Source organism: Manis javanica, chromosome 9, assembly GCF_040802235.1.
Source record: "Manis javanica isolate MJ-LG chromosome 9, MJ_LKY, whole genome shotgun sequence".
Classification (NCBI taxonomy): Eukaryota; Metazoa; Chordata; class Mammalia; order Pholidota; family Manidae; genus Manis; species Manis javanica.
Window position 1 is genome coordinate 98,854,268 of NC_133164.1, and position 144,179 is coordinate 98,998,446.

Here is a 144,179-nt window from a genome sequence, read left to right on the forward strand (position 1 = left end):
TAGGATATATTGACAGGAAAAATATTTTACTATTAGGGAGATGAATGAAGGAAAGAAGGAAAAAATATTTAACAAGGAAAATATAAAATGGGAGAGTCAATATTAAATTTAAAAAACTTGAGGAACTAAGAGCTAGAAAGTTGCATAAGCAAATTATCAATAAAATGTCTTAAATAAACCACCAGGACCCAATGGTCAAGGATATGTTAATTTGTGACATACTTTACAGGTAGAATAGGACATGGATCAAAATCAAATTACTAATCTTAGAAGTCAGGATAAATTTGGGTAAGAAAAATATATGTCAACAATAAAAATTTTCCTGCTAGAAAAAGACAAAATAAGTACCTTGTGAAATAGGAATTCAGAAACTGAACAATAAAATGAATGCCAGAAACTCAGATAAGTAGGCAGGGCAGCTGGGGTGAAGAGGGGATTAAAAATAAAAAAGCTAAATTCATTCATTGGTTAGAATTAGATTCAACTGGATAAAATAAAACAATCTAACATTTTTTTAAGTAGTTTAAATTTAACAAAAAATTTATGTTCACATCTTTTTTTAAATCCAAATATATGCAATTCAGGACTACTATAGGAATCCATTAAGTTATCAGCTAGTTCCATTTCACTCTCTCTAGAAGACCCTGGTCTTCACGGACATAAATGATTGCTAGAAACTTAGACATTTTATGAGCATTTTAGGAAGCAAGATGGAGGAAGAGAAAATAATGGTGTTCTTCTTCTACTTAAGGGCTATCAAAAAAACTACACAAAACATGTCCATTTTATTTCTTTAAACAAATGCAGTTATATGACCACACATTTGCATGGTAAGCTGGGAAATGTGTTCAAGTAAACTCAGGGAAACAGATACTAGGAGGAAATTAATTTCTACCATACATCATTATGTAGAGATATCAAAACATAAAATCAACCAAAATTTATCGAGTATTCATTATGTGGCCAAACCCTGTACAAAACATCTTGTACGTATTATTTCACAATAATACTAAAAGTTAGGAACTAGTGTTCTCCCCATTGTATAAATCAGGGATAAAGACAAAGAGCTTAAAATCTAGTTTAAAGTCACAAACTTAGAAAAGGGCAAAAAAGTTTAAAACTGGGGTCTGTCACATGCTAGGGACTGGGGTCATAATCCCTAATAGTGCTTCTCTGAGCACGTGGAATAGCAAGAGTGATATTCCCAACAGAACTTCTTTGCTTACTGGGGTAATAGTCCTCCTCAGCCAAGTAGTTTATAAACATCTCCTGTTAAGCAGAGCATTAATTTTAGAATACAAGCATCCCAGAACCTATAGGTGAGAGAATCTATATGAAAGAGAATGATGACAAGATGAACAAATACCCAACTCTGTAGAGAAGGAATTAATAAGGGACAAAGGCAGAGAGGAACAATAGGTGAGAGAAAAAAAAAGAAGAGATTCAAAGAATTAAGAAAGGTGAAGGAGCATGGAAGAAAGGAAAAGAAGCAAAATGAAAAAATAGGTTTGTACCACTTGGCCTCTGAAGGATTGCTGCCTTCAGCTCATTCTCTGTAACTATCCAAATGGCTAGAAACATTATTCCTCTAAAGGCAATGCATGAGTTTACACAGACATAAAAGAGTTTAAAAATGGAAATGATAATGGAAATTTTGTGATCCATTTGTAAGAGAAATTCCAAGTATTTCATTCTTATGGAAAAGAACACTCAGCTTCCCTGTCTTATGACCAATGTCTTTGTGTGCTGGGTCTGACCTGGCAGTCAAACAAGAAGGTCTAAAATATGCAGCATGTGTCTGTGTGTGGGGAAGGAAACCGGGCGAAGAATGAAAGAAATGGAGCAATTACATTTTTATCTCATGTAAAATCTGTAATAATCGCTGTAATCTAAAAGCTTTTAGGGCCAACTTTTGTTTGATGGTTGGATTTGCACTGACACTTGTGAAGAAATGAGAAGTAATACATACTCCTTCATGGTGATGGCTGGATGCAGTATAAAACTCTGAGGCAATTTTCACACTTCTGATGCTCAGGCCTTGGGTAAATTAGTTGCAACATCTTAGACCATTAGAATGATTACTGCTGACTGTAATACACAGTAATAGCAGCCCTAGGGCTGTAAAACTCCTTGATAATGTTTAGTTATGTGCCACTCTATACTACCTAGAAATAATTAATGAAGTTAGTAAGAAAGGACAACCAGTAGTTGGAGATCTATGTTTACATCAATAAATCAGAGAGAGGGTGGATTTCAACAAACGTCAGTGGTCCCAAGGTTTACTATTGTGGAGCTATCAAGAAAAACTCATAGACAATCTTCTTTAGCTGGCATTTTCCTTTGAAGAGCCTGAATGAGCAGTTTTGATGTAGTTTGTATTCTGATCCTAACGAAATCAAGCTTTCTGAATCTGGAGGAAATAAACATAACAGGCCATCAACTCCTTATTGAAGGTCATACATTGAAGGTTCTACATGGGTGTCTTAGGCTTTTCAAGAAGCTAAGACAAAATCCTGCAGCCTGGCTGGCTTGTAAACAACAGAAACTTCTTTCTCACCGTCTGGAAGCTGGAAGGCCAAGATCAGCATGCCAGTGTGCACAGGTGAGGGCCTCTCTTCTTCACACTGCAGACATCTTGTTGTAGCTTCACAAGGTGCAAGGGGAGAGGAACTCTGGGGGGTCTCATTTATAAGGGCACCAATTGCATGCATGAGGGCTCCATTCTCATGGCCTAATCATGAGAAACTTCCCTAGGCCTCAATTTCTGATACCATCATACAGGGGATTAGGATTCCAACAAATGAATTTTTAGGGGGACACATATATTCAGTCCATAGCAAAAGGGTTGAAGGCCCAGTGATAATCTCTGAGAATACAGTAGTTGACGAGATGGACTTGGCCCCCATGGCAAAGTACTTGCAGTGTTTAGGACTCATGTATTTGAAGCCCTATATCCTCTCTTGTATACAAATATTGATACACACATGGAAAGACTGGGAATATGTAGTTCTTTCCTCAAGCAATCAAGGGAAATTTGTGGGGGACTGGAAGTCACTGTTATTCAAAATTTAAAGGCAGTGGAGACACAATGTTCAACTGGATCCCAGATCTACAAGGCAAACTAAGGTGCTTTTACAGTTACTCCACATACTCTACTGTAAACTAGAACTTCCATTCAACTTTAGAGGCCATTTCTACAAGACCATCTTCTCCAACTTATTCTCTATTACATGTAAGAAGATATAAGGAATTTCAAGGGCTATCTTAATTCCAAAATTCTTATTTTAGTAGAAGGCTTTTGAAGAACAAAATGACAGAATGGAATATAAACTAGTCTTGATGGTTTAGATTTCATAATGATGTATCTTGGACTTAATTGAGGTTATTCACAGATGGTTTTACTATGTTTTCACCAGCAAGTAATGTAAACGATATTCTGGAGATCCACGATGCATCACTGAGCAATTGGATGCCTCCCCAGGGCTATCTTTTCCCTCAGAGAGAGAAGCCCAGTGTTTCAAGACCTCTTTAATTTTCAGAAAGAAAGGAAAGCACCAGGTTAGAACAAGTAATGGGCTCATTTCTACTTACATAGTCTTAGGTTCCGGGCAATGGGCAGAGGATAAGCACCTCAGCCTGGGTCATCCAGACCTGACATCCACGTTCTGTATTCATAATTTATTGGTAAGCCAGTTTACATAACCTAGTTTTATTTCTTGCTTCAAAATCAGGAATTAGAGCTTCAGTATGGCAGATTTGTTCGTGGCTTACCACAATGCACCTCTAGGCTGAAGTCCTAAGTAGGGATCATCAATTATTCTCAACAAAGTTCTAACAACTCCTGGTGAGAGATGGGTCCTACCTCTTCAAAATGGTAATAGCATACTCATATTCTATATTCTAAAAGATTAGAATGTCAAAAATAATACACACACAGCGGGTGGCATTATTAATGTTAGTGTTAACCCTTCAACTGCCAAAAACAACAAAAAGTAACAAATCATCCAGAAATATTCTGTTTTGTATAAATCCTCCCAGATAAATCTGTCAGTTTTGTTCAGCCAGTGCTTTGGTTGCAAGTGGTTCCTGAAACAAAGGTTTATCTCTCAACTCAAGGCTATTTGAGAATTTAAGTAAATTTCACAGGTTGCCCCTCAGTTTAAGTTGTTTGTATTTGGCCTGCCCCCTGCAGGCAATTTTTAGAGTGCACAGTTCATTAAATTCACTGCCAAGAACTCACCGTTAAGGATTTGAATCCACTATTGTCACAAACCGAAGGTTGAATATTCTAGTTGATCTACAATATTACCACCTAAAATGGGAGCACATTACCAGGATGACCCCACAATTCTTCCATTTCAGCCTGACCATTTCATATTCTCCAGAGAAATAGTAGTTGCCAAAGTATTTACCCTTGTTTGCAGCAATTTTGACTCCTGTTTATCCATTTTGTGTTTCCTGAGTCCTCTGAAATCCATTCTTTGTCCCTCCACATCTCTTGACTCCTGAGGTCTTATCGTTGTGATGACAGTTCACATCTGTATAATGCTATTTTTCTTCTGCTCCAGAAAATATAGAAATTATCTTGAAATTTCTCATAATTCTAGGAACTTGGTCCAGTTGTTATAGGAGCTAAATGAAGCAAAGAAGTCTGAAGTGACTTACTCAACTTCATACCATATGAAGCACTAGCTTCCTTAATCCCCAAAGATATTAAGTGATGAACCCACGCCCAGGGGCTCAGAGGACCAGGTACCAGTATTGCCCCCACTATCTACTTAATCTCTATAAGGCTTCTCTTAAGTAAAATGATACTAATTCTTATCTTTCCACTTCATACAAATAAAGTTAAATGTAATAAACAAATAGGAAACAAGGTTTGGAAATGTTTAAGTGATGTAAATATGAGCTATTACTATTTGTAAACATCACACCCCAAAATTAAGAAATGATTTTTAAAGTTTGTTCAATGTTCAGGGTAAATATCTCAGAATGTTTGCAGCAGACATACCCTAAAGAACAAGGGAAAAAAGGTGTCCATTGTCTCCTTCCCATGTGTACACTGTTAGACAATTAATTGAAGCCATATTCTTTAGTGCACCAAATCAATTATCCTCTCAAAATAAAGTTTGCTTCAAGAAAGAAAGCACAACTTTGTTCTTTCTGCTATTTTTTCTTTCTACAGCTAATATAGGCATTCCTCTTCTTTCTCTGGGTCTACTCCACATACAGTTAGGTCATATAAACATTTCTCTAACCTTTATCCAACAACTTCCAATGATTAGGAAAGGTGGGTTCAAGAAAATATACTAGGGTGGATTCCTATACTGTACTAATAGTATCAGACTAACATGCTTTGCCATCTGTCTGAGTATGCCAGTTGTTTCTTTCATATAGCTGATGGGTTTCTTTACACTTGAGTTTCATTATAACAAGCAGTTTTCTACAACATTTTATTAGATCTTGATTTCATCTGGTCTATGGATAGTAATAGGTGTACTTATTTCAATCAACCCATAAGCTATTTTGTTTCTGTTAATAAGGACAGCTACCTAGTTTTGAATTATTTTGTTTTAACTTGATGCAGCTATTGGTATATGCCTTTTAAGACACTAATAAGAGAAAAAACTTCTTTAAGTAATAGCTATTGTCCTTAGGGATGGTTAGTGAATCAAAATTACAAATGTTTTAGGTAGTCATATTCATTATATTTTTCCTGTGATGGCAGCTATGATAATTCTTAGGGGCAAGGATAATTTGGGGCTTGTTATAGGTGTTTTATTACAACTAAATTATTGAAAGATGACTTAAAAATGATTGATTGCTATTATAAAGTAGCTGATAACACTATAATAAATAACTTATTCAAGATTTTTACCATTTTATGCATTTTATTTCTAAGGATATACTGTTACCATGTGTATCAATAAGTTTACTTTACAAAAGCAAAGGGATACATTGCAGGGCTTTTACTGACTATGCTACCTGGAAAAGGCTTTGCAGAGAAGCCAGATGAAGTTCTTCCTTCTCCAGGTGCCTAGGAAAGGGAAATTACTTAGAATGTGTAGACAGTACAATGATCTTGTAATTTGTCCCATCTGAGCACTTAAAAGTCTGTTCAGAAATATTTTTACTTTGTCTAATAATCCTTCCTCTCCTGGTCATATCCACAAAATGAAGCCTATCTTGAGCCTCTACCAACAATTTTTGAGAAAAGTGACTTCATTTAGTCACCCAGCTGTCTGCATCTATACAAAATCTGAAACACTGTAGGAACCTGGAAATCTAGATAAGGAAATACAGATAACCAAATGACTTCCTTATTTATTATAGTGTTATCAACTACTTTATAATAGCAATCAATCATTTTTAAGTCATCTTTCAATAATTTAGTTGGAATAAAACACCTATAACGAGCCCCAAATTATCCTTGCCCCTAAGAATTATCATAGCTGCCATCACAGGAAAAATATAATGAATATGACTACCTAAAACATTTGTAATTTTGATTCACTAACCATCCCTAAGGACAATAGCTATTACTTAAAGAAGTTTTTTCTCTTATTAGTGTCTTAAAAGGCATATACCAATAGCTGCATCAAGTTAAAACAAAATAATTCAAAACTAGGTAGCTGTCCTTATTAACAGAAACAAAGTAGCTTATGGGTTCATTGAAATAAGTACACATATTACTATCTATAGACCAGATGAAATCAAGATCTAATAAAATGTTGTAGAAAACTGCTTGTTATAATGAAACTCAAGTGCAAAGAAACCCATCAGCTATATGAAAGAAACAACTGGCATACTCAGACAGATGGCAAAGCATGTTAGTCTGATACTATTAGTATAGTATAGGAATCTACCTTAGTATATTTTCTTGAACCCACCTTTCCTAATCATTGGAAGTTGTTGGATAAAGGTTAGAGAAATGTTTATATGACCTAACTATATGCAGAGTAGACCCACAGAAAGAAGAGGAATGCCTATATTAGCTGTAGAAAGAAAAAATAGCTAATGCCCAGCAATCCCAGATTATTCAAATACCTACTGAGCTAAAGGTCTTTAGACAGCACTCAGAAATCTCAGGTCTCACTCAAGAGTTAGAAGGCACTTAAGTGGATGGTTTTCTATCTGTCTACTGAATGATCATATTTTGAAAGATGTCAGTGGGATGATAGCAAATTGGAAAAGAAAAATAATTCATGTACTCAAAAAAGCAGAGGAATCTCAACAGAAACAGTTTGATCTACAGAATTTACTTCTTAAAATCAAAATACAAAGTATAAAATATACTTGAAGTTTCAGTTGTGAAATAAATAACAGAATGTGCCTTAAAAGGGGGGAAATATTTTATGATTTATTTAAGGAAAATGTGGTTTGGCTATGTGTCTTATTAACCACAACTTTTCAAAACACAGCTCACACTTTTTCTGCTGACATTTAAAACATTTTTCTTATATTTTATGTCTTTGGATAAAAAATGTACTTCCTGTGTGTTAACCTTCTCTGTGGAGGAAGTCCAGCTCCATCTTCTTGAGGAGTGTGTTTATTGAGTATCAGTTGTTTGCCATATATATGGACAAACTTCTTTAATAGTTTTATCATATTGATGCTGGTGTCATAAAACATATCTGAAGAATTCAACTCAATAAAAATAATTTTTAGAATAAAAACATAAGAAATAAAGCTAAATTCTCAATGGTCCAGTATGATACACATTCATCTTATCAATATTGAAAGAAATTTGGAGAATAGTTTTCTGCCTCTTTTCCTAGAATAATTAAATATTTCAGGGTTGTAAGTGATCTTAAAGAGCCCTTAATAAAATTGATAGAGGTAACAAACTTGAGGATCACAGAGTTGCAGTGACTTGCAGTTACTTGCCCAATACCACATGGCTATAAATTGGGCCTAAGTCCAGGCCTTCTGATTTCCTTGTCAGAGCTTTTTCTCTAAACTATTCTTTCACCATTACCATCCCTACCACCCTTTAATCATGTCTTTTTTCTTTTAGTGTAATAGGTATGTGTATGTGCATGCAGTGTATGCATGAATACACTAACATTGTTGATCCTAGATTAATTTTACAGATACTAGAGAGTAACACTTAATTCTTCCTGCCATACTGGACCACAGGTAGTTGGCAATCAATGATTCAGGGCTGATAGAGGACAGCCCACACAGAGGACACCCCTGGAGCCTGGAGTGCCTGGTTCTGTTGAACAGAGGGGAGGGACTGATTTGCTTGCCTCATGGGATGGCTTTTTCATAAAGCTACCACCTTTAAGACCAAGTAAATTAGATGATCTCACTAATAAACAGGAACAAACACAGAATCAGACAAAATGAGGAGACAAAGGAATATGTTCAAAATAAAAGAATAAGGCAAAACTCAGAAAAAGAACTAAATGAAACTGAGAAAAGCAATCTACATGATAAATAATCCAAAGTCATAGTCATAATGATACCAGACTTGAGACAAGAGTGGATGAACTCAGTGAGGACATCAAGAGAAAATTTTAAAAAGAACCCTCCTGGGCTGAAACATTAATAAAAAACTAAAATGAAAAATATACTGCAGGGAACCAAAAGCAGACTAGAGGTCACAAAAGCAGTGATCAGCAATCTGGAAGAACAGGTAGTGGAAAGCATCCAAGATGAAAAGCAAAAATTAAAAAAAATTTGAGGAGAGGTCAAGAGACCTCTGGAACAATGTCAACTGTACTAATATTCACATTATAGGAATCCCAGAAGGAGAAGAGAAAGGGGAAGAACATGTACTTAAACAAATAATGGCTAAAAGCTTCCCTAACCCAGGGAAGGAAACAGACATGCATGTCCAGAAAGCATAGCCCCAAACAAGATGAACCTAAGATGTCTACACCAGGACACAGAATAATTATAATGTCAAAAATCAAAGATAGAATCTTAAAAGCAGCAAGAGTAAAGCAAATTACATACAAAGGAAAGCTCATCAGGCTACCAGATGATTTATCAGCAGAAACCTTATGGCCAGGAAGAGTGGCATGATATATTCCAAGTGCTGAGAGGAAAAAAAACAAACAAAAACCTGCAACCAAGAATACTCTACCCAGCAAAGTTATCTGCAGAATTGAAGGAGAGAGTTTTCCAGACAACAAAATTAAAGGAGTTCAACAGTAAACCAGTCTTATTAAAAATGCTGAAGGGACTTCTTTAAGTGTAAAAGAAAAGGCCATAACTAGAAGAAAATTATGAAATGAAAAAAATATATAGCAAATGTAATAGATCACTTTCAAAGCTAGTATGACTATTAAAGACAAAACTAGTAAAATCAATTATTCTACAAAGATTAGTTAAGAGATATATAAAATTAAAAGATGCAAGCTATTGCATCATATACATAAATTGTGAAGAGGGGAGTAAAAACATAGGGCTTTAGAATGTGTTTGAATTTAGCAACCACAATTTCACATAGAGTGTTTATGTATAGGATGTTTTATATGAACCCTTTGGTAACCATGAACCAAAAATGTGTAATAAATACACAAAATAAAAGAGAAAGCAATCCTTGCATAACACAGACTCATCAAACCACAAAGGAAGGAAATAAGGTATAGAAAAAACTATAAAAACAAGCAGAAAACAATTAACAAAATGACAAAAGAGAAAACAAGAACTAAAAAAAAAACCCAGAAAACAACAAAAAGTGCATACCTATCAATAATTACCTTAAATGTAAATGAAATAACACTCTAATCAAAACACATAGTGTAACTGAATGTATTTTATAAAAAAGACCCATCTTATGATGTCTACAAGAGAATCACTTCAGACCTAAGCACACATACAGCCTAAAAGTAAAGGGATAGAAAAAGATATTCCATGTATATAAAAGTGGGGATAAAAAGCCCAAAACCAGACAAAAACACTAAAAAAAAGAAAAATAAGGGAATTTTAGACCAATATCTCTAATGGGAATAGATGCAAAAATCCTCAACAAAACATTAGGAAATTGAAATAAAAATTATGTTAAAGGGATCATTCACCATTATCAAATAGCATTTTTTCCAGGGATGCAAGGATAGTTCAATATCCACAATCAATTAATGTGATATTCCACATTATCAAAATGAAAGATCATAATCATATGAGCATCTTAATAGATGAAGAAAAGAATTTGACAAAATTCAATATCCATTAATATAAAACTTAACAAAGTGGCTATAGTGGGAACATACGTAAACATAATGAATGCATATATGAGATATTCACAATTAACATTATTATACTCAATGGTGAAAAGCTGAAAGTTTTTCTCTAAGACCAGGAACAAGATCAGGATGCCCACTCTCACCACTTTTAATCAACATATTTTGGAAGTCCTTACCACAGCAATAAGAAAAAGGAATAAAAGGCATCCAAAAGGCCGGACTAAAGATGGCAGCATGAGAGGAGAGACAGAGGCTTCCTCCTAAAACTGGATAAAATTAGAAAATTTAATTGGCGTAACTAATCCTGAGAGAGCAACAGGAAAGAGGATGGCACCAGACTGCACAGACCTGGAGAGAAGAGCAGACCTCAGCAAACAGGGTAACGTACCAGAGCTGTGGCTCCACAGGACCCAAGCCCCACCCCCATCCCCAGCTCACCGGTGGGAGGAAGACAAACAGAGCAGGTAGGGAGTGGAAGGCCTGGGACTGCTGAGTACCTAGCTCTGGAGATCTGTGCTGGGAGCACAAACCTACATTTCATGGTGCTTTCATAAGACTGGCATGACTACTGGGTTTGAAACTTAATATAGGCAGAGTTCCTGGGGAGACTGGGATTCCGGTTGCTTGTGGAAAGCAGGGATCCATATCTGGCTGCTCTGGGACAAAAACTTATAGCTGTGTGACCGGCCCACTGGCTCAGGCAGTAGAGACAGGCACAGCAGCAGCCAGGAGGCGAGGAACAGCTCTTTCCTACCCCCAGGCACCAGTACTGCTCCCCTGCGACACCCGACATTGCTTCAGGGGCTCAGCAGCTCTAGAATAGAGCTTCTGGACACTAGAGGGCACCATATACAAACATGAAACGCCAAAGGAACCTTGTCCAGAGTAAAACTGTTAATACAACTCCCGAGAAAGATTTAAATGATATGGACATCATGACTCTTCCTGAAAGGGATTTCAAAATAAAAATCATCAACATCCTCATGGAGGTACAGAAAGACATCCAAGAACTCAGGAATGAATTCAGGTCAGAGATCCAATCGTTAAAGAACACCATGGAGAGTATTAAAAGCAGATTGGATACGGTGAAGGAGACGATAAATGAAATAGAAATTAGAGAAGAGGAATACAAAGAAGCTGAGGCACAGAGAGAAAAAAGGATCTCTAAAAATGAAAGAATATTGAGAGAACTGTGTGACCAATCCAAGTGAAACAATATTTGCATTATAGGGATACCAGAAGAAGAAGAGAGAGAGAAAGGGATAGAAAGTGTCTTTGAGGAGGTAGTTGCTGAAAACATCCCCAATCTGGGGAAGGAGATAGTCTCTCAGGCGATGGAGATCCAGAGATCCCCCAACACAAGGGACCCAAGGAAGACAATAGCAAGACACATAGTAATTAAAATGGGAAAGATCAAGGATAAGGACAGACTGTTAAAAGCTGCCAGTGGCAGAAATAAGATCACATACAAAGGAAAGCTCATCAGACTAACATCAGACTTCTCAGCAGAAACCTTAGAGGCAAGAAGGGAGTGGCATGATGTATTAAATGCCATGAAGCAGAAGGGCCTGGAACCAAGATTACTTTATCCATTTAAACTTGAAAGAGGGATTAAACAATTTCCAGATAAGCAAAAGCTGAGAGAGTTTACCTCCCACAAACCATCTCTGCAGTCTATTTTAGAGGGACTGCTATAGATGGAAGTGTTCCTAGGGTTGGATAGCTGTCACCAGAGGTAGTAAAATCACAGTAGGGAGGGTGGAGCAGCTGACTGCGAGGCAAATGCAAAATTAAATTGACTATCCCCAAAGTCAATCAAGGGATAGACAAAAAGTACAGGATTTTATACCTAATATATAAAGAATGAAGGAGGAAGAAAAAGGAGGAGAAATAGAAAAGAACCTTTAGATTGTGTTTGTAACAGCATAGTAAGTGAGTTAAGTTAGACTCTTAGATAGTAAGGAAACTAACCTGGAACCTTTGGTAACCACGAATCTAAAGCCTGAAATGGCAATAAGTACATACCTTTCGATAATCATCCTAAATGTAAATGGACTGAATGCACCAATCAAAAGACATAGAGTCACTGAATGGATAAAAAAACAAGACCCATCTATATGCTGCTTACAAGAGACTCACCTCAAACCCAAAGACATGCACAGACTAAAAGTCAAGGGATGGAAAAAGATATTAAATACAAACAATAGGGAGAAAAAAGCAGGTGTTGCAGTACTAGTATTAGACAAAATAGACTTCAAAACAAAGAAAGTAAGAAGAGATAAAGAAGGACATTACATAATGATAAAGGGCTCAGTCCAACAAGAGGATATAACCATTATAAATATATATGCACCCAACACATTAGCACCAACATATGTGAAACAAATACTAACAGAACTGAAGGAGGAAATATACTGCAATGCATTCATTTTAGGAGACTTCAACATACCATTCATTCCAAAGGACAGATCCACCAGACAGAAAATAAGTAAGGACACAGAGGCACTGAACAACACACTAGAACAGATGGACCTAATAGACATCTATAGAACTCTACACCCAAAAGCAACAGGATACACATTCTTCTCAAGTGCACGTGGAACATTCTCCAGAATAGACCACATACTAGGCCACAAAAAGAGCCTCAGTAAATTCAAAAAGATTGAAATTCTACCAACCAACTTTTCAGACCACAAAGGTATAAAGCTAGAAATAAATTGTACCAAGAAAGCAAAAGGCTCACAAACACATGGAGGCTTAACAACACGCTTCTAAATAGTCAATGGATGAACGACCAAATTAAAATGGAGATCCAGCAATATATGGAAATAAATGACAACAACAACACAAAGCCCCAACCTCTGTGGGACACAGCGAAAGCAGTCTTAAGAGGAAAGAATATAGCAATCCAGGCATATTTAAAGAAGGAAGAACAAAACCAAATGAATAGTCTAACATCACAATTATCAAAATTGGAAAAAGAAGAACAAATGAGGTCTAAAGTCAGCAGAAGGAGGGACATAATAAAGATCAGAGAAGAAATAAACAAAATTGAGAAGAATAAAACAATAGAAAAATCAATGAAACCAAGAGCTGGTTCTTTGAGAAAATAAACAAAATAGATAAGCCTCTAGCCAGACTTATTAAGAGAAAAAGAGAATCAATACACATTAACAGAATCAGAAATGAGAAAGGAAACATCACAACAGGCCCAACAGAAATACAAAGAATTATTAGAGACTACTATGAAAACCTATATGCTAAGAAGCTGGAAAACCTAGGAGAAATGGATAACTTCCTAGAAAAATACAAACCTCCAAAACTGACCAAGGAAGAAACACAATATCTAAACAAATCAATCACCGGCAAAGAAATTGAAGCCGTAATCAAAAAACTACCCAAGAAAAAAACACCTGGGCCAGATGGCTATATTGGAATTTTATCAGACATACAGAGAAGATATAATACCCATTCTCCTTAAATATTTTCAAAAAATACATGAGGAGGGAATACTCCAAAACTCATTCTATGAAGCCAACATCACCCTCATACCAAAACCAGGCAAAGACCCCACCAAAAAAGAAAATCACAGACCAATATCCCTGATGAACATAGATGCAAAAATACTCAATAAAATATTAGCAAACTGAATTCAAAACTATATCAAAAGGATCATACACCAAGACCAAGTGGGATTCATCCCAGGGATGCAAGGATGGTACAACATTCGAAAATCCATCAACATCATCCACCACATCAACAAAAAAGAAAGACAAAAAACACATGATCATCTCCATAGATGCTGAAAAAGCATTCAACAAAATTCAACATCCATTCATGATAAAAACTCTCAGCAAAATGGGTATAGAGGGCAAGTACCTCAACGTAATAAAGGCCTTATATGATAAAACCACAGCCAACATCATACTGAACAGCGAGAGACTGAAAGCCTTTCATCTGAGATCGGGAACAAGACAGGGATGCCCACTCTCCCCACTGTTATTTAACATAGTACTGGAGGTCCTAGACACAGCAATTAGACAAAACAAAGAAATACAAGGAATCCAGATTGGTAAAGAAGAAGTTAAACTGTCACTATTTGCAGATGACATATTTTACATCAAAAACTGTAAAGACTCCACTCCAAAACTACTAGAACTGATATCGGAATACAGCAAAGATGCAGGATACAAAATAACACACAGAAATCTGTGGCTTTCCTATACACTAACAATGAGCCAATAGAAAGAGAAATCAGGAAAACAATTCCATTCACCATTGCATCAAAAAGAATAAAATACCTAGGAATAAACCTAACCAAAGAAGTGAAAGACCTATACCCTGAAAACTATAAGACACTCTTAAGAGAAGTTAAAGAGGACACTAACAAATGGAAATTCATCCCATGCTCTTGGCTAGGAAGAATTAATATCTTCAAAATGGCCATCCTGCCCAAAGCAATATACAGATTTGATGCAGTCCGTATCAAATCACCAACAACATTCTTCAATGCACTGGAACAAAGATTTCAAAAATTCATATGGAACCACCAAAGAACCCAAATAGCCAAAGCAATCCTGAGAAAGAAGAATAAAGCAGGGGGGATCTCACTCCCCAACTTCAAGCTCTGCTATAAAGCAATAGTAATCAAGACAATTTGGTACTGGCACAAGAACAGAGCCACAGACCAGTGGAACAGATTAGAGACTCCAGACATTAACCCAAACATATATGGTCAATTAATATTCGATAAAGGAGCCATGGACATACAATGGGGAAATGACAGTCTCTTCAACAAATGGTGCTGCCAAAACTGGACAGCTACATGTAAGAGAATGAAACTGGATCACTGTCTGACCCCATAAACAAAAGTAAATTTGAAATGGATCAAAGACCTGAATGTAAGTCATGAAACCATAAAACTCTTAGAAAAAAACAGAGGCAAAAATCTCTTGGACATAAACATGAGTGACTTCTGCATGAATATATCTACCCGAGCAAGGAAACAAAAGCAAAAATGAACAAGTGGTACTATATCAAGCTGAAAAGCTTCTGTACAGCAAAGGACACTATCAATAGAACAAAAAGGAACCCTACAGTATGGGAGAATATATTTGTAAATGACAGATCTGATAAAGGCTTGACGTCCAAAATATATAAAGAGCTCACACACCTCAACAAACAAAAAATAAATAACCCAATTAAAAAATGGGCATAGGAACTGAACAGACAGTTCTCCAAAAAAGAAATACAGATGGCCAACAGACACATGAAAAGATGCTCCACATCACTAATTATCAGAGAAATGCAAATTAAAACTACAATGAGATATCACCTCACACCAGTAAGGATGGCTGCCATCCAAAAGACAAACAACAACAAATGTTGGCAAAGCTGTGGAGAAAGGGGAACCCTCCTACACTGCTGGTGGAAATGTAAATTAGTTCAACCATTGTGGAAAGCAGTATGGAGGTTCATCAAAATGCTCAAAACAGACTTACCATTTGACCCAGTAATTCCACTCCTAGAAATTTACCCTAAGAATGCAGCAATCAAGTTTGAGAAAGACAGATGCACCCCTATGTTTATCACAGCACTATTTACAATAGCCAATAATTGGAAGCAACCTAAGTGTCCATTGACAGGTGAATGGATAAAGAAGATGTGGTACATATATACAATGGAATACTACTCAGCCATAAGAAGAGGGCAAATCCTACCATTTGCAGCAACATGGATGGAGCTGGAGGGTATTATGCTCAGTGAAATAAGCCAAGCGGAGAAAGAGAAATACCAAATGATTTCACTCATCTGTGGCATATAAGAACAAAGGAAAAACTGAAGGAACAACACAGCAGTGGAATCACAGAACCGAAGAATAGATTACCAGGTACCAAAGGGAAAGGGACTGGGGAGTTGGGGTGGGTAGGGAGGGATAAGGGGGGGGAAGAAGGGGGTATTAAGATTAGCATGCATAATGGGGGGTGGGAGAAAGGGGAGGGCTGTACAACACAGAGAAGACAAGTAGTGATTCTACAACATTTTGTGATGCTGATGGACAGTGACTGTAAAGGGGTTTATAGGGGGGACCTGGTATAGGGGAGAGCCTCATAAACATAATATTCTTCACGTAAGTGTAGATTAATGATAACAAAAAAAAGAAAGAAAGAAAAGAAAGGAGGGAAGGAAGGAAGGAAGGAAGGAAGGAAGGAAGGAAGGAAGGAAGGAAGGAAGGAAGGAAGCAAATAGAGAGAGAGAGAAAGAAAGAGAGAGAGAGAGAGATAAGAAAGAAAGAAAGAAAGAAAGAAAGAAAGAAAGAAAGAAAGAAAGAAAGAAAGAAAGAAAGAAAGAGAGAAAGAAAGAAAGAAAGAAAGAAAGAAAGAAAGAGAGAAAGAAAGAAAGAGAGAAAGAGAGAAAGAGAGAAAGAGAGAAAGAAAGAAAGAAAAGGGGGATTACTCCCTGGTAGGATAAAACTAACTGTAAATCAATGATTAATGCATGCTTTAAATATCCTTAATTTTGATCACTTAAAGGGTGTCAGATGATCGGCTATGGAGGTACATTTTTCTGATAATATTCCTTTCTCTTAAAAAAAAAAGTTCCTGTGTGGTGACCTCCAATGCGTTCTACACAATGGTATAAAGGGCATATCAAAGTGTGGGCAAAGGGTCTGTTTGTGTATATACAGAGGATCAAAGCCTAATTTGGCTACCCAGAAAATGAACTAAGATATGATATGAAGAAAAACTTCCAACATCAGCACTCTCTGGAAGACTCACACCAGAAGATGGCCAACAGACACATGAAAAGATGCTCCACATCGCTTGTCATCAGAGAAATGAAAATTAAAACCACAATGAGATATCACCTCACACCAGTAAGGATGGCTGCCATCCAAAAGACAAACAACAACAAATGTTGGAGAGGCTGTGGAGAAAGGGGAACCCTCCTACACTGCTGGTGGGAATGTAAATTAGTTCAACCATTGTGGACAGCAGTATGGAGGTTCCTCAAAATGCTCAAAATAGACTTACTATTTTACCCAGGAATTCCACTTCTAGGAATTTACCCTAAGGATGCAGCACTCCAGTTTGAAAAAGACAGATGCACCCCTATGTTTATCACACCACTATTTACAATAGCCAAGAAATGGAAGCAACCGAAGTGTCCATCAGTAGATGAATTGATAAAGAAGATGTGGTACACATACACAATGGAATATTATTCAGCCATAAGAAGAAAACAAATCCTACCATTTGCAGCAACATGGATGGAGCTAGAGGGTATTATGCTCAGTTAAAGAAGCCAAGCGGAGAAAGACAAATACCAAATGATTTCACTCATCTGTGGAGTATAAGAACAAAAGAAAAACTGAAGGAACAAAACTGCAGCAGAATCACAGAACCCAAGAATGGACTAACAGTTACCAAAGGGAAAGAGACTGGGGAGAATGGGAGGGTAGGGAGGGATAAGAGTGGGGAAGAGGAAAGGGGGTATTATGATTAGCATGTATAATGTGGGGGCTGGGGGAAAGGGGAGGGCTTTGCCACACAGAGAAGACAAGTAGTGATTCTACAACATCTTACAATGCTGATGGACAGTGACTGTAATGGGGTTTGTCAGGGGGACTTGGTGTAGGGGAGAGCCTAGTAAACATAATGTTCTTCGTGTAATTGTAGATTAATGATAACAATGAATGAATGAATGAATGAATGAATGAATGAATGAATGAATGAATGAAGAAAGAAAGAAAAAAGAAAAAAGAAAAAAGAAAAAAGAAAAAAACAAACTGAGAACCAGTTCTCATGAATATCCACAGCAGGAGTATTGTCTTATGTCTTCATTCAATCCTTTATGGACACTTCCCTTATCATAGCCCTCCTACACACCTGGTCAAATACCCTGCCGCTCTCTTACAAACAGCTAGAAGGAGTAAGGAAGGAAAGCTACATGATGAGCCTGGGATATCTGTTTGTCTCTAAAAAGGCAGGCAAAATACAGATTCATGACAAAAGAATGTAGGAATTGACTTGCCGGGACTCCCCGTCAGATGTACGACAGTAGGTGTACCAACAACTGCAAAGGATTGAAACACACCAAGAAAATGAAAAATACATATTATGATTAGAAAAAAAAATCTCATTGGTCAATGTTTGAGTTTGTTCAGGCACCAATTCATTATTATGGAAATGAAAAATAAAGAAGAATATCTTGTGTTTACTTGCAAAGACTGTATTTCACTATAACCAGAGAGGTGATAAAGCAGTTTTTTCGAGTAGAAATACAGCTTGTAAATGAAGGAGTATCGACAAATCACTTCGTTATCCTGCATGGAACAATGCATCTGGATAATAATCATGAATGGCTCCTATAACCTTTGGATGAAAGATTGGGAACTTTATACATATAAAAAAAAGATTGCACTTACTTAAACTGAACACATTGATCAATCTCAATGTTGCTAAAGTAAGACAATTAGCTGTTTTGTTTCTCTTGATATAATGTAATAGGAAGAACACTTTTGTACCACCTATGTCTTATTCTTGCCAGAAAAAATAAAAACCCTTAAGTCTTTAGATTCAATCACCATTTTTCATGAGAAATATATAGAGACTAGAAAAAGTTGTTGGAGAATAGAGAGACTTCAGAAGGATATCAAGCAATTACAGTGCAATTTGTAAAATTTGTTTGGACCATGTTTCAAACACAGACGTTTTTGTGAGATTGGGAAAAATTTAATATAGACTTTTATTACGAGCCTTTAAGGTTTTATTTTTGTCTTTATTTTATTGGTTATGATAAGATCTTGAAGATATGTTTTTTAAAAAAGCCTTATAAGAGATATACACTGAAGTCTATAGGCAGAGGATACATGAAGGGTCATAATACCAACACTTACCAAACACTCCTCTTTGTTTTCTTAGAAAGTGGGCTCAGATATGAGAACTGGACCAAAAGGTATGCAAAACACACTTACAGTTTATTTTGTTTATATTTATAGATATATTAAAATTATTAGCTGTTCAAATTTATAAAATTGTTACCGATATTATATTAAAATGGTGGTATTATCTCTATTTTGTATACAGATAAAGTTTAGAAGGTTTAATAATCAAATCCAAATCTGAAGTACACATGAAAGTGACTCCAGCCTGAGCTGTTACCACTATGCAGGACTGCTTCACAAACAGTTATCTGACAGGACAAAAGATAAACCTAAGCTTTATTATTTGGCAGTGGTTTAGAAATCATATATTCTCATAAAGGCTGTGTTAGAAGTGATGATAAAAATCCTAGACCAGAATCCAAAACACTTACTAAATTAATAGTAACTGAAATAAAAGAAGCCATTATTTTCCTCCTACCTAAGGCAGTGCACATGGATAAACCTTTAGAGACCTCAGAGTACTCCATTAAAACAGGATCAGTACACTTGACAAAAGTATTTTGCTACAGTGCAGTTCAAGGAATGTGTTCATCCTCAAAGGGCAATGATCCCCTTTTTATAGAGAGGATGGAGATATATGTGTTTGAGGGGCTTGGTTATTCAGTTTCTCTTTATACTACTAAACTAAAATTGCTAATATATTAAGATTTTCCTATTCCTATTTACTTGGGTTATTATCACAAAATGTTTGGGTTTCAATGTTTTACTACCTATTTTGGTTAATATTTGCCTGGGATATGGAATTTAGTTCCTCTATTTTATTTCATTCTATTGTTTCTTTGATGGTTGTACTTTGATAAGCAATATAGACCTATTTTTAATTTTTAGACAAATTATTAACCTGATACTTTATGTTAATTTAATGCATTTGCCTTTATTTCATTGCTTATATGAAGTGTATTTATATTTATTTTTTGATTTATTAAATCTTTTTTTCTTTGCTTCTTTTTGTTTTCCTTCGTAAATGGAATTGATGTTTTTTATTCCATTTTTCCCTCTACTATCTTAGAAACTACAAATTTCAGGCCTACTATTGTAGTAGTCTACTTTCTTGATTTAATTTTTAGGAAGCAATATAACATACAGAAAAGTTATATATCACTATAATATTTATGAATTATTTTAAAAATATATACATGTACTCTTCTATTTTATATTAATATAAATTCAGCTGCTTTGTTTTTATAATTTGTATGATACATTTGAATTTTCTAAATTCAGGTTTTAGAAAATCTCAAAATAGCAAGGCTTTGGATTTTTTATTTTCAACAAGAGCATTTAATACATTTATAATTAATGTAATGTATTTGTAGCTGTCTATTTTGGTTTCCTGTTTGTGTGTGCTGCTGGGCATATTTTTTTTCTCCTCTCATTTATTACCTTGTTTTGGATTATTTTCTTCATAAGTCTATTTTTCCCTTAATTAGTTTGAAAGTTACAATATAAACACATAACAAAAACTTAAGTTACCCATTGTCTTTACCATCCTTTATGATTAGATAAGAATCTTAGCTCATTTTCAATCTTTTTACCACCTTTAAACCTTAAACTTTTGTTTATATCTCTATTTTAATCCTATCCTAGTTTAGCCCAACAAAAAACAAAATTATTATTGTTTTATGCAGTTAATTTTTGTTTATGTAAGCCTTCCTATTTGCCCCTTCCTGGATTCTTTATTGTATTTTGCATCTCAAATTTGACATCTAATAAAATCTCTTAATTTTTCCCTGAAAATATATTCATCTTGCTCTCATTCTGGAAAGATACACTTGCTGAGTATAGCATTCTAGATTCTCAGGTACTTTCAGCCAATCAGAAATGATTCAACTGTCTTCTAGTTTCCACTGATAATCTTGAGAGGTAAGCTGTTGGTCTCAGCACTACGACTTTAACGTTTGTCTCTTTTTTTTTTTGTCTTTCTCTCTGCTTTGAAAATATTCTCTTTATCTTTGAAGTTCTTGAGGTCTATTATAATGATCCTTATTTTCTTTTACCTATCTTAACAAAGGTTTATTGGGCTTCCCTAGTATTTGGATTGGTGCATTTCATCAGTTTTAGAACAATTATTAACCACTATCCCTTTGTACATCTCCTCTACCCTATTCTCTCCTCTCTTTTTGGAACTTTTATTCAACATATCTTAGATCTTCTCATTTAGTTTCTGTCTCTTAACATCCTTTTAATATTTTCCATTCCTGGTCTCTTTGTACAATGCTAAAAATAATTTCTTCTGACTTTATTTTTCCAGATCAATCTTTAGCTATGTCTAATTAACTATTAAATACAACTATTAAGTTTTTAAATATACTTCATTTAATTACACTTTACATTTCATAATATGCCTGCATTTTAAATATACTTTAAAAAGTTTTGACAAATGTATGTACCCATATAACAAGTTACAATTAGGAGATCATTTGCACCATCTCAGAAAGTTTTCTATGTATCTTTGCAGTCAACCCCCAACACCTACCCCAGGCCAGAAATTATCTGATGTCTACTTTAATTATTCATTTTGTCTTTTCCAGAACTTCATATAAATGGAATCATTCAACATTTTCACTTTTTGGCCTGCCTTCTCCTATTCAGTATAATGTCTGAGATTCATCCATATTCTTTCATGTGTTAATATTGTTTTCATTTTTATAAATTAGCAACCTATTGTGTGACTATAACATTTTTAAAATCCCTTCTCTTATTTATAAACATTAGGATTATGTCCAGTTTTTTGGGAAAAGAAATGCTATGAAAACTATTTGTTGTCGCTGTGGCATTCATTTTATTTAATCAGTAAGTATTCCTTTGAATAATTTAAGTTATCATATTATAAGGAAGTGTTATTAGGTATCTGAAGACTACAGAGACATTTGAAGGTATTTCAACTCTTAGAAGCAAGCTTTCTATTTGAATAAGACTTAGATTTTGATCAATTATTTGTAATTTTCAAAGCCATTTGATCTACTGTAAATCTTCATCAGAAGATGGTTTCCCAGCTTCACTGAGATATAATTGACATATAACATTCTAAGGTATGTGTAGTAAAATTTTACTGTGATTTTAATTTATATTGCACATATCTCCATATACATATTGGGCATTTGTTTATCTCCTATTATGAAATGTGAGTTGAAGTCATTTGTCTATATCAATTTATCAGAATAGTCAATATATTGTTGTAATGACTATTCCCCCTAACTGTCCTATAGATTTTCCACAACTGCAATCAAAACCCCAGTAGATTTTTTAAGCAATTTAAGCTTTTCCTTTTAAGCAATTTAAGCTTTTCTTTTTAAGCAATTGCTTTTTTTAAAGCAATTGTGATTCTGAAATTTATATGAAAATACAGAACTATTTTAGAAAAAAATACTTCAAGACAATTAGTGCACTTTAAAAGGGCCAAGAAAATTGCCGAAGATAATATGAATGACATACAGATGTATCAAAGGATGCTTAATAGCATTGATAATGAAAATAAAGATAGTTTCATGCAAATAAAGATAATAATGGGCTGTCACTACACATATATTAGAATCCCTAAAATAAAAGAAAAAAAAGGTCATACTAAGTGCTGAAGAATATAGAAACTGAGGGAATGAGATCCTGAAAAGGAGCCACATAGAGAAAGAACTACACAAATCTGCATAACCCAGCATTCAAGAACCAAACAGTCAAATCTGGAATTCAAATAAAAATTAGCCGACTGTTAAAACAGTTATAACAAATATGATCATGCCCTGTTCTCTGTTCATGTTGAAGATGGTACACATCCAGAATGGAGCCAACAGGAGGCTAATGATCCTGGTCATGAGGCTATGTTTACATCTTGCTGCTTCCCTACAAACCCATCTCCTGAAAGTGCTCTCAGCAGTCATTCATTCACAGTTTATTTGATTTTTTTTGACGAACCTCCACACTAGTTTCCATAGTGGTGAACCAATTTACATTCCCACCAGATGCTCACAAGGGTTCCCTTTTCTCCACATTCTAATACTTGTTATTGTTTGTCTTCTTGAATATGCCATTCTAATATAAAAAGCTGAACTCATAGAAACAGAATGGAATGATGGTTACCAGGGCCTGGGGGAGGGGTGGTGGAGGAATTGGGGTAGTGTTGTTAAAGGGTAAAAATTACAACTAGAAAATGAAAAAGTCCTGGAGAACTAATGCACAGTACAGAGATTATAGTAAATAAAACTGTGTTATATACTTCAAATTTGCTACACGTTTAGATCTTAAATCTCACTGAAAAACAGAAAGAATAATTATGTGTCCTGATACAGGTGTTAGCTAATCTTATGGTATTCATATTGCAATATACAAATTCATCAAATTGATGCATTGTACAACTTAAACTTACACAATTTTATATGCCAAATTTATCTTTTAAAAAATAAAATTTGAATTATAAAAGTTTATTGAACCTTCTTGTTAAGCAAACAGCACCTTATACCAACTGCCAGCTCCTCACAGTGAACCTAGTTACAGTGCTCAGTCTAGTGCAGAACACTAGTTTCATTTCCCACAAATGAAGAATTCTGGTTCCCTCTGCCCTTGATCCCACCAGGTTCACAGCCCTAGCCTCAATTACCATTTTATTTCTGTTTCATTTCTGAAGCAAGAAAGTGTTTATCTTGTTTTTTTAATCTCAACTTATGTTTTTTCCCAAGTTATCCACATTCTTTGTTTAGAAAAGAGATTATTACTTGACTGTCACATCTTGAGCATGAGGAAATTTTTTTAAAGAGCTTCAGTTACACAATAAATAAGACTCAAGCCATTTCCACTAATAAAATCTAATTTCTCCACCTTCATCTATTAATACTTTATCAGTTTTCAAAGCGAGATGAAATCTCTTCCATTAGAAAAAAAACAAAACAAAAAAAACCTGGGATTCCTCATGCAAGAAATTATCTTCACCTGCTCTGAAATCTCCCACTTCTTAATGTCACATACAGGGCCTTTATTACACTATCATGTGTATGACTACTGTTCATGCACTTATTTTGTATGTTTGGTAACATTTTTATCACCCAGATTCGTGTTCTTCAAGTCAGTCTGTGGATCCTAGTTAAGATCTAGCCTGGGAATGGCCAATCACCAGTTTCCTTGATAGTACTGAGAAACCACTCCTTCCATCATGGAAGCTAATCCAAAAGTTTTTCAGCAATCCAGTGGTAAGGGTCACACACAGAAAAAAGAAAATTCTCTTTCAGTCTACACTCTTGTGGAGAGAAGAAAGAAATGAGTTGATCAGATGTTAGTCCTAATCTCCCCAAGAAAGGGATTCAAAGCCTAAGAGAAGGAAAGAGCATTAGACAGATGGCAGGGATTCCAAGAGAAAAGCGTTCTTGCCGTGCTGCACAGCAGGCATCCCTACACCTACATGGAGCAGCCTCAGCATGGTCCAAGAGGATGCAGCAGCATAGCCAGGCTTAGAAGGAGCGGTAAGATAGGGCTTAGAAGTTCCCCCATCTCTCCATGTGGCCCTGATGCAGAACTGAGACAATGGACACATCACTGGGAAGAAGTGCGTAAGGTTACTCTGCAATCCTGATGAACATTATGCAAACGACTTAAGAATGTCTGCGTTACCAGTAAGAGCTGAAAGGGATGATATGGCATAGACAGCTGAACTCAGCAGCTGCGCCTGTCAGCCGCAGGCACTAGCAGACCACCCAGAGATGTGACGGAAGGACAACATTCCTCAGTAGATATTAGCCGGCACCCATCAAAGGACCAGAAGATGCCCTTCCTCCCAAAGCAATGAAGTTATCTATGTCACTTTTCAAAATATCTCAGTGCACTACATCTGGTTTTGCACTTTGACCGACAGTCATGTGTGTGCACACCCATGTGCATGCATACACATATACATGAAACTCAGGAAAAGAGAAAGTGTTGGTAAGTTTTATTAGAAATATCAGAGCTGGTTTTGGAAAATGACAGCCTCTTCATCCCATTTTCTTTTCAAGTCTTAAATTTTATGTAGGTAATACCTACAAGTCTTCATAACTTACTTAATCTACTACACCATAAACTCCTTATAGATATATAATTTATTTTAGTATTACACATAAAAGTTACAATAACTAAAGGTACTCAATAAATATTTTCCATGTGAACATCAGAAATCATCACCAAAATAAAATTAATAAAAAAAATAGGAGAAAAAAAAGAAATCATCACCAATCTATCTTTGATCTGTGAGTTATATACTAGCATCATACTCTATAATTAATCATTAATAGAGTAAAAGGGAAATTAACTGTTGAATATGTCCTATGGGCTTCACTACATATCTGGTTTTCACACGTTCATCTCATTTGATCCTTACCACAAGCCAATGGTACACATATCATTTATATTTTTAAAAGAAAACTGATTCCTCACTCCAAGTAAGTAGAATCAAAACAGTTTGAAAAAATGATTGGTTAATTCATAGTTCCTATAGAACTGTTTTATTCTTTCTAATAGTTTATGCTCTCATGTGAAACTTCAGTCACATGTCTTCATACTAACATGTCCCCTTAGGGTGATTTTGAGGATTATATAAAATATTGATGTAGAGAATTTGCCACCATCACTGGCACATTATAAGCAACCAAACTCACTACCTACATACATTTTAATAATTTTTCATTTCCTACTTATTTTGACTATTGAAACTTAAGCCCAATTCATCCTAGGCTCTCATCCCTTCCTGCACCCATTTCCCCACTAGAATGTCAGGATCTTGGGTAGCACTGAACCCTTGAATACATCCACACATCTCCTAATTGGCACTTCCTGGCTCTGTGGATGAACAGTGCATCAGGCAAACTGGTGAGGAGAGAAGCCAAGGCTGAGTGACATGGTGGAAGACCTGGAGAAGGGAAGCTAATTTGCAGCTAATTTCTAAAACATTGGCTTGAGATTTGTTCACTTCATGGGGACAATAGAGAGATTTGGGCATCACCAAATCATTCTTCAGGGAAGACTGAAGATTCTTGGAAGCTTTCCCCTAACCCCCATGTTGCTGGAAGAATACAAACGAAATGAATGAGCCAATAGGAATTTGTCTTGCTGAAGTTTGTTTCATAAATGGAAATGACATAGTCATAGAAAAAATAATAATAAGGAAATAAGGTGTGTGGGCTCATCTTCATTGGATATCAGTGTTAAAAAGGGCAGGAGAACAGGCAAGTCCCCCACTTGTTTACCCCCTACTCAACTTTGCTATCCAGGGAATCTGGAAACAGCTAACAGCAAGGACAACCATGGAAGAAAAATAAAAAGGGAAAAATAAAATGAGCCGCTGAAGAATGAGTGGATTTAGGGAGAGGCAACATGTTTCATGGTGCCTTGCTATATGGGAATGGGAATTTTCAACCCACTGGGAGCCTCTGTTACTCCATCCTTCTTTTCCTACCATTTGTACCCCTACCTGCATGTTCATCTATTTTCCTAAAGGACAATCAATAAGCATGCAGTGTTCACCTTTAGAATGAGTGCTCAAGTTTAGAATTGCACGAAGAGTAGAAAAATCTACTTAGCTTTGCTTTTCTTAGGTCAAGTTTTTTTCATACTCCAAGGCAAACCAGTCTGTTCTTTCTATGCCCAAATATTTCCTACCTGAATCTTTGACTCCATTTTAGACATTTCCCTTAGAAAACACTGCTATCAAAGCTCACACAATCTGTGCATCTTTACCAAGAACTCTCCACAGAGCTCTGGGAGGGACTTGAACATGTTTCCAGGCTGTGGGTAAAGAGCCAGCAGAGCATTAGAAAGACAGTTTTGATGACATTGTTTTTCATTTCACAGAGGACAACTCATGTTTCTCTCCTTAAATATACACTGCAAGCCACAAGAGATGGCAGCTGTCTAATTAAACCTGATAAAGCCTCCTTAAAAATGAGACTCCAAGAAACACATCATGTCAATTTTAGAGCTGCCCAGTTTTCCCTGGAACCCAGAGGGAGCTGTGTACTGTTCGGGAGGGACAGAGCGTGGGACCTCAGGGAGACAAGGCACAATTACTACCGCCATCAAGTTGTTGGTGTGAAATAACAGAACATACACGACTCATATCTAATGCAAACTAGATAGCTTCCCTTTATAAAACACGCGAAAGAATAACCTCATCTACCATTTTAAGAAAGCCACTGATGAAGGCTTTGATTATATGCCAAATCCCTTCTTAAATTATAAAGATTTAATAGAAGCAGTTTATTTTCTCCAACAGGCTTCTGCTGGCATGAGAACCAGGGAAATTGAAACAGAGATGTGATCATTATGTCTAAGGCCTTGGGATGGCTCAAACTGCCTCCTCCCTTTTCTCCCTTCAATTCTACAGAGAGGCAGTGTTCACTTGAGTCGTAAATAAAGGACCAATCAAACATGTATAGATGCCCCTGATTCTCAATTCAAGGAGCAAAGGAATAAGAATTTGACCTTATAAATGCTCTTCTCATTGTATCTCAGTTTTATCAACTCTTTATTTCCATTGTTTCCACTGTTCTCCACCAACTTGATGATAGGCAATGGCCCAACCTCTGATTAGTCCAGTAATGTAGTAAGAAATAGAACAGGAAATCTCTTAACTACAGAATTCCTACATGGCAGGGGATTCTTGCCCAACCAGTGTGGTTTCCCCATTGTCTAATAAAAAGAAAAACAGAGACCCTGGAGTTCTGAGCAACTCCAAATTGGGAGAACTATCACTCTTACAGGAAGCTAAGACCACTGAACTTCAGTTCAGGATATGTCACTGAAAAATAAAGCAGAGCCATAAACACTGATTTATTATCTTATTCATGTATTTCCTTCATATTACTTATTTGCTGGCTAAATAGTAACGCACATGAGAGTAAACCTAAACTTAGCTGGAGTCATCATTTAAGACAACCTTAGAGCCTGGATTAACTTCTCTGTCTCATCTAGCTCACCCCTCCAACTAAATGTCCCAATACCCACCCAACTTTTATCTTCTAGATGCTTTTACTGTCTCTCTTCTTTATTTGGTTGCTATCTTTCCTAAATTCTGAGAGTACCTGTCATCTGTATCAGTTGATGTTATTAAGCAATTTCATTTTCTTCTTATTGCCTATGCAACTAGTTATTTCTCTAAGGTAAGGGTTGTCTCTTCTGCTTTTTTTAACTACTCATATCTGATCTAGAGATTGTCAACTTGCAATTGGTATGCCACAGAAAGGAGCTCAGGGAATTTTTCGCAAAGCCAGAATCCAAAACAGACAAAGAACACTATGCTAGCCTCCCTGTTGTCTGTAGAAAAGTCTTCAGGTAGGAATTGACTGGAGTGAGGAAGAATATTGACCTCTGGAGATAGGTATGAACTGCAGACCAGAACACCAGAACAAACCCAGGCCAGCCCTTCCCAAATGACGTTCAATAGAAATCAACTTCCATGGAATTGTAATTGATAATACACATATACAAAGATTCTGAGATCAAATTAGTTCGGAGAAAGGGAGGCGAAGCAAAGTTTAACAGGTTATTTTACTATGGAACTTGGCATAATGCTTAATAACTAATATGCATAATGAAATTCCAAGTGGGGGAGATTATAGGCAGAGTTCCCCAAAGCATTTCACTGTGTGATGATTCTTAAAGGAGTTTTATATGAGGCTAGAAGGACAGTTTGGAATATGCAAGTCTAGATTCAAATTTATCTTTAGAAAGATGTCTGATGTCTGATGTTCAGAGTTTCTTAACGTTTATAGAGTTCACTTGCTAATTGCTACTCAAAGTTCCTCAAAGTCCTTAAAGTCATTGATACTTTGGAATTTAAAAGTATTTTGGGGAATCAGTTTGAAATGGAACCAGTAGTGGCTATGACTATGAACTTACCTAGAAGTAATATGGGCAAGTAAATCTGGTAGAGAACTCATTGCAACGTGGGAGGATCTTAGAGATCATCTATGTGAACCCGCAACCCCATCATGAAAGTAGGAAGCATTCATGGCTTTCTGTCTAGGACAATATTTAAGCAACAATATTTAAAGTATAACAAAATATTTCTTAATTTAAAAAGACCCCCTCATATCTCCATAGCTTATTTAATTTTCCAAGGTTTAGTTCATGCTTAGAATGTGCTAGAGTCTCCGTCTAATTCCCTTTTTATTGTTACTTCTGTTCTATCTGTATATGCTACTAACTCTGGCTGTCCTAGTAGGAAGCCTCCTACCCCTTTAAGAGTGGGTGGAAGAGGAAAAAAAATTTACACCTATGTAAAGAGAGTCAATAGGCTGCTATTCTTTCAAGATTCTGGAAACATGAGAATTCAATGAATCTTATTCATACACATGAAAAGAACAATCCTAGAAGCAACAGGTTAACAAGAAAGGTCGGAATATATGCAGGTAAGTATCCTTAAAAGTTACATGTCTGAGTGTAGAGCAACACAGGACAGAGAAAGAACATTAATGTAGACATATGCAAAGGAGTGGAAAAGGGCTACTGAAGTCAGAAAAAGCTCCCTGGAGTAGGTGACACCGGAACTGAAGATGAGTAGAAGGCAGGAGGCAAAGAATGGGAGAGAGAGAATCCCAGGTAACATGATAGAAGGTGGCACTGTACTAGTTGTCATTATACCAAACTACTGCTAAGTGTCAATATTATTAGGTAAGTAACATTATGTTATAAGTTTATGAATAGTATAAATGTAGTTCTTAAAATGACTATTTTGGTGACAGATTTTGTTTTCAGTGTATCATATCCCTCCCTGAACAAAAGTATAAGGTTTTATTAAGTGCAGCCCATACTGTACTTTCTTTTGAATCCTCCAGAGCAAAAGACACAGGACAGAGTATTTGAAGATGCCTAATAAAAACTGTAATTGCTTAAAACTGAGGTAACAGAGAATGTGAAAATTTAAGAAAATCCTTTGAATTTGGAAGAAAAAGAGCTGAATTCCATTAACAGCCATTCCGTTTTTTTCATTGTCTCTTGGAATTAGCTAATTACTTAAACATGGGTATCCCAGGCGCCAAAGGATCTGAGCACCAGAGCCCTCATCTTGTAGCACTGGAAACTCTCTCCTTTGCAACATAAACTGAACTAGACCTGGGCCTGCCCTAGATTGGACACCATAGGAGTGTCTTCCCATGTGTATGATTCCCAACAACATGTGAGAGTCAATCACAGGAGAAGCCCTTTTCCTGGCACTTGGAAACAAAGTAAACATTTCAGTGATAAATAAAACCTCTGACCTGTAAAACCTGACCGCCTGTTATTTCCCCAATCCTAAGAACATTGCAACCCTTCTATTACCAGATTCATTCCACTGGGTTATAATTGCCTATTTGTTGGTCTGCTTCTTCCATTACATACACTCAGGAAAGGCAGGGATCAATTTGATCATGGTCACCATCCACTAACCAGCATCAAGCATAACAGTTGACTGTTAATAGGCAAGAGATAATAGAAGCTAAAAATAATAACAGTATGTCAGGCTTTTGTTCAAGAGAGTCCATCTTAAAGTATCTTCTCTCATGCATACGAAGGAAGTCATTCAAAGTCTGAGCAGTTACCAAGCAGCTACAGGACTAAACCCTCTTAAACCCAGTTCAAATACAATGAGGCCAAACAACAAAGACCTTTCAATCATGTTGACAGAAATTCTGGACAGAAGGGAATGAGTTGACCAAATGAGAAATGGGCCAATAGTTTTTGTCATCAAAGAAATATTTTTCCAACATCCCTAGACATACCCAACTGAGGGCCAGCAGGCATTTAAACATTTATTTTTCACCACTGCCTCATTTGTTAATTCTAGAACTCATTGGCATGAACTTAAAAGGTTAATTACATCCAAAAACTTTGTCAAAAACAATGAAACCGCTGGCCAAACATGATCTTTTGAGATCTGCCAAATGCAATGTGTTTACTTTTTATCATGGAATTTAATCCTATTATCTAAAATTGAGAAACTGAAATGGGGGTGCAGAGGGAGAGTCAGTGCTGTATAGACAGGAATCAGCCAGAGGTAGAGTATGGGTGCTGGGCCTGGCTTTGTTTCATTCCACTAAAGAATCTTTTTTCATGCTATGATCTGAGCTGCTCCCAGACTCACCTCCTCAGGAGAGGACAATGATGAAATGCACTGAAGCACAGATGTTTTAGGTTTGGTACCCTTAGAAGCTGAAACTGAGACAAGAGTTTTGCCTATAGGATGCTTATTTGGTATTTCCCTTGGTACCATCACTTCTGGCAAGGAAAGGCAGTCAGATGGAATTGAGAAAAAGGAAAAAAATTAATCAGCAATGCAAGACCACTGATAGCTTGGCCAACCCCATGCATAGTTGTGTGGCTATGGTGGCACTTTGGAGTTGTCCCTTGCTTGGCTGAGATCACTAAGCCTTTTACACTCTTTCATTGATCAGTCACTGAATGTTAGACACTCTAAGAAAGAATACAGACCTTGGACGGTCTGGTGCTTTGCAGCTGAGGCATTCCCAGACGGGTCTAAAAACTGATATAGGGTTCCCCCAAGGCACACATCTCCTCTTGCAAAGCTGAGAATAGAACCAAGAACCCCAATAACTGAGAGTCAACTGGATACCCCTGAGGAAGTAGCAATTTAGGTGAAGAAAGAAAGCAGGCTTTAGCCAAGGGCTTTAGCACAGCTGGGTGGGTACACAGAGCCCCAATTCTTTGAGTATGTGGGGTTCCCCATACCTCTGATGCAGGCCCCCAAAATTCACATAGCTAAAGCTTTCTGAATCTCTTCCCATTTCACCCCCCTCTAGACCATGGTAATCTTATTCTGCCCCTAACTGGTGTTTTATCATACACCGAAAGAGTTTTTTAAGCAACTTCTGAGTTCACAGCTTCACTTCCAAACTGGAAGCTGAGATATCTGCATTTTGTGGCATGACCTTGTGCAAAGCACGTTCCATTTTTGGAGTTCAGTTTCCTCATTTGTAGAATACTTTGTTGGGCTAGAAACTATGTATAGTTCCTTCCAGATTTGAAATGCAGTCTGTAAATGTAGAAGCTTCCTGTTATGGCTTCTAAAGCCACTCTGTGAGGTAGTTGAATAGTGCTCCCAGGTACTATCAATAACAGCTTCTAATCTTTTTTCATGCTATGATCTTCTGGGACTGGGCCACATGCTGTTACTAAAGTCATTCCTTCTATTATTCCCAACAATTAGAAACTTGGAAGTATAACTTTTATTTTTATTGGTGCTTTTAATTTTTTTTATGAAAAAAAGCAACTTGAAAGAGTACATTAAAGGCAGCTTCATGAAATTTTGGCTCCCTTGAGTACCCATAAATCTTGGTTCTTCAACATTGCCTGAGACCAGAGTAATCAGACTTAGGAACACATGCATTTAAAATATAAATTATTGATATGGCTATAAAGAAGACTGCAGAGATCATTTAGTCAACAAATCATTTTACAAATAAGGAGACCGAGCTCCAAATACAGGAAGTATATACCGTGTGCAAGTCTTTATCAATTGAAAAATATGTGAGGGCAATTTTGAAATTATGGCCTGTAAATACAATTAACTCTTAATCATCATCCAGACCATAATTATGGAACAGAGAAGTGATGGCATTCGTTATAAAAACTCTGTTGTTCTGCTCAATATTTCTATGTCCTCCAACCAATTAGTTAGTTCCTTGGCTGACCAGAGCATCTGAGAGGGAGAGTAGTTTCTGCATCAGGTACCAAAAACTCTAGAACTTTGCAAGACATTGTGCCTGCATTTGTATCCACAAGGAGGCAGGAACTAGAAGGACTTGGATAACAGGTTAGTCAACCCATTCTGTTATCCTTGGGCATAGGTGGTGATAATACAAACTGCTGACTTTCTGTAAGTAGACCCTATAAGCTGTATGCTTTATTCAGTCAGCTCCCCTATCACTTCAAACATACCATATCCCCAGAAGTTCTTATCCTTTTAGTAAAGCCCAGGAAAAGTGCCCAAGCCATATTTGACTTTTTCTTGCCCCTAGTATTTAATCACAAATACTAATGCCTGTGAGAGGCATCCATTCCTCTTTCCTATCTCCAACATTCATTGTCAAGAGACACTCTGAGAAGTTAATTGCCCCTAAAGTAATAATGAATCCCCAAAGCTTCATGTGTTACTCCTCCCCCGAGATTTGTAGTAAAGAACACAGGAGGCTAATTCTTTAAACCAAAGGTTTTGATTTCTAAAATCGGACTTTCAACACTGTGGACAAACAGGGAGGAACACATTTTGCCTGGATGGAGTCTCCATAATGATTCTCTAATTTTCCTGCCTAGGTGCAATTTCACCTACATCATCTGGGCATCAGGCCATGCCTTGTGGCAACTTTTTGAGAAAATGCCAAAGCATTTTTCTAATTTGAGCTTTTTTTGTATGGAAAGCACGAAGTTCCTCTGGTCAACATTGATATTAATCTACAAAAAAGGCTGTAATTCAGTTATTATCTGTGATCTGGCCAGCCTCTCTACCTTGAGATAATTTGTCTCTACCTTGAAACCACAGGGTCCACTATTTTTCTTTTCAGTACAAATTTCCCTGAATATATTTATATGTGAAATAAACAAGGACAAAAATACACCTGTGCTCTTGTTTTCACAAAATACTCACAAAATTAGGGCAAAATACAACACCAAGGCATTCTCTGCCTCCCACCCCACTGTCCATCAAGACACAAAACCTCGAGCTGAGCAATTGAGTCTTACATTTATGTCCACATGACACTTAGGAAAATGAAAATGTGGAAGCTACACATATAAGTAAAACCAGTGATTAGAGACAATGAGATTCAGTCTAAAGAAAAAAACAGGTGTATTATTAAAGAGACGCTGACAAGTCCTTCAGACCCAAATATCAACTATATGAAAAAGTGAAGTTTTAGAATTCACCACAAATGTAAGCGTGGGTTTCTTTTAACAACAATAAAAACATATTTTCCCTGCAATCATGCATTATGTCAGCAACATTTGGAGCTCACATATTTGAAATATAATTTTTAAATTCTCCCAAGTGCCATGTATTTAGAGACAAGAGAACAGAGCCATCAAGAGTACAGATTTTGGAGGCACACAGTGAGAATTCAACTCTGTCAGCAACTATGTGACCTTGGCAGTATATTTAATTTCTCTGAGCCACAGAATCCACTTCTATAAATAGAAGGCTCTTTACACTTACAACACATATAGTTGTGAGGATTAAATGAGATAGATCACACCATGCCTGATAAATAGGTGTCTGCAGTAGACACTAGCTACTAGACTTACTATTGCTTCAACTCAATAGCTATTTCATATCTTTAATATGTTAAGTATTGAGGGAAAAAAACCTCTGGGAACTAAAGATGCAATGATTGTTGAGATGAGGCTGAAGTGACTTGAGAAATGTATAACATCAGACATGGCACTAAAATGAGATAAACTCTGTGGTTAGGCAAGATGATTTAAGTATGGAAGAGATATCCCAGAAAACCAACAATACAACAAGCAATGATTCCACAGAGCTTGAGATGGTTCTTCAGATTATTTAGAAGAGCAACATGTCAGATGTGGAGACAGGAAAACATTGCTGGACACCTTGCCAGCAGGTATACAGACCACAGAATATCACTGTGTGACTTCCCAAAGGCATATGGATTAGTGAACCTGTATGGATTCTGACACAGAAACAGATATAAATAACAACCTTGACCTGAAGAAGCCAACACAAACACATAAAATAAATAAGATAAAAATTCAAAATAAGTATAGAAGACATCCACTGTGTAAAGGAAGGGGTGTTGGTGGAATATATACAGAAAAGATTCATGAAAGGCTAATTATCCCATGAGACATGTCATTTAAATGTGGGTAATGTAGGGTTCAAGATGGTGGCATAGGAAGACCCAGAACTCACCTCCTCCTAAGAACACACCAAATCTTTGCCTACGTATACAGCAATTCCTCCTGAAGAAAAATTGAGGGTTTTGGGGCAGCTTCTAGCAGCAAATGATAGAGGGACCACAGAGAGAAGGGTAGAAGAGACACAGACACAATAACAGGAACCCCACCCGCAATATCCTGATTTGCAGTAGGGAAGGATATCACTAAGGAGCCTGGGTGCAGACTCACCCACCCTAAGGCACAGAGGAAAAACAGTGGTTAAAGTGCAACTAGACTATAAGTGATGAATATCCATTTATTAAGAGTGTCCACCAAATGGGTGGGAAACTGCTGGAACTCTCTGTAGGTTTGGAGATGCTGACAATCACCATTTTTGTTTCTGCTCTACCTCAACAGCTTGGGCAGGAGCAGAGTCCAGATACTTTTCCTTCCACCTTGATAGTGTGGACAGGAGCAGGATCCAGGGGGTCAATCTGGCCTGCTACAGCTATCCAGTATGCCCTGGGCCCCTGGCCCATTCCAGTTCCAACAGTTCCCACAAGGCTGCTGTGGCATGCCTGGACCCCTTTATTTATGTGCATCCCACTCCAGCCTTTCTACCAAGATAGCCTCATTGCAGTGGAATCTGTGACTGCACAGTCTTCAACTGACCCAGCAGTCCTGCCAAGGCAGCCCCAGTGCATCATGCCCTGGGAAATGCCCTGGTCTTTGTCCATTCCAGTTCCAGCTGTCTTTCCAGAGAGCACCAAAACGACATACCTTGAGATGGCTGCAGGCTTCATCCAATCTAGCCATCCTGCCAAGGGGATCCTGGCATGCCCCTAGCCTGCATTCAATCCAGCCATCACACTAAGATGGCCCTGGCATGGTACAGCTCAGGACCATCTCTCAGCACGCACCCACTCCAGCTTCAGTCATCCTCCCACGGCAGCCCTGATGCATGTCCCTGAACCCCTACAATCTGTACCTACTTCAGCTCCAGCTAGCCCGAAAAGCCACCAGGCACACACAGTGTACAGAGTAGATGTTCCTACACAAGGCCACTCCTTTAAGACTAGAAGTAGCTGTTGTATCTAATTCACAGAAACAAACACAGGAATTCAAACAAAATGAGGAGACAAAAAAAAATGTTCCAAAAGAAAGAACAAGATAAACCCTCAACCCTGAAAACCCTAATATAACAGAAATAAATAACTTACTTGAAAAGGAGTTCAAAGTAATGGTCACAAAGATACTTAAAGAACTCAGATGAATGGAAGAACATACTGAAAACTTCAACAATGTTAAAAAACATAAGAAAGAACCAATCAGAGCTGAATAATACAATAAATGAAATGAAAAATACTCTATAGGGAATCAATAGAAAATTAGCTGATACAGAAGAATGGATCAGTGATCTGGAAGACAGAATAATGGAAATCACCCAATCAGAGCAACTGAAAGAAAAAATAATATTAAAAAAAGAATAGTTTAAGGAACTTCTAGGACAACATCAACATACCAATATTCACACTGTATGTTCCCAAAAAGAGAAAAGTGAAAGAGGTAGAAAACTTACTTGAACAAATAATAGCTGAAAATTTTGCTAACCTTGGGTAGGAAATAGATGCTGGATCCAGGAATAGAGTTCCAAACATGATGAATCCAAAGAGATCAACAAGGCATATTATAATTTAAATGATGAAAGTTAAAGATAAAGAGATAATCTTAAAGACAGCAAGAGAAAAACTAATAGTCACATATGAGGGAAACCCTTTAAGACAAAAAGCTGGTTTTTTCAGCAGAAACTATGCAGGCCTGAAAAGGAAAAAGTTACAACTAACAATATGGTTTGGTAAGATTATCATTCAGAATTGACTGAGAAATGAATTGTTTCCCAGACAAGCAACAATTAAAGGAGTTCATCACCATTAACCCCAGTCTTATAAGAAACATGGAGGGTCTCTTTAAGTAAAAAAGAAAAGGCCATAACTGGAAATAATATATAAAAGAAAAAAAACTCACTGGTAAAGGCAAATATAGAGTAAAGGAAATAGATCAGACACTTAAAAATCTATTATAAAAATTAGACAAAATAGTAAAATCAACTATAACCAGAACTAAAGACATCAAAGTAGGAAATAAAGAAGTAAAACTGTCACTATTTGCAGATGATATGATATATATATAGAAAATCCTAAAAGACTCCACTGAAAAACTATTATAACTAATAAATTAATTCAGTAAAGTTGCAGTTTACAAAATTAACACATAGAAATAGGTTTTGTTCTTACATGCTAATAACAAGCTATCAGAGAGAGAAATTTTTTTAAAAATCCTATTTACAATTGCATCAAAAAAAGTAATGAACCTGAGGAATAAATTTAGCTAAGGGGACAGAGACATATAATCTGAAAACCATAAAACACTGATGAAAGAAATTTAAGACAACACAAATAAGTGGAAAGATCTACCAAATTCATAGATTGGAAGAGTTTATATTGTTGAAATGTTCATACTACCTAAAGCAATCATAATCAAACTCAAGGCAATCCCTCTCAAACTACCAATGGGATTTTCATAGAACTAGAAGAAAAAAAATCTTAAAATGTATATGGAACCACAAAAGACCATGAATAGCCACAGCAGTCTTGAGAAAGAAGAACAAAGCTGGGGGTATCACACTGCCTGATTTCTAAATACACTACAAAACTACAGTGATTAAAATTGTATGGTACCAGAGCAAAGGACACCATCAGCAAAAAAAAAACTGCATTCTACAGTATGGGACAATACATTCATAAAAAACTTATCTGGTAAGGGGTTAACATCCAAAATATGTAAAGAGCTCAAGCACCTAAACACCCAAAAAGCAAACAACCTGTTTAAAATATGGGCAGAGAATCTGAACAGATACTTCTCTAAAGAAGAAATTCAGACAGCCAACAGGCACATGAAAAGATGCTCCACATCACTAATTTCAGGGAAATGCAAATTAAAACCACAATGAGGTATCACCTCACATCAGTTAGGATGGCCAACATCCAAAAGAAAAACAATAACAAATGTTGGTGAGGTTGTGGAGAAAGGCGAACCGTCCTACACTGCTGGTGGGAATGTAAATTAGTTCAACCACTGTGGAAAGCAGTATGGAGGTTCCTCAAGAAACTAAAATAGAAATACCATTTGACTCAGTAATTCAACTCCTAGGAATTTACACGAAGAAAACAAGATCTCTGATTCAAAAAGACATATGCATTCCTATGTTTTTCACAGCACTACTTACAATAGCCAAGATACGGAAGCAACCTAAGTCTCCATCAGTAGACGAATGGATAAAGTAGATGTGGTGCATATAAACAATGGAATATTACTCAGCCATAAGAAGAAAACAAATTCTACCATTTGGAACAACATGGATGGAGCTAGAGGGTATTATGCTCAGTGAAATAAGCCAGGTGAAGAAAGACAAGTACCAAATGATTTCACTTATTTGTGGAGTCTGACAACAAAGCAAAACTAAAGAAACAAAATAGCAGCAGACTCACAAACTCCAGGAAGGGACTAGTGGTTACCTAAGGGAAGGGGTTGTGGAGGGTGGGTGGGGAGGAAGGGAGAAGAGGATTAAGGGGCATTATGATTAGCACATATAATGTATGTGGTTCATGGGGAAGGCAGTATAGCATGTAGAAGGCAAGTAGTGACTCTATAGTATCTTATTACACTGATGGACAGTGACTGCAGTGCGGGGGGCGGGGGGCTCTTGATAATATGGGTGAATGTAACCACAATGTTGCTCATGTGAAACCTTCATAAGATTGCATATCAATGATACCTTAATAAAATAAATTATGGGACTGGCATAAAATGGGAAAAGACTGTCTCCTCAATAAATGATGTTGGGAAAACTGGACAGCTACATGAAAGAGCATGAAACTAGATCATTGTCTTATGCCATACACTCTAAATGGATTAAAGACCTAAATGTAAGACATGAAACTGTACAACTCTTAGAAGAAAACATAGGCAAGAATCTTGTGAACATCAACATGAGTAATTTTTTTCTGGATGTATCTCTTAAGGCAAGGAAAGCAAAAAATCAACAAGTGGGACTACATCAAACTAAAAAGCTTCTGCACAGCGAAGGAAACCCTTAACAAAACAAAAAGGCAACCTACTGTATGGGAAAATATACTTGCAAATGACATGTCCAAAAAGGGGATAATATCCAAAACAAATAAAAAACCCATATAACTCAACACCAAAAAGGACCCCAAATATTCCAGTTAAACAATGAGCAAAGGACCTGAACAGACATTTTTCCAAAGATGACATACAGGTGGCCAACAGACACATGAAAAGATGCTCAAAATCACTAATCATCAAGGAAATGCAAATCAAATCCAAAATGAGTTATTACCTCACACCAGTCAGAATGGATACTACCCAAAATACAAGAAATAAGAAGTATTGATGAGGCTGTGAAGAAAAGGGAACCCTCCTACATTGTTGGTGGGAATGTGTATTGGTGCAGCCACTGTGGAAAGCAATGTGGAGGTTCCTTACAAAACTAAAACTAAAAATACCATGGCCCACCAATTCCACTTCTGGGAATTTACCCAAAGAAATCAAATCACTAATTCTAAAAGATACATGCACACCTATAGTTTACTGCAACATTATTTACAAGAGCCAAAATATGGAAGCAATCCACTGAGAGATGAATAGCTAAAGATGTGGTACATATACACGAAGGAATAGTATTCAGCCATAATAAAGGAAATCTTGCCATTTGCAACAACATGGATGGACCTAGAGGGTATCATGCTAAGCAAAATAAGTCAGATAGAGAAAGACAAATACCATATGACATAACTTATATGTGGAATCTAAAAAGTAAAACAAACAAAAAAATTCTGACAACAGCTTGCTGGTTACCATAGGAAGGAGGTGGAGGAATGAGTGAAATAGGTAGGGTCATAAAGAAGTACAAACTTCAAATTAAATAAATTAGTCATAGAAATGGAAGTACTACATAGAGAATATAACTGATAATATTGTAATTTCTTGGTATGGTAAGAGGGTAACTACATTTGCCATGGTGACCATTTTGTAATGATATAATTACCCAGTCACTACATTGTACATCAGAAACCAACATTGTGTATGAGCTATATTACAATTTTAAAAAATCAGAACAAAAAGTGGTGTTGGGAAAACTGGACAGTTACATACAAAACAATGAAAGTGGACTACCATATTCCATACAAAAATAAATTCAAAATGGATTAAAGACTTGAATGAATGACCTGAAACCATAAAACCCCTAGAAAAAACAGAAGAAGTAAGCTCTTTGACATTGGTCTTAACAATATTATTTTAGACCGGTCACCTCAACCAAGGGCAACAAAAGGTAAAATAAACAAATGGGATTACATCAGACTAAACACAATGAAGGAAACCATTAAGAAATGAAATGGCAACCTGTAGAACAGGAGAAGACATTTATAAATAATACATCTGACGAGGGGGTAGTATCCCAAACATACAAAGAACTTACACAACTTAACGTCAAAACAAAAAACAACCTGATTAAAAATAGGCAGAAGGCTTGAATACACGTTTTTCTAAAGATGATATGCAGATGTTCAATAAGTACATGAAAAGATGCTCAACATCTGCAATCATCAGTTAAGTGCAAAACAAAACCACAATGAGGTATCACCTCACACCTGTCAGATTATTACTAAAATGATTTTATAAAAGTGTTAGCAAAGATTTGGAGAAAAATGAACCTTTATACACTGGTCATGGGAATCTAAATCTGTACAGTCATTGTGGAAAACAGTATGGAGTTTCCTTCAAAATTAAAAATGGATACTATTCAATCCAACAACTCTTCTTCTGGGTATTTATCCAAAAAAACACAAAATACTGATTTAAAGGGATATATGCACCCCCATGTTTATTGCAGCATTATTTATAATAGCCAAGATAAAGAAGCGATCTAATGTCCATCAAAAGATGAATGGATAAAGATGTGATATATATATATACACACACACACACACCTCTATACAGTGGAATACTACTCAGCCATAAAAAGAGAAATCTTGTCATTTGTAACAACATGGATAGACCTAGAGGGTATGATGTTAAGTGTAATAAATCAGACAGAGAAGGACAAATATCATGTGATGTCATTTATATGTAGAATCTGAAAACAAAGCAAACAAAAAAACAAAACAGAAACAGACTTATAAATACAGGAAACAAACTGTTGGTTACCACAGAGGGTAAAGACAGGACATGGGCAAATAGGTGAAGGGAATTAAGAGATATGAACCTCCAGTTATAAAATAAATAAGTCATGGGGATGTAATGTATAGTGAATAATATTGTCATAACTTTGAATGGTGACAGATGGTAATTAGATTTATTGTGGGGATCATTTCATAATGTTTAAAAATTTTAAATCATTACGATGTACCCATGAAACAAATAGGATATTATATATCAATTATACCTCAATAAGAAAAGCATAAATGTAGATATTTTGATAATGATGACACTAATATAGCACTTAGTGGATGCCATGTACTTATCTTCTTACTGTTTTGTCTATACCAACAACCCTGTGAGTTGGTAGGACTATTACTCCTATTTACAGATGAGTACAAACTGAGGATAATAGAGGGAAAATATTTTCTCGATATATAAAAATGCTGAGAGAATTATAGATGGAGAGAAGGACATAAACAAAGGCAAAGAAAAGGAAATGGACCATTTATTCATCAAAATTAGAATGCCTTGACTGACTGGTACTTAGATTGGAGAGAGGAGTATAGTGGGAGATGAGTCTGGACAAAAAGGTTATGGAGAACCTTAATGTAATTGACAACAAAGAGTCATTGAAGATACCAATGAAATGAAGTAATAAAATAAATCTCCACTTCAAGAAATTTGATATGGCAGGAGAATATAGAATGCATTAAAGCATAGAAAGAGAGATATACAGAGCTTAGAGGTTATTGAAAAAATGTGTTAAAGTAATAGCAATATTTCTAAGTTATGCTGAAAGTCTCAAAGCAGAAAACCAACCTTGAAATAACTTGATTTTGTAGGTGGGACTCCTTACAAGTATAGAGACTGTTTTTCTGAAATTCTGGATAACACTGGAGATGAAGAGCCCAGAAAGGAGAGAAGTGAGAACAAACTTGAGATCAGGTTGCTCACTCACTGGCTGTCGAACATTCTCAGGTGTGAACAGGGAAATGTCCACTTCTATGTACTACCAAGACTCCCTCTCTTTATACCAACTACAAACTTGACCATGGAGAGAGAGAACTAAATGAACACTTTTGGGACCTTTATTCTTACATCTGACTTCAACCTTTCCCATCTAATTGAGAGATAATTTATTATATCTGGAATTTTCCAATAAGGAGCTTTTAATAGCTCTCTACTGTCATGAGGAAGGGCAGAGAACATTTGCAAGAGAGCAAACATAGATGAAAGAGTGAGATAAATTATGACAGTAATAAATCTTTAAGAAGAGGATGGAAGGAAAATGTCACAAAATATGATTCAAAAAGTAGAGGTATAGACCTTCAAAGACAAGCCTACAAACTCAACTTTACTAAAGCTTAAGTCTTCTTACAGGATGCTCCATGAATTATAAGATGAAAATCCAATTAGGAAATTCACATGAAGTTCACAGTGCTTGCTATTTGCTGTTGTTTAGAGTCCAAACTATGAAGGCACCCTGAAATTTGATGAGATGCTTACATAATAAAAAACAAGACCCAGGAAGGCTAAATATCTTTTTCACAGATGTACAGATTCAGTTAGCTATGTAGCAAGATGAGTACATGAGACTTCTTGGTCTGAGTCCAGATTTCTTTCCATTGCTCAACACAGTCTATAGAAAAGGGCATTCAACGACCTGATACTTGGATAAAAATTCACTTGTACTCTCCAATTCTTTTGTCCCATTTCCTCGCTTCCATGATGGTTACAGACAAGGAGCAATTTCCTAAAGCTACAGCCTGTAGCTTATCCATAACAGTCTGGTTCCCCTACATTTTTTACAATGTATTACATTTTTTACCTATACATACTATGTCTACATGTGAAATGGAAAAATTTAACCATTAGATACATGAAATTCTCAGGTAGGAAGAAAATGAAAGGATCATGGATATATTAGATAGGTATGGTATAAAGATAACTAAATCTTTATATATTTAGTCATCTTGAGATAAAATACAGTAATTGGATGTCCATGCAGAAGACATTTACTCCTCCTGGCCTCAATTTCCTCATTTTTAAAATCAGAGAGGCTAAACATAAGGCTGGGGAGCCATTTCAAGATGGAACATTCCATGAGTGAAGACCTCTTAAAGAAATAGTCAGTAAATTCAAGCTCCAAAGGCAAATGACCAGGCTGGCAATGTCCAGAAAGTGACAGCTCCTTGGTTACCCAATTACACCTTTCAAAGAAAAATGGGAAGTACCCAACTGCTTCCAATTGTAATATGTGCTGTGCTGGGGAAAGAAAAAGTAAAATGTGTTAAAGGCCTAATGAGGCATGTGGAAGCAGCCTCCCTCTGCAGTTTACAGCTTTTTCACACTGTTAGTTCTCACTGTCCAGTCAGCAGGCATGAAGCGAGTTGAGAAAAAAGTTGTTTTCTAGCCCAAGATGATAACACAAAAGGAATCATAGCAATGCCCTGATTTTATTATTTTTACACAACTTGACAAGACTCTTAAATATTATTTTTACTTTCAGCATCAACATCCTAATAGGAGACGCCATATATGTTAGAAATAGAGTTTGACCCATTTTGTAGTGGAGTTATTGGCTTAGTGAAATTCTATAAAATCTGAATGGAGTCCATATGGAATTGTCACTATTGCTTTCACTAGGCTGAAATTATATACATCAAAATGTGGCTGGGCCAATGTAAAACATTAGAAATTGCCCTGGCTTATCTGCCATGAAGGGTCTACTTGGTTGTGCTGCTCACAAGGTTAAAATCATCTAGCTTTGAAAATTAATTTATTTGTTAAAATATGGAAATTAGCCTATGTTTATGAAATCTAATAGGATTATGAGACAACTGTGATGAAATATTGTATATAATGAACTCAGTTCCTAGGTAAGATCATAATGTTATTCTCCAATGCATTTTTCAGAATAATGTTTTTTAAAATTCTGATTATTATGGAATCCTTAGGCTGGAGGAAGTACGAAGAAATCTTTATATGTCTCCAGATCTATGATTGTAAATACTTTTTTATTTAAGTTTTCTGCCAAAATCTTCCTTAATAGACCAATCCTTTGTTTCATGATATTTATATTTATAGTTTCTAGAATTATTCTTTCCCCAACTCCACTCTCTTTTACTCTCCTTTAATGGAGTGTTTTAGTTTACTTACTTGGATGGCTGGATAATTGTGTTATAGGTCAAAAAGCTAAAATTAATTGAATATTATAATTGAAAGTTTTTTTGTAGATTTTACTGAGTCTTGTAATGAATTCTGATTGGGTGCTATAATTATCATTTTGTATATTTAGGTTTGCAACTCAAACTTGGCCTCTGAATGAGCACTGATATCAAGACCATATAGTTTGAAAAACCAATCTGTAAAAGAGAATTTATCACACTCATCAGTTATATTTCAAAAAATCTATTAGAATATCAAAATATGGTAGGAAATGGTTTTTGCACAAGGAAATATACAAAGTTTCAGATTTAAACATATTTTAATGCAGTTAAGACCCTTTCTCACTTAATTTTGAATATTTATGATCACTATTTAGTATTTGATTTTTGTCCGAGACTCTAAACAGCCCATGATGTTTCAATATGAAGTATAAAGTCATTTTTTTCATTTATCTAATGCTAGTACATCCACAGTGATAACATTTTCACTATTTGTTACTTATTTGTACATGTGAGCTTTTAAAGACAATATTACCCAATGTTACAGGGAGGAAATAAAACAGTATTGCAAATTATTTCAACTTCCTTACAACAATAAAGGGGCAATATCAAACCATCAATTTAGAACATAATACTCTATGCTACTTATTCAAGGGATATTATTGTTATTATGATGTTATGTGCCTTGTACAAGGTGCAAAATATTATGTGAATCAACTATAAAGCTTAATCTATGTCCTATAAAACTTCTTCATTTTCCACTGTAGTGCTCAAACTACTTGACTTTATTAAGTGGTAATGGACTTCTATAGTGAATCAAGAAGACATTAAATCTTCAAGCCATCTGATGTTACAAGAAATGGGATTTAAAGTTCACATATTCATTCTTTTAGACCAAAACCGTCCCATGACTAAAATATGGAAGAACCATATTTTTCCTCTTTGTCTTCACCCACTGCTTTTTCTACCCTCTATGTCATGACACTCTTTCTACATCTCAAGGTAGTCAAATGCCAATGGATTGAAACTGGTATGTCATATAAAACCTATTTGAATTCCTCAAAACAAGCACTCTTTAAGGTACATCACTAAGTTTATGAGATGTTGCAGGCAGGTAATGGTACAGAAATTTCTCCTAAAGCTTAGAGAAAAATATCCTAGAGGGATAATATTTAATTAGTAAAAAGCAAAATCCAGAAACAAAGAATCTGATGGAAATTTTTTTAATTTTGAGGCCAAGAGTCTTTATAATGCAAAACCCCCATCAGTCCTATTTTTTTTTTTTGAGAGGGCATCTCTCATATTTATTGATCAAATGGTTGTTAACAACAATAAAATTCTGTATAGGGGACTCAATGCACAATCACTAATCCACTCCAAACCTAATTCTCAACAGTCTCCAATCTTCTGAAGCATAACGAACAAGTTCTTACTTGGTGAACAAATTCTTACATAGTGAATAAATTCTTACATGGTGAACAGTACAAGGGCATTCATCACAGAAACTTTCGGTTTTGATCATGCATTATGAACTAGAAACAATCAGGTCAAATATGAATATTCATTTTTATTTATTTTTTATTTTTATTTTTTATTATTTTTATTTTTTTTTGAGAGGGCATCTTTCATATTTATTGATCAAATGGTTGTTAATAACGATAAAATTCAGTATAGGGGGGTCAACGCTCAATGTACAATCATTAATCCATCTCAAGCTTAATTCTCGTCAGTCTCCAATCTTCTGAAGCATAACGAACAAGTTCTTACATGGTGAACGAATTCTTACATAGTGAATAAATTCTTACATGGTGAACAGTACAAGGGCATTCATCACAGAAACTTTCGGTTTTGATCATGCATTATGACCTATAAACAATCAGGTCAAATATGAATATTTGTTTGATTTTTGTACTTGATTTATATGTTGATCCCACATTTCTCCTATTATTATTATTATTTTTATTTTTAATAAAATGCTGAAGTGGTAGGTAGATGCAAGATAAAGGTAGAAAACATAGTTTAGTGATCAGGTGTGTGCCTATGGACTAAGTATTAATCCAGGCTAGACAAGGGCAGCAAGACATCCACGGATGCAGAAGATTTCTCTCATCAGTCCTATTTGTCAGCAGATAATCTCCTAAGTGGTATTATTGAAAAGGCTTCCGGAGGTCCCATGTAAAATATACCCTCCCCCGAGTTTTCATGAACATAAACTTCCATTATGAGAGTTTTGGTACTTAGATATTGAAGTACAAAAGTTGCTGGGAGAAAGGTATCTCTGTATGCTGTTATTAAGACCATCATAGAATGATGGACCTTGTGATACCTTATAATTTTAAAATTTGGTAATTGTATTATTATACTTAGTAGAAAAAAAAGTGAGAAAAAAGTTTGAATGTGGAATAGGAGGGCTCTAGGTTCCCAAGACACACAGTATGAATAATATAGAAAGGTTATGAAAACAGAGGAATCAGTACTCAAACAGCTTTGTCAACTTTACGTTTTATTTAGGGCCAGCCCTTCCCTAATAAACTGAATAGTTCAAGTATCAGAAATTCTATAAATAAAGCCATGGCACATATTAGGAAAAATAAGAGATTTAGCCCCCAAACCTTGATGTTGATTTCAAAAGATTTGCTTAAAGACAGCTGCAAATTCAAACCCAAAATTAATTTAAAAATGCCAGGAAAAAAAGGTTTAAATAAGTACCATAGTCAATTTGGGAGATGGCAGATTTCATTCAAAATAAATAAGGGAAAAATAAAGACAAACCAGAAAGTTAAAAGTACCTTAAGCTTATTTCCCTCAGAATAAGGTGTTTCTCCTTACCTCTCATCACTAGGGGTGTTTCTGACCTCAATTTTATTTAGCAGCGAGGATGATTCTCCTGATCCCTGAAGAATTATCCTGAACTCTACCAGACCTCATTGTCTTCCCTTAAATCAGCTTTATTTCCACTGGCACATTAGACATCCATCAACTGTGAACTCGAGCTACTCACTGCTTCTTCAGAGATGGAATTCTGACCTCTTCCCTATCCCCACCTCATTCTTAACCAACCAATTGAGAACAGGACAATTAAATGGCACTTACATCCTTTTCAGAAAATAAAAATAATTCCAATTGTTTCTAGTTTCAATCTTTCCCTCCCTCCCCAATATCCATTACTTTATATTTATTTGCTGGAACATAGCAGTGGAGTCATTTATTAAGTATGGTACTGTGGCTAGTGCTGTAATCTGCTTTAGTGACTATTGCAGAATTCTTCTTCAGTAGTTTTAAAAACCTTAGATATTGAAGTACAAAAGTTGCTGGTAGAAAGGTATCTCTGTATGCTGTTATTAAGTGTGTGTGCTTATCAGTGACTTATTATCCTAGTAATGCAGAGTCTATAGACACCTCAATGGACAGGGTGATTTCATCTCCAAGTGAAATTATAATGAAACTGCTATCATTCTGTCAGGAATAATTGATCATCACACTGTTTAAGAAAAAAACAACAGATGTGATAAACAATGCAATGAATGTGACAAAGTGAGAGCTTATAGTTTATTTTACTGCCTATTATTTCACCATTTGTGAAGATGCCATAGGCACAGTCACCCAATCACTACATGAGCATGGAAACTGCATGACAAGTAAAAGATTATAATTAAGTGATTTAACCCTGACTGTGCAATGGCCCCTTTGGGTTTTGTGGAAAAGCCTGCTTGTAAGGGAATGAACAGGCCAGTGATGGTCCTTAGTGGAACTGTGCAGTTAGCATAGTATCTTTTTAGCCCTTCCTCCCATTCATTTTAGCGTTCTTCTCACAGTTGATGTCCTGTGTGACCCAAGAGCTTGTTTACCTATGCAACCATCAGTCTAGCTCAAAGCCCTAATTGCAAAGATTCCACTCAGTCATCCTCCCCTGTTCATTCAAAATTTACCCTTCTTTGTTCACATTAATCAAAATCTTAAAGTTTCTCCCTGATGTATTGGCAAAGGTTGGAAATTTTCTTAAAAGATTCAGGGAGAAGTTATGAAAAGAAGTTTTCCAAATTTTTTGAATATGAGATTCAACAAACAGTAGGAGGAACTCTTTCTAGGTAAAATTCTAGGAACAGATGTTAATGAAAATAGCACACACAGCAAAGAAAATAAAGAAATGAAATGAAGGAGAGAGGAGAAGCAAAGAGAAGGAGAAAGAAAAGGAGAAGAATGTTTTTAGTAGCTGTATAATAAGGCATAATTCAATTAAGTAGACCAAATCCACTCATACAATGGACTCTAGGAACATTCTAAATCCAAGTTATGAGAACTGGGTCCCTTTTTTTAGCACTCATGTTATAGCTTCCATAGTATTTAATAGTCATTCAGCCAGTCTCAATGTGGTGACTACAATACACCAAGCATTCTTTTAGGTACTCAGTCTGCAGGTAGCAATAAATCAAAATAAAACAGAAATCCATGCCCTTAGATAGCATGTATTCCAGTGGTTGAGATAAACAGTAAGTTAAAAAAGTAAAATATTTCCCAACCAGTCATTAAATAAACAAGCAAATAACAAGTCCTGGAGGAGTCCTGTACCCATGGTGGCTACAATATGTTATCTAAAATGTTCAGTTCCCAAGAAAAAGTTACAAAATATGCAAAGAAAGAGAAAAATATGGCCCACACCCTGGAAAAAGCAGCAACAGAAATTTCCTGTGAGAGTGGCCAGATGTTGAAGTTAACAGAAAACTTCAAAGTAGCCATTTTAAATATGTTTAAAGAGCTAAAGAAAACCATGATTAAAGTAGTAACAAAAAGTAGGAGGGTCCTATTTCATTCTCTATTATATTAGAGAATATATATATTATATAGATAATATATATATATTCTATAAAATATCTCTATTTTAACCAAATAGAGAATATCAATGAAGACAGAAACAAATGGAAATTCTGGAGTTGAAAAGTATAAAAGCAGAAATGAAAATTTCACCAGAGGGGCTTAATAGTACATATGAATTGACACAAGAAAGAATTAGTGAACTTGAAGATAGAATGATAGATTCGTCAAATCCAAAGAACAGAGAGAAAAAGAATGAAAAATACTGAACAGTCTCAGAAAGACAAGGAGTACTAAAAAACACAACAAACACACATATTGGGAGTACCAGAAGGAGAGGAAAAAAATGAGCAGAATGAAATATTTGATGAAATAATAGTAAAAAGTTCTCAAATTTTAAGAAAAGCACTACTTCATCTGGCAAAATCAATAAACTACAAGTAGGATAAACACAAAGAAATACATAAACCAGTGTAAGGCTGGAGGTACCGGAGGGAGGGAAGCAAGGATAGTGCAAGCGGAACAAAGACAGCACCAAATAGTTCTGCGCCATATAAGGAAGGAACGGCCAGCTCTTCCTGGATTCCAGTCCCGTGACATGCCGACAAACCCCAGATGCAGACCCCCTCCATCCGGAAGCAGGAGACCTCTGACTGTCCATCACCTGACACTGAGCCAATAAAAATTCCCCACATACCCCTGGCGTGGCCCACTCCCCTCTCCCTTCCCTGTGCTTATAAAAACTCTGCCTATCTAGTTGGGGGCGACTTCTCCAGCCTGTCCCAGTGCAGACTGGTGAACCTCACCCAGGATTGCGCTCAAATAAACTACCTGGCCCTTTGTTGCCTCTCATCGCCTGCTTATTTCGGTTAGAATTTATCTTACAACCAGCATATCATCAAAATGCTGAAATGACAGAAGCAAAAATTCTGAAAGCCAAAGGCAAGGAGGAAATTTTGAAAGCAGTGAGAAAAAAGTGATTCATCACTCACAAGGGAGCTGTAGTAAGATTCACAACTAATTTCTCATCAAAAACAAAATGAGACTGGAAGACAGCGGGATAACATATTCTAAGTGAATATGAACAACAACCAAAACATGAATACTATATCTAGCAAAACTATCTGTCAAATATGAAGGGGAAATAGAGACACTTCCACACTTCCAGATAAACAAAAACTGAAATTTGTTCCTCATTCACCTTACAAGATATATATATATATATATACCAGATCTATTCTATGTGTATTGAGAAATATATGTATTTTATATAAATATATATGTGTATATATGTGTGTGTGTATATATGAGAGAAAGAGAGAGTTTTATCATAAGAAATTGGCTCCCATGATTATGGAGTCTGGCAAATCCCAAAATCTGAAGAGTAAACCAACTAGCTAAATCCCTGGAGACCTGATGGTTTAGTTCCAGTCTGAGTGAGCAGGTGGTATAGTTCCAGCCCAAAGGCTGTCAGGCAAAAATAATGCTCTCTCATTCAGGGCAGGATTAGCCTTTTTGTTCTGTTCAGTCCCCCAAATGATTGGATGAGACCCATCCACATTAGGGAGGGAACGAATGTTACTCAGTTTACCAATTTAAATGCTAAGCTTATCCAATAATAACCTTATAGAAACAATCCAAATAATGTTTCACAAAAATCTGAACATCCCATGTCCCAATCAAGTTGACACATAAAATTAACCATCACTATGTATAACAAATAAAAAGACTGAATTAGTAATCAAAACTCTACACATTAAGAAAATGTCAGGCCCAGATGGCTTCACTGATGAATTATAACTTTAAAGAAGAATACCAATTCTTCATAATTTTCAAAAAGTAGGAGGAACACTTCTCAAATCATTCCAAAGCCAGTAATACCCTGATATCAAAAAAAGACTATGTAGTATATGATTCCATTTACACAAAATATCCAGAATAGGCAAATAGAGACATAAAATAGATTAGTGATTAGTTTGGACTGGGACTCTGGGCAGATATGAGAGGATTACTATAGGGTACAAAGTTTCTTTTTGAGGTAATGTTCTAAATACCATGTTCTAAAATTTACTGCAGTGATGGCCACAGTTATAAACATAATAAAACCCACTGAATTATAGTTTTAATGGATGATCTATAGAGTATGAAATTCAATGAAGTTGCTAAAAAAGAAAGAGAAGGTGGGGCAGTTTTGTTGGATTAATACCTTTGTTTAAAGCATGAAAGGACATCCATAGAAACAGGAAGGAAGGCAGAGACCAGGAAGTATGCAGAACTTGTGAATCAGGTTCTCAGAAGCTCCCTTCGTGTGCCGCTAATGCTAGAGTGATACTGGTGTGAAGCTCCTTTATCTCCAAGATATGTTTTGTTCACATCTTCCCCAAAGCCTCCCCATATACAATACCAGAATTTTAATACCATACACCCTACATGTAGAAAAGAACCCCCTGACCTAGCCTCAAGGAATTAATTACATGTTAGTATCATCTCAGGAAACCTCCCTGCTGAAAGTAATCAATCAGAAAAAGATAAAGTATCATGGGTCATCTTCCAATATGTCTCCCTATATAGATTCTGAGAATTTTTCAGAATATGCCTGCATTATAACCTAGATCACTGCTTAGCTGGGGAAATACACCTACTGTCTCCATCCCTCTGTTTTCTCAAATGAAAAAATGCAAATAATGATAGAGCCCACTTCATGGATTTCTTTGAAAATTCAATTAAATAATGCATGTGTAGTCCTTTAAAAAATATATGTCCCGTTAAAAGCATACAAATAAAATCTTTGTTTTTATTAGTCTAATAATAGTTGAGGAGTCAAGAATAATCAGTTGATATCTAGAGGGGAGATCTCTCTGAATGTGAATTGTAACTTAACTAGGATATCATCTGATAATGTCTCAAGACTCAGAGTTTGGCTCTTCACTCTTCAATAATTTTAACTCCTGTATAAAGTGTTAGAATGATCCTGGCTTAAATATAAATATGCTATATAACTATAACATATACTTAATATATTACACTATACCTTGAACATTCACTGGTTCTCAACAGACTGGCTGACAAAGTGGTTTAAATTTAGAAGGATTAGATGATATTTTTAAAGTGCAACTATAGGATGGAAAATAAGCAACAGCATGTAATAGCAGAAAAGCAACAAATTAGCTGGCAGGTGTATGGGTGTGGATTCTGTCTTTACTGGATACAATCTGTGAAATCTTGGACAATTTAACTACTCAGTTTCTTCATCTGTAAAGTAGGCGTAACCAAAAAAATGAATTACCTCCCTCAGTTTCTGGAGGCTGCTTACCCTTTTCCTTAAAGTAAATAATATAGTTATAAGTATAGCTGTATGGGTCATGAATACAGTCAGCTGCAAGTAACAGAAAACCCCACTAACATGGCTGAAACGTGTAAGGGATAAACAAATTTCAGTGAATAAGAATTCTAAGAGCAAGCCTTTCAGGGATGGTTCTGTGGCTCAATCATGCTGTTACATACACAAGCTTCTTCTATTTTCCAATTTTCCAGCCATAGCATGTGGTTTTCCTCCACTGTTACTACAAGACACATGCTGCCCCTCCAGGCATCACAGCCCCATCATGGGCAGGAGGAGGGAGAAGGACAAAGGGAAGAGAAGGTCAACCAAGCCTGTCCATTTTAAGGAGCACGCCCGAGATCCCACTGACTTTCCCTTGCAGTGCAATAGCAGGCTACTGCCAGCTATAAGGGGGCTGAGGCACGGTAGGAGCTGAGAGAGCACTGTTGCATCAGCCACCCAACACTAGATGCTTCAGTACTAGACAGTTTTAAGCATTTTATATGCATTAATTAATTTGGTCTTTAGAACTCCATTTTACAAATGAGGAAACTGAGGCACAGAACAGTTAAATCACTTGTCAAAGGCCACCCTCAGGACAACTGCTAGTACATATAGTTCCTTGTTCAAATTCAAAAAAGTGCCTGCCCACTTGATTACTAAAAGGCACACTTACCTCTTTGCTGACCCAGTTTTTCATCCAGGATTTTGTCTCAGTGATTAGTGTTCAGGCTGTATTTTCATCCCCATCTGCACCCTTGGCGTGGGAGCCTTTCGGCAGGACATGACCTTAACAACTGTTCGTGGGAACCTGGGTCACACTGGGCCAGTGGGACCAGAATTTACTTGGGGAGTAGGACACAAGAACCGTCCTCCTAACAAAAATATTATAGCTGACATATCAAGTTTATATATGATGAAAGAAGTGGGACACACTTTCTAGGGATGTTACCTGGCCCAAAGAACAGGAAAAAATGTTTCAAAACTTCTGCTACATTCTAGTACAATTATCAAGATATGATGATTGCATTATGACTGTAATTTTTAATAGAGGTTCATAGGGGGAAAATTCTGGAATTCAAAGGCTGAGCAACAATTGGAATGGAGACCTCTCTACATGATAATGTAAAGTAACCAACAGTATCTTTGTAAGCAGAATCTGTTGCAGTCAGGGTTGTCTTCTTTCTTAATGTGGCCGTGGCCTCTCTTGCCTCAGGATTAATTGTAACTGTGTTTTCTTAACTTCATTGGGGAATAGTTGACATACATATTTAAAATCTACAATGTGGTGATTTGAAATACCTTCGCATTGTGCAATGATTACCAAGATCAAGATAATTAATCCATCACCTCACATATTTGATAAAGGTAATTGTGTATGTGTGTAATATGGTGAAAGTTCTTAAGATTTACTCTCAGCTTTCAAGTGCTGTATTATTAACTCTAGTCACCATGCTATACATTAGCTCCTCAGAAATTATTATAACTGAAGATGTCTTCTCTTTGACTTACATCATCTCTTTTTCCCCTCCCTTCAACCTCTAGCAATCACCATTCTATTCTATTTCTATAAAACTGGCTATTCTTTTTTAGATTCCACATACAAGTGATACATATCTTTTCTCTTTTTAGTTTATTTTCCTTAGCAAAGTGCCCTCAAGGTTTATCCCTATTGTCACAAATGACAGGATTTCCTTCTTTATTATGGCTGAATAGTATTCCATTTTATATACATACACATATATATATATATATCACATTTTCTTTAACCATTCATTCATCAAAGGATATTTAGGTTGTTTCCATACCTTGGCTACTGTGAATAACACTGCGATGAACGTAAGTTTGCAGATACCTCTTCTAGGTACTGATTTCCATTCATTTGGATGTATACCCAGAAGAAAGATTGCTGGATCACATGGTAGTTCAATTTTTAATTTCTTGAGAAACTGCCATATTGTTTTCCATAATGCCTGTACCATTTTACATTCCCACCAGGAGTCTAGAAGGATTCCCTTTTATCTACATCCTCACCAACATTTTTTATTTCTAGTATTTTTTATAACAACCATCCTAATTGGTGTGAAGTGATATCTAATTACTGCTTTGATTTGCATTTTCCTTATGAGTAATGATGGTGAGCACCTTTTCACATACCTATTAACCATTTGTCTTCTTCAGAAAAAAAATGTCTGTTCAGGACCTTTGACCATTTTTAATGGAATTGTTTGCTTTTTTGTTACTGAGTTACATGAGTTCTTTATATTAACTATAATGTAATATATAAAAAATACGTATTGATATATGATAGTCCATTATCAGGTAAATGTTTTGCAAGTATTTTCTCCCACTCTACATGTTGTCTTTTCAATTTCTTGTTTCCTTTGCTGTGCATAAGGTCTATAGTTTAATGTAGTCCCTTTTGTTTATTTTAGAATAGAAAGCCCAGATATAAATCCACACATACACTAATTTTTGACAAGGGTGCCAAGAACATAAAATGGGAAAAGGAAAGTCTCTTGGATAAGTGGTGTTGGGAAAACTGGATATTCACATGCAAAAGAAGGAAACTGGACCCCTATCTTACAACTTTCACAAAAATTAAGTCAAAATGTATGAAAAACTTAAATATAAGACCTAAAACCATATAATTCCTAGAAGAAAACATAGGCAAAAGGTCTTTGACATTGGTCTTGGCACCATTTCTTGGATGGGACATCAAAAGAACAGGTAACAAAAACTGAAAATTCTTACTGCCTTTGCAAACTATGGGAGGCATTAAGGGGAAGACATGTCAAACTTTCTAAGGCATGGCATAAATACATGCCAGTGCTATGTTCAAGGGTGTGGTTTATTACCTGGAGAATAATTGCAAAAACAGGTCTGAGTTTCATATCTAAGTCAATATGGAGATAAACAAAATAGAACAATCACAGGAACAGAGCTATGGGGGACAAGAGGTGGGAAAGTGATTTTTCAGCAAAGCCAATACCCAAAGCCAGAAATAACAAGATCATAAGCTTCCTGTAGACTCCTAACAAATTTTGAGGAAGGCAGAACTCCTGCAGAATTTGCAGTGGGAGATCATCCATTATATAAGTGCACAAATGAATTTCAAAGGAAGGGTGATGCAGGTGACACTGGGCTGACCTACATATAACAATGCCCCTATTTAAGATTAGCTTAAGCATTAACCAATATAATGATAAGATGCTTTATAAACAGTAAATCATGACATAGGTGTTATTTGCTATTGCTGCTTTTATTGTTCTCTTTATTGTTATTATTCTAAAAGTGTTTAGCTCACAGCCTTCCTATCTAAGTTCCTGCATATTGTAAATGCAATTATTGACTGGCTAGATGATTTCAAAAAAGAAAAACTGACCTATGTACTCTAGCCTCCCTTCCCCCTATGCATAGTCCCTGGAGAAGAAATAAAAATTGACAGTATAGGCAATTTCTGAAAGATGAAACTTGCTTAAAGGGACAAGCAGTATACAACACAAAAGGAGGTCTGTCGAGCTGCTTGAAGGGACTTAACTCGCTCTGTTTACAAGAAGAGCATGCATCCTGATTGTAATAAGTGAGCTTGGAGGGCTAGACAGGCTCTTTAATCTCGGAAATGACACTGTGAACTCCAGTTCACCTGCTCGATTTATTTACATTGCTTTTGCCCGCTAACAAATCCAACTCTCCATCAGATTAATCAACATTTATCAGCCAGCGGCGGGAGCATCATTTCATAACATAAGTAAAATAGAGAGGGAGTGAAATGGAATAGAGAGAGAATAAAACTCCCATTACTCTATGGCTATTTTATTCTCTATGTATTTTATTCACATAATGAATGATGTACTTCTGGCTTTAACAACATAGCAACCCTGGGTTCTGTTTGTTTAATGTGTTACTGCCAGGGACTGTGCAATTCAACAGCATATGTGCAGCAGGGTAAAGGAGGAGGATGGTCAAGTCTAAGTTTTGAGGTTTAAGATTGCACAAATAAACCAAAGGTGGGTTATCACCAAGTTGTCCAGAGTCTGATGTTCATTCAAATAAGTTACCACCAATCAACAAAATAATTAGTCTATGTGGCCCTTACTGCAAATGAATCACTCGTCATTCATCCATTTAAATATGTGCCAGAAACTATGCACCAGACACTGTTCTGGGTGCAAAAGATGCAAAAATAAACAGAACAAAGTTCCTGCCCCATGGAATTTACACTTTGAGGGGGCTTATAAACAAAAGCAAATCAAGATATAATAAAATTTCATGTAGCAAAAAAGTGTTTATGATAAAAAATAAAGTGGGCTATGAGGACAGAAATAAAAGTTCTATTTTGGATAGGGTAGCCAAAAAAGCTGCTCTGCGTTAGTATTAGAGCAGAAATCTGAATGAAGTGAAAGAACAAGGCATTTGGATATCTGAGTGAAGTGCATTGCAGATGGAAGGGAAAACAAGAAACAGCTGAGGAACAGCTGGGAGGCCAGTATTTCTAGAGAGGAGTGAACAAGGGGAAGAATGATAAGATAACTTGCAGAGATGTAGCACCAGGCTACTCCAGGTAGATTTATGCAATAGTAGGAATCTGAAAATGATAAAAAATTAGGTGGAAATGTAAAAATTATGTTATGATTTTGCCTGTGACTATACTATACTACCCAAGGACAGAAAATCTGATTGTACTTTTTTATTTTTCAAATGAAGCACTGAGACTGCCTTTGTTGCCAATATTTTGATGATAATGATATTATAATAATAGGGGATTTGGTAATTGATTAGTTGGTCAATTCTGATTGAGCCTGGAACACCTTTTTAAAATTGGTATCCTTTATTTGTTTAGCCTTTTAGCTGAAGCATAACATGCAAAGAGAGAAATACACAATTCATATGTGAATAGTTCAATGAATTATCACAAAGTGAAAATACCACCAGATCAAAAAATTGAACCTTGTCGATATCTAGTGCTCCGTTCTTAGTCCCTCCCACCTCATTGGAGTTAACCATTTTCCTGTCTGTAACAGCATAGTTTAAGAATTTTACATAAATGTGAGATTAATCTTTTTTGCATGTGGCATTATCTATTCATTTTCATTGCTGTTTATGAATCAGTTGTAAATGTACCAGATTTATTTATCCATTATACTCTTGGTAAATGTTAGGGATGTTTCCAGTTTGGGGCTATTAACCATTTGCTGCTATGAATATTCTTGTCTGTTGCTATGTGTGTGCACACTGTGCTGTTGTGTATATACCTAACAGGGAATTACTGGGTCTACACATACACAACATATGAAATGTTGTGTATTCAAACTTAATAGAAAACACCAACATTTTTTCAAAGCGAATGTACCAGTTTATACTTCCACCAGGCATTTGAACAGGTATGTAGTAGTATCTCACTGTAGTTTTAATTTGTAATTCTCTGTTGACTAATGAGTTAAAGCACTGTCACATGTTCATTGGCCATTTAGATACCTTCTCTTGTGATGGAACTGATTCTCCTGTCCATTTTTCTGAATTGTTTGTATTCTCCTTAATGATAGGAAGAAGTTCTTGACATACATATATATGTCACCAAATAACTTTTCCTGCTCTTATGATGTTTTTTTTTTTACGTTAAGTTGCCTATGATCTGAATTTCTCAGTTTTAATCTAATTTACTTGGACAGTCTTTTCATTTGTAATTCGAATTTACTGCAACCTGAGAAATCTTTCTTATCCCAAGTTCAAGAGGATATTCTTAGGCATTATAAAAGATTTTAACTTGCACATTTTGATTTACAACACCCTGAGGTTTATTTTTTGTTAGTTGGTAGGTTTCAATTTTTTTTTTCCTTTTTTGTGATGGGTATGTTGAACCAACACAAGTTAAGAGGGAAAATGCCTTCCCATCTGTTTTGTTGTGCTATTTTTGTTGTTAAGCTTGTATATTTTCTAGTCCATTTATACATAGGCTATTTCTGGTCTCTTTATTCTGTCCACTGTATTAATTATCTATCCTTATACTAACTCCAGTCTTAAATATTAAAGGTTTATAGTAAGTTTTAATATGTGGTATTTTTCTTTTTTCTTCGACATTGTCTTAACTCTTCTTGACCTTTGTCCATATGACTTTTCAGTAGATTCTACTTTCTAGAGCAGTTTTAGGTTCACAGCAAAATTAAGAGAAAGCTATAGAGATTTCTCATATACCCATTCACACATATGCACAACCTCCCTCAATATCAATATCCTACACCAGAGTATCCTACACTTATTGTAATCAATGAAACTACATTGGCATATCAATGTCATCCAAAGTTTCTAGTTTATGTTAGGGTTCATTCTTGGTATTGTGAGAAATATATTAATGACATGTATCCACCATTATAAAATCATACAGAGTAGTTTCACTACCCTAAAAACCTTCTCTTCACTCCCTTATACTGGGCCTACAGCAATCCTTTTATTGTCTCTAGTTTTTCCTTTTCTAGAGGGTGATATATTTGGAATCATACAGCATGTAGCCTTTTCATATTGCTTTCTGCATTTAGTTATATGCCGCTAAAGCCCCTCCATGTTTTCTAGTGGCTTATGTGCAGGTCAGTAGTCTGTTTTTGAGTTATTTTTTTTGTGAAGGATGTAAGATGTGTTTTATTTGTCTAGATTCACTTTTTTGCATGTAGATGTCCAAGTGTTCTAGCATTTGCTGAAAAGACTATCTCTGCTTTTTCTCTTTTTTCAATAACCAGTCAACTGTATTTATGTAGGTCTATTTCTGGGCATTCTTTTCTGTTCCATTTATCTGTTTATCTAATAGCTTACTAATACCACATTTTTCTGATTACTGCAGTTTCATAATAAGTCTTAAAGTTGAGTAGCATCAGTCCTCTGACTTTGTTCTCCTTCAATATCTTGCTGGCTCTTCTGGGTCTTTGTTTCTTTGTGTAAACTTTAGAATCACTTTGTCAATATCTACAAAATAACACACTGGGATTTTTATTGAAATTGCATTGAATCTAATGATTAAGTTGAGAACAACTAATATCTTGACAATATTGAGTCTTCCTACACATGAACACAGAATATCTCCCCATTTATTTAGTTATTTGATTTCTTTCATCAGAATTTATAGTTTTCTCATAAATATTTTGTACATATTTTCTTAGATTTATATCAAACAACTTTTGAGTACTAATATAAATGGCATTGCATTTTAAATTCCACTTATTTACTTCTAGTATATAGGAAAGTGATTTACTTTCATATATTAACCTTTTATTCTGCAACTTTGCTATAACTGCTAATTAGTTTCAGGTTTTTGTCATTCTTTTGGGTTTTCTAAATAGACAATTGTGCTATCTACAATTTTTTCTTCCTTCCAAATGAGTATGACTTTTATTTCCTTTTCTTGTCATACTGCATTAGCTAGGACTTCCAACATCACATTGGAAGGCAGTGGTGAGAGGGTACATGTTTTCCTTGTTCCTGATTTAAGTGGGAAAGCTTGTAGTTTCTCACCACTAAGTATACATTTTTGTAGATGTTCCTTATCAAGTTGAGAAGTTCCCCTCTATTTCTAGTTTTTATCATTAATGGATGTGGATTTTGTCTAATGCTTTTTCTGCAGCTATTGATATGATCATGTCATTTTCTTCTTTATCCTGCTGATGTGATGGATTACATTGTTTTCTGAATGTTGAACAAGTCTTGCAGACCTGGAATAAATCCCACTTGTTCAAGGCATATAGTTCTTTTTATGTATTGTTGAACTGATTTGCTAATATTTTGTTGAGGCTTTTTGTGTCTGTATCCATGAGAGAGTCTGTAGTTTTCTTGCAATGTTATTGTCTGCTTTTGGTAATACGATGAGGCTGATTTCATGGAATGAGTTAGGAAATATTTCCTCTGCTTCTATATACTTTACTTTTGATACACTGTGGTTTGAGAATGACAATGCATGACTGTAGTTTTTGCTTGTTTGTTTGTTTTGGGGAGGGAATTTACTGTGGTTGGTGCTTTCTGAGCTACTTAGAGCTGTGGTTTGGTATTTCCCCACTAAGTTGGGGAAACTGTCAGTCATTATTGCATCAAATATTTATTCTATTCATCTCTTTCTTTTCTTTCTGGTATTCCCATTACAGAAACATCACACATTTTTCAATTATTTCAAAGTTCTTGGGGAAAAGTAGTTATTTTTTTTGCCTGTTTTTTTTTGTTTTTGTTTTCTGTTTTGGAAGTTTCTGTTTACATATCCTAAAATTCAGAGACTCTTTCCTTAGCCATGTCCAGTGTGCTAATGATCCCATCAAAAGCATACATGGTATTTATGATCTCTAGCATTTCTTTTTTATTCTTTCTTGGAATTTCTATTTGTCTTGCATACTGTCTATTTTAGCTACTAGAGCTCTTAGCATATTAACCATAGTTATTTTAAAAGCCTGGCCTTATGATTCCAATATTCCTGCTATATCTGGCATGATTGATAAATTTTTAAAAATATCTTTGCTGCACCTGTTGAGACAGTCATGTTTTCCCCCCTTAATTTATAAAGATGCAATACACCGATTTTTCTTTTTTTAAAAAAATTTTTTATTAAAGCATTATTGATATACACTCTTATGAAGGTTTCACATGAAAAAACAATGTGGTTACTACATTTACCCACATTATCAAGTCCCCACCCAGACACCAATGCAGTCACTGTCCATCAGTGTAGTAAGATGACACAGATTCAATGCTTGCCTTCTCTGTGATACACTGTTTTCCCCGTGAACCCCCACACCATGTGTACTAAACATAATCCCCCTCAATCCCCATCTCCCTACAACCCAATCCATCCTCCCATACCCCTCCCCTTTGGTAACCACTAGTCCCTTCTTGGAATCTGTGAGTCTGCTGCTATTCTGTTCCTTCAGTTTTGCTTCACTGTTATACTCCACAAAGGAGGGAAATCATTTGGCACTTGTCTTTCTCCACCTGGCTTATTTCACTGAGCATAATATCCTCCAGCTCCATCCATGTTGTTGCAAATGGTAGGATTTGTTTCTTTCTTATGGATGAATAGTATTCCTTTGTGTATATGTACCACTTCTTCTTTATCCATTCATCTACTGATGGACACTTAGGTGGTTTCCATATCTTGGCTATTATAAATAGTGCTGCAATAAACATAGGAGTGTATATGTCTTTTTGAGTCCAAGAAGTTGTATTCTTTGGGTAAATTCCAAAGAGTGGGATTCCTGGGTCAAATGGTATTTCTATCTTTAGTTTTTTGAGGAACATCCATATTGCTTTCCACAATGGTTGAACTATTTCACATTCCCACCAGCAGTGTAGGAGGGTTCCCTTTTCTCTGTATCCTCACCAGCATTTGTTTTCTTAGTCTTTTCTATGCTGGCCATCCTTACTGGTGTGAGATGATATCTCATTGTGTCTTTTGGGTGTAGAGTTCTGTTGATTTCTGTTAGATCCATCTGTTCTAATGTGTTTTTCAGTACCTCTGTGTCCTTACTTATTTTCCGAGTGGTTGATCTGTCCTTCAGAGTGAGTGGAGTTTTGAAGTCTCCTAGAATGAATGCATTGCATTCTATTTTCCATTTTAATTCAGTTAGTATTTGTTTCACATATGTAGGTGCTCCTGTGTTGGGTACATAGATATTTATAATGGTTATATCTTCTTGTTGGATTGACCCCTTAATCATTATGTAATGTCTGTCTTTGTCTCTTGTGACTTTCTTTGGTTTGAAGTCTATGTTGTCTGAAACAAGTACTGAAACTCCTGCATTTTTCTCCCTTCGCTTTTAGTCTTTGTATGTCTTTGGGTTAAAAGTGAGTCTCTTGTAGGCAGCATATAGATGGGTCTTGTTTTTTTAATTCATTTAGTGACTCTGTCTTTTGATTGGTGCATTCAGTCCATTTACATTTAGGGTGATTATCGATTGGTATGGATTTATTGCCATTTCAGGCTTTAGATTCATGGTTACCAAAGGTTCAAGGTTGACTTCCTTACTATCTAAGAGTCTAACTTAACTCACTTTATATGCTATTGCAAACACAATCTAGAGGTTCTTTTTTTCTCCTCCTTTTTCTTCCTCCTCCATTCTTTATATATTAAGTATTAAGTATAATATTCTATACTCTTTGTCTATACCTTGATTGACCTTGGGGATAGTTGATTTAATTATGCATTTGCTTCATAATTAGCTGTTATACTTTCTTTACTGTGGTTTTATTACCTCTGGTGACAGCTGTTACCTTAGGAACACTTCCATCTATAGCAGTCCCTCCACAATACACTGTAGAGATGGTTTGTGGGAGGTAAATTCTCTCAGCTTTTGCTTATCTGGAAATTGTTTAATCCCTCCTTCAAATTTAAATGATAATCTTGCCAGATAAAGTATTCTTGGTTCCAGGTCATTCTGCTTCATTGCGTTAAATACATCATGCCACTCCCTTCTGGCCTGCAAGGTTTCTGCTGAGAAGTCTGATCAAAGCCTGATGGGCTTTCCTTTGTATATGATGTTATTTCTCTCTCTGGCTGCTTTTAATAGTCTGTACTTAAGCTTGATCTTTGCCATTTTAATTACTATATGTCTTGGTGTTGTCTTCCGTGGGTCCCTTGTGTTGGGAGATCTGTGCACCTCCATGGCTTGACAGACTATCTCCTTCACCAGATTGAGGAAATTTTCAGCAATTACCTCCTCAAAGATAGTCTCTATGCCTTTCTCTCTCTTCTTCTTCTTCTGGTATCCTTATAATGTGAATATTGTTAGTTTTGGATTGGTCACACAGTTCTCTCAGTATTCTTTCATTCTTAGAGATCCTTTTTTCTCTCTGTGCCTCAGCTTCTTTGTATTTCTCTTCTCTAATTTCTATTTCATTTATCATCTCCTCCACCATATCGAATCTGCTTTTAATACCCTCCATTGTGCTTTTCAACAATTGGATCTCTGACCAGAATTCATTCCTGAGTTCTTGAATATTTTTCTGTACCTCCATGAGCATGGTAATGATTTTTATTTTGAAATCCCTTTCAGGAAGATTCATGAGGTCGATTTCATTTGAATCTTTTTCAGGTTTTGTATTCATAATTTTACTTTGAACCTGGTTTCTTTGGCATTTCATATTTGTATATGGCACCCTCTAGTGCCCAGAAGCTCTACTCTCTGGAGCTGCTCAGCCCCTGAAGCAAGGTCAAGAATCACAGGAGAGTGGTATTGATGCCTGGGGGGAGGAAAAAGCTGTTTCCTGCTTCCCAGCTGCTGTGCCTTCCATCACTGCCAGAACCAGTGGGCCAAGCACACAGGTATAAGCCTCCATGGTTTGTGTTTGTAGTTGCTGTAGACAGGGCTTCTCTCTGTCTGGCCTAATGCCAGGGTAGGGTTTGTCAGTTTGTGAGCCAGGTGGGGCTAACTGGGAGAAAGGCACAGTAGGCTGCATATCATGGAGAGGGTCCTTTGAACTGTGTAACCAGCCAGGGAGCTGGAGTGCCTGAAGATGGAGAAAGTTCCCAATCTGCTGGGCAGAGTGCATCCCGACAATTTTGTCTACCTGTCCTTTCTACTGAGAAGTAAGTAAGTTCTGTGCAATCCTTGCCCCTTTAGCAGCCCTCTTGCTGTTAGGAAGTCTCTCAGACTCCATGCCTTTCTTTTGTCCCAGTGCAGCTGGATATGAATTCCTGCTTTCCACAAGCAGCTGGAATCTCAGTCTCTCTAGGTATTCTGCCTGTCTTAGCTTTCCAAACCCCTAATCATGAGAGGACCATGAAAGCACCATGAAATGTAGGTTTGTGCTCTCAGAGCAGATCTCTGGAGTTAGGTATTCAGCAGCACTCCACTCCCTGCCTGTTCCATTTCTCTTTCTCCCGCCAGTGAGCTGAGATGGGGGAAGGGCTTGGGTCCTGCTGGGCCACAGCTTTGGTACATTACCCTGTTCTGTGAGGTTTATTCTTTTCTCCAGGTGTATGCAGTTTGGCGCAGCCCTCTTTCCTTTTGCTCTTTCAGGATTAGTTGTATTAATTATATTTTCATATTATATGCAGTTTTAGGAGGAAGCCTCTGTCTCACCTCTCATACCATCTTTAATCCTCTCTCTGATTTTTCTTATATTTATATTAAGTCAACTTTGAATTTCCGGAATTAAACACAACTTGTTTGTGAAATATTTTTGTATACATAATTAGATTATATTATTACTGTTTTATTTAGGATTTTTAAATCTATCTTCATGAGACAAAAATTATTTTAATTTTCTTTTAGTAAAACCATTGCAGGTTATCCTGGTCTCATAAAAAAGAGAGATTTTTCAGTGTTTTACTTTATCTGAAACATTTTATGTAACATTGGAATTATTTATTTCTTAAATATTTTGAATAATTCACTGATGATGCGGTCTGATATTTCTTTATGGATAAATTTTCTTTAAAATTTTTTAGTGTGTTTTAGTTTTCCTCTTATATTCTTTGTTTTTCCCTCTGAAAATTTTCTTATTTATTGCCATAAAATTATTTATATTTCTTCCAATATTATCTTAGGACCTAAACAATGTTAGCACTGTCATTAATTTTTATTTGTACTTTTTATTTTTGGTCTCCCCAGAAATCCATCAGTTTATCCTTCTAAATAAAAAATTTTGAGTTTCTTAAATCTCTCCAATATATTTTCTATATTCTTTAATTTGCATTATTTTCATTCTTCATTTAAATTTAATCTTCCTTATGAATGCTCAGTTCATTGAATTTTATCCATTCATTTTTAATAAGATTTATATTTAAGGCTAGGAATTACCCTCTGGTCTCAACTTTGATGGCAACCCATAGGAAGTGACATGTTATTTTTTTATCATTCAACTTAAAAATATTTTCCAGTTTCCATCATGATCTCTTATTTGACATGTAGTTTATTTAAAAATATATTTCAAGCTGTTGAGGATTTATAGTTAAGGTTTTGTTAGGGTTTTTTTTTTGTCCTAGCTTAAATCCACTGTCATGAAAGAACATATTCTTTGTAATTTTAACCCACTGGCCAATTTATATGTTCATGTTTTTAAACATATTTTATATGCATTCTTAAATTGTTGAGCACAGTGTTTTGTAAATTTCAAACAGACCAGAGAGTGATTTATTGGGGTTAGCAAATTGAAGCCAGAATTTGCCAGAGTTTTAGTAAATAATGTAAAACTAAGAATAAGAGAAAAAGCCTAAACCCCAAAGAAGTTTGAATCATAAATCTCTGAATAAAAGCTAGGACACCTAAAGGGTGACACAAGCACTGACCACATTCACTGGAGAATTAGGAAAGCAAAATGTTTGCCTGCAAGAAAATTGGCTTCTCTTAGCTTTACTTTTATAGAGAGCATGAAAAAAATACAAAGGGAGGAAAATGCTCTCACATTAGTTAGGAATGAATTTCACAATTATAGTTAACTAAACACATGAAGACAATCTTTCCACAATGCATGAGGATCAGCAGAAACAAGAACATAGTAAGATCTGCAAAGACTACAGGTATTGAAATTATCAAATACTTACATTAAATAAATGTGTTTGAACATAAAATAAATAAAAGTGGTGGTACAAAGTATAATGAAAGAACCAGAAACCTAAAACTGATAAGACCTACTGACAAAGGATTAAATGGGTTTTCTAGAAGTTAAAAACATGAGAATTGAAATCTAAAATTCAGTAGGTTAAAATAGCAGATTACACATGGATGAAGAGAGAATTAATGAACCCTTTGAAAGAGGTCTAAAGAAATTACCCATTTAGAGAAAGAGAAAATATAAAACAGACACTAAGAGAGGATGATTGGATTGAAGACATCCAATATGCAACCAGTTGGATTTCTGAATAAGAGAGAAATGGAGATAATGTTTGGGAGATATTAGCTGAGAATTTTCCATAATTAGTTAGAGGTACTTAATATTAGAAAATTCAGTGACTCCATGGCAGTATAAATGGAAATATATATGTGTTATAGTGAAACTGCAGATCAAATTTACTGTAGGATTATAATAATCAAGATAGTATGGTATTTTGGGGATAGACAGATGGATCAGTAAAACAGATATAAGAGCTCAGAAATACATTTGCTTATATCAGAAAACTTTATATTGTCAGAATTCCTATAAAGCATAAGAAAAAGACACACACCCTCATAGAAAAATAATGGACAAAAAGCATAAGAAAAAGACACACACCCTCTTAGAAAAATAATGGACAAAAGTATAAATTGTTGTATAAATAATTATTTCAGAAAAAGAGGAAAAATGAATGAGATGCAAAACAAAAAAATCAGTGTCAGTAGCTAGCAGAGAAATAACTCATTAACATTCTTGATAAAAATGGAGAGAAAGGGAACTCTCGTGGCTAATGGGAATTCAAAATGGTAAAATTTAGGAAAATAATTTGGCATTAGCCACCAAATTTAAACATATCAAGGTAGATATATACACCAGTGGGTCCAGATGTGTCCTGTTTTCTTAGTTTGATCATTAATAATAATCCCTTTGTCTAAGATGTTTCAGTTTGAATGTACTAAGTGATCATTCTACTTCTGACCCAACAATACTACCCAATATATTTATCTGAGAACAATGCTTATCCATGTGCACTGGACAACTCTATGAGATTGCATCCAGAGCATTATTTGTGACAGTAAAATGTGAAACTGAACTAAATGCCTATCAATAGTAGAATGAATACATAGAAATACATAGAAGGGAATATGTGTTTAATGCTGGAGTGCTATGTAGAGCAGAGTTTTACCTACAACATGGGCTAAGCATGGTTCAAAAAACTTTGTTGAGTGAAAGAAGCAAGTGACTGCAGAACACATGCTGTTTGCTTCTATTAAAATAAAGTTTAAACATGGACAAACCTATATATCTTTAAGCCATGTATACATATGTAGCAAAATCATTAACAAATGCAAGAAAATGATTCACATAAAATTGAAAAGAGTGGTAGTTCTGGCAAAGAAAGAGGAAATTAAAGAGAAAGGTGCCCGGAGTTCCCTGGGATTCCCATCTGCTGGGCTGAGTGTCCCAAGACAGATAAAGAAGATGTGGTACATATACACAATGGAATATTATTCAGCCATAAGAAGAAAACAAATTCTACCATTTGCAACAACATAGATGGAGCTAGAGGGTATTATGCTCAGTGAAATAAGCCAGGTGGAAAAAGACAAGAACCAAATGATTTCACTCATATGTGGAGTATAAGAACAAAGAAAAACTGAAGGAACAAAACAGCAGCGGAATCACAGAACCCAAGAATGGACTAACAGTTACCAAAGGGAAAGGGACTGGGGACGATGGGAGGGAAGGGAGGGACAAGGGTGGGGAAAAAGAAAGGGGGCATTACAATTAGCATGTATAATGTGGGGGGGGGGCACAGGGAGAGCTGTGCAACACAGAGAAGACAAGTAGTGATTCTACAGCATCTTACCGAACTGATGGACAGTGACTGTAATGGGGTTTGTGGGGGGGACTTGGCGAAGGGGGGAGCCTAGTAAACATAATGTTCTTCATGTAATTGTATACACTAATGATAACAAACAAAAAAATAAATAAATAAATAAATAAATAAGAGAAAGGTGTGCTGAGAATTTTAAATACACTGGTTACTCTCAGGATGGGCGAGGCCAGTAAATAATAATAATAATAATAATAATAATAATAAATATTATTTAAAAGATGATGTATTTCACATTTAAAATCATTAAACTTAAAATTTGATAAGATAGATATTATTGATTTTTGCTGTTTTTTTACACCTATTATATTTAAGAGGCTTTCAGTTGAGGTGATACTTTTCACATTGATTTTAATAGCTCTTTGTGTACCTTGGATAATAAGCTGTCACCTAAAAAAATGTATGGGAAATAATTTCTTTCTGTTTATTGTTAGCAAGAAGATAAGTGCATAATTATGTTTCCTTTAAAATATTCCAGTATCTTCCATCACCACGTCCAATTTGGAAGTTAGAATTTTTGCTGTTTCATCCTTCAGTGTCAGTATTCCTTCCATATATAATCCTATTGCCTGCAACTGATCGGTGATACTCCTTAATTACATCTTCAGCTATTGGACTCAAAGATCATTGGTTGTCCACTTGGAAGAGGCTTTTGGGATTAGCCAGGGAAACACCTCTTCCCAGAGACAGCAAACTAAATCCCTGAGGGAGGATGTGACTGTTTCCACCGGCACCAGCCAGTGAGCATCACATCTGAAAATGGGTGCAAGTCCCCTTGACTCCATGCCAAGCCAGTGAACCATTCTGAAAAGGGGCTTTCAGTGAGCCTGCTCATGTGCTTGCCAAAGATAAATACATATATAACTTTAAACTGCCAAGTAAAATAATTTTATTCATGATACTCTAGAAACGTGAATGACTGGATGGAGTATCAGTGTTAGGAAACAGGGGAGGGCATAACTACTAATTACACATCTATGATAAACAGCATTGGCTAAGTGTATTAGGACTGAGCTCACAGCTGAAAGTTAAGACTTGGCCACCAAGGAGAGGAAAATAGCAGGGACTGATACGTTGTAATGAAACAAACCACATGGCCTCGCCGCACACACGCTGCACTGTGCTGCACTAATCGCTCCTGTAGCTTTCAGTTTGAGTGGCTACCTTGGCCATCAGTGTAATGGGTAGTGGAAGAAATTACATATTACATTTAATTGTCACATTGAGCGGCACTGCAATGCAGGATTTCTTGGAATTTTAATAGAGTGACCTGCCTGGCTTGCCAGCTAAGATAAAATCAGCCTTCTAACTACTTTCTTTACTGCTGTCTTGATGACCTCAACTGATAAACTCTTATGACCTGACTCAATTTAATTCAATTTGTTAGACATTTCAAATTGAAATTTTTTTACACAAATTAATGGCAAATGGAGGATTCTTTTTTCCCACCACCTACCCCTCCCCTCTTTCCTACAGGAAATATTATGATAAATGAATTGGAATATAACTAACTGGCTAAAGTTGCATAATGTTCACTATTAACTCACATAGGCTGCATGCAGTTTCATAGTGCCAAATATTTTCCAAATTGTTGGTCTAGGGTGAATACTTAAAGAAAATTTTGAGATGACTCTTTTGTTTGTTGAAATGCTAAACTCTGTGGTTAATAATGTGGCCTTTCAGATCAGACCGTCACAGGTTTCAGTGTTGGTACGACTACTTAACAACTTGTCTAATCAGACACATTGTTCAATATTTCTGAATGCCAGTTTCCTTCACAGGGAAATGGGAATCATAATGCCTATCCCATATGGTAATTATAAGAATTGAATGAGAAACATACAAAAAGTGCCTAGCACTGTGTCTGGTATCTAAAAGAGCTCAAAAATGGGCTCATATTTCTGCTTTTCACTGGTAGGCCCCATCAGAATCTGTCTCTCAGAATCTGCATCTCCCCGAGTCCCAAGGCTCTTCACTTCAGCCAGATGTTCTAAGGCAATATTGAGTTTAATTAGTCAGGCTGGGATAGGTTGCCATGCAAATAAATCCTCTAGCAATCCTGAGTCTTACAGAGGTAAGGATTAGTATAGTTTGAAGGTTTCTGACTGAATCCTGTGGACACCTGGAAACAAGCTTAAGTCAAAGCCATCCAATCCGAACCTCCAAATGTCTTTTCTCTTTCCAAAGTTAAATTTGGGGAATCAGATCTATCTTTAGCTGATGCTACTGGGGTGACTGTGGGCCAGTCTTACAACTTTAAATACTTAAGGGATGCCTCCCAATTGTCCTTAGCCTGAAGATCATAGCTGGCTGTACCCAATTCCAGTCTCAGAACAATTTTAAATCTGAAAATGACTACTTGGTATGGCTAGACAAGCTGTCACCCTTCCCAGCCCAGGCTAAAAGAAACCTAGTCCCTGCATGCGTTGAAGTAAGAACACTGAACACAGTAACCATGTTTGTACATAGCTGCTTCTTTCTAACCTTAATACTCTCCCCTTGTCAGAAATTTGAATTATTATGGAATATATGGCTCATGTAATCTCCAAACTGTTTATTATTCATGATCATAAAAACAAAGTTTTGGGGGAGAAGGCTGAACAGAAACATGATTCTTAAACTGATTAAGGTCTCCTTTCAATCTCTATATTCACCTATTTGTCTTTAACCACAGTCAAATGGGAAATGTGTGAGACGTGAGGTAATTGCCACCACCATCAGCTCCTTTATTAATGTCCTCATCATCACTTTTCTCCACGGATCCCAAACACCCCACCGCCGCACAACACGCACCCGGCCTTCCTGTTTCAATTCCATTCTTCACTTAAACGTATCTCTCTGCTAAGCCCAATAAATGCCTCGAATGTGTAGTAAGCCAGTGCTATTACAATCCCTCAGTTTCCTCCACTAAAAATAGCAGACACGTAAACTCCCTAATTCCCCATCGCCGCTAATGGAATTCCAGCCTCAAAGATTTTAACAGTTATCTCCTCTGCAATCCACGTGACTGAAATGCCTCCTGCGCTGCCAGCTCAGGTGTCATTATTTGGGAAATATTACTTCTCAACATTTTCTGTTTCTCGTTGTTTGCTTTTTTCATTATTCGCCGTTCAGCAGCTATTAAGATCCAGTGCTGTGGAAAACAGCAATAACAACAAAAGAGCCGCTTAATAACTAAACTTAAAAACCAAAGTAGTCAGCAGTGAACAATGCCTTGTCAACATTTCTAAATGGAGCAGAAAGGCGGCTGGCCAAAAGGACAGCGAGAGGGCAGAAGAGAGGAAGGGACACTTCCTGATAGATGAGTATGTGTAAGTGCTTCAAATAATGGCTAAAAGTACAGCCTGCAGCCCATTAATGGTGGGACAGTGGGGGGAGAAAAAGCCAAGCCAACATCCTCAGAAGGGGACCCCAGCACACTCCTGTGGGCAGGTGCAGACCTTGTTGAAATGCTCAAGTCAATACAGGATTCCCCCTCTATCCGAAAGCAGAGCTTTCCTATGAAACATTTTGTAACCTGAAATCACATAAAGCAAAGAAGCATTACATTTTTTTAACGCTCCCCACCCCCCCAGAAAAAATCTCGTTTAGGTTTTCCTGATACATTAGGACACATCTTGCTAACAGATGCACAGAATAAATTGAGATAAATCATAGATGCTCACGGACACAGTTCAAAGCTGTGGCAGCTTGTTGCTGAGATGCTGGGTGTAGTTCCCAGGCAAGAAGCTTGGTGGGGCCACTCTGGTCGCTTGGGGTGCATGCAGCCTCTGTACCAGCTTGCTGCAAAACAAATGCTGAACACTATTTTCACCTTTCACCTTTTTTCTTAAGAGTAAGAAATCTTTGGATTTTTTTGATTAGTAAAAACAGATAGTAATGTAGGTCTTTCATAAAAGTGAAATGGCTCAATGCAAATGTTGGAAAGTGGAGGATGCCTGTAGTATCTCTCTGGCAGGGGTAGGGGCAAAATTAGGGGAATACCCCCTTGCGAACAGCCCTCATTTAAGGCTCTTTCCCCATCTGAGCATCACGACTTATTTTCAAGTTGTTGGAACCTCTAACCTGTAGCCAGATGATCACAAGCACAGGGCCCAGGCCTTGAGACTGGTTTCTAGAGGGGAGGGTGGGTGAATGGCAGTCTTATAGGACACTGCCCTTAACCTGGGGAATCTGGTGCTCTCTTTGGGCAGATAGTGTCAGAATTTAGTTGAATTCTTGGACATCCTGTTGTTGTTCAAGAATTGCTTGGTGTCATGCATGCATGCAGGAACCCCTACCCATGCACACAGGGTTTTGAAATAAATCCCCCAGATGATGAGAGCTTAACATGTTCTCCTTCCCAAAGGTATTTACAGAGGCAGCAGAAACTCTGGGAATCCCTAAAGTCTCCATGTGCCAATGTAAAATATAACAGATTTTAAGGAGGAGGAGATATTTTTGGCCTGAAAAGTTTTCTAGTCTCTATCAAATCACTCCCTCCAGGCATCTGTCTAATAAGTAATATATTCTTAAATGAACTTTATTTTGGTGTTTGATATTTTTAAGAGAAAAGGAAAAAGTGTCACCCACTGTGATGTCAGCTCCAGGATTAGGACCCACTCTCCAATTTATTTCCTTTGAGAAAAGGAGGAAAACAAAACACCCTTCCTCTGGCTTATTTTCAGAGCTCCAGGCAGTGTGACTGTGCCAAGCAGACAGACCACCCACAGACTGCAATAAATCACAACCATTTTTCTTCTTCTGGGGCCATTATCCACTGTTTCATCCAAGGCAAGTAATTAAAAATTGTGATTTCTTTCACATTACCAAAGGCATTGTCAAACTAGCCTCTCACCATGGCTTTACAAGGGCGCTTAGAAAGGACTGAGCTCTACACATTGAGTTTGGTTCTCTACCACTAGCCTGAAATTATCAAAGCAGTGCTGGAATAGAAACTTCCAAGAATAAGTTGTCAAGTAGTATTTCAGTGGTGCTACTGACATTGTCTAACAGCTTCAATTCAGTCTCCTCAGTTTGTTTATTTTTATTTTTGGCAAGACCAGTCACCAAAAGGCTCACAAACTTTTTGCTCCCCCTAAAACAGATTCCTGACAAACGAAGCTGCGTTGCCACCCTAGTGTTATTTCTAAATAATCTAATTGAAAATAACTATGTCTTTGAAAATGATACTCAAAACTCACTGCCCGCAGGACTCCTCACCTACATTCTCACTTATAGCTTATCTCCTACCTTTGTTAATGAGGTACCTTACTGGCTGTCTTTACTTGACCCTATGTGGCATCTTCACAGGTGTGATATAATAACTTACAAGAAATATATATTGGTCATTCAGATCACATATATTTCTCAGATATTTTTGGTCTTCACCCACATTTCCTGAAAATGCTTTAGAGACATAAATGTGAAATCGGTGTCTCGTTATGTTAATGAGAAGACTTTTGGACCCCACCCAAGCATAGGGGCTGTCAGGGAGACCACCCATGTGATTAGAGGGTGGGAACTCTCATCCCTGATCCCCCAGCCTCCCTGGAGGGAAGAGGGGCTGGAGGTTGTATCAGCCTATGGCCAACTACCTAGTCGATCATGACTATGCAATGAAGCCTATACAAAAGCCCATGAGAAGAGCATTTCTCTCCCTTTTTACTTCCTGCTTCCCTATCCAAGAGAGAGCTTCTACACTAAGGGGACCAGAATTCTTCATGGGCCCTAAGCCAGGCCCCAAAGCTCCACTAAGAAAGACTTACCTTTACTTGGGACCTTCCCCTATGTATCTCTTCATCTGGATGTTAACTTGAATCCTTTGTTAAATGGATAAATGTGTTCCTGAGTTCTGTGAGCCACTCTAGGAAATTAATGGAACCTAAGAGGGAGGTCATTGGAACCTCTAATCTGTGGCCATATGATCACAAGAATTGCTTGGTATCTTGCATGCGTGCAGAAACCCCCACCCATGCATGCACACACTGGAATTGAGTCCAGGAACCTGAACAGAACAGGAATATTAATAAAGATATTTGAATATATCATTCGAAAAACACTGACCTTCTCCTACCTAAGTAGAACCAGAATCATCTGATTCCACTAATATGAAGTTCTAGAGCAGGCAAAAGGAGTTCTACAGTGAGGAAAAAATAGCCTACAGAAAGAAAAATTAAGAGGCAGAATGGAATGGCCTGGGAAGAAGAATCCGTATTCCTAGTGTGATGATCATGGTCAGTGTTTTCAGAGGAGTTTAGATTATGTGATACATACAATTATTAAAATTCAGTAAATGTACACTTGAGATTTCTGCATGTCACTATATGTAAGGTTAAACAAAACAAAACAACCAATTCCAAAACCTGTTTTCCTTTGAGTAATTCTTGGTCTTGGTAAAGTCCACCACTTACAATTTCACTCTGACAAAATCTTGGAATCATCTTTCATTTATCTCCTAAAAATTATCAATAAGTCCTGCTGGCTCTAACTTAAAAACATTATTAAATTAAACTTAAGTTTTTCATTGGCAGTATTCTAAGCCAAGACCACATCAAGTCTTACCCTGCCCACTAAAAACCCCCTAACTGGTCTATTGTCTCTCACTCTAGTTGCTGATTCTGCCTCCAGCCCCATCATCTAGTCTCTAGTTGTTTATTAGCTATATTGAATCACGTAAAGTACAAATTACATCCTGGTTCTCCCCTGTTTTCCAATGATTTCTCATCACAATTAGAATAAAATAAAAATTAGAATATATTTTTTCCCACAGATTATAAGGTACTTAATTATCTGGCTCCTGGTAAACTCTCCAAACTCATTTCCAAGCTGTTACCCTCTCTCTTGTCATACTGATTTCTGTCAAGCATATCCCCATCTTTCTGCAAAAAGCATGCTTCCCTGATCTAGCACAGCTTACTCCACTTCTATCAAGGGTTCATTCTAAAGGTTATTTCCTGAGAGGTCTTTTTGATAACTTGCTCTAAATTACTACCCCCATTACTTTCTCTCTTCACCTTTACCCTATTGGATTCTCCATTAGAAGCAGAACCAATAGGAGATTGTGTGTGTGTGTGTGTGTGTGTACTTATTAATTATAAGAAATTGGTTCATACAATTATGGAAGCTGGATGGTCTCCCTGATTTGCTGTTTGCAAGCTGGAGATCCATAAAAGCCTGTGGTCTAATTCAGTTTGAAGACTTGAGAACCAGGGAAGCTGGTGGTATAGATTGTAGTCCTGGTCTGAAAGCCTGAAAACCTGAAGCTCCAAGGGTAGGAGAAAATTGATATCCCAGCCTAAGCAATCAGGCAAGAGAAAGGAGGAAATTCCTTCTTCACTGCCTTTTGTTCTACTCAGTCCTTCAATAGGTTGGATGATGCCCACCCACATTGAGAAATCTACTTTACTCAGTCTCCTAATTCAAATGCTAATCTCACCCAGAAACAGACACAGCCAGAAATAATGCCTAATCTAGGCACCTTGTGGCCAATAAAGTTGACACATAAAATTAACCATCGTATGTATTGAAGTCAAAGCCTTTATTTTGTTTACTGCAAAATCACTAATACAATTCCTGAATATGATAGGTGATCAAGAAATTCCTCTTAAATCAATGAATGACAAGTTAATTCAGTAACGAATTGGTTTTAAAACTCCCTGTGGTAGACAGACTAGGACAGTTACCACCAATTCTTTCCCTCCCCAAAAAGGCATCTTCCTCCTCATATCAAAAGAAAATGACTAACTCTTTTCCATTCAAACCTGCAATGTCCTTAGTGGCTTGCCCTGACCCCTAGAATACAGTAACAGTGATGTTTTGAGAATACCAATGGTAGGTCATAAGAACTCTGTGGCTTCTATATGAATATGGAACTCTGACTTTTTAACTCTCCTCTGGGAATTTAGCTATTAATACATTGAAGGGCAAGTTGCCAAGGGAGACCACATATAAACTTTCCATTTGAAAGTCCAGTTGAGCTCCCAGGTGACAGCTGGCATCAGCTGACAGCCCAATGAGTGAGCCATCTGAGGTGCTTAGCTGATCAAACCTTCAGATAACTCTGAGCCCATCCACCATTTGATGACAGCCACATAAGAGATTCCAAGCAATAGCCTCACAACTGAGTCCAGTCAAGCCATAAAATCATGAGAATTGTGTTTTTAAGTTACCAAGTTTGTGGAACATTTTGCTAAGCAGTGATAGAAACCAGAACATTCTCCAGAGTATACTCTTCTTAAAAGTCTATTTAATCTTAGTATGTTTTGTAGTTAATGTACCTCAATGCATAAATATACTGACTCAGTGGTGTTTTCACATCTTCAAATGATGCCTGTGAGAATGAGCCACTTGACAGATCACATCATCCTCCATGCATCCTTCACAAATGCCATTATTTTAATAGGACTTAATATATCTGAATAAATTATACTTAGTGGTGTGTTCCTTCACCCTCAGGTGCAAGCCTACTGAGTAGAAATAAATAAATCAGAGACAAAAAAAAGAAAAAAAAATCAGTGAAATCAAGATCATTCTTTAAAAAGATGAACATAATTGACAAACCTTTAGCCAGACTAATCAAAGAAAAAGAGAAGACTGAAGTATAAAAATCAGAAATGAAAGAAAAATTACAAGTGATACCACTGAAATAGAAAGTATTATAAGAGATTACCATGAATGATTTTACATACCAAAAAATAGGACAGCATAGAAGAAATGGGTAAATTCCTAGAAATATACACACCTTCCAAATCTGAATCAGAAGAAATAGAAAATCTGAAAAGACCAATTACTGGTGATGAAATTGACTCAGTAATTAAAAAAAAAAAAAAACTCCCAACAAACATAAGTATAGGACCACAGAGCTTCACAAGTAAATTTTACCAAACGTTTAAAGAGTACCTATCCTTCTTAAACTATTCCAGAAAAATGGGAGTTCATTTAACAAGGTCAGTATTACCCTGATACCAAAACTAGACAAAGACGTAAAGGAGGAATAAAGGAAAGGAAAGGAGGGAGGGAGGAAATTACAGGCCAATATTATTAATAAACAAAGGTGCAACAATTCTCAAAAAGAATTAGTAAACCAAATTCAACAATACAGTCAAAGGACAATTCTCCATGATCAAGTAGGATTTATTCCAGGGATCTAAGGGTGGTTATTATCCACAAGTCAATCAATATGATCCACCACATTGTAAAATGAAGGATAAAAATCATGTGATCATGTCAATAGATGCAGAAAGAATTGGACAAAATTCAACATCCATTCATGATAAAAACTCTCAACAAAGTAGGTATATAGGGAACACAACCCTCATTATAAAAACACTATATATGATAACACAAATCAAACATTGTAATTGTGGGAGGTTGGGCAAGACAAGGATGTCTATTCTTACCACTTCCACTTAACACAGTTCTGGAAGTCCTAGCCGCAGTGAGCAGACAGAAAACAGAAACACAAGGCATCCAATTTGGTAAGGAAAGTAAAACTGTCACTATTTTCAGATGACATGATGCTGTATATACAGAAAGCTCTAAAGACTCCACCAAAAATTTATTAATTCTAATAACTGAATTAGTTGTTGCATGATAAAAAAATTAATGTACATAAATCTGTTGCATTTCTATAAGCTAATAATGAAGTACTATAAAGAGAAATTAAGAAAACCATCCCATTTACAGTCGCATCAAAAAAAAATATTTAGGAATGAATTTAACCAAGGTGAAAGACCTGTACTCTGAAAGCTACAAGACATTGGTGAAACAAGTTAACACAAAATGAAATGTCATTCCATGCTAATGGATTAGAAGAATTAATATTATTAAGATGTCCATATTACCCAAAGAAATTTATAAATTCAATGCAATCCCCAACAAAATACCAATCCTAAAATTTGTATGGAACCATAAAAGACCTTAAACAGCCAAAGCAATCTTGAGAAAGAAGAATTAAGCTGGAAGTACCATGTACCCTGGTTTCAAAATGTAATATAAAGCTATAATAATCAAAACAGTATGGTACTGGTGCAAACACAGTCATATAGATGAATAGAACAGAAGTGAGAGCCCAGAAATAAACCCACACTTATATGGTCTATTATTCTGTAACAAAGGAGGCAAGAATATACAATGAGGAAAGAGGTTCTTCAATAAATGGTGTTGGGAAAACTTGACAGCTACATGCCAAAGAATGAAATCGGACCATTTTCTTACACCATACATAAACTCAAAATAGATTTGAGATCTAAATGTAAGACCAGGATCCATAAAACTCCTAAAAGAAGATAAAGAAAGTAAACTCTTGAACATCAGCCTTAACAATATTTTTCTGGATATGTCTCCTCAGGCAAGGGAAGCAAAAGCAAAAATAAACAAGTGGGACTACATCAAACTAAAAAGCTTCCATACAGCCAAGGAAACCATTAACAAATTAAAAGGTGGTCTACTGTATGTGAGAAGATATTTTCAAATGATATATTCAATATATATCTAAAATATATAAAAAACTCACATACTCAACACCAAAAAATCAAGTAATTTGATTAAATAATGGGCCAAATACCTGGACAGAAATTTTTCCAAAGGTGTACAGAAGGCCCTCAGTCACATAAAAAGGTCCTCAACATCACTAATCAAAGAAATGCAAATGAAACCACAATGAGTTTTCACCACACACCAGTCAGATTGACTATTTCCTAAAAGATGAGAAATAAGAAGCATTGGTGAGGATGTGAAGAAAAGGATGCACTATTGGTGGGAATGTAAATTGATGCAGCCACGAGAAACTAGTACGGAGTTTCCTTAAAAAACTAAAAGTAGAAATACCATATGATCCACTAATTCCAGTTTTGGGTATTGACCCAAAGAATATGAAAACACAAATTTGGAAAGACATATGCACCCCTATGTTTATTGTAGCATTATTTAAAATAGCCAAGAAATGGAAGCAACCTAAGTATCTATCAGCAGATTACTGGATAAAAAAGACTGGTAAATACATACAGTGGTGTATTAGCCATAAGAAAGAATTAAATTTTTCCATTTGCAACAGCATGGATGGACCTAGAGGGCATTATAACAAGTGAAATATATCAGATAAAGACAAATACCATATGACTTCACTTACATGTGGAATCTAAAAAAGAAAACAAATGAACGAAAAAAGAAACATACTTGTAAATACAGAGAAAAATACTGGTGATTCCCAGAAGGAAGGGGGTTTGGGGGAGGGAGCAAAATAGATGATGGGGATTAAGAGGTACAAACTTCCAAATATAAAATAAATAAAATAAGTCACAGGGATGAAAAGTACAGCATAGGGAATATAGTTAATAATATTATAACTTTGTGTGGTGACAGATGGTAATTCCACTTATCATGGTGAACATTTTGTAATGTATACCACTGTCAAATTATTATGTTGCATACCTGAAACTAATATATGTCAACTATACTTCAATTAAAATTATTCTTTTTAACTTAAAAAAAATTAAAACCAGCTAAAGCCTGCAGAACACTTTTAAAAAGATGATCACTGCAAAATGAAAATGTGGTAGCAATTCAGTGGTGAGAGAAATCTATTTTGGCTAAAACTATTGTAAGTCTTTTGAAAGAACTGGGCCTTATGACAGGTACTAGAGAATAGATAAAATGTGATTAGGCAGAACAAGTACCAAGGGTACTTGAAGCCATGTCTTGGATAAAAGGTAGACTGAGAGTAGTAGCGTGCAAGTTTGTTAAAGAAATTTTTGTTTCTTGAAACATTGAGTGGAGATGGAGAGTAATAGAAGACGAGGTTGGAGAGGGGTTTGAACTTTGATTGATTATAGAGTAGTGTGTTCCTCTCATTAGAGAATGTTTGTAACTCCATTTGACCAGCTTTAGAGTCAGTACAGTATATTCCTTAAGTAGCTCTAACCTGAAGCCAGACGACTGAGATTCAAATCCAAGCTCTCATATTTAATAGCTGTGTTCATTTGGGCAAATTACTGAACCTCTTTCTGTCTCAGCTCATTGTCACTAAGAACAGGATAACAGCAAGAGTGACCTTGTAAGACTGTTGTGGGGAATACATGTAATATTTCCTTGTTAATGTGCCACCCTGTGGGCCCTGGATGACTTTTGGTTACTATCATTAATATTGTACCATAAAGAGAAAAATTTACAGTGCAATGTTCATTTAGCCCTCTATATCATACTTTTAAGTCTTGCTGATTTTATTGTCAACTAAAATATTCTGCACTTTTGCAAATAAATTGCAGCACTATCTTGTTTCTTGAGCAAATAATTTTCATAATTAATTTTACTTGACTGTCCATTTTCATTATAAAACAAAACACTAGATAGTTGCCACTTATATTTTGTCTTACAATACATGCTGAAAGCTAGAATGCAGGAATGTTGTGTCAGGTTCTATATGTGTTTCATGTGATCTCTCCAGCAACCTCACAGACTGCAGAAATGGATAATCTGGTTGGACCTAGTTACCAAAGGCTGTGTAAGTAACACGGAGAGTCTTTCATTTGAAAACACTGGCTGCAGAAAGCACAGCGGTATATGAGCTCGTGCACTTTTATTTTCTAGTATCTGGTTCCTTGATTAGAGAGTCAGAAGAACTTTCAGCACCCAGCACCTTCATTTTATGGATGAGTAGACACAGGTTCATGAACTTAATATCATGCACAGCAAATGTTTTTCCCACTTCCCTGCTTTACTGAGGAGTGTATTTGAGGACTTACTTAAGAAGATGGTTTTACCTGGTATTTGGAGATAATAGCAAGTTAATGAAGTCAATGAAGCCTCCAATAAAAATATTTTTCTTGAAGGATCCCAAAACTCTGAATGACATCACATCCCGTTGATCTTCTTCCCACCTTCTCCTCAGCCCCCCTCACACTTCTCCTATCCATATATTCTCCACATTAACTTAATTTTCACCTCACCAAACCTGTCACTAGATATTGAATATTCTTCTGAAATCTATACTGATATACATTTACTGGGAAATACTATTTCAGAAAAATAATTTGCATATCTAATTTCTTAGATATTTTGAAAAGTTCTGCTAAAGATTACAAACTCTTGGAAATAGAGTATTTCAGTTTGGAATCTGTTCCCAACAGATTTTAGAAAGTGACACTAGCTGTTGATGTTTATTAGGATAATCCTTTAACTATTTTGGATCCCTCCTGATTTTCCTAAAAAAAGGAAGTCTTACCAAAATGGTTTGCAATAATTATCTTAGCAACTTCCAAAAGTTTAACTGAGAAGTCTGGGAAGGCTCTCGGAAACCCATCTAGCCCTGTCAGTTCCACGGAGGAGATGTTCACAAATTCATCTCTGCTATATTACAGAGTCAACAACCCTGATTACAGAAAGGGCCTCCCTTAGCCTGTGTGACCCCCAAACCAGAGCCTAAGAAAGAAGCCTGCAGAGGACAGTGCATGGGGAATGATGGAGAGAGGGGATAACCTGAAAGGAGGGAAAGCCAGTAAAAGATGTGCTGAGTTGGGCATCACAGGTGCACCAGCTCACACTCAGTCCTGCAGGAGCTATTGGGGAGCTTCATTAATTGCATTCAGAAGTGTCTTCCTGGAGGCGGAAGGGGACTTTTGTCCCCATGGTCCCCAGCATGGCCTCAAGGAGTCATACCTGCACAAAGCTGATCAAAGCCTGAGTGCCCCTGTAACAGAGGTTGAAAATAGAATTGGGATGGAGGGGATTTGTAGTAGAGCACAAAGGGAGTGTGGTACAGGATCTTAGAGATATTCTACCTGAACCTGACCTTTCTATGGAAAGGAAACAGCAGGCCAAAGAGCAGGGATTTGCACAATGTCTCATAGATAATTCATGGTGGCAAAGAGCTAAGACAGGTATTAATAACTCCTAAGCCAGTGATGTTGGGCTGCCCTTTTATCTTAACTGGCAAAACAAAAATTTCCACAAACTTGTAGCAGCCATGTTCTTTTTAGATATAAATGTAATAAAGTAATTTACAATTCATCCAGAGGGTAACATTTCTGTATGAGTCTGTGACCAGATACCAGATAGTGTACAGAGGCCATAATCTTCTCCAGAGTGTAAAGTGAAGTGATAAAACCTCAGGTCCAGTAGAAACGATTTCTACTATCTCCACATTCAGACGGAGGGCATGGGTTCTGGAGGTAGACTACGTGGGTTCAACTTCTAGTGCTACTCTTTACTACAGAGGGACTGAGGTCAATTTAGTTCACTGCCTTAAGTTTCAGATTCCTTACCTGTGAGGCCCAATGGGCTGGTGTGAGGGATACACACATATCAAGTGTATATCCATATCATATATGAATAGAAAGACTTCACAGGTACAGTTATAAAGAACAAGTAACTGGAGTAGGACAAACCCAAAGTTTCAATAGTCATCAGCTGCCTACAAAGTTACAAATAACCACCTTAGATTTGTATAGAATATTTTTTCATAACATGGTTCTTAAACACATTTCATATAAATGTTCTTACATACATCTTACTTATATCACTTCCTTTGATTTGTTACATAAGTTAAAGTGATTGAAGCATTATCAGTTGGTGGTACTTTCTACCACCTACCTCTTGAATATGTTCTTTACCTTCTACCTAGAATGACTTCTGATTTTTTTCTCTCCTGATTTAAATCTTACTCATCTCAACTTCACAATCATCTGTCTCATTGAGTGACTATATTCTATAGTCTGACGTAGAATGAACAGGGACATAATAGAAGCACACGTACTGAATGAGCGGGATGATAAATATCTCCTTAAGCATTGCACTGTTTTGCAGTTTGGTGTAACCCTGGTTGAGACAGTGGGGAAGCAGGAGGAGCCATCTTTTCCTCACACTCTCACTGATCTTCCATAGAGTATAAGCACTGAGTGAGGCTCTGGGAAGCTGGCAGTGAGTAAAGTAGACTCACTCTCTGACCTTATGGCAATTATAAGAGACAAGTTGGGCAGGGAAATCAATAGTTGCAGTAAAACAAGTCTAAACTTACAATTGTAATAAGTCAAGAAAGGAAAGAATATAATGTTGTAATAGCAGAAAACTGGAGTGGGGGCAGATTTGACTTGCTCAGGGAGGTCAACACATATGAGATCTGAAACATAACTGCAAGGTTCCAGCACAAGGTATGTGTTGGAAGGGATCACAAAGATACTATAGACCAAATGGAGGGACCAGAATATTTAGAAGACCTTATGAATAGAGACAGTCTATCATAGACCTTGGTCTGAGGAGCAGTTAAAGGACACCCAGTGGGACCCAGTGAAGCTGGTGCAAAGGAAAATACAGCATGCCCAATAAGGCCTTTCAACAATTTGAATATTGACCTATTGAATATTGAATTTTAAGAGCACAATTTTAATATATTGATCAATCTCACTATTACATACAAGATATCAATATTTTATTTTAATCCACTATGATCGTCTATGGAGAGATCATGAATGTTCAGCTGGCATCATTTAGGTGGGGCATATCTCCAAGAGTCAATAATAATGACAGGTATAGTTTTAAAGCACTGATGATTCCTTCTTAAGAGAACTTCTTAAATATATAAATATTAAAGTTTCTAGTTTCTTTCTGTAGCATGAAGGTATGCATGTGTGTGTGTGTACATACATACAGTTTGTATATATATATACAAACAATACACACAGCATATATATATATTCTATGTAGATATATATACTCTATATGTATATATATGATTGTATATATAACAAATATACATATTTAATATTATACAATATATTATATTATAGCTCTAGTTTTTATATATTATATAATATATATAGCTCTACTCTTTATTACTGTATATACTAGAAACTTTAATTTCCTATATATAAGCTTTAAGATTTGAAGGGCATTTTATTTTTTAAAGCAATTACTGAATTAAGACATCATTTAATATACTTTTAACAGAAATTTGGCATCCCAATTATAATTTTAAAAAATCAAGGCTTGCAGATCGGTACACAGATAGAAAATAGCAAAAGTGGAGTGAAAATTTAGATCTCACAGCTCCTCAGCCATTGTTTGTTCCACTGCCTAAGAAAGCTATGGAAGCTTGAGGACCCCGACAGTCTAAATGATAATCAGGAAATACTGCAATCACTCTGCTGGAACCACTGATGTGAGGAACCCAAGCAGAGGTTTGAGCACCTGACTTCCTCTCTGTGGTAGAGTAAGATATTACATACTCCTTACACCAAGGGCTGCAGCCTAAAGAGACCGAATTTTATGGAAATTCCTCCACTAATATGATCAAAACTGTTCTCTCTTTCCTAAGGAAGCATAAGAGAATCCACATGAGTGGGTGATATTATAATAACATTGAATCCACTCTAATACATTAAAAAATGTACATGTAACAGCACATCAGTGCGTCCTGGGGACTCAATGTAGAACTACTTTAAAGACTGCTTCTCAATTTCCCTTCTTCCAACTCCTCCTCAATTTCCTTAATTCCTTCCCTCTCATGTCCTGCATCTGCAGTTGATTTTATCCTGTTATGTTATATGTTCTGGTTATCATGGGAAAAGTAAGGAAGAACCAAGTGTTTACAAAAATGCTTGTCTTTTTCGATGGAATACAGGTACCAGCCTGACACAACGAGAAGAGCAAGCCATCTGCAGCCTTGGAAAAACGTAAATCTTTGCTGGCCCAACAATGCATGCAGGCTTGCATGCCTGCATGCACGCACATGCACACACACACAGACACCAAACATTAGTGTATAAATGTTAGTGCCCAATGTTAGTGTATAAATCCCCACATAAGAACATTTCTGGTGAGGGAGCCCATTTGAGGAGCTCTTTTCAAGTGCAGAAAAGGTGAGGCAGGAGTCAGGCAGGGGAAGATTATTTTGAGGGTTGGTTTAATTTATGGGGTTTATTTGTATCCTCTATTGTTCAGCAGGAAACCTTGTAAATGATGTTTGCATGCACTAAACTGTGATAACTGAACTGATGAGTTAAAGAGTTGACTGAACATTTAATGTTGCTTATTAAATAATTATGACGAGGTCTGATGAATGGCCCTGATTCCCTGAACTTCCAACTGAGATTTTCAGCATGAGTTTCATTAGACAGACGTGGATGGAGCCTGCTGCAACCCAGCTGCAAACGAGCTTGCAAAACATTTGAACTGGAAGCCTTCAAAAGTGAATAATTCAACTCTCTTGGTCTATTTTTCTTGGTCCCCAAACTAGCATTTCATTTTCATTTTATGATGGAGTGGAGGCAAATTATCTTATGTCTCTGGGGTTTTCTAAAGTATCATTGCAAGATATCTCCATATGTACTTAATGAAAAATTAATCTGTACTCTTTGTGAAAGGAAAGAAAAAACTATTCAACTTAAAAATAAGTCTTACTCTGAGATGTCAATCACCTTTTTTCCATGAATACTGGGGTAATGTGTGCCCCGTGCAGGTGAGAAATGAGAAACGTTAACGATTTACTGAAGCCAGTGAACTTGCTCAACAGCTGAGCCAGAGTCATTTGTTGTAACGACATGTGTCATGCACTTTTGAAACTCCTTCATGCGCTGGTGTTAAGGACTCATTAGGCCATCCATAAAATGAATTTCAAATAAGAGAGCATCGCAAATCTGGGATGTTTTGTTCCCTAATCCTAAACCTTTTAAGAAGCAATGTCTATTTTTCATGGCAGATTTATGTATGTACTGACAATTTGCATTGATGTTTTATTTGTTGATAGACTTTTATAAAGACAAGCCGAAAGTCTACCGCAGGGCTGAAGGAAAGTCATCTGTAGTAGGTGAAAGGAACCTCAGGATTTGAGAGAAGCAGCAGAAGGTGGTGTTTAAGGGCAAGGGATCTGGAATCACATTGCTTGTGTCTAAACCCAACTCTACCACCACTAGCTATAGAGCAAAGAACAGGCCTGGAAGTCAAGAGCCCCTGTGTTCCAGTTCTAGTTTTGTAGTGGCCAAAACTACATCTGGGAAACCATTTGAGTTTTTGGCCTCAGTTACGGTCATCTGAGAAATGAAGATATCAGGCCCTAAGGATATTTAATTAGTTCATAAAAAGTGTTGTGTTTTAAAAATAATAATTTAGAATATTTTAATGAAGGATCTCAATGTGCAGTTTTACTTAAAATTTCCTAGACTTCTAGTGGCTTAGAAAAATCAGTCTGCCTTATCCTGAATTACTGACTCCTAAATAAAAAATGAATAGGGTATCTAATTAAATTTCTTTTTAAGTTAATACAAAAAATAGTTTGAAAGCATTTAATAAATAACACAGAGGCACTAGAGGCCATAAATCACAACTGACAATGTACCCAGATATGACCATGGTTTGATCCTGATGTTGCTTAACTATTTTACCTCAGAACAACCCCTGATGGGCAGATTTTTTTTCATTCATTAATTACTGCTGATCTCTGAGAAGAAAGAATAGACAAGGTTTATAGAAAGGGGTCAGATGGTACATATGGATGCACCATACCTTGATTCAGAGAATCTGAAAATACAGACACAAGATACAAGACATATCTTCAAATTATGTCCTTACAGTTATTACTCTGAATCTCACCTTTATTGAAGTATCTCACCTTTGATTTTTTGTATATTCTTATTAAGTACACATGTCTACCTAGAAATGGACTTATGGATTCTATGAATAAGATAATTAAAAGCTTGAGACACACAGGGATTCCTCACCAGGGACTTGTGGAAGCTGTCTCCCAGCCCTCATTGATGCAGGCCTGCTAACCCACCTCCCCACACACTGAATAGTGAGCCAGTACTGCAGACTTATTTACTGGCATGCTCACACCATCCAAAGATTCTAGGGGAGAATCCTTCCTTGTCTCTTCCAGTTTCTGGGGGCTCCTGGCATTTCTTGTGACTTAGAATCTCTGCTTCTGTCTTCCCTAAGTCTGAATCTCTGTGTCCTTTCCCTTATAATGGAACTAGATGATTGGGTCTGGGGCTCACTCTACATTCATACAGTGTCCTCTTAAGATCCTTCACTTAATAATATCTGAAAAGACTCTATTTCCAGGTAAGAGCACATTCACAGGTACCTGGGGTTACAGCTTGGACATACTGTTTTTGGTGGACACAGTTCAAACCACCACGATATCTATTTTACATAAAACTGTACTCAATTATCATGATTATCTTTTAGATTTTATCCCAGAAGTATGGAGAAAGTCGTGTTCTCTCTTCTTTTATAAATAACTACATAATAGCCTAAATTTTGCCCCTTGATTCACAAAGGCTAAAGAAAAAGAATGCTGGCCTGTGTTTTATACAGTAGCCATTATCCATGCCTAAATATTAGACCCAGGTCTTCCTTTCTATTTTGCACTTATTATCCATTTTTTTTGTAGGTATAACAAATAAATAGTTCCTTGTATTCTGAAGAATGATTCTCATAAGAAATTATCCACCCTATTCCCTTGGTGACAAGGTTTTTTCATAAAAGAACATGGTGGAAACATCACGAAAAACCGTGTCTACACATACAAATTAGTTTAGAAATTGGTTAAATATAAACAAACTGCTCATTGAATGATGTAATAAATATCACATTAGGTTGTCTTCAGACTTATGACAATTTAACAGTTACTCCTACTCTGACCCACCCACATCCCACAAAACAAAATAAAAATAAACAAAAAAGGCAAGGATATGATTTAGTATCACATATAAAATGTATGTTTTTCTGCACCAGAACTTGACTTTGAAAAATATTTTAAGCTTTTTCTCTAATAACAAATCAAAAGGAAGTTAGAGAATGAAAATATCCAAAGTGGGGCAATGTTACATCATGAGGGAATAAATTATGGAGTGAGCTTGGGTTAAATTTACAACAGTAACAAAATTCTTGCCCAATGTTAGTGTATGAAACCGACATCAACATTAACAGCAAAGGGTCAGGGAGGAGATGGGATGAGTCATGAGGTCACTGAGATTTCTTTAAGCTTTGAGTCAAACTTAACTGCCTTTGTGGAAAGTGGGCCAGCAATGCCTTTGAAGAAAGAAAGCCATCAATCTTGCAAAATACCAAGGCAATGATTAGTGAAAATAAGCCAAACTTCCATCCTCTTCTCCCACATTCCACTACTCCTAAATAAACTAAACATACAAGAAAAAGCCCCATAAACCAAGTAGTTTCCCACAAAATTCTTATCTGGTAGATAAGAAACATTGAAAGTAGTTGGTTACAAAATGAGAAATGAAAATCATCAGTTAAAATAAAGGAACCAAATGATGCCAGAAGAATTTTGTTCCAAGAAAAATGGTGACATTTCATTTGCTACAAAAACTCTAACACACAATGGATAATAAAGAAGTTCCAAGTTTCATTTCTATCCAAGATTCTAGGGCAAGTGCTTAAGTTTTTAAGGCAATCAATAAACAGATGGTTTCCCCAGCATTCAAATTCCATTTTCCCCCATTTGCTCTCTAAAACAAGGCAATCAGACTAAGGGAATAGTCAATTACAGGTTCACACAATTGTTGTGTGCATGATGATCTGACATATATTGTTCCTGAAGATTATGCGTATGGGGGAGGGATGGGAGTAATTTCTTATTCCAAACAAAAACATCACATTTAAAATAGTATTGACCAAATACCTCACAAAATGCTCCCTATTAGCAGACAGTGACCACCTCCCTGCTGCCCTTCCTGCTGCCAGACCCTGGGTCAGCAAGGTGACTTAAGGGCAGCAGAAACTCTTTGACCGCCACCATGGAATTGCAGGATACACCAAAATGCTTAATTTCAAGACATGATCACATCATTCAGTGTGATATGCAGGCAATATAAAATTTTCAGGCATAGTTAAGAAAGGGAGAATATTATTGCTTTCTCCTTCGGTGGCGGTGATTTATTGTATTTTGGCTTTGGATGTTCCTAGGTTCAGGCGTTTTCTTTATTGACTCCAGTCTGTTGCCAAGATCCAGACTGGCAAGAGCTGCAGAGCCTGGAAATGATGGCAGGCATCCCAGAGATCAGAGATCAAGAACAAAGATTGAGGTCTAAACCAGAAGAAAAATAAACTTTTGTATTCCATTCTAGTCCAACTCTTTCATTTGGAGTAATTCAACTTCCAGAGTTCCTGGGAACTGGTCAAACCTCAGGTTCCTTCCCTTACCACAAGTTGAGCTAACTAAACTGAACAGCCCTACTAATTTGAGCCAAGAATTAGGGGTTTTTGACTTTTCACATTTTTTTTTTGGTTAGTATTTTACCTTTGAAATCAACCCTGTGCTAATTAACAAAGTCATATGTCCACAAAAATCCTCAAATTCTAGTCACTCTCAGGCAAGAAGTTTTCCCTTCCAGTTATTTCAAAGTATTATACTCACAATTAAAGTGACTCTGGCCTAACTGGTGTGAGGTATATATGAGTGAGTGCAGGTTCATTTTATCTGTGTATTGCATGTGTATTTTCCTTCAGAGTAATGTAACAGGCCAATTTAACGTAACAGTTACATAAGGAATATGCCAGTAAATAGATCTTTTCTAATATAAACTTTCTATCACTTTATCTGTGTACATACAACAATCTAAAATCACCTTCCACTTGTTAATAACAATTAAGTCATTAGAGGCTGATCACAGGTTCTTGGCATACTGATGGAACAGTTATTTTTAAATGACAAAAACAGTAAGATCTGGTACCATGCATTAAAATAACTGTTAGCAGGGTTAGTTTTTTGTTGTGATAATGTTCACATCATGTTGGAAATTTAAGGATAAATTATCTTGCCATTTCCCCCAAATGTTGTAATTGTACTGCTGCCTGGCTCTGTGATGAGCTAAGCGATTCCTTATGGTCCCTTTGCCTCCTTGAAGTTCAGTCTGCAGCGATCCCAGAACTCCAAATCAACTCAACAGCATCTCAGAAGGCCTTCCACGTGTGTGCCCAGCCTTGGTAGGTGCTGTGGTAAGTGCTTTTTAGGGGAAAAACAAAATGAGGCTGGTAAATGTACAATTCTTCCATGGAAAGCAAGATTTATCTTGCACACAAGATTTAAAGACACAGTGGAAAGAAGAGCATGGGGAAAGTATGGCAAATAAATAGGGTGCCAAAATGAGAATAAAGAAAGAAAGAGAGTAATAAAAAGACCCAAACTGAATAGCATGTGTGGGCTGGAAATCTCACACATCTGAAAGACTAGGGAGCAGAAGGAAGACTCACAGCGGCTGATTTCCTTACCCCTTAACCCCCCTGCCAAATAGGGCTGATCTCTCATAATATGATTAGAACACACCATCCTTGCTGAGTTAGGTAGAGAAGCAGGAGACTTACCCTGCCAGTGGAAATGAAAGGGTTAAGTAGACTTTGAACTGAATTTAAACCAGGAGACAGAATTGATGCAGCTCCTTTGATTGTTCAAAAGCCAATAGAATCCCCTGATCCATTCCATTCCATTTATTTCTGTCGTGCTGAGCTAAAGGATAGAGAAGACCTTTCTTACTCTAATAAGTGAATAGCCCTGCCTCTCTCATTGCTGCTGCATCTTTGCTGACCTATATTTCTCACATATGGATGGATCACTGCTAGCGGGTTCGACAGACGCTATAATATCATTATGCAAATACAGGTTCACTGCCACTCGGGAATCCTCTAGACTGATCGCTTCATTATCAGTGTTATCAGAAAAGACAAGAGAATTGTTTCCCATACTCACTGAGATGGGAACATCATTTAAATTAAATAGTTTACTGTCTGGCTACTCTATTGGCCAGGATGGGAGATGAGGAGAGCTGATTTTGAAAGCTGGGCTATCCACAGATACTGCTGTACCCGAACTGGCTTTCTGTGCAATTTCTCTTCCTCTGGGCTCTGCCCTCTTGTTCCTTCCAAATCAGGACCTATGCTAAGACACTTTACAGTATTTGATTTGTTCACCTGATGTCACATGTCCTTGAAGACTGCCTTTGAATAGAAGTTTAGCTCTTTGAATAGAGAGGCAGGTTGCTTAGTGAAAAATCTCTCAAACCTTAGGACCAGGTGACCTGGCTTCTACACACTAAGTTGAGCATTTTACGTGATTCTTGTTTCTTAAACATTCCTTGACCTATGGAGGGATCTTATCCATAAAATCAAAGAGTTAGGGTAGACTATTTAAAGCCCCTTTTAGCAGAATTTTTTTATAACCTGCAATTTTAATCTGATACATTTTTACGTGTTTTTTTGTACAGATAAAATATGGCTGTTGATACCTATCCCAATTAACAATTATTACAGATTCCTATGAAAACTGTATATATAAAACTACATTCAAGTAGTGGGTTGGGAGAATTAATGTGACATTATTAATGAGGCTACTGGACTGGGAACTGTAGACCTGAGCTCAGATACGACACTGACCATTATATGCTGGGGCCACCCAGCCCGTGTGGTCAGCAACCACCGTCACACCTGATCCAGAATGCATCGCCACATGTCTTCCTCTGGGAAAGCACCTATTCATACAAACCTAACACTCAATTGCCACCTTTCCTGTCAAGTTTGCCCTCTATACCTTTACAACCCTCTATTCAAACTTCTACTACAGTGTCTCTCCTACTGTAATATAGTTGTTCACATTTTTTCTCTATTTCTAGCTGTAGGCTTCTTGCAGGAATGAATATGCCTCTTTTAATCTTTATTTCTGTCATGGTGACCATGGCACACCATACCTGGCACATGATAGGTCTCAATAAGTACTTGATCAACATAGGTCACAATGGACCTGCTTCTGAAAGAGTAGGTACCAAAGTCCTGTGAGAAGATGTGTATGAAGGAGAGTACCTCCCAGGGCCTGAGGAAAGTGGATCTACTTCCATCTTAAAGAAGTTCCCAGAAGATAGCTCCTAGAGACCCCAGTGCCTGCTGGAGGAGAAACTGACTTGTTAACCTAGAGGTAACCTAGACTGTATCAAGAAGTTCTTGAGCTAACGTCTGTGTTGCTGAGAGCTTCTCTCTAACTTGCCAACTATATTGTTTCTAGGATGACTCCAAACATGAGGGTCTGCCAGCAGAGATTTTGACCATATTGTAGCACAGAATCTAGATCTTGTCCTTCATCTTGTGCAAGATCTGCCTCTGAAACAATCCCACTGGCTTCTAAGTCCCTGGAACAAGGGAGGAGCTATACACATCGCCTTCCTCAAACCCAGCTTGAAACACAAGGACAAAGGTTGCACCTGCCCAGGTGGTAGATTAATGCCAAACTTCCAATTACAGTCCTTAAAACTAACCACCCCTACCGTTTTGTTTTGTTTTTCTCATTTTAGGGTTCTAAAGCAAAATCCCTACTGACACACAAAATATTGTTGATGAATAAATGAGTGGAAGAATGGATATATAAATACACAGTTCAGCTCCTTCATTATTTAGGTAAGTACCTGAGACTGTGGTAATTGAAGTGATTCATATAAAGCCAAAGAACTAGCAAAAAGGGAGCAGTATACTCATAAAATATTTAAAGTTGAAGGGTCATTTAGCATTATCTTACATCACCTGGAAATCTTTTCCTTAATTAATCAGTGACCACAGTACTTCCAGTTTCTAGTATGGCATTATTATTCTAAAACTCCTAACTCTGGAATCTGCTTTTTTGCATGAACTTCTGGCTTCAACCACTCATGGCGAAGTTCCTAGAGCTGACTGAAATTATCTTAAAGTCTGGACATTCTCTATTAGGAAATCACTCATAAGGTCCAGGGCATTCCTGCATTCCATAAACAGTTATTATATTCCAGTTGTGGCCAGGATTCTGGTCAAACTAGAGTTACATTCAAAGATGAATATACTGTTTCCTTAGGATATCATATAACAATGTGAAATATTAGCTAGTACCCCTCCTTTCTTATTCCCGAGCCTCCTGTTGACCACATCCATGGACTAAGCAGAGGACACCTAGATCACTATTGTAGGACCTCGTTGTTGGAAAAAAAAGACAACTCCAAGCGACCAACTCCCAAGGGAATTTTTTTTATGGAAGTGGGATGCCAAACCTTTATCTGCTTCAAAGTTCCAAGGCAATCTAATTTGGGTTAGAAGCATTTGAAACCAGAATGGTGAGTTTTGGAAAGTGTGAGGTAAACCTGGTTTCTTGTCCCCACGGGGGTGAAGAAAGCTGGTATTTCCCTTAAGTCAGGGGGTACAGGTAAGCACAGGAGCCAGTCCTTCCTCTCCTCTGAGGTTCCTGGGAGTGTGGGGCCCCCAGAAGCACCTGTGTCAGTGGAGAAGGAACTACGGTGCAGTTGCTAGGATGGGTGGGATGTAACATACCGAACTCCCCACAGATCGCAGAGAGTTTTTGAAGAAGACCAGCCCAGTTCTTATAACCCCAAGGGAAGGACCCAGAGGTCAGCCAGAGCAAGGGAAGTAAAGGAATCATGGAGTGCATGTGGACAAAGGAAGCCCCAGCCTCTGCATCTGTGTCCCCCTTGCTGGGGAGCCAGAATAAAGGTGCATATTGCCTGAAGAGACCACAACCACCAGGCTTCCTCTTTCCTTCCATACGTGTTAAAGCCATATCAGGCTGCAAAAAAAGCCCGGTGAAGATAGAAATAGGAATGGATGAGAGAGAGAAAGAATAAAGGCAGAAGTGAGTTTCAAATGGTAAATTAGATCATTAGTAAGATAATAATAATTGACACAGATGGCAAAAATCATTGCATTAAAATGACTTCACAAAAAGGAACAGAATAAGTTGCCTGATGTAAACTGAGGTTTCAGAGCTACAAGAAGAACTGTAGTCATGATAACAAAACAAGTGTCATGTGGGCACAGGTCTGAATGATGACGTTTTACAGTAAAAATGGAAAATCAGCCTGAAAGGTAAGCAAAACATAACAGTTTGGAGAATTTTAAGACAATAGAGCAAAGGAAATGCTTTGGGAAGGGTGATTAACAAGTACCCATGGGAAAAATGGAGGGAAAGTTAGGAAAAACTCATTAAAGAAATCATTTTGAGTTAATCCTTGAATAGTTCATCTGCCACAACAGGTAAGGTTTACTTTTCTAGGAAATGGGTGGTATATTTTAGAACACACAGTCTCTGTGGTGGCTAGAGTAGGGCAAGCCAGAGAGGAAGGTCACCAGGTTCTGAATGGTGACATAGCAGGCCCAGGAGCTGGGATGCTGATCATAAAGAAGGAGGCACTGTATGTCTGCTCAGACCACGGGTCTGGAGACTATGCTGACTAATGCATATGTATCCCTAGGGCAGGGCTCATCACACAAAAAACAGTGAATGAATGTTCCAGGCATAATAATGGCACCACTTCCTGAGTGCTTGCCGTGAGCTCAGCAATTCTCCAAGCACTTCGCATATACAATTTTACCCAATATCACCACCTCATGAGGAAAGTACCACTATTCTAGTACTACCTTCATTTGCATTTCTTTATGGGTAAAAAAAGGTTAAGTAATTTAAATCCAGATTTTATAAAGAACAGACTCTGGACTGGAACCCAGGCTAGATGAGTCCAGAATCCACATTCTTAACTATGAACAATATTCCAGATCGGTAAATGAATGAATGGACGTATCATAGGTAAATTATGAGGATGGATGGATGGTTTCTTCAGAAAGCATAGTCATTTCTCTCCATTCTTTTCTGCCTCTGTTCTTTACTTCCCACACATTTTCTCTATTTATTTAACTCCTGACCTCTTGGCATTGTCCAGAACTTACACTGGCCTTTGGGCTTCTTGTCTCCCACTTTGAACCCCGACTCTCATGGTCTGAAGTGCAATTAGTGTTTTGGGCCAGCAACATGTAATGTAGGGTGGAAAATTTTTGCTTTTAGGAGAATGTCTTCCAGTGGCCCACAAAGTGCCCCCCTCATCACACCTTTGAAAAAGCTTTTGCCAAACTCATGTCCGTGAGAGTATTTAGCAAAATACAATGTGTTAGTAGTTAACAAACAAATTCCTTAAAACTAAATGCCAGATGGGCATGTTTCTGGTTATTTCCACTCTGTGGGTCTGAATTGCAGTGAATCCTCAAGCAGATTCCTCCCTTCAAGGATGGCCCAAGACCAGCAGTTCTCAAAGTGTGGCTCCTGAGGGGCTTATTAAACATGCAACTTCCTGGAACTCATCCCATAGCTCCTAAGTCAGCAGAAGTGGGGTTCAGTCATGAATTTTTAATGATCTCCCCCCAAAAGTCTTACACGTACTAAAATCTGACCATGAAATGTGTCTGACATCATGATCCAGTATACACACCCACACAAGGATCCTTAATGGAAACCAAAGTTTCACGATATGATATTTATCCTATGTGTAATTTGCTATTTTTGATGCTATTTTATAGTGTTTCTTTGCATATTTCAAGTCATAACTCCCCCCTGGAAAGATGCTGATCTTAAAGATGACAGAACACAGAGTCACTCTGCAGGGCTCCCTTCCCATTCTGTGTCATCCCAGCGGGAGGTCTGGGCCTGTCTTCAGCCACACTCCCTGTTCCATCCCCTCTCCTCTAGCAAAATTTACATTGCCTTCTAGCTGTAGTATCCTAAAGTCCTTTAGACTAAAATGAGCTAGTCTGATCAAATAACATGAGCTAAAGTGTTACCCTTATCTATTAGCATTTAAATCCAGAGGAAAATTTACGTACTAGTCTAGAAATCAATTAACTGTAGACTTTGAGGAAGGATGTTATGCTCCAATTTTTTTTTAATTTTCCCTACAGCATACCATAAACAAAATCTCTTGTGCCTCCTACAGAAGCAGCTCTGTTTGACCTTTGTCCCTGCCTGACTTACCCCATGCCCCAGCTTGGGCAGCTCCCAGGCTCCTCTCCGTCTAGGTTACTCATCTGTATTGCAGGATGGTAAAACCTGACAGTGCGGCTGTGATTAGATGACATAACGCACAGGAGGGTGGACACAGAGAAGGCACACAGTCCCTGGTAGCTGCCTTTCCTTTCTCACTGTCCCCATCCCTCCTCTTCCTGTGTCCTCTCATGCCCTCGTCTCTCACTTCATGCACCATCCCCGACTCACCCTGCCAGCATGCATACCTGGAAAACCTTCAAGATGTATCTGGTTTGCCTCCTGCCTTGTGTGTTCCTCCCAGGACCCTTCCCCCACTGCTGTCCTGTGTCCCCTGAGGCCACATGGCTCCCCATTCCTTCTTGCCTCCTTGGAGCGTGTGTCTCCATACTTTCCATTCTCTAGGATTGTCATTTTGAAAAACCTGACAATATAACCGAGTAAATGTGGATGGCAATGGGTTACTAACTTCCCAAGGGCAGATACTTTTCCTTATGGAACTATTTACCAAGGGGCATAAAGGATGGACTGATCCCTCAATGGCAGAATTTTAGGCAGGCCGGGGGGGCATTTCAAGAGAATGAAGACCTGCGGGTTGCTTCCTAGTGCCCTTCAGCTCTCTGGCCCAGGCCTGGACCTAGCTTCTGGATGCTTTGTGGTTTCTTATATTAAAGAGCCACCTTCATGGGGGGTCAGCTTAGAGAGAGGATGACAAATTGCTGTCTTCCTCTGATTTCATTTGTTGTCAAGAGCTCTTTGATCCGTGACTGCTTAGCAGAGATTGCATTGCATGAAACACAATTAGAGCAGGACAGCCAGGCGGGCCTTGCTGAAGAGCACATCAGCACAAGCAGCCACCTGCCTTGGGAGGTGCTGGGGACTGCTTCCCCTCCCCTAAAAATAGCTCCACCATCTGCCAGGCCCAGCGCTTCACATCCTGCACGTAGCAAAGGCTCTTTGGTGGGTGCTTCTGGCAAACAATGAGAGGATAGAGAGAGGCATGTAATAGGTCCCAGAATTAGCTTTGGTGGCTTATTCTTTCCCTCCACCCTCAAATTTTTACTGACCCACACTGTATTAATGCTGTTAATGAGAAGAAAGAAAAAAGACAAAACACTGGGGAGAGAAGGAGTAGGAACTGCAGTTTCAGAATGTAAAGAGGAGACCTAAATTCATTCGTGTGGACAGCCCTGAAACCCTGGAGAAGATGACTTATTGCAGATGTGACTTTTTCAGCTTTACTGCAAACATCTTGACTATGTGTATATTCTTGGAATGAGAAGTAAAGACTCTAGCTAATAATAAATCAGTTTTATCCACATTTTTAGCCTAAGCTGACTTCTTTCCAAATAGGCAGTAAATTTTCTGAGCTCCATGATGTGAGATTTGAGATCACTCACTGGCCCATAGTAAGCGATTCTGAAACTTTCTATCAATGTGATGGGGTCCACGCGGGTGCCACTCTGCTCAGGGGAACTTCGACTGCCTACTTCCCTACAGACTCCTAGATACATCCACCCCAGTAGATACATAGATTGCTTAAAGGCTAGATGAAAGAGAAGAGAAGGTGGCCAGGTAAAGACAGAGTCCAAGACTGAAATGATGTAGCTACAAGCCAAGGGATCTCAGATGCTGCAAGAGGCTGAAACAGATAAGGAAGGATTCTGCCCCACCTCTACCCGGAGCCTTTGGAAGCACAGCCACCTGCCAGCACTATTATTTTAGAATTCTAGTGTCCATAACTATACAAGGAAAGGTTTATAAGTGGGAAACAACTAACATACCCCTCTGGTACTTGGTTCCTTCTGGAACTTATCCCGCCTGGAAATTAATTTCTAGTATAGTTTGGCACAGCACTGCTGCTAATCCATCCCAACCACCCTAGAAGTAATAGTCTTCCAGACTCAAAGACATCAGTTGTTTTCCATATAGAATATCCAAAAAGAATTTTAAAACTAGACTTCCACCCCTGTGGAATCTTCTGTGTAGACAGAAGCAAAAACAACAAAAATAACAGCTTTGGAAAAAGTCAAGCTTCCTGAAAAACCATCCTTGTAAAAGAGGGTCTGCTTTTAGAGGTTCAAGTAGGCACACAATGGGAGCTGCAACTACCCCCTTTTTTTGTTTAAGCCCAAGGCACTGAGATATCTTAAACCTCAGCTCCAATTGCCCCAGAGTCAGAAGACACTACTCTCCTATTTGAAGAAACATAACTTTGTAAAGAAAGCTGGGGTTGGTGGGTATGGGGGTAAGAGAGACCAAATTACACACATTTGGGTTAATGGAAGAGACCCACACCATGGTAAAGAGCTGAAAGCAGTGCCAGTGGTGGTCTCTGAGGCATGGAACCCTTTGTGCCTGAAAGTAGGGCAAGACACAGGCTCCCTGGGTGGGGGTGAGAAAGGAGGGTGTGCTGGACGTAGTTGGTGGAAGACCAACACTGATTCAGTTTGTTTCAGGGGACCTCATTGATTTTTTCCTTTTCTCCTTGGACAGACACACTGTACAAACTGTTCACCCTTTGCCTGAATCCTTGTAGGGCAGGAACGGAACATCTTGGTCCATAGAGTCTGCCTTGATCCTCCATCCTGGGAAGGGTGACCCATCATCTCTGGTGAGGGAGGTCCCCAGCCCTGCATCCACCTCTGGATTGGAATTTCTTGGGGTCCTCTTTTTCTACATTTGGGTCTAAATTAGTGTCCTGGACCTTTAATGAGACCTGAACTTTAGGGGTTCTGTGTCCCTGCCACCCTGGATTGCCCCCTCTGCCATCCAGGTACACACAGTGCTCCTTGGAAGCTGTCATAATTCCTCTGCACATGCTCTGGGCCTGGGGCGCTGACAAACGCTCTGAGTCAAGTTTCAAACATGGTTTCCCCAGGTCTTTCCCTTCCAAGATTCTTGATGGTACAGATCGCTCCTCAGTGCCTGGATGCCTACAGTGCCCCTGTGAGGGTCCTTGAATAACTTAAAAATTATCAATGAGGTTTTATACACACACACACACATATTAGATATAAATACATAGATGCAGATATCTCAGATTTATCTTCCCATGTTCGTCAGGCATATAACAGAGTTTTAATACTAACAGTTTCATTACTGAGACTGTAAACTATAAAAATCAAGCTCTGTATTCTTTATTTTGATTTCCTCAAATGCCCCCCTATGAATCAGCCTGGGCCAAGGGCAACCACACTAGTTTATGTAGGAGAAACTTCATTCAGCTACCTGAGAAAGATACCTGAGAAAGAAGGGCTAGGACAGAAAAGTAGCCCATCAGAGAGAAAAACAATAAAGTAGTCTGGTATCAATGCAGGAAAAGACAGAAAACTAATTAAATCGAATAGAGTTCAGAAGTTAATTTAACTGCCCATGGGAATTTTGTCTTTGATAAAGGTGTTTCAAATAATTGGGGGAAAATCTGCAGTCAATATATTCAGTTAAGACAAATGTTTCTGAGGAGAAATGGATTTTCAGAATGTAGGAAATGGGAGGCTGAGATGGTTTGTTCAGGAACACCTGGGCACTGACCTCACTTTTCTCCCCCAGGTGGTAAGGTGGACATATTTCCATAAATGGAAATGCCTTGCGTGTGTGCATGCATGCGTGCATTTTTCTGGAGAGATCATAAAGCAGCAAGTCATAAAGGGATGTGTGGCATGGCACTCTCTAAGCATTCCAGAGACAGCAGGCCCTACTGATGTGAGGAATAAATCACCCACAGTTCCTGCCATCGTCCAAGACGATGAAAGCCACGTGAGGCTCCTGTGGCTGATGTGGTGCATCCTCCTGTCCTGGGTAGACACCTTGTTCTGAAAGTATTGTATGGGCTCCTTTGTTTATGCATTCTTTCTTCCCATTAATCTGTGGTCTGCCTGAAAATCTGCAGAACCCATCTATAGAAAGCTGTCCCTGTTCTTCACTTTATTCCTTCCATAAAATAAGCATCAGTAAAATCCAAGATTTAAATATAAAGAAAAAAATGTTGAAAGGATCAGAGACCTTTTTTCTTAATAATGTCAGAGTTGAATCTATGTTGACAGATAGTAACTACACTAGTTGGGGTAAGGATTTAACAATGTGTATAACTGTCAAATCACTATGTTGTATACTTGAAACCAATATTGTGCATCAATATTTAATAAAAACCTTTTTTAAATCTCAGAGTTGAAAAGGTTCTATAAGTACAGCTCAAAAGCCAATGAATATACCGATTGATAATCTCAACTACATGAGTTTTAATAAGCTCATTTATAACCTCTTGAGAGCTATGAGGAGTTTCAGGGCTAGTCACTATTCTCAATTAGCAAAGACTTTACATAAATTCTTCCTGGCTAATTAACTGAGTTCATCCATGGCATATTCAGTGACCAGAACAACATCATCACATCACTTAAACATACCTTTATAAACTGCAGATTATCTTACTAAAACTATAGAAATATTTAAAGATATTTAAAAACAGACTTATGGGTTGGAGTAAGTTTTAAAGAAACTTATAATTTAATCTTATTGACAGCTAATTTTTCCATGAAAACTGATACATTCTCCCTATACACACACACACACACACACACACACACACACATTCCTTATGTGAGAGCAATCATAAGTAGTTAATTGCGGAGAGGGGGCTTGAGATTCTCAGTTTTTATATTTTTACCCTCTTGTACTATTTATGTCCTAACTATATAAGTGTATATTTGAATTTTGATTAAAAAATTGTTAATAGAGGATTTCTGGGCAAGGAGATGATGCCATTACCACCCACATTTTTAGTGCTTTGGTAGAAGATAGATACGTTACAAGAAGATATTTAAGCACTTGGATTCTATGTGATTTTGGCCTATGTGTCCAGAGTCACTCTACCAGAGGGATCGTCAGCTGGAGTTCCTCCATGAAGCGTCGGTCCCCTGGCATGTCAAAGCTTCTAAGGACTACGGAAGAGCAAGCACTGGCCACCAGACAGAATAGCTGGAAGTCAGGACCGTTGTAACCCAAAGAACTCAGCAGGGAAGCTTCAGGTCTATGGAAAACACCTTGGCATCCACTTAAGGGAGCAAGATACTTCATCACTTCCTCTTCTTTCAAATTTCATTTTCTTACCTGTTTCCCTTATTCTACCACTTCTCAATGTTGGGAGGCTGTCCTGAAACGGTCAGTCTTTTCAGACAGGGCCTGTTTGGAAGTGCAATAACTACAACTAGAAGTCAGGTGAGGAGTAGTGCCCATTTTAATTTGCCTGCCCAGATTTTCTGCTTCTAGAAACAGCCTCAATTTGTATTTGGGATTACTACCTCCCTCACCTACTTTGATCCACATTAATTAGGATAGGTATATGTAGCCTAAGCCAGATATTGAAAGAATCAACTAGAGCAAGGGTCAGCAAAATTTCTGTAAAGGGAATATATCAAACATTTTAAGCTTTCAGGCCAAGAAGCAAAAAGTGAAGACATTATGTCATCAGTATATAACAAGAGAACACAAATTTCCATTCTTGACATAGTTAAAAATACAATAACAATTTTTGTATTACAAGTCTACTGATAAGAACAGAATTCTTTTCTGAGAGGGATAACATTGTACTTAAATGGGGTTCAAAGTTAGTAATCCGAGTAATCAAAATCAATGACAAATGTTCATGTGCTAATGTGATCTGTAATGAGATTTTACATATTTCAACTTTGGAAATGTCTTTTCACACAAACAGGCGGTGCCAAATACTGATCTCAATCCATGAGCACATTAGAAATTACAGAATTCTATTAGATTGTTACCTTGATACTTGCCTTTTAAAATGTCATTACACTGCAGAGTAATCACTTCCAATTAGAGGTTATGGAGAGCTCCTCAATTGTTCTATTAAATGGATTTTGAAATACAGAAACTTTATTTTGACTTATAGTGAGGTCTAAAAAAAGTCTACAAATGTAGCTTAAGCTCAGAAAATGTATCTAATGCAAATTTGAGTAAGATTAGATATATCACTTCTTGTTTTAACTTTTAACAGTATCAGAAATGTATAAGGCAGATTGGAATTATTTGTGAGTCAAGCAACAGTAGTTGTGGAAAATGACTCTACCACAGTATACATTTCACATGGAAATGCTGTTTTGCCTTGTAATTTTAGGATTAATTTTTAGAACACATTATGAAGTCTTCAGCAAAAGCTATTTCCAAAGCTATGCAGGATTTGATAATAGTTGGAGACAATTCTCATTCAGAAGAATTTCAGTCTCAGCTATGAGTTCAAATAATTGCTAAATTCAAATAATGAACAGTGTTAAGCCATTAAGTCAATTAGATTCATTATGAGATTACCAGTTCAATAACACATGATAGACTTAAATAGTTCCTGCAGAGAATCTGCTGATGAACAACACAGTGAATAACCATAGTCTTTAAATATCTTATATTTTCATAAGAACCATACCTTTTCCTATTCCATATATATTTTTGCCACCATCAGTTGGAACTCATCTTAGCAGATTCTACTCTAGTTTTTACTGAGTGTTTCCCCAAATTCTTTGAAAATATTCTTTCTTATAAATGTTTTATACATATTTTTCAGAGATTAATTTCCAGGCACTTGAAACTCACTATTGACTTCTCAACTAAATAGCTGAAAACATCAATGACAATATAGAGTCACCTCTTCAAGAACCAAGGAAAACCACAGAATCTTTTTATGCCGTTTTTTTTTTTTTTTTACTATGGATTTTACTTCTGGTGTCTTCAACTTCTAACTCCCTTCATAGGTTTCCACACATTCATGTCCTAGAACTGACTTTCTGTATCATTCAGGCTTCAGTAGTAGACAAGAACAATTCCTTTAGCTGGTTTAGGCAGAAAGAAGTTCACTATAGGGAACAAATAAGCTTATAAATAAATAAGACCAGAGGAGATCTAAAGAAATAGACCAGAGGTTGGACATCCAGGAACAACTCAAAACCTCATTGCAGAACAAGTCCCCACGTTTGTTACTATCTCTGTCTTCATCTGAAAGCTACAGGATTGGGAAATTGAGATGATAGCTACCAAATTATCAGAAAACCACCAAACCGAAAGCCACTTACCAAATCATAAAGCCACTACCTCAATTTTTTCATCTTCTCTGTTTTCTATAAACCTACCACCATTTTTCCTAAATAGTCAGAGATCTTGAGAAAGTCATCACTAACCAACTAGTAATAAATTCCAAGTTCTCAAAAGCGATGAGAAATCCATCAGTTAAATATTTTGCCCTCCAGACACCTCTGTCAGTGCACAATTTACTATTCTATTTAGTCTGTTACCTTAGGAGTATGTGGTGTTACTGTCTTCCTGAGACTTCCCTTTACCTCTCTCCTTTATTGAATTCCTCACTTCCTGGATCCAATATCTTAATCACTTGGTTTAATCCCTTACATTGCTGAAGCATAATCTCTATTAACCTCCTTTAAAAAAAAAAAAGTAAGAGAAAGAAATATGTATATTACCCTGATTGTGGGTGTCATAGGTATATGCATATAGCCAAACTCACCACATCATCTACATTAAAATATATGCAGTTTTTTTGTATATAATACCTTAAAGCTATAAAGAAAGAAAATAAGAAAAAATGAAAGAAAATGTTTAACACATTCAGGAGGATAAAAACAAGATTAAGACCTATAGCAGATAAAACTTTATTTAAAATACTGCCTTAGAACTAAAAATACAAGAAAAGAAATCAAGTACTCAGTGGATGGGTTTGAAAACACATGGTCCAAGCTCACAAGAGAATTCACAATCTGGGAGGTGGATCAAAAGATTTAATGAAGAATAAAGTTCAAAGAGACAAAAGGGCAGAAAATACAGAAAAGAACATAAGAGACACAATTCATTTAGTGACGGGGTTTAATAAGTGGGTAGAGTATTAGCAATAAAGGAGAAAAAGAATGGAGCATAAGCAATATGTGAAGAGCTAACATCTGAGAAATTTGCAAAACTCATTAAGATATCATGTCACAACTCAAGAGGCACTACAAACTGCCAAGCAAATAAACATAAATGAAACCACCTTTTACCCAATACAGAAAAATTGCTGAAATACAAAACAAAAAAGATCTTTGAAAGTATCCAGAGTACCTTGAAAGGAGCAATAATAAAACTTACAGTCATCATGGAACCAGAAACCAATGGCTGCAAATGACAATTGAGTCACATTCTTAAAGGACAGGAAGGAAATGACCATCAAACTATAATTCCATATTGAACAGGAAAATCCTTAAACATGAAGGACAATAGGAACTCTGATTTCAAATATAAACTTTTATTTCCTGACCCAAGTGTTGGTTACATTGATGTGTTCACTTTGTGATGATTCACTGATATGTACACTTAACGTTATATAAACCCCTCTGTGTATATGTATTATACATCATAAAATTTAATAAACCAGCTTCCTATGCATACATGGGTCTGCCTCTGAGCTCTTTTTTTTGTTCCATTTGACTTATCATTCGTTTTTGCATCAATATCAATATCACTTTTCAATGCTATATCATCACAATATATCTTAATACCTGGGACAGCATGTAACCACATTTTTACACTTTATACTTGTTGTTGAACATTTACTCACCTCTTTTTGAGTTTTAGTTCTGCATATAAAATCTGGAATAAAGGTATTGAATTTCTTAAAATGTCAAATGGGATTGTTTTTTAGTTTGAATCGATTTTATAGAATAATTGGAAGAATATTTATGCTCATATAATATTGTTATTCCATCTAACAGATGGACTTTTTACATTTATTCAGCCAAATGTCAATTTTTATAGAACTTTAATACTTTCTCTTGAAGTTTCAGATGACCTTGTAAGTTTTAAAAATTTGTATTGCATTGTGAAGAGTTTTAAACTTTCATTGTATTTTCTATTATAACTGTTGAAGAAAAATACTATTTTAACTCTTATTCAGTTTGTTGAATATGCATGTATGTATACACACACATACACATATGTATATAATCATCTCATCTATTAATACTGAGAAGATAGAAGAGAAATAAAGGAAAAGTAAAGAAAAGACGAGTTCCTTTCCAATCTTCGCATCTCTCATTTCTTTATCTTGTCCTGTTATATTAGTTGGAATTTGTTCTAAATGTGAAATAATAGAGTGAAAGCAGGCATTCTTTTATTTTCTGGCTTCAGCAACTTCTAAATTTTCAACAAGAAGCATAATATTTGATGTAGGGTTTTTGTTTTTAAAAAATGTGTCAAGTCAATAAAGCTTTCAATCACAGAAACTATTGAAATAATATCAAAGAACTTGAAGACGTCAGAAAAGAACAAAATCAACAGTGTAAATCAATACAATTGAAAACAAACAAAAGCAAATGCAATGAACAAAATCTGAAGTTGATTATCTGAAAACATTAGCAAAATGCAAACTACTAGAAGATGATTAAAAAAATAATAAATTAGATTAAAATGGGCAATATTATGTGGGTGTGGGTGTGGTCCATGGAGGCCCAGAACAATATAATGACATCAAAGATCACTGATCATCATAATAAATGTAACAATAATAAGTTTTGAAATATTGCAAGAATTACCAAAATATGACAGAGACATGGACCAATCAAATGCTATTGGAAAATTAGCACCACAGACTTACTCCACACAACTGCCACAAATCTTCAATTCATAAAAAAAAAAAGGCAATATCTGTAAAGTGCAATAAAGTGAAGCACAATAAAATAAGGTATGCCTGTACTTTGTTTTTTAAAAAAGAAAGAGAAAATTTTAATAATATAATGACTAACCTAAAATTTGTTGATTTTGAGTGATCTTCAGTGGATCATTAAATTCAGTGAATTATTAAAGAAACAAACCAAGACTCCGAGAAGTAGCCATACAATACTTTACAATTCATGTAAACCAGTGGTAAAAATTAACATTTCACCATATTTGCCTCACCTATATGTGCATGTAGGGGTATAGATTAAACCTTTTGAAAGGAACTAAAGATAATACACTTCTCTTACATACTTCAGTGTGCATTTCCCAAAATTAAGAACATTCTCTTACATAAGTTCAATAGCAATATACACTTAAATATTTCCAATGAGTTAATATCTTGTTCACACTCAAATTTTCCCAGTTGTCCCCCCAATTTGATTATTTCATTTAAAACCAGCAGATAATCTTGTTTCTTTACTGAGGCAGCAGCTTTCTTACACACAGTTCCACCTTCCAGAGTTCCTGAGTGTTTACTTATTGCCAAATTTTTATTTTATCATCTGTATTTCTTTAGAATTGTGGTTAGGTCTAAAGGCTTAAATTCATACTAAACATTTTTGACAAAAATATCTTAGAGGTGATACTGTGAACAACATGTCATGTCATATCAAAATACATATATCAAACTGCAAATATTAGTGACACTAAGTTTGATCATTTGGTTAAGGGAAGGTCACTATATCTATCTTCAAGATATGTTACTTTTTTTTTTTTTGCAACTGGTAAATAATTGGTGGAGTGAAGCTTTGGCACTCTGTGAATTTCTCGTTTCCCACAAACTATTACCCAATCATTTTAGCAGCCATTGATAATTCTTGCCTGAGTCAATTGTTTCTCTGGAATTTAGTGAAAGGTGATGTTCTAATTCTATTATTTCTTCAACATGTATTACCTGGTATCCTTCTGCAAAGAAAACCATTCCTTATCAACTGTTACAGACTAAACCTGTTCCCCCCAAAAACTTTTATTTTAAAGCCTAACCCTCCAACTTGATGGTGTTTGGAGATGGAGCCCTTGGGAGGTCATTAGAGTTCGATGGCATCGTGAGGGTGGGGCCTTCATAATGAGACAGTGTCTTTCTTACAAGAGACACCACTTGTGAGGAGGGCATGTGAACACACAGCAAAAGGTAACTGTCTGCAACCCAAGAGGAGAGTTCTCACCAGAACCTGACCATGCTGAAACCCTGATCTTGGCCTTCCAGCCTCCAGAATGACAACAAAAGACATTTTGTTGTTTATGCCTCATAGTCTATGATTTTTTTTTTTTACTGCAGCCTCAGCTTACCATACATCAACTAAGGGTCAATTAAGATTTCTCTTAAATAGGCTGAATAAATGCTTCTTTTTTTTTTTAGCAAGGAGTTGGTATAATAAACACTATCAATGGTGACAAAATGAGTTTTGTCTTTTATAATCTCTTTTTCATCTGAGTTATCACTAAATAAATGAAATACATATTCAATAATGTATAGTCAAGTATAGACATTCTTTTCATGCAACTCTTTATATTCAAATTTGCCCACATTGCCCAATGGAAGCCACTGCAAGCTGGCATCTCATTCCCCTTGACTTGTTCCACTAGATTCTGGGTGCACTTTGTTTTCTGACACAAGAAGATATTCTAGACTCCACTTATCTTTTTCCTGTCTCAGATCCAGTATTGTTCATTTCCCCCCACGCCCCTGATTCCTTTTAGTGAAGAACCAAAATCTGATTGCTGGATATATTGTTAATCCCATGTTGTCTTAGTTTGTTCTGAACATCCCTGATTTGTACCTACCAGATACCAGTAGCACCTTCCCATTTACGACAACCAAGCACATCTCCAGACATTGCCCATTATCCCCTGGAAGGCAAAATCACCCCCAGCTGAGAACCACCAGTTCACATGAATGAAAGTATTATATGACTACTCCTCTGAGCCTTGGTTTGTTTCTTTAATAACCCACTGAATTTAATGATCCACTGATGATCACTCGAAATCAACAGAGATAATTCTCATTATGTTTTAAGATCTCAAGGTAGTCTGTTGCGCAACAGTATAGGAGTTCATTTAAACACTGCCTACTGCACCCCCTACTGCTGAGCAGAGAATAAATCTGAACATATATATTCCTTTATGCTTGTTGAGGTGTATCTTCAGGATAAATGTCTAAAACTGGGATTGCTGAGTAAATGAAAAAGTGCACATGTAATTTTGTTTTATATTGTGAAATTCCCCACAATATTTGTATCATTTCCCATTCCTTCTGGCAATGTGTGAGTGCCTGTTTCATAACAGCTTTGTCAAAGCAGTTTATTTTATTGTGGGAGTTGGGGGCTGAGAGAAGGCAGGTTTTACGAATTCTGTGAATTTAATAGGTGAGAAGTAGTATTTCCAAGAAGCCTTCTGAATTTCTCTTATTTTAGTGAAATAAAAATACACTTTTATATATTAGGGGCCACTATTTTTTCCTTCAACATAATTCTGAAATATTTTCTGGTTTGTCATTTTTATTTTGACTGCTCAAGGTGATTTTGCCATGTACTTTCTTGTTAATTTTTTGTATTAAAGTTTTTCTTGTATTTCTTCTGGGTTTAAATCCTCTGAGAAAAGGCTTTCTGCATTCGTAGCTTATAAAAGATTTCACCTTTTATATTGTACTTGTGTGGTCTTATTTTTTGTTTTTATCTTGAGATCTATTTGGAATTTATTCTGGAGTGGGAGGAAAGTATATAACAAATGTTTTATGGTTAGCCTGTATGTTTAAAACCTATTTATTAAAAAGCCAGTTTTTTCATAGTTATTTGAAATGTCACTTTTATTATATACCTAATTTCCATATATACATGGATTCACTTTTGGGGTCTTTCATTCCACTCCACTAATAGGGCTAGATAAAATATCAGAGTATTTAAAGAGAAGCTTTATAATGTATTTCAATATATAGTGAGACTAACATCATCATTTCATCTTTTCAAGATGTTTCTGACTAGTCTTGCTCATTTTCCCTGTGAACTTTAGAATCAAAGTATCTAGTATCAAAAAAAGTATTTTTGTCCAACATGGAATGTCTTATTTGTTCAAGTCTGCTTCAACATATTTCCTTATAGAGACATTGTGAATTTCTTATAAAATATTTACCTGGGTATTTCATCTTCTCAGCTCTATTATAAATGAAGTATTAAAATAATAACTTGATAAATTAGACTTCTTCAAGGTTATTAACTTGGGGTTGTCAAAAGACATTTAGAAAATGAAAAAACAAATCACAGACTAGGAGACAATATTTGTAAAACACATCTGATAAAGAACTAGTATTCATAACATATAAAGAATTTCTAAGGACTCAATAATAAGAAATCAAATGATCCAATTCAAAAAAAAATCAAGCAAAATATTTGAACACACACTTTAGTAATGAGGACATAAGGTCTAGCAGCAAATAATACACACATGAATGAAATGTGGAGAAAACACAAAAATCCACAAAATTGTGGATTTTTAACTAAAAGTCATATCAACCTCTCTGGTGGGCCTTTAGTTCAAAACTTGGTGGAATGTAAAGAAATGACACCTTTTATGACTGAAGCAAGGTGCTAATTATTGATAAAAGTTAAGACAATTAAAAAGATATTTAAAATACCTCAGATATTAGATTAATGATAACAAAATTAAATTAAATTTAAAAAAAGTAACTTTAGAAAACAGAGATTTGAGTTTAAAATATATTTTTTGTAAGATTAAAGAGATCTACCCAAGACAGGTTGAGCCAGCTGTATTTATTTTAAATATATAAACCTAAATGTAAACATTTGGTAGAGGAAGTAAGCAGCATCTATAAAAATGATTTTGAAGGATCTATTATTTATCTGGTATGCTGTGCTTCTCATAACATGAACCTTATTTCTAAAAAAAAAAAAATACCTTAGATATCAAATTATATCACCATGTACCCTAAAATACAATAGTCTCTAGAATCATGAAATTATGAAATATTAGAATTTGAAAACGCAGATTCTTTTTAAAGTCCAACTGGTAATTTTACAGAATAGGAAGCTGAGCTACTTTTCAGTTTAAAGATGACACTGGGCACATTTCTTCTGATTTCTAGTCTAGTAGTGTTGCTTTTCTCCCCTTTTCATTTTAACTTACAGGTCCTATTTTAATCGTCTTTAATCCAGTTCAAAGGATATTTATTACTTGGAAACCTACATTAACCAAAATTGGTCTCAATAGTTTATATCTTACCATCAGGCAAATGATTAAAAAAAAAGCAAAAACTAAAATTTTTAAAAATTACTCTTTCGTGTATTTATTTTTTATTCTTAAATCTTGACATGGTAGTTATTTAATACAACTTCTGTCTTTTCAGAATATTGGAAAATTATTGATTAATAAATTGATTTCCTTGCATTGCTTCTTCAGAATTATCATTCCCAAATATGGCAGATTTTCATGTCACAATTTGCCAGATACATCACTTCCAATATTCTGAATTATGAATGCATAGATTCTGGGTAGCTCCTGGGAATTCACATTTTAAAAAAAATTTCCTAAGCAATCCGAAATTATGCTAGACTAGAAAATCAGGATTGTCTTAGATTGTTTATCAAATTTTGATAAACTCAGAAACTAATCTCATGAAATTTACATATTCCAATTTTTAAAAAATAATACTTCATGATGGATATAGAGTAATAGAATAAATGGATTAAGCCCTTATTTAAGGGCTTTCTAATGAAGCGCCCAATTATTTGCACATGCTGAGTATAGTACAAGGTGGATTGGCTGGACCAATAAAATAATCGAGAATACGAAATGTCTAAGTCCTATATTATTCAGATTTAGAAAGCACCCCTCCTGACATTTCCTTCCACTGCTTCATAAATGCCATCGTCTTTATGACTGTAGCCTTTTTACTTTTCCTTACTGCTATTGCCTTCCTGCAGACTTTATAGCAGCTTTGACAGTCCCCCTCTTGATTCATTTAATCCCCCCTCCTTCTCTTTACTGTCTTTTTTCCTCCATCTATTTTAAGTTACAGGGGAGAGACAAGAAAATCACAGCCTGAAGGCTTTCAGAATTTAACGTTTTCACTCTATGGAATATGTGAATCACCCACTTGCACATTCTGAGGTTTAGTTATTTGTTTCTTTTTCCAAAAGAAAGTGTTTTTACAGATTACAAAAACATTAATTTAGATATTGACTCTTATTTGACACTCACTCCTTGTCTGAAATTTCCCTTGCTCTCTGGTCAAACTCAAATATGTTCACAATATATGGCCAGCAAAATAAAACTGAACATGACTAATAGAGTACAAAGTCTTCAATAGAGAGCATCTTAAAATTACTGCAGTTATATGAATCTGGTCTTAGTTAGTAGCACGAGTACAATTCACTTAGTAGCAAGATTTCAAGGCCCCACACCAGGCTCAGCTCTGGGAAGAAGAAATGCTAGCACAGTTTAAGGCCAATGATATTTTTCCATTTAGGTATCAGTTAAGCCCTGAAACTTACGACATCATGAAGGGAAAAGAATAAAAACTCTTGCATTATTAGGTATTGTACCTTCTGTGGAATCTGCCATTTGGTCATTTATTGGAACTCTATTCCTCAGAAATACATTGGGGATTAACATAAAACTGGCCTGAGATCCTTCCAGTAGTGAGGGCTCCTGGCACCTGCCACATCAAACCAGACCAGGAAGAAGACCAAGGTACACAGGGAGACAGTGGATAGCTGGTACTTTGGGAAGAAACACTTAAACGCCTTGATGAGCTTTCCACTGGATTTTGTTTGCTGCCCTTTTACTCTTTGTTGGAAGATTAAATCACTGGGGCTCAAGAAGAGGGACCTGGATGGTTGTATTTAGTCTTTGCTACTGAATCCCCAGACATAGTCAACCCAGCACAAGAAGTCTAGCGCCAGAGCTACATGGCAATAAGCAATGGATTTGTTTCTTATTTTCTTTCAACATTATCTTTCTTTTTTCTTTTTTTTAATTAATTTTATTTTGGTATCATTAATCTACAATTACATGAAGGACATTCTGTTTACTAGATTCCCCCCTTCACCAAGTCCCCCCCCACATACCCTTTCACAGTCACTGTCCATCAACATAGTAAGATGCTGTAAAATCACTACTTGTCTTCTCTGTGTTGCACAGCCCTCCCTGTGACCCCCCTACACACTATACATGTTAATCGTAATGCCCACTTTCTTTTTTCCTGCCCTTATCCCTCCCTTCCCACCCATCCTCCCCAGTCCCTTTCCCTTTGGTAACTGTTAGTCCATTCTTGGGTTCTGTGATTCTGCTGCTGTTTTGTTCCTTCAGTTTTCTTTTGTTCTTACACTCCACAGATGAGTGAAATCATTTGGTACTTGTCTTTCTCCATCTGGCTTATTTCACTGATCATAATACCCTCTAGCTCCATCCATGTTGTTGCAAATAGTAGGATCTGTTTTTTTCTTATAGCTGAGTAATATTCCATTGTGTATATGTACCACATCTTCTTTATCCATTCATCTACTGATGGACACTTAGGTTGCTTCCATATCTTGGCTATTGTAAATAGTGCAGTGATAAACATAGGGGTGCATCTGTCTTTTTCAAACTGGAGTGCTGCATTCTTAGGGTAAATTCCTAGAAGTGGAATTCCTGGGTCAAATGGTATTTCTATTTTGAGCATTTTGAGGAACCTCCATATTGCTTTCCACAATGGTTGAACTAATTTACATTCCCACCAGCAGTGTAGGAGGGTTCCCCTTTCTCCACAGCCTTGCCAACATTTGTTGTTGTTTGTCTTTTGGATGGTAGCCATCCTTACTGGTGTGAGATGATATCTCATTTGGTTTTAATTTGCATTTCTCTGATGACAAGCGATGTGGAGCATCTTTTCATGTGTCTGTTGGCCATCTGAATTTCTTCTTTAGAGAACTTTCTATTCAGCTCCTCTGCCCATTTTTTAATTGGATTATTTGCTTTTTGTTTGTTGAGGTGTGTGAGCTCTTTATATATTTTGGATGTCAACCCTTTATCGGATCTGTCATTTATGAATATATTCTCCCATACTGTAGGATACCTTTTTGTTCTATTGATGGTGTCCTTTGCTGTACAGAAGCTTTTCAGCTTGATATAGTCCCATTTGTTCATTTTTGCTTTTGTTTCCCTTGCCCGGGGAGATATGTTCAAGAAGAGGTCACTCATGTTTATGTCTAAGAGATTTTTGCCTCTGTTTTTTTTCTAAGAGTTTTACGGTTTCATGAATTACATTCAAGTTTTTTATCCATTTCGAATTTACTTTTGTGTATGGGGTTAGACAGTGATCCAGTTTCATTCTCTTACATGTAGCTGTCCAGTTCTGCCAGCACCATCTGTTCAAGAGACTGTCATTTCCCCATCGTATGTCCATGGCCCCTTTATCGAATATTAGTTGACCATATATGTTTGGGTTAATGTTTGGAGTCTCTGTTCTGTTCCATTGGTCTGTGGCTCTGTTCTTGTGACAGTACCAAATTGTCTCAACATTATCTTTCTTAAACATGCCTGTGGTTATGCCAGGTAACTGGACACAGTTGAGTGTTTGGATCTGAAATCCCAAGTCATGGCTTTCTCACTCTCTCTTCCCTCCTTGCAAATACAACTGGGGTGATCTGTACCAGAGAGAAAACAGCGGGTACCAATGGACAGTTTGTGTCATAAATCTAAGATCAAGACTCATGGTTGGAAGTCAGCAGAGCCAACTACTGAAGCAAAGACTAGAACAAAACAACGAGTGCAGTTTTGAGATAGAGGTAGATCCTAATACACAAAGAGATCATCAAAAAGGAATCCAAGAATTAGCAATGGTCATGCACATGTGCACACACACACACACACAGTCACGCTAGGCCAAGGAGAATTTCTAAAATAATTCTTCCCATGAATGCCTCAGATTTTATAATCCCTATATTCAAAGCTCTTCCAAGTGATGCTAAATTCTAGATCAGAGTACTTTAATTTTAAAGGAACCATGATCTATTTCAATTTGTCTATGTCCTACATAGACATAAAAGGACCTAGACATAGGAAGACATAGGAAAACATACACAAATGATTAATCTTTTGAGAAAGGAAAGAATCTGACAGTCTAGAAAAATATTCCAGATCTATTTCTATAGGCAGAGTCACTAACCTCAATGGAATTTGAAATTCAAAGGCTAGTATCCAACCTCAGAGAATTAAGCTGGATTTAAAGCAGGTGTGGAGATAAAGTGCATGGGCTCTGAATCTGAGGTCATGAGCTTCTTTTCATGGGTTTGTTCTTTTTACTATTACTCTCACTGCTGGTGCCACTCCTGCTCTCCCACTACAATGACTACACAGCTACTGCTGCTGTGAACGTCACTGAAGCCCAGGTGCTGTCAGTGGGAGCCATCGTGACTATTATTCACTGCTGCTTCAGACAGACCTCACTGGCCCACCCACGCTCCATTGTACTGTTGTACATTAACTTGGCACATCGCTATGCTCGTCATTTCCCCCACTTCACTCTTACAGAATGGTCTTCTTCGAGGGTCAGAGTTTTGATTCATTCTACCAGTCTAAAAACAAGCTTCTCAATTAAAGTATTCTGCACAGATGTGTATATTAAGTGCAAAGAAGAATAGAATTCCAAAACTGATAAAACCTACTGGGAAGTCAGGAATAGTGCAAGAAACACCTTCAAAGTCATTCTAGTCAGACACCAGTGATTTTCCTTCTTAAACCCTGGCTTTTTCCCTGAAATTCTCTGTCACATAAGCCATTTAAGTAATGAATATAGTATTTTCTTATTCAGACTGCTTACATTTTCCACCACTCTGGTTGCTGGTGGCAGCAGTGCACTTTAAAACGATACTCTTGAAATCTGACTCAATGCTTCAGATATGTTTTTGACCAGCACAGAGCTGAGAAAAACCACACCTCCTCTGGTTTGAATTATAGTTCTTACTCTATAATGAATTAATTAAATATGGGAAGGGAAAGAGAAGAATAGGATAGGGAAGTGAGATGACAAAGATAATTTAGATAGTCTGAGTTAGACACTGTGAGTTAACTTTAAGCCTTGCATCTATATAGCAGAGTTTCCAAGATGGGTTTTCTTATGGTATATGATTTGATCTGTGCACGAAGCCATCATGGTAGATGAAACAGGGGGATACTCCACATTTGATTTTCTTGTAAAACTAAGTATTTAGATATGACAATTGCTTAAATTTGAGGCTACCCATACGGGAATTTTCTCTTGGTAGGACCTAAACCACTTGTTTAAGTGTATTTCTCTGAAAAAGGTAATTCTTATACATCTGACCCTTCTTTCCAATATTAACCAACAAGTCTCAGATTTTAATGGCAACAACACAGGCTATGTTTTTCTACTAAAAAACAAAATACACAATGTACTAGTGCTAGGTAAATGTCACTCTTTTCTTCCTCTCAAAATCCCACTAGTCACTTTTATTTAGAACCCAATTCACTCAATTACAAGGTCTTTCATATCTTTGGCATAAGAGGCTCAGCTCATTTACATATGTTTTTTCTCTTTCCCTTGAATTGTTGGCCAGTGTACATGTATATGTGTGCTTGTATGTGTGCGCTCATGTGTTGTGTATGTGGAGGAGGGAAGATAAACTTGTCACTTCCAACTCTAGGATTCCAACTTTGAGATGAAGAGAATTTGAGAGCATGTGGAGATTGAGAGACTCTGAGGCTGTGTCCATTTGGACATGAACGCATCATGACCTAGTTACTTGTGGCCCCACCAGGTGTGTTCCTAGGACCACTTCTTTGGTGTTCTGGTTCCCTTATATCTCCCCAATGTGCCAGACGTTTCTTCAACCGCACTCTCATTCAGCAGATTTCAAATCAGTGGGGATGGTGGTAAAGGGAGAGCGTTGTTGTTTCTTAATTTTGTTTCTCCTTTGAAGCCTCCTGCCACAGCTGTGCATAGACAAAACTATCTCAGCTCCTCCCTCTGTGGCAAATTTCGGTTTTGGGTTCTAAAGTTTCATTAGCCCAAGCAGTCCCTCCTGGAAGCTATTTCATTCCTCAACCCCAGGCAGAAGCTAGCACTCTCAAAAAAGAGAAAATAAATAGAATCTTATTGTGGTTTTTTAAGTGTCTCTTTGATGCCCTATCACAGGTGCATATACTAGGCAGCTGAGCTTCGAGATAAGTTTCATGCTCAATTCCTGTCTGTGGTTTTGTGTGAGAGGCCCCTTCCTCTTCTTGAGAATTTGTGAACTTTAAGGGTTATTGCTGGGAAGACTCAGTGACTCATAGAAACATTCAGAGAAAAATCTCACTGATTATTTTGTTGAAATATCCTTTGTTGTCCAATTCAATGAAGGAAGTGTGTAATGTAGCATGTAATAGGCAGTATAGTGGGGACCAATTTCAAGAAAACTGGGTTTGATTATAAGCCCTTCTGCTAACCAGCTGGATGACATTGGGCAAATTACTTAACATCTCTGTATTCTGTTTCTTCATCTTAAAAAAAAAACTGAATTGACTGCCAATTTCTAGGCTTTCATCCAAGTTTACCCTGTGTTTATGTCATTTTCTAATCTAACAAATATCTGTTGCATGCTCATTTGAACCAGACTTCATGCTGGACTCTAGGGATATAAGGATGTATAAAATTCAGTGTCCACACTCAAAGCATTATAATATAATTGGTACAAAACCTATAGAAGCCACTAAAATACAGCATATGAGGATGAGTGCTATGATCAAGATTCCTAGTGACTTGCATTAGCAGAGGAAGAATTCCTAGAATGTGAATTTGCACTAGATTTTATTTACTTTCCCACATCTCAGTTGTCTAAGAAAGGCTAACTCACAGTCATGTCATATATTTAATATATAATTATAGTTGTTAGTTGTTACAATTATTGAGAACTGTGTGCTGATACGAGGTAACATACTTCGTATTTAGCACGCATTATCACTTTTAAACTTGAAATAACTTTATGAGGTGAGTACTTTAACTCCAGCCATCAAAACAAACCAACCCCAAACTTCCATAGCATAACATAGTACATGGTGATACTTTACTTAAGGGTCAAGAAGCTCTTTATTGTAACGTCCTGTCAATGGATGACTCAAGATTCAGTCTCCTTCCATCATGTGGTGCTGTTGTCTTAAACATATGACCTCCAAGGCCATGCAAAAGAGACAGAAAACCAAGTCTCATTTCTCAAAATTCTCTTAATCCCACTTTCATTTCATAAATACTGTATTACTTGTAGCTCTTTGAATAGTCAAGTTATTTCATTCATCCTTTTCTTTGCACATGCAGTACTATCATATAAATATGATTTTTCCCATGATTCCTTTTAGAAAATTCCTATTCTACTTTCATAGGTAATGCTTTCACAGATTTTTTTAAAATATTGTATAAATTTTCCAGGACTGTAGGGATTTTCCCCTTTGTATAATGCCAAATGCCAAAACCCGGAATTATAGTCAGATAAACACATACCATCCCCTACCCATATGTGCATCGTTCTCATTCAATTGAATACATCAAAAATCAAACTTAACTACACCTTTCATGACCCTTATTATCTGATGATGGCATGACTTTTCTTCTCCCCGACATATGGCCCCAAGTCTGTCTGCCTAGAAACTGACTTCCTAGTGGTCCTGACAGTGCTCTTTCTGCAGCACAGCTGATGCGTATCTCTTCCCCCTTTTCCCATAGTTATGTCCACTGGTCCGGCTCAGGTCCTCATCACCTCCCACCCTACCCTGACCCCTGCAGTGGCTTCATAATTTCCAGCCACTTTCTTCTTCAAGGTATTTCACCTCTGCTTCCAGCCAGTTATATATATTTTTTCCCTTTTATTTCCATGATGGACAACATAGTGACTTACAGAGAAAAAATGCCTAATAAATTACTGTACTATTGACAATTATAATGATAAAGGTTTATTAAAGAATGCAAATAACTATCCATATATACTTATATAGATGACATATTATAGGAGAATCAATGAAGGTGATTACCACAAATGAACTTGCAATGACTTGGGCAAAGATCTTAGTGGTAATATTGGAATACAATGATATAGAAGTTTAAGTTTCACATAAATGTATTTGTAAGTTCTTATTTAGGTGTACACACACATAAAGATGAAATAATCCATCCTATAATAATAAAACTACTCTGTACCGAGACCTTTTCCTCAAACAATGAAAAATTTCTTAGGGAGATTGATTTCAAAGCCTACCTGAAGCCATATCTTACAAAGGAAATATATGTAATAAAAAGGGCTCTGATCACAAAGAGTGGAAAGAAGGGGTCTATTTGTCTGCCTAAACTATGTGTATAATTTTACCAGTAACTCCTCAGCCCATGAACATAAACCTAGAACTGCATGGGGCATTTTAGGGTAACAAAGAAGTAAATTATACAAATCCTCCTTTTAAAAGTTGATATTCACACCTTCAGGTGAAAACAAAAGAACTTTGCAAACATGGTGTGAATCCAGAAATCATAAAATATCAAACAAAAATGTAAAACCTCTCTAGGTAAGAAAAGCAATATCTAAGTAAAAGACAAATAACAAAATGGAAAATAATACTAGCAAAATAAATAAAAAGGGAAAATATCATCAATATACAAACAGTTGTCATAAATCAATACATGTGCTCCAGAAGAAAAATGAGCAAGGGATATAGTCAATTTACAGAAGAATAATTATAAATGACTTGTAAATGCATGAAAAATGCTTAGTCTCACTAGTAATGAAAGGAAAACAAATTAGAACAAGATATAATTTTTCACCTGTCAAATTGGCAAAGATCAAGAAGAAAGATAGTGTTCAGTTTTGGCAATGGTTTGATTAAACAAGGTCTCTCATATACAGCTGCTGCGAGGTGGAATTAGTTCCACTTCTCCAGAGGGCAGTACCTCCTTATACTTTAAAAGTTTAAGGAATGTACATAAAGTTGGCCTACTAGCTTTACATATAAAAAGATATTTAGAGAACTAATTAGACAAATTTTATAAGATATATGTCTAAGGGTTTCCACTGTACCATTATTTACAGTAGTGAAAAATTGGAGACAACCTTAATGTTTAAAAAGAAATTAATTAACATATGCTATAACTATTAAAATGACTTAGATCTATATCTTTTGAAATAGGAAGATGCTCATTATAAATTGATGAGATGGGGTTGCAGAACTGGAGAATAATATGTGGAATATGAATATCCTTGAAGAAATTTATATGTAAAATTCTGGAAAGATTTATATAAAATGCAAGTGGATTTAAATCTGAATGATTCATACAAGTGATTTTCTTTTTTCTTACCAGTATTTTAATTTGTTTGCATAAATGTGAATAACTTTTATAAGATGTATGTAAAACCTATATATGCTACAGGATTAACATAATACAGCCTTACATTCAGAGAGAACCATTAAAATAACCAAATCTAGGCCATCACAGAGACTACTTTAAAAATCCCCTGTACAAAGTGTCCCTAAGGGGGGACTTTCTATATTTGTCCTGAGCATTGCAAATGAAGAGGCCACTGCTCTATGTTTTATTTTGGGGTCTTCTAGCTATTAATTTTTTTTTCTTCTTCTGTCAAACTGAAGTCTTTTCCCAGCACTTCCTACTATTAGTCTAGTTCCCAGTGCTCCAGGAAAGTAGAGGAGAAACCTACTTTTTCAGTATGACAACCCATCAACTCTTTGAAAGAAATAATTATTTTCCTTCTTGGTCTTGTCTACACAAAGATATCAACGGCTCCATTGATGGCTCATAGGCCTTTGAGCTCCTCTTAGACACATTCTCCACTCTGAGGCTTGATACACAGGAATCAAGGCCGAATAGGGAAAATGATAAATTAGAAAGGACTTCAGAAAAATAAAATCTGCAAATTGGAATGATAAACTCAGGCTTAATGGAAAAGATAGCACTTGCTGGAGATCTTATAGAATTAGTGACTTTTTATGGCTGAAGAAGAGGAGGACAAACAAGGCTTCATGAAGTTAGAGAAAGTTTCCATTTAATGGTCAAAATTTCAGTTCCAGACAGGAATTAATATTTGCCTTTCTTTTCTAATTCATTCTTACATACTTTTTACTCCTTTCCTACTTCCTGCTTTCTTTGCAGTTTTGGGAAATGCCAAAAAATTAAAACAATGTTTGCCCATTCATACTTTTTTTTTTTGCTGTTATTCAAAGTGTTAACAATCTTTCATTTTAATAGGTTATTATTTCATAAGCTATTTCCTACACATAGGCGTCAAATCCCTAGAAATTAAAGATTTCTTTAATTTCTTGATTTTAATTTCTTCATCAGCTCTCCCCAAGCCCAATACCACATAAGAATGCTTACTGTGCTCCAAAGATTCCTTTGGATCATTAAATAAATGCAGTTGTTTCTTACTGTCTGGTGATGAGTCCTTCTGAGACAATCATCACATTTCCACCCGATCCCATCTGAGAAGGTCTAGGTGCCATACTGTTGTCACATTAGAAGGAGTCATAATATATTATTTAAGTCACATTATAAAGTCACAATAAGTATAGTGTTTACTGAAGTCCATATTCCTTCCAGTTTTAGAGAGTTTCTTCACACCACCTACTGTAGCTTTTGGGACATTCTCAGTGGGACATGGTAGGGATTTATCTCCCCAGTATACAGTTTTGGCTCCTAAGGCACAAAGTAGGACTATTCTGGAAACCGTGGAGCATTGACTCTAAGAGTTGCTACTAGAAGGACCCATTGTATTCCTTTCTCCTGTAGACCTTCCTCTTTCTCTTGACATCATTTGAGGTGCTACAGAGTGACTCCTCTTAAAAATTGTGGACTTTGGGTTTTCAAAGCCTAAGATCTACTCCAGTTGATCCAAGGGACCAAACTATTTTCTTCCCAGCTGAAGGATTATTAGGGAAGCAAGAGGAGATGAGCCTGCTTGGTTAATGTGGCTCCTTTCCACAAGAGGTAGTAAAAGGAGAAGGAGCTGGTGCCTCTAAAAAGGTCTGGGGTTGAGTTTTCAGCGTTCACTGCAGTCAAGAACTGACTTAATAAGGTGCACAGTCAGTAACTGACTCATTATTCTCAAGACTATCACATTACATTTATCGTGCTAAGACATGTCAAGGGGACTGGCTCTTGGAAATACATGTAATAAGCAAAATCTATACACTCAATACACCCTGAGTTTATAGTCAGTATACTTTTCCTAGGAACTACCCAATATGTATCAAGTTCTCTTCCCGCTGTGTCCAACAATATGAGTTAATTTATAATAACATATTTCACATTTGGCAAAAAAAAAAATGCTTCATTATAAAGAAGGTTTCAGAATAAATTAAGTGATGGCTATGATGACAAATTAGGTAGGCTGTTATCTGACACACTGAATTTGGGGACCTTATAACCTCCTACCATATAAACAAAGTTTTCTTATTCAGGGTGGCTCTGAATGGCATCATATATCACATTACAGAAATACCCATGACCTGAATTCATTATCCATCCATACCTTATTTCTATTTCATTTAAGATTAATAAATTAAAGCTAAGTAGAAATTCTCTTTGATAAAATTTTAAAGAGAAAAACTTTCATTATGAATACAGCACTGAAGAAAATTTCATGTTCACAGTTGCTACTAATTCCTTCCACTCAATGGACTGGCCATGGGACAGATGGCCAACATTAATTTCTTGCCCTGCAACCGTTAAATATTAGCAAGTCTCTAGAGGCAGAAAGGGGAGTTGAAATTTGGTAATTGAAGGGTAAAGCTAAATTGAGATCAGAAGCTGGATCCTGAACTTTCAACAAAGAATATGGAGCAGTGGTATATAGAGAAATTTTTGGTGTAGAATATGGGATCCAGAAAGATAAATGGTCAAAGAGCACTTGTCTAAAGTACCCTAGATCCTAAACACACTATTTTTTCCGAAGTCTATTAAAGCCCTTAATTAGTGTCTCAGCAACCACACTACATAACAATTAATCAGTAAGCTACCACAGAGGTGCATGATATGACATTTCATGAGATTCTGATATAATACTGGATTTCCATTGCTCCCCTTTTATTAACAACTGGCTTCCCAATGCATAACTTGGATATATCATATATCTTGAGTATTATTAACTGCCGCTGACACCTGATTCCAGCACAGAAGTAGAATATGTGCTCTCTGAGAAGGATAATGCACACAAATTCTCTTTATCCTCCTTCTCATGAATGCCACATCCTCCCCATAACCAAACCCATGACTGACTGACAAGCCCAATGGAGAAAGAGCAGAAAACAGGAAAGCGTGCATTACACACTGCCTTGCATTCATCAGACCGCCTTTCAGAAAGGGGAAATAACAAAGAGTGAATGGTGGGAAGTCGTTTTATCTGCTAGAAAAATATGCCCTGTTCCCTACTCAGAAAACAAGTGGTTGTGAAGCAACCACATTATTTAAAGCTACAAGGCAAACAGGAAGAGGCAAACCAAACACCCAGGCCCTGGGAACTTCCCACAAGGGCTCCCATCAGCTGGGCCGCTTTGCAGGCACGATGGGCATACCGACAGGCCCCAGTGGTTGCTGTGAGCTCAGAGCTTTCTTGATGAGAGAGGAAAGAGGAAAGGAAAATACTAGTTCCTCTTTAGCAAGCTATTTGGGAGGCAGCTGCCATTCAAAGGAACAACAATGATTTCTAGAACCAACCACCCTCAGTTTAAGCACTGCCATCCTAAAGAAGCCCTATGTTAAAACTCAAGCTTGGAAGATGTAGAAATTGCCTATGAATGAGGGGCAAAGGAAGATGCCCACAAACCCCTGGGAAAAGGTAGCACCTCAAAATCCACTGGCAGGCACACAGGACTGCAGTGGCCATAGAACGATACTCACTGGAACTTGGGAAAGTGCACAGGTTGGGCTGAAGAAGTCCCTAGCTTGGAAATAACTGATAGGAGTGGACAGACATTTCAGGGACTATCCTGGGATGACACCCCTAGCCTCAGGGCCCATGTTAGCCATGTTTTGAAATACCTAGAACTGCTCATGATCACCTAGGAGCTACGTTGTTATTTTGTTTCTTCAAAAATCAACTGCAGGTCTGAGAAGAGCAGAGGATGAGTATTTTGACTGCAAAGTAATTTCATTATTTTTCTTAGTATAAGCAATCAATAGTCTAGTGAATTAAGTATCAGTGTTAATTTACAAGTGAGGGTCCTGAGTTTGAAGTGACTGTCCTACTGTCACAGAGCCAGTCAGTGTCAGGTCTGATGGGAAACCCTCTTTTCTCTCTGCCAGAGACAGATTTAGGGGATAGTGGAGAGATGATGCTCTGTGGAAGACTGATCCCTGATTGCAGAGAAAGAATTTCTTTTTAGGCCAGAGTATAGTCATCTGGGGAAAGTTCTCTGCATAGATACCACAGAAAGTGTGAATCCACAGTTTTCTTAGAACCCAGAAACCCCCCACGAGGTGGAAAGGCAAAGACCCTCACCTTCCAGATAGGGAATTCAGAGAGAAATGTACCACTTGGCTGACAGTGATATTAATGTATGTTTTCCCATTTCCCTCACTCCTCTGACAAGATGTAGTGTCACAGAGAACCAAATTAACACACCGGGAGGCTTTGTCATTAAAGAAATACAAGCTCGCTTTGATTATTGCTGGCAAGAGAGCAGAGTGTGTGGTGCAAACAGCAATCCTATTCTCAGAACTAATATTCTTGCAGACAGCACAGCTCTGTCTCAGAGTATCTTGAATTGGGAAACGGGGGTGTAATTTTTCAAATCTAGAGGGACAAAATGATTTCCAAGCTAGGTACTTAAAGGTATAGCCAGCCATAGATTGCAGTGAACACAGCTGTCAATGTTACTATAATCATAAAAAAAAAAAAAGGAAACAGAGAGGAGGGAGAAAAATCACAAAAATGTTTCTAGGTGTATTTGTATGTACAGAATATATTATTTGGGAGACTAAGTGAGAAAGACACTTAAGTAGAAGAGTAAAAATAAGATTTATTTATCTAAAAAAAGTTACCAAAGATAACCAGGCAATTTCCTAAAAGAGCTTTAAGAGACTTAACTTTATTGTTGTAATTATTGTTTGCCTTTGCATTCAAATTAAGGTGTTACTGTTTTTGGTGTTTTTTAAATTGTATTTTTGTTTTGCTATTTGATTGTAATCTGTTGATTATGGTAAAACCGGTCCTGGATCAGGAATCAACAATCCAGGCTCTAGTGTCAGTATTTTCCTCACTTATTTGTTACCAATTGATAAATTATTTTGACCTTTGAAGCCTCATCTGGAACTTTGAAGTTCCCTCGTCTGGAAATAGGAAAAATAGTACTGTCTATATTGACAGTTCTACAGAGGGTTATAAATATCAAACAGGTAATAACTGCAACAGCACACTGGAAGCCTAAGTTCTGGCTTTCCCAAGGTTGCTAAGTGTCTCAATAAGCACCAGGCTACAGATATCACATTGATTCCTGGGGAGGAGGAAAAACCTGTATATTCTCTCAGAAATGGATCACAGATTTCGTTTTGCCACCAGAAATAGCACAATCACGGAACTTATCTGAAACCTGATTTGCCACTCTACATTCCAAGACTTGAGGAGACACGAGCTGTACGTACATCACATAGAATATAAACAATTCACATAATTGGCTCAATTAACTGTCCCACAAACAAGTGTGATATATATTCAGTCTTTAAGGGAATAGGTAATAGGTAATTACACCCATCACAAAACAGTCTGGATCTGAAAAACCATCTAAATGTGTAGATTCAGACATTTACAAGAAATTCCAAAAGGAAAAACTCAGAGGAAGCTTTATATACACTGCCAAAATGAAACATTTTAGATTCCTGAAAAGGGAAAAAAGATGAGGTCTTACAAAAATGACCAAGTAATGGAGAACAATGGCTATGAGACAAGCGGTCTCCAGTTCTGGACAGCATAATGGTAACAAAAATTGAGGATTATTCAACCCTTATCAACTAGTAAGAGGAGGCAAATGAGGGCAGAACCCAAATCTAAATAATCGGGCCTGGAGAATGGGTAGGTGTGCATAAAATGAGAGTTCCTGTGGCCAGGATTCTCACCTGGCCCTGGTTGACTAGCTCACTGCACACCTGTGGGCAATACATGGCTGTTGAGTCTACATAAGAGCTCTGCCCAGTGCTCTGGGCACGACACGGTAGCAGGGCTGCACAGCTGCAGGAGAGCAGAGCAGAGGCTGGAGTGCTGGCAGCACTGAGGACAGACGCCCAGGAGACAGCTGTGAGGGATGACTGTGCAGAGAGGCCCGGAGGAGAGCTATGTGGGACTGCTGTGCAGGCAGAGAGGCCCAGGGGATGGCTGTGCGGACAGAGGGGCCCAGAGGCAGAGACTGGCTTGCTGCATGCAGACTTGCTCTGAATGAACGGGATTTTAGTGACTGACCTGCCACTGTGGAAATAAAGTTGGGTATAACCCTTTCACCCCAGGAACATTCTACTGTCATTTCTTTGGTCACACTGAATCCATAACGAACTTGCCTGGGCTGAAACCCATTGGTAAGACAGTGGGGGAACATCACCCCTGTGAACATGTCAGGGAAAAATACGGCTGCTTTACAAATGAGTAAATAAAGTTTCAAAAAATTTCATTCATCTGTGGTCACAAGTACATTACAAAGAGAAAAATTTTAAAGGGATTTTTCAGACCATGGTCTTCTCTTGAGCTCCATGAAAAAGGCTTAAATTTAATTATTACATTGTTACAAAACCATGAATACTCAAAAAAATCTTAGGAAAATGCTAAAACAGCTAAGTTCTGTCACGCACCTAAGGCTTTTCACATGGAAACATTAACCATCATAATGGATTTACTGGGCCATTTTAACACATATCCATTTCTAGGCAAAAAGTAGAACTGGGACCCATTTTGCAAGGATTTTAGGCAAACTGACCATATATGTCCAGGATATGGGACAAGAAAATCCCATGGGAATAGTTTTTCTCAATGAACTATACACATTCTGAGTCCCTAAGCAGTTTCCCTGGAGAAGTATTTATTTCAGTATTTATTTCTCAGATTCTGCCAGCTCACATAATGTGTTTGAAATCTAATTCAAAAGTCAGGTGTAGAAGTGTAATTGTATTCCTTTATAATTGAAATTAACCTAAATCTCAATTCCCATTTCCAATGACAATAGAAATCTGAGCAACAAGAATCAAACCAATCTTTCAGTTCCCACACTCAGGCATCACCTCTCCCCCCTGGCCTTCTCTCTGAGATAAACTGCTTCCTGTGGACTTAGCTTTTTCATTTTGATGAAGTACAATGTATCAAGTTTTCCCTTTATGTGTAGTGCTTTTGGTGCCATTTTTTAAAATCTTCATCTACTCCAAAGTCGTGAAGATAATATCCTATGTTTTATTATAAAAACATAGCTTTTATGTTTAGCTCTAAGATCCATTTTGAATAAATTTGTATGTGTGGTATGTGGTAGGAGTCAGTGTTCTATCCTTTCCCTGGAAGTTTATCCAGTTGTTCTGACACCTTTTGTTAGACTGTCTGAATTGCCTGGCCCTCTTTGCCAAAAAGCAACTGACGTGTGTGTGTGTGTGTGTGTGTGTGTGTGTGTGTGTGTGTGTGTGTGTGTGTGTGTGTGTGTGTGTGTGTGTGTGTGTGTGTGTGTATCTATATCTAAATTCTGTTTCTTTGATCTGTATTTATCTGTTCTTACATAAATATTCCAATTACAGTAGCTTTGTAATAAGGTGATATCAGATCATTTAAATGTTCCAACTTTGCTTTTCTTTTTCAAGCAATCTTATGGACTATTCTATACCTCCATATTCCCATATTAATTTTATACTCAATTCAACCTTTAAAACTACTTAAGATTTTTTAAAAATCTATTGGGAATTTGTTGAATCCATAGAAGAACTGGAGGAAATACTTATAATATTGACTCTTCCAATCTATGATCGTGGCATATTTTACCATTAATACAGGCCTTCTTTAATTCCTCTAAGGCATGTCTGAGGCTTCAATGTAGATATCTTGCACTTTTATTAAATGTGGTCCTAGCCATCTATTATATTTCATACTCTAAACACACACACACACATAAGCATATATGTGTATGTGTGTAATTATATATATGTACATATATATATGTATATAAAACATACATATTTTTTCTGAACCTTTTCAGAAGAAACTTTCTAAACCTTTTAGTGACATGATGCCCCTTTATCACTAAATGCTTGATCCAGAGGTCATTGCCTAAAGCACAAAGTACTATTTACAAAAATCATGCAATTAATACTGGCATAATACTATTCAAATTTTGCTAATTTTCCCAGTTATGCTCTATAGGAAAATCAAATTCTGGATCAAGTGTTTTATCCAGCTGTTACTTCTCTTTAGTTTCTTTTCATCTAAACTGAGCAGACTAATGGAACTCACTGTCATGACAGAAATACCACATATCTGCACTACCTAGCACTGTACCCTCTAGTCACAGGTAGTTATTGAACTCTTGAAATGTGGGTAGTGTGCCTGAAAAATTGATTTTTTAATCCCATTTAATTTTAATTAATTTCAAATTTAAATTTAAACAGCCTCATTTAAATGACTGGCTTCTCTATTCAACAGTGAATATTTCTAGAACGATTCCTCAGTCTTTTTTGTCGTTTATGTTCTTGATATTTTTGATAAGTAAGACCAGTTATTTCACAGAAGGTCTCGTAATTTGAGTTTGTCATATGTTTCTTCATGATGAGATTCAGATTATGAATTTTTGGCAGTAAAACTTCAGATGAGATGTTCTCAGTGCATCACTTCAGAAGACCAAAGATGTCGATTTGTTTCCTTACCCGTGGTGTTAATTTAGGTTACTTAGTTGACATGGCTACTTGCCAGGTTTCTCCACTATTATGTAAATAGACTTCCCTTTGTAATTAAAAAGTATCTTGCAGGGGAGATATTTTGAGACTATGTAAATATCATTTTACTCATCATACTTTTGCAAATTTTAGCATTTATTAATGATTCTTGTCTGAGTCAATTATTACCATGATTTTTAAAAATACTTTCTCTAAAGTTTCTATCATGTGCACAAGGATTAATCCAGTGCAAGCTGTTTCCCCATCCTCAAAACCAGAGCCCTGGATTTGCTACTTTAAACATGAATCCTCTTGGTCTAGAATGATTCCTAGAGAAGATGATCAAATAGGTTAAATGTGAGCATACATTAAATATACATAAATGGAATATGTAACAAATCAAAGCTAAGTTGGTAGTGCCATTAAAATGAGAAAAATAATTTTATTTTATGTGTTTTTAATCATTACTTGTGGTCACTCTATATTGAGTACTCGCTTTGCGATTGCTATTTTGGTATACAGGCATACCTCGGAGAGATTGTGATTAAGTTCCAGACCCATTGCAATGAAGTGAATATCAGAATAAAGTGAATCAAATGAATTTTTTGGTTTCCCAGTGCATATATAAGTTATTTTTTCACTATAGTGTAGTCTATTAAGTGTACAATAACATTATGGCTAAAAATGAGTGTGCATACCTTAATTTATAAATGCTAACCATAATCTGAACTTTCAGTGAGTCATAATCACTGATCACAGATCACCAAAACAAATAACAATGGAAAAGCTTGAAATATTGCAACAAATGCCAAAATATAACAAAGACTCAAAGTGAGCAAATACTGTTGGAAAAATGGTGCCAGTAGACCTGCTCGATGCAGGGTTGCCACAAACCTTTAATTCATAAAAAATGCAATATCTGCAAAGCACAATAAACTGGGGTATGCCTGTATATATTTACATGTGACTGTCTTATTTAATCCTTACAATACCCAATAAGGCAAACGCTGTTATAACTGTTTGACATATGAGAAATCTGAGGCTTAGAAAATTGTCAATATCTTAGATCATGCATCTAAAGTGGTGGAATCAATGTACAGTATAGAACTTAGGCCTGACTGTGAATGTAACTTGTATGTGGTTTTATTGGGATTTTTCTACTTTCTTCTGAAATTAAGGCTGAAGGAACCAGTTATGTTATTAAGGTATCTAGTTAGTTAGTTCCAAGCAAATATCTGCACTGGCATTCCATCTGTGTAGACAATATGTACAAAGATAGGGCTTGAGTGCTATTGTTATGATAAAAAGAAGCCACAAGGAGAGACATCTGAAGGCAAGTCCCAGAAAAGAAAAGGATTTAAGTTATGCATATAAATTCAATCTTTCAAGTAGACTCTTGTCTTGAAGGATGAATTTCACAAAAATGAGATCCCTGGCTTCTCCATTGGGCCAGGTCATGTATATCAAGGAACATAAGTCTACTTTCTGACCCTGTCACTCCTTAAATATTTGCTCCTAGAATTAGTTTAAGGTGTTGATGCTAGCTGGATTAAGATAATCAAAGAAGGGAAAAATATATAGCATCGATTTTCAAAGGACTTAGCCAGTCCCCAATTTTATTCAAGAACCAATTACAGTTGCAAGGTTATAAGTATTATAAATTAAAGATCTTACCAGTAGGAGGCTTTCAGTCCAATGGAGATCATACAGAAACATGAGATGCTCACTGATATTAAAGAACCTGGGCTAATGAGGTCAAAGTTATCCCTCAGCAGTATATAGTAAGTGAAATGTATTGCATAAGCAGGGAGAACTAGAAATGAAGAGAAGGCAGGAACTATGTGGCTGTGATGATGGTCTGGAGAGGCTTCACAATAGAAATGGCACCACAGGGCTGAACAGTTAATCATCAGCAGTAATCACTATGCCTAAAACATGGATAAAATGAGGTGTAACCCATATGCATTCCAGAGAGATGGGTTGCCATGCATCCCTTTCTTTCCCTGTCAGGAAAGCACACAATGAGCTACAAGAGAATATAAGAGTTGTTTTTAGAGCAATAACCTTGAACTGCTCTATTGTAGTAAAAAGGGGAATCCTCTATAAGGTTAAGCACTTAACTCTATTTAGTGACAGCTGACTTGTGACACACCTCACATCTCCTCCTTTTGTCTCAGCACAATGGTCAAGAGCAGGTGGCCTTAATGACCTGCCTGGGTTCTTTTACTTCAGGCATGCCTTATGTCCTTGATCAAACATTGATTAGTCGACTGACTTTATGAACATTCCAGGGGAGGCAGTTTATGTAGAATATGATTGAGCTAGACTTCTCTCTTTCCTTCTCAAAATTATGTATTTATGAGCTCATGGAGCCATTTAGAAGCAGAGAAGTTTCTTGGCAGCAAAATGAAAGCTAGAAATCTGCATCAAGACAGGTAACAGAAGTGGGTCAGAATCTTGGAAGTCACCCTTGGTAGAAAGAAGCTCTAGAGTTAGAATCAGCTCCACGGAGTGGGGAATATCAGGCTGAGTTCAACACAGCAGACCTCAAAAGGTATCTGATACAATATACCTGCAGACGAAGGGCTCGGCTCTGGTGCTGCCCACACAATATGACAGTACCAGTGAGGGACACAGTGGTGAGGGAGAAGGATCATGATAATATATAATTTCATAAAGGCTGTTTTCTGCCCCAAATCCAACTACAGAGTTCTGTAACCATGCATATTATTAAATTCCTGATGGCAAAGGTAATCAATACCTTAAAGAAAGGAGCATAATCAAAAACCAATTTACTTTTTTTCTTGGCCCCATACTCCTTCCCCTCAACTACCACCAGTCTCTTTAAATCTATCCTGTGGCAGGAACTGTACTGATCACAGTTACGTTATATACGAATTGTTAACTAGTCCCTTTTGGCAACACAAGTCTCTATTTAGTAATTAAGATGTCCAATTCCATAAAACTCCCAATGGGCTTCAAAACAAAAACTTCCCCAATCCCGTATCAGGTAAGAAGGCTGCACATGGGGAAGTGGGTGTGGTCAGTACTAAACCTTTCCAAGAAGTCTCCTTAAATTCCTTTTTTCTGGGCTCAAAGTGAAGAATAGGCACACAAATAGCTCTCTTGAAAAATTAACTCTCAATTTTATAATTGTTTTTTATTTGACAATCCTGCATCCCTCTATCACCTAACTAAAGCTTATAGAACACGTGTGTTATGCATAATTTAGTTTAATGAGTCTAAGAGAGACAAGAGGCACAGTTCTCACTCTCTGAGATGAGCGTCATAAAATCGGCACAAAAAATTCACAAGAGGAAGAGATCACTGGCAGCTGGAAGGGACAGGAAGTTTATTTGTAAGATATATTTGTAATGACTTAAGGGAGAGATTGATTTCCAACAGGTTGAAATGATGGGGGGGAAATGGCTTCATCACTACTGACAGGGCATAACTGTGATCACATGGTCAAACTGTTAAAAAGCCAGATATTTTAGAAAAAACCTGTTTTATCTATACTTTACAGAGTGTGTTTAATTTATCACATTTTACTATATGCCTCCCTCCATCACCAGATCTGTAAGTTGTAAGAATATATCAACTGTAGAAGATATTTGCCCTCTGGGCCTACCCAGTATTTGAACTCACTCTCTTAGAGAAGGACAGCTAAGTCTGCTCTAGCTCTTGGCAGCTAGACTACTGGCGCTTCACTGAGACTCAATCAACTGGATATTTTCCCTGGTACTTTAATTGGGAGCAAATAAAGCAAAGACACAAGGAGCAAATTGGAAAGCCTTCCAACAGCCGTGCCAGCATGCATCTCCTGGCAACAGTGTCAGCAGCAGCTTCTAATGCGTAGGCCTTGTCCTGGAGGTCAGATTCTTTCTGTGGCATCTTCTTGGACTCAGTTCTGGCAGACCTGTCTACTGCAGCTTCTGCCTATTTACTGAGGTTTGCTCTTGAGCCTTCCCAATTATTCTAGGAATGACTGATATCCTTCCAATAAAATTTATCTTCTGCTTAATTTACCCTGGCTTTGTCTCTGTTGTTTGCAACCAAGGACCTTGAATAATAAATCTGTCTCTAATGCTTGTTCTCTCTTGTTGATAGAAGCAGCACTCAATTGTTAAATTGAATTGAATTAAAAAGTTTGTTACCAGATTCTGAGAGGCTTTAGATTTTAAGTTCACTATTCTGTATCTTATTTTTCATGTCACAGGCCATTACAAGTGTTTGTCATCATTCTTAACATTCTCTCTTAGAATATCACCTATTTTCATGGCTTCAGCAAACATCTCCATACAAATAATGCTAACTCTCTCTCTGCTTCACTTTCCCTCATAAGCTTTCACTTTACAGTTTCAATTGCTTGATGGACATTTTCATCTGGGTGCATTGTCAGTACTTCATACTTACAAATTAAAATTTTTAAGTTACATCCCAAATGAGCTCGTTATCTTGACTTTATTCTTTTTTCTGACTTCATGACACTTTTCTTCACTATGCAGGTTCAAAACCTGGGAGTCATTTTTGACTTTTTCCTCATGATCCACCAAATCGAGCTAAACTGTAGTTCAGCAACTTATCATTGAGTTACCTGCATTGGACATTAGTCCCTTGACTTACTAATTCTTACTATACTCTTCTGGGGATTAATGTCTCAAGGGCATCCTGTGAGGGTGCCTGTAGTGAGGAAAAGGTAAGAGGAAAAATAACTAGAAAGAAGAACTAGGCAAATGTTACAGATATTTCAAGAAGCATTTGGTACTGACCTTGAGAATGGGTGACTTACATCTCACAGATGACTCTGAAGATTTCAGTAGAGTAGTAGTAATAGACACACGATGAAAAAGTGTTATTAAGGGGTGGTATAAATGTTGGGTCTGGCAATACAGTTTCTTGAGAATACTTAGAGAAGGCAATACCAGGAAAGGGCAATAGAAATGGAAAAAAAACTATCTATGTAGTGATAAGAAAACATGAGAATGGGAGTCAGATTACCCAGATTACAGTCCCAGTACCATTATTCCCCACCAGTTTCCTGGCTTTAGGTCTGCAGATTACTTCTCTGTCCCTCAGTTTCTTCATCTCCGAAGTGGATATAATAGCACATGCCTTAAAGACCATTGAGAGGATTCAATGAGTTTGTTCATATAAAATATTTCCAAGGACAGTAAAATAGTAAGACTTGAATCAATATTAATTCTAAAGTATAATTGCTTTCTTTTTTCAAATTAGCAAAAACAAAAACACGTTTTAAGGTACATAAATAAAAAGGTAAGATACAAAAATTAAAAAGGGAGAAGAAAAGGTTTAGCAGAGCTAGATCTGTGAGGCAGGGAGAAGATGACAGAGCAGCCCAGATTTATAAGGTTGGGGAGTCACATGGAGAGTCACATGGAGTTGGCAGCTTTTATCTAAGAACCAGAAGGAGAGAACAACAGCACAGAGAATATATCCGTAACTCCAGGGTGAAGAGAACGATGTGACAACAGGTTGTGCTGAGCAATCCGTACATTGTTCTGCACTGGCACAGAGAGTGGGGGACTGTCTAAGGGCTGAACAGAATACAGAAGGATTTTTGCAATCTTCACTGGGATTCTTCATAACTACTTTGGTCTCAGCCCAAGTAAGAGAAACATAGCTGGTGATCTCACTGCTGGACCACCCATATTTTCAACATTTAGGTCCTCCCCTGTCCACAAAGCAATAGGCATGCCCAGAAAATGAACTGTCATGCTTTGACAGTTGCCCCTCTTTGGTCGGATGTATGATACACAAAGGGCAGTTAACAAAGGGAGAAAGTCACGGGTGAATTCTGAACACACATTTACATAGCTCCACTCTCTAGAGGAGGCCTCCTAGACTTTTTGTTTAAAACCTGTGAGCCTTTCCGCAGTGTGTTTTGGAAATATTTACGCATCATAGATAGGTATGTAAATTGGAGAATTACATCACATTACACACAGATGTACACTTTGTCTTTTCTGGGGCTGTCTCAGATTTTACCCTTCCTACCAGGGAACTCTGCCAAGGAACTTCTCAGAAGCAGACAGGACATGGGCCTTAAAAGGGGGAATACTGCTCCCTCTCCTTCGTTCCACCCACGAGTCAGACTCAAGTCAAAACGGAGGTCTCCTGGGATCCATTCAATTCCAAATGTCACTGTCTCAGAGGCCAACAACCACCACCCATTCCTTTGTAGAGTGAAGCTACTGAAATGGTGGTGCATCTCAGTGGTGAGAAAACATTAAAAGCAATGCCTTATAAGCAAGAAAACTGATAACCTCTTAGAGAGTCTTCACAGCTATTTCATTTCCTTCTAACAATCATCCAACTGGTTGAGAGGGATAGGCCCATTTTATAAATAAAATAACTGAGACCAAGCAACACTTAACAAATCCTTTCCATAGTATTCAACATGCTTTATAAGAGCCTCCATGAATGGGGTTCAGTTTCTATGTCTACAAAGCAACTAAGCAGAAATTTCACTACCTACTAAAATAGCTCATTAACTATGCAGGCAGAGACTGTAGCCTAATTAGCTTTGCATTTTCAGCATCTAACCCAGTACTTGGCATGGGATATTCACTCAGTTAGCTATCAAATATTTAAACATATCAAAACCAAACAGAATGGAGCTTCATTTTCTTCCTCTTTGAGATGTTCTTGTTAATCTCACCTCTACTGAAATGAACAGGCTTGATTTCTCTGTATTATATAAACCAAAGGGCTACCAAGTGAAATATTGACCCAACAGTAATAATAGGTAACTTTATTTCAAAAATTTATTCATTCCCTGCCTAAGTCTACAGCTATTTCTCTTAGGACAGGTAAAATCCACAGAACATAACCTCCTTTACAGACTTCCCCAAGAACAGAAATCATGTCATCTACTTCTCTCTGTATCTCCATACATTGCACAAACTTCTGCAAATATATGGGACAAAATAAGTCCTGGCTGAGTATATTTTGAGTTCTGAACACTATTCCTTTCATGACATCAAACTCAACCAAATCACAAAATCATAAACAAATTCTAGGCAAAGATAAAGTGTATGATTTTGTGCTAGGTACTACAGGACATATAAGATTTTTAGATAAAAGTATTTTCTCTCAGCATACTTACTTTTTAAACAATGTTTATGTATTTATGACATTGAGGGAAAAAGTATATATATGGCTCATAAAGTTTATAGGAGTTCAGGGAAAGAGATTCACACAGTGCAATGGTCAGCGACTCACTGAAAAGGCGGTGCTTGCGACTCATGCTGCTTCAAGTTTATTGCCCTCAACCCACCTTTATTATCAGTTATCTTCATCCTAGAGGGGTCCATACCCTGATTGGAGGTGATAAGCAGAGCCCAGTTTCAGATGGAATCATTTTGCAAAACATAGCTCCATCTCTAGATTTCTCCTTTGGTGGTAATTTGTGGCTTTGTTTGCATTTTTATTTTATGGAAACCCTCCAAGAATAATACTGAGTCCATAATCAAAAAATGAAAGGAAAAGGAAAAGAATTAGGAAGCTTTGATTCTTAACAGTACCCAAGTCTGTCAAGGTAAGGGTGACCACCGTGATTAGAGGTCAAGTGACACAATATCCGAACAAACCCATCAGACACTCAAGGGCAAATCCCATAAACCTGAATTATGCAGACACATAAGCTCCCACCTCAAACCAATGCATGCATATAAATACTCCAAAGTCAACTTAAACTTTCTATTCTTGCGGGAGGTAGAAAACAGCAATATCCACTTAAAAGCTAATGTTCTTCCGTGAAAAATCTCTTCCTTACCTGGGCTTGGTTGAAGTTTCCTTTCTCCCAGGTCACTGACAATCCCAGTTCAAAGACATTTCCCAAACTGATTGTGTCATGGTCATTTTTATTCTTCCTTTGCTTTCCTATTGACAATTAATTACCTCTAAGTTAGAAAGCTCAGATTGGAATTATTTATAACAACTGTAACCACACTATAAATATTGACAATTCGTCTCTAACACATTAAAAATAATTATTTGCAAATTCAGCTGCCACAAATGTAATAACTAGGGAGGTTTGACTTCTCAGTGATTTAAGGTACTTAATGGAAACAGACACACATGTATATAAGGCTATTGAAACTCTATCCTATCTTGGTTCTGTCTTAAAAGCTTAAAATTTATACTACATCCTCCATATGCCCCTAGAGCTGAGAAACAGAAGGAAATTCACTGCAAGGAGCATCCTTCACTCCCCTCCACCCGAGATCGGTTTCCAAAGGCCAACACCAAAAACATATTATATGTCTTCAGCTTTGTGGCCTGAAGGTACCTGACTGGAACTGGGAGCTTGTCCAGTCCAGACAGAAGGAAAATATTACCCTTCTATTTAACAAGGCAGCGCTGAAGGATTATTCATTAAATAAACAGCAACAAGCCAGGAGGTTTGCAGCAGGGACAGAGTCCCACCCCATGTTCTCAGTTTTTCTGAGATTCAAGATGGAAATTATTATAAGGATAGTTTTGGAAGGGACTGTAGTAACCACCACCTCCTAAGGCAAGTAGGAACAATGGGTAAAACTTCAGGTCTGACCCAGCCAACAGGGAAGCTTATATCTAGATCCTCCAGAGAGCAGAGATGCATTTTGTCTGACAGTCAGTGTCCAGGCAGAGGGTTGAAAACATGAAGAGTTTCTGGTCATGTATCGCTGTGTGACTTTAAACCAGTCAACCTTTCTGAGCCACGGCTTTCTTAGTTTAGAAGTGAATGTGTTATCCCTGTTGTCAGGTATGCTGTAATGATGTAAGATACACATAGAAAATAAAACTACTGAAACAGTCCCTTGGAATGCTAAAGTGTCTTCAAGCCTCCCCGCTGTGCAGACAGACCCAAATAAGAGCTGCTTCTCTCAACAAAAAATACTTCTGTAGTCTGAGCCAGGGCACCTGAGGCATTTTTAGGAGCCAAATGGGGCATATGCCTTCTGAAAAACTAGATCTACCATTGAATGGCCTACCCTCGAGCTTGCAATATGCCTGGTACAACCCTGCATGACTGCATAGTTTTGATAAGATATAGACATTTCATAAAATGTATGATCTCAAAGGTGATTCCCTATTTTTTTAAAGGGAACTTGAACAAGAGTTTTATCTATAATTGGATTTACTAGGTAGTCTGCTATAATTTGTACAAATTAATTTATTCGGATTTTAAAAAGTATTCACTGGACTTCTAAATTGTGCTAAGCTTATGCTCAAGGCAAAATGAAATATAACAGACTATGAGACAATCTGTGAATGTACAACACAGTCAAGGTATAGTTAAGAGGAAAAAAAGCACAAATAAAATACATAAATCAAAGGACAGAAGTTGGAAGGAGAGTTGAGACCTTCAACATCTGCAGCAACTGAGACAAAGCAGTCTATGACCCTGTCTGATGACCGAGTCTGCCTAGGGTGGTCTGGGGCTGGGGTGGGAACAGCCCCCACAGTGGTGGCACTCCACATCATACTGGGGATCATACTGATACCCAGCATCACTTAGCGTGTCAATGCAGGTGGCAAAGCTTGTGTGGACACGCATGAGATCCATTTCTTCAAGGACACATTGGAAGGTAGAATGGGCAGTCTCAGACTATGGCCTGATCTGCGGTCCCAGGTTCCAACACTGCACCCCCAATCCTGAGCAAATAGAAAGGTACAAGAAGTCCTTGCCATCCTTGCCATGTACCCATCAAGGATGATGGGGACCACTGGCTGGTGCTGAATATGCCAAGGTCTCCTTTGCTCATTCCCAAATGTTAGGTGTGTAATTGGATTGCCATGTCATGATGAAAGACTCAGGTACCTTTGAGAACATTAGGTACAGCGCAGCACATGATGAGGTGATCCTGTGAATGTCAGAAAGGGTAGCTGAGGGCAGCATCAGGAGACCACCTTCACTGGGCAGCTGTACACCAGGTCTGCAGAGGGAGCTGTAACAAGCCCAAAGTCCCAGTGATCTACACCACAGCAGGGGAAGTGGACAACATACCAATGCTGCTGCCTCACACAGGAACAAAGAAGAAAAAAAGGAGGAGAAAGAGAGTATGATGAAGGGTCTAATCTCAAAAGACAAACAGACGGTGCAGTTCCCATCTCCCCTCCCCAACCTCTATGTCTCAGACAAAAACAGCCTCATTTCCTCGTTTTCCCTGTCCTAGTGGCCTTTGGGATCTACATTCAAACTCTTTTTGACTACTAGTTGTGAGAGCAGAGTGACCATCCAGAATGGGGTGGATGGGTGTGGGAAAGAAAGAAACCAAATATAGTTCGTTTGGATTTCTATAATAATTTCTATTAACTTTTTCCATATTTTTCACAATCATTAACAGTTATTTATATATATATATGTATATATATATATATATATCATATAGGCACATACATACTTATGTATATTTACATATATATACAGTAAACTTAATTTTTTTGTTAATATGTATGCACATGCACAGAGACATATATATGTGATTAAAGAACTTGATTATGTTAAATGAATGGATTAAATAATGCATGTTCAAAGGTTTCAAAAATGCCATATTGACAAGGTCTGAAATAAATAAAGTTCTATAGAAGAAGGAGACACTAAAGTGCAGTTTTGAAGACAGGGGAAGAGTTAACTAAGGGCACAAATGCAGGCATTCTCTCTGAGGGCAATGGCTTTGCAGTTCAAGCACGGCTGTAAAGATGGAAGGAGTCTTTCTGGAGGCTGAGTATAGCCAAGGCCATTTCCTCTTTCCAGGCCTTCCAAGCTGAGGCCTGATTCCTGGACCCCAGCCCTCTGACTCCTTCCTCTCCTGCCTTACTCCCTCTCATTCTCATGTTCTTGTCACTTGGGCCGGGTGGTTTCCCAGGATACTTAAACCAGAAAGGCCTTTTGTCCCAGCAAAAGAGTCATCATAACACTCCTCGAGTGCTTGCTTATCATTTGCCCTCTTTGATAAATATAAGTGTTAGCAAGCAGGAAAAGAGTCTGCCACATCCACAGGTACATGACCCAAACAGTGCCTAGCACAGACTAGGGTTCAATTTACTGAATGAATGGACAGATGCTTGCTTGTAAGATTCTCAAGAATGAGATCTAGTCTGCAAGAGAGATACGCATAAGATGATTTACAAAACAGTGTTATAAAGAGCTTAAGAGACACATATGATGCAGCTGAGAGTATTAAAGGAAGCACCAACCCTACGGGAAGAGTCAGGGTAGGCTTCACAGAGGAGGTGAGCTCTTTGCTGAGTCTTACAAGATAGGAGGAACACTCACTGTTTAGTTACTAGAGTGAAGCAGAGGACTTGAAATGTGAGTAGTGCAGAGAGCAGTAGATTAAAGTGGAGCCCAGAGGTGCTTTGAATTTCAGCCTTTGTTTTAACTACAGAGTCACAGCCAGAGCATATCGTCATGAGTTGAAGTCTAAATTGCTTTAGATCACAAGTTCCCAAAGGGTAAGGACCATGGCTTTGGTGTGTTCTCTTGGAATTTCATACTTCCTGCGCTGTGGGTGTTCCATAAATATTTAATAATAATGAGTTGATTAATTGAGATCATTCATGTTCCATATGCATGGGTAGAGGCCTTTTTTCACTTTAATTACTATTGCTTTAATCATCATTAAATAGCATGTCTTGGATAGCAGTTTGGTTCATTGTTAAACGTACAGGCTGTCTGAGTTTCTAGCCCCAAGGTAAATGGCAGAATCAGAGAACCATCCTCTTCTCACCGCTGGTGAATGATTTCGTGTACTGCCTATATGAAATGGAAGGAGTGAAAATATGGAAGAGTATTTAGGGAGAAATAATGTATGAGTGGGTGCTGGAGAGGACTTGTGAGAATGGGAAATGCAGGGAAAACCCCAGTAGGAATCAGGAATTGAGTGAGCAGTTCATCACATGGTGGATGCTGAAATAAAACCAGAAAGAGGACTTCCAATAAATGTGACAAGAAATGGTTGGGCTCCTGGCTTACTGGATCAACCAGAAAGTGTAGCAACTGGTGAGTGAGTGTGCTTCAGACCAAACGAACCTATAGGGCTGAGGTGAAGAACAGAAACACACCTGCATGTCTGAGCATCGCTGCCAGCCAGTCAATGGCCAGACTGTCTCAAGCTGTAGAAGGTCAACCTCATCTCAGCTGAGCAAGAGGCACTCATGACTCAGGCCGGCAGAAGCCTGGAAAGCAGGGAACTATAGTGCAGAGGAGGTAATATCATGCCCCACTTTGAATCTAAGCCAGATAATGGAGCAGAGGTGAAGAGAAGGTAAGATTCAGGGAGGAGGCGGAAGCAGGAGCTACTGGAAGCAGGAGAAAGGTGGTAACATTTGCAACTTTCTCATAGTACAAGTGGAGAAACTGTGAAAAAAGGAAGACTGATTTTTTGCCTTCTATATTATCTAGAGCCCACCATGGAGCAGGCAGTCATTACATTATCAAGCAGGAGTCTGAGGCTTTTAGACAGTCACCCCGGACTATCTTAATTCATGTTAATAGGTATTAAATATTGGTTTCTCATTCTCCATTCGTGTCACAGTAGATCCTATTACTCATCAAACACCCAGAGTGATATTTTTTAAATGCCACTCAGATTACATCACTCCCCTGTGTGAAACTCCCCAGTGGCTTCCCATGGTTTAGCTCAACAATGATTATAGTGCAGGGGTCTCAAATTCAGAAGCTTAGAGGGATCAATTTGTAAGTGTTAAACGTAAGTTATGACATTAGACAGAACTCTCAGAATGAGAGTGCATTTGATAAATTTAGAGAGCAGGGTTGTGTCTTACTTCCAGCCATGTTTTAGCATGTAGAAATAGGAACTCATATTTGATAGAACTTCTAATTTTTCAACATGAACTAGATATCTAGATTTTCAAGTGAAATATAATTTTGAAATGTCAGATCCAATTCACAAAATACAATTCATGCCAAGCAAAATGTATCTGCATGACGGTACTGTCTACTAGCCTCCAATCTGCCTCCCCTGGGATAGGACCTAGGCCCGTCTACAATTGGTATCAGCTAACTTTATCTCATGATTCCCAGCATAAGAGCTAAAACTGTAGGAAATGTAATCAGTATTTTGAAAAGTAAATAACCAAGTCAAAGGGCACAACCTACATCTGGCGAGTCTAAAGAGGATCACCAAGGTCTGAGAATAAAAGAGTAAGGCAGGAGAGCTCACAGAAACCTACAGTATGTCACAGCAGCAAAGAGATTCGCGGAGCTGCAGGGTCCTCTGAGTTTTTAAGGCAACAAGCCAATCTAATGAGATTGCCTTGCCAGGACCTCACTTCTTACTTAGCATGCCTGGTATCTAATCAGGCAAACTGAACCTCAATAGTCATAAATAAGGAGGCAAAATCACTCATAAGAAGTAAAGCAGACTATCAACCAAATTTCAGAAACAGTATCCATCTCAGAGGATCGAGTAGATATACGGGTAAGAGAGAACATGGTCTTCCTGAGTTGGGTACCAAAGTATACTTCTTCATGACTATCTCCAAAGAGCAACCTCTAGCACTGGGTAGGCAAAACATGGGCACTTGGTACAGTAATAGAATAATATTAAAGACTATCTGAAGCAAATTCAAAAGGAGGGTCATTTTCAGTCAACAATAGGGAATTCAGAAGCTCAGAGAGGAGAACAGGTAGGTATGATCAGAAAATTGTTCAGGGAGGAGGCAGGACTGGCGATGAAGAATGGGTTGATACAGTTTTCATTAATTTGTTAATTCAACAAATGTTTATGGAATGCTAGAAACTGGAGATAGAGCAGAGAGGAAAAGAATATCTTCATGGAGTTTCTATTTCAGCTCATAAAAATAAACAATAGACAAGTTGACAAATAAACTCAAATAGTTATGAATGCTACAAAGGAAACCAAAGAGGGTAGTAGGATATGATATGGCTTTTGTGATATTGGATGTTAGACATCACTTTGGCACCTACAACCTAAATGATGGAAAGGAGCCAGACAGGTAAAAGTCTCAAGGGATAACCTCTCAGGGAGAAGGAACAGAAGGTGTAAGGAGGGAATGAACTTCATGTGTTCAAGAAGGAGGTGGGAGGAGGGTAGTGCTGGGAAATGAGATCAGAGAGGTAGTGAAGGGGGTTCCTGAAGCATCTAGAAGCATAGTAAGGATTTGAGATATGTTCTGTTTCCAGTGGACAGTCACTGGAGTGCATTAGGCAAGAGAGTGATACAATATGAATAATAATTTTAAAAGATCATGCTGGAAGTTATGTGGAAATTTCACTTGAAAGACAAAGAAGAAAAATAGACCTCCTAGAAGGTAAATATAGTTCCTAGGGTAAGAAAGTGAAGTGCCTAAGTTATATTTTATCAATGATGAGTCGCTATACAAGTGCAATGGAGAATAAGTGAGATTAGACCATGAAAAAGCATTTTGAATGCCAGCTTTGGGAGTTTAATTCAATTCCTAAGGAAAACACTGAGATTTTTGACCACAGGATTGGTATGATAGTAGAGCAAGAATTTATTTGCCTGCTTATTACCTGTTTCCCTCTACTAGAACATAATCTACACAAGGAGCTTTGTCCTACTCTCCAGGCCCCTATCACTGTTATGACCCAAGATTATAAGCATCGTGAAGACAGGCACCATGCAAATATGACTTTGAACACACAGTAATTAGCACATAGGAGGCTCTTAGCAAGTGATGAATGAATGCAATGAGTGAATGAGGGAAAGAACAATGTACTGAGTGAAACAAATTGAATTTAATGGAGAACTGTTGGAATTATATCAGGCAATGACATTACTATAATAATAGAGATTTTAGAAGTTAGGACACATAAGACGGAATGGAGTAGAGAAAAAATTATACTTACTTTTAAAGGAATTAACAGAACTTGGAGATAGTTGTGGCCCAATGATCATAAAGGATAAAACCAAACTCAAAATAAAAGACAACTGCACCTGTCATATCCTTTCCACCTCCAAGCCCACCATCTACTCCCTGTCCAGTCTGCTATTCTGGTCTGCAGACATAGGAAAGTAGAAAGCCACATTTCCCAGGGGCCCTTGAAGTTAGAGTTCTTCCTTCATGTGACACAGATTTGGCCTATTAGATGCATTTGCATGATATATAACCAGAATTAAATTAGAGTCCACACTGCCTACTTTTTCTATTTTGCTGTCAGGCACAAGTACAGATCTATCTGAGGTTTTATGTAGCATTTAGCAGAGGTCTCAGAGTCTAGTCAATAGCTTCATGGGTGTCTAGAATTAGAGAACACGGTTCCATTTTGTTGGAATTACAGCAGGTCAGTCGTGGTCCTAAGGCTGAAAGAGTTACAGCTTCCCAATTGTAGGAGCTTGCTGATGACGGCCACTTTCAGGTCACGTCAGCTCCTGGATTCTGGTACGACCAGCTACCAGGAAGAATCGGCAGCAGCCTGGGTGGGCAGCTATGGTATGGTGGCCTTGAGGGCTATTCCCAAAAGCTTGACATATGTTTTGTTTCTTCAGCCCTCTGAGTGGTTCTCTAAGTTAATGTACTACTCTTAAAATAAGCCCCTTCTTCCTTCAGTTTGCTAGAGTGGATTTTGGTTCCTGCAACTGAACTTTAAGAGAGATCATGATAATTTCTGCATCTGAACCTGAGGGACTAAGACAGGGGGAGAAACACAAAGTGAAATTTAGGGTGATGAGGGAGGGTGGAAGCCCAAAAAAAGACAGTCTCTTGCCTTTGAGGAATTGCAATAGGCCATATGACAGAGGGAAGCAGAGCCAGGACAGCACAGGAAACCTTCAACATATCCACGAAGCAACAAGCATGTATAAATAAAGAACCATCCTGGAGAATGAGCACAGAGCCACCAGCAGGTGCGCCATCCTGGAGGGCTCTGGAGGCTGGCAGTACCCTGCTAGGAGGTAAGAGCTTCCAGAAGGGTCACTGAAAACAAAGACATGTTGGAAAACATTCCTGTAACTGCTTGGATGAATTCAAGTGGTCTGTGTACATGTTTTGAACATTGTCACAAAGAGGTAACATGGGATTGAGCCATTGGATACAATACCTGCCTGGCTTGTGAGCCAGGGCCCCAGGGGCTGGTGCCAACATGACACAGCAGAAATGCACGGAAACACACGTAGGTACCAACAAAACACAGGGCGTCCTGGAGGCTTCAGTGAGACAATCAAGGGACAAAAATGCCTTCCCGCCAGAATTTGAATGGGCTAGGAAAACACCATAGAGTGTGCTGCTGGAGATTGTTTTCTACGTGGAACATCAGAATGATTTATAGAGTTATGGAACCACTGGGCATAATGATTTCCTGGGTTTCCAGTCTGTTCTTGCAACTTTAGACCAAGGATTAGACAGGGAAGAATATGATGGATGTGGAATAGAAGACGGAGAGACAGACATGACTGTGAATCTGCAGGTATGTTTTGCAAGTGCTTAATTTTTGTCTTTTTCATCTTATTCACTTGTTCATGCATTTGTTCTTTTGCTGTATTTTGACACTGACCCATTTTGCAAGGTTCATAAGAAAGAGTTACGGGTGACAAATTCAGTGATTTTGATACTTTATTTTTAAAACTATGTGTTGGTAATCTTTATAGTGATAATGCATATAATCTATGTCTCCTATCCCACATCCTTCTCCATTCTCTACTGAATTTGTAAAGAACTTTTAATAAAAGAAAATATGCAAGCATTAACCTGCTTAACACACATGGGCATCATTCTCATACGGCAAATTATTT